This window comes from Cyanistes caeruleus, chromosome 5 (assembly GCF_971803275.1).
Source record: "Cyanistes caeruleus chromosome 5, bCyaCae1.hap1.1, whole genome shotgun sequence".
Lineage (NCBI taxonomy): Eukaryota > Metazoa > Chordata > Aves > Passeriformes > Paridae > Cyanistes > Cyanistes caeruleus.
In genome coordinates, this window is record NC_141705.1 from 14,903,076 (window position 1) to 15,042,970 (window position 139,895).

General features: G+C 39.6%; 1 protein-coding gene and 2 long non-coding RNA genes across 4 annotated transcripts in view; 1 reads left to right on the forward strand and 2 right to left on the reverse strand.

Annotated features, from left to right (window-relative positions):
* Positions 1–40,061: 40,061 nt before the first annotated feature.
* LOC111928179 (uncharacterized) lies at positions 40,062–57,429 on the reverse strand. 2 transcript variants are annotated; one of them, XR_015287151.1, is made up of 5 exons: positions 46,886–57,429; positions 46,701–46,794; positions 45,595–45,644; positions 44,958–45,084; positions 40,062–41,604 (listed from the first exon to the last, which is right to left on the reverse strand). It is a non-coding gene; the product is annotated as an uncharacterized LOC111928179 (long non-coding RNA). The 2 variants fall into 2 exon arrangements; XR_015287152.1 differs by having other exon boundaries at positions 40,995–41,604; positions 44,958–46,990; positions 50,860–57,429.
* A 13,613-nt stretch (positions 57,430–71,042) lies between these two features.
* CPEB2 (cytoplasmic polyadenylation element binding protein 2) lies at positions 71,043–121,333 on the forward strand. The gene is made up of 11 exons (XM_086890253.1): positions 71,043–72,218; positions 74,865–75,143; positions 85,155–85,245; positions 92,622–92,672; positions 99,292–99,315; positions 102,782–102,952; positions 104,514–104,603; positions 110,328–110,446; positions 110,730–110,844; positions 112,657–112,838; positions 117,369–121,333. The coding sequence occupies exons 1-11, from the start codon at positions 71,043–71,045 to the stop codon at positions 117,594–117,596; spliced, it is 2,526 nt and encodes an 841-aa protein (XP_086746379.1). The 3' UTR covers positions 117,597–121,333.
* Positions 121,334–137,410: 16,077 nt separating this feature from the next.
* LOC147652939 (uncharacterized) overlaps positions 137,411–139,895 on the reverse strand; it is a 14,729-nt gene continuing 12,244 nt past the window's right edge. The window contains exons 3-5 of the long non-coding RNA XR_015287153.1: positions 139,777–139,882; positions 138,625–139,614; positions 137,411–138,533 (exon numbers count right to left, since the gene is read on the reverse strand). This is a non-coding gene — a long non-coding RNA (uncharacterized LOC147652939). The remainder of the gene's footprint in view (positions 138,534–138,624; positions 139,615–139,776; positions 139,883–139,895) is intronic.

Sequence of the window (139,895 nt, forward strand, 5' to 3'; positions counted from 1 at the left end):
ACCCAGAGTTTGAATAACTACTCAGTTATTGGTTATTACCAATTAGTTATTACTACTCAGTACTTGGGTAAATCCCACTAATCCCACCTTTCTTTTAAAGCTCATATGCATATAAAATCTATTCCCAGGAAAAGCCATACCCCAGAAGTCACCATCCTCATGCAAACTGTCATGCCAGGGTTCTCTTTTTCAGATAGCAGTGGGTCTGCTGGTCAGACAAATCCATTAGCCCTAGCTAAAACAGCCCTCACTCAGAAGATGAAAATATAAATGTCTTCTGAGCTAATATATCAGCATTGTCTCTTTTTGATAAATCTTGGCATTTTCTTTTAGCTTTATGTTAGCTAAAGTGCAAATGGGAAACACGGGTGCCTCCTGTAATGTCTCTTATAAACACTTACGATGGAAAAAGTAGAATTTGTGCTGTTAGACCAGCACAGCCACAGGTCAGCACTGGCTTGCAATTTATAAAGAGCTATCAGACACCCATGGTGTGTTCACATGCTATGTTTATTGTTGACAAATAGCAGGGTTTTTACCTAGCAGATACATGAAACATTTTCTAAATATAGCTCTCAATAGTACTTGTTAAAAAGAAGGAGAGTCACAAATTTCTCACTGAAAAATTGCACTTTTCAAAAATATAAGCAAATCTTGGCAGAAACTTCATGTAGGTTTTTTCCGTATCTCTTTCCCCTCTTCAAAAAAAAAAAAAAAAGTTAAGAACTACCACTTTTTGTTATTCAGATCTTTCCTCCTTCCTCTTTAACCTATTTCCATTGTAAATTGAAGGTAAATAGAATTTTTAAGAAGGAAGAGAAAGAATTATGGAGAAAAAAAATCTCACGGCCTTTTTAAAAATCCAAGTTTGGGGCTTTTCTGCTCCTTTCCTGAAATGCTTTGACTGGTTGAAATGGAAGCCTCTAGGTCAGCCTGTTCTTTGGACTTTGAATGTAAAGAGCACATCCAGCCAGAGGTAAGAATCCAAGGTTTCTGGCAGAAAACAGCATCAGACAGAACAGATGGCAGCTCCTGATCATGCCAGAAAGAGAAGAAATTGTGTTGCCAAAAGTGCAAAGAGTTCATTCAGCTCTGCTTAATGCTTTTTGCCAATTTTCCCAAATCATAGTCAAAAGAGTCCAAATTCTCTGTGAAGTCATGTCAAACCTATTGCTGATCCACAGCAAGGTCCCACTCCTTTCACTCATTTCAAATAAAAGCGTGATGGTAACATAGTAAAAAAAAATGACAGAGGTTCTCTGATCTAAAAGATGCAGGAATCTTTGCTTGCAGGAGTATGCAACATGCAAATAAGACAGTGAGTCAGGGAAATAGGTCTAAAATCGGTCATGAAGAGAAACACTGGCTGACAGCCATGAAGACTTTAGACCTAGTTCCATGAAGGACTCGTTTCAGTGGTAAGAAACTCCCCGCAGAGGACCCAGGACAGTTGCAAGGAAAAATCTGAATTAGCTGAAAAAGTCAAAAAATAGAAAATCTAGATCAGAAGTGGAGTTGAGCAAGCAGGATTTTGGGTTGTCCAACAGGAATCAATTCTTTGTCTTCTCCGTGGTCATTTGAGAGGACCACCAGCAGCATTAGGACTATTAACAAGGAGATTATGGAAATCAGTATTAGGTGCTACCTGGATTAGTATTAGGTCCTTGCCTACTGTTTTGTGGCTCAAAAGAGGGAGGAGGCAAAAAAAAAGAAATAGAGTCCAGAGATGTAAGATGAATGAGAAGAAGAGGCTGTAGGTAAGGTGATCACTCAGGCTAGATGCACCCAGGAGGAGGCAAACACCGGGGGGGCACGAGGAATGTGCAATAAATTGATAGGTGAGGCCAGCAAACAAGTTGTCTTTTATATTCTCAGGACAGCACAAGAGTTTCACCAAAAGCAAATGAAAGTCACTAATTACTACCAATGACACTGTAGACAACTTATCACAGCTGGTGCATAGAAAGGTTCACAAAAAGGAAATATGGGTAATACAGATTTACATGTTAAGAGGGGGAAATATGTAGGAGACACCAGCCAGCTCCTTCAGCAACCCCCTTATGAATAAATTGTTTCTCTTACACTGGTTGTACCTATTTTTATTTAAAGTAAAGGCAGTCCAAGGACAGGCAGTGCATACCTGTAGCAAAATTATTTGGAAACTTTCCTATCCAATTTCTGCTTCAGATTTCACTTTGAAAATCCATCAATTCAAAAAAAAAAAACCAAAAACAAAAGCATTCCACAGAATGATACCAAAGGACAAAGTTATTTTGGGAATACAATTTTAATCAGTGCAGTACCAGCATTTAAATCTGCTGCTGTACTGACATCAGTGAGGAAAAAAATAATTAAAAACAAGGAGTCCAGAGGGACTGGCAGTTTTGGAAATGCATCTACACCTGTGTCACCTTAACATGGGATTACTGCAATTCACTCTTGATGCAGAAATTGTGGGGGGAACAAGAGCCACCAGCTCACTTATTAGGATGAGTTTCACTGTGAGTGACACCTCTGCTCTGTGATGTACAATGGCTAACAACCCATTTCCATCTGACTCCCTACACTAGGGACTCAGCAAATTAGTCACCTCACTTTTTATTTTCACGTGAGTCCGTGCTGTTCAGATCACTGTGGTGAGAAGACAAATGAAATCAATAGAGTCTCTGCTCCCAAAGAGATTTCCTGTCAAAACAGAGTGGCAAGGGACCAGAAAGGGTACAGCAAACAAGGGTGACCGCTCACCAGACATGGGTGACATGTGCTGTGTACACTTCCTTGTCACCCAGGGACAGGAAAACAATTCCTCTGAAGCACACTGCTACCTTATCTGGTGTCCCCAGTATTTCCCTGCCCCAGGGACAGGCAACAGCTCAGGCTATGGCTCAACGTGGAGCTGTGGGCAGATGTGACTGGGACCATCCTCTGGCTCTCCATGCAGGAACATATCTCTTCAAAAGCATCTCCCATCCTACAGGAGTGCCCTGTTTCCCACCACCTCCCAGGGAGTGAGCAGCCACACTTCCAGCCAGGCTAGAGGGATCCACAAGAATCACTTGGACACTGAACCTGTAGAAGTAGTACCACACTGCAGCAGCTCAGGACCACACTACAGCAGCACTGTGGGCAGCTCAGGGGCTGACAATCACAGCCTTTGCTACCATGTGAGTTGATGCTTCTTAATCAGCTATGCAAGTCAGGACAGTGCTTGGGTAAACTTTTTTTGCCTAAAACACTGGCTTTCCAGAAGATAAAAATCCCTCTGAAAGCATGAGAGCACTCATACTTGTCAGAAGTTTCTCATTTCTTATTGCTGCATGTTGTGAGGAAAGGAGTTCTTTATCTTTCTTCCTTTATGTTGTTGTTTTTTTTTTTCCTTTATACTCCTCCCATAACTCTGAAGTAAAATCTTGGTGATGTTTTCCAACCTAAATTTGCTGTTCATTGCTATTTCAAAAAAATTGGATTTCAAACTGAGCCTTAGAATTTCCTAAAATTTTCAAATATTTTCTGTGACACTTTAAAATGAAACATGTCTCTGTAAAATCCTTCTGAGACATCTACACAATTCTGAAAGGCTTGAACAAGCCACAAGTGAAATAAAAAGTTGTACTTTGAATAATAAAAAATAATAATAATATTATTGCAACAAAGCCAATTTTTCCATCCAGTTTTTCAGCAGGGTCATCACTCAACCCTGAGATACGGCTATATTTTCTTTAGGGCATAAAAGGGCTGATCTGTAGCTGCTGGAAACAAGGTGACAGAGTAACACCAGCTCTGTGAGTGAAATGAGCCGTGTCACTCCAAGCGTAGTCTGAGCCCTAAACTGCTGCCAGAGAAGCTGTAGCACTTTGTGTCCCTGCAGCCCAGGGCAGATGGATGCACGGGGTGCCACCAGCACAGGCAGGTGGAGAGGTGCACTGAACACACAGCTCTGGGTGGGCACTCAGCTGAACCACCACTGCAGCTGATGGGATCAACACTGTGCCCACTGGGGTTTGCTTCAGTGCTCTTCTGGCCCTGGAGGGCTCTGCTGCCCAGGTAGAGAGTAGCACTGAAGCTCACCAGAAGGTTTTCTTCTTGGAGAGATGCAAACATCTACAACCCAATTTCCATTGACAAAGTGCACCTGCACAGGCCAGCTCACAGTCCCCTTTCCCTGGTGGGAGCATTGGAGGCATTTTTGTGTCTGCAGGATCCTTGGAGATGTAATTGTAAGAGGCCACCTTGCTGCCAAGTACAATATTGCTGCAGCCAATTATCTACTCAGGCAGTTTTTAACTGGGCTCACGGTCATTCTAAGCATAAACCTGTCTTCACAACCACCCTGGATGATAAGTGAAAGGTGGAGACATGAAGCTAAAGGAGCTGGTGGTCAGTAAACAACCTCCAAGCAGGGGTGCCATCAAGGGGCTCTAAGCTCCCAGGCCTGCTGCTGGCCAGGCTGAGCCCTGGGTGAGTGCTGGGAGAGCAAAGCCGCTGAATATTATATTATCCATAACTTGTCACACAACTGCTTTTGAAAACAAGGAAACAAGGAAAATCTCCAATACCCTGACTCTAGGAATATGAATCGGCTTTCAGGTGATATACAGGCTTTTTAACTCAATTTTGGTTAAGCTAAAAGCTTCTTCAGAAGGTGTTTGAGTATACAACCATCTTTTATCTAGTGCTTTCACACAAATATATAAACCAAAGATTGGAAGAAAATGGCAATTGTTTGAAGCCTTTGGCTTGTAGTGTATATGGAGAAGAGAAGGTTTTCCATCACCTACCATCCCTCCATCCAGGCTGAGCTCCCCAGTCCCTGATCCTTGGCACTGCCACAGCAGCTGCCAGGGGACAGACTCTGAAGCTACAAACCACAGACACATACAGACATGTGTAATCAACAGGAGCTGAAAAAATCAGACAGGTACCCTTTCTGCACAAGCAGAACACAACTGAAAGCTGACAGAGGAGAAGTTCTAAACTCTTGCCAGCATTACTTACAGTTCAAAGGCACCTGGGTAGCTGTTACCAATCTGGCTGACTTTATGTGAACTTCTGCTAAATAGCCCCACAGGTGCCAGCTAACACCAGAGATTTCACATGCCATTTGAACAGAAGAGGCTCAACAGTAAGCCAGCAGAGCTGATGAAAAGCAAATCACCGAGTCAGTTTACTACCAACGAGCTCTATTAAGTGACTGTAATGTAGTTCATCACCCTGGAGTAGTCACTGTCCCTCACTAATCTAATGGTTGTATTGACAAGGATCATTTACACAGCTCCCCTTAAAGGTTACCACTGTTTGTCAGGACTCTGTGCTCGGGATGTGCGTGTGGCCCTCGTGTCCATCCTCGCAGCAGAGCCGCCATCCCAGGCGGCACCGACTCCTCTCCACACAAGGTCACGCTGCTGCAGCCGGGCACCGGGTGTGCCATCCTCTAAACATCTGCTAGGGATTAACAGACACAGCACAAACCTGTCCTGAGGGCTGATCTAATGCAGAGAAATCGGCTGTTTGACAGCACTACCTTGCCACCAGGTATCAGTTAATCTGCATTAAGCCTGCCCAGCTGTTTCTTGTGGACAGTGTACACACTCCCCTAATGCTAGGCCGTATCACAGAGTTGTAGCTTTATGTCCTTGATCATTAAGTGCAGCCACAGCTTCGTTTTACATCTTCTATGTAAAAATGAAAAACAAAAGTCACTAGTCCCTGAAGCATCATCTCTGAGCTTTTACTAGCAAGAACCAGCCTCAGGATTCTAAACACATGGGTCTTTTTAGCTAAAATGTCTGCTTTTCAGCCCCATTCCTTCTCTGTTTTATGATGATGACCTGAATTGTCCAAACATCACTACTCTATTTAAATAAAATCTCACCTCTTCAGCACCCAGTTCTGTCCAGAAAATGAAGGAAAACCACAGCCACAGAGCCCTCCTGATGCAGATGAAAGACAGGAGGAGTTAATGTGGACAATGGGCACTTTAAACCCTCTCTGCACTTACAGTGTAAAATAGACAAACCCGAGAAGCACTACTTGAAGCATAAAATTATCTTGGTCTTTTAAAAATAGCTTAAACTGCTTTAGAAAGAAAAATTGAATAAAAAAAATAAGAAAAAAGGAAAAAAGAAGAAAAAAGGAAAAAAAAAAAAAAAGCTGTTGAAATTCTACTTAGCTTCCCACCTAGGTTCAAAGATACAGCCAGATGCTCCAAAGGTGCTGGAGGCCACTTTTTGGAGATAGTCTCAAAAGAGACATTGAGAGAGGATCAGAGGATCAGGGCAGTCCTTGGGATGTAATCCCAGGCAAAGAGGTACAAGATTGGGAGAGAGGCAGCAAGGGAAGGTTTCAGACTTTTGACTCTCTAGCCTCTCAACATTGCCCCATGCTCTCCAGTGGACACACTGATTGAAACACTTGTGTCTCTTAGCAGAAACAGGCCAGATCTGCCACATGTTTGGAGGTGTTTTCTGGAGGACCTCTGAAGCCACTATGTCATGGAGCTTGCTTATTCCTTCCCCAAGCAGCAGCCATGTACCTGCTCCTGCTCAGCTCTAGGGCCACCAGCTCCTTCTGCAGCTCCTGGTGCACAGGTGACCTCACGGTGGAGCTAAACCAGGGTCCTGGCCTTTGGTGTTTGTGAGAAAAAATATAAAGCAGACAGGAAGTTTCAAGCTGAGTAGAGGAACTTGCCTGCCCAGGGCTGTGCATGGTGGGACTCCCTACTCACAGAGGGATCTAAACCCCCTCCACATCTTCTGCACAGCCTTGGGGAAGAGACCAGGTCCTAAAGCCACACCACTTGCACCAGGGCCCAGCAATCCATGATAGTCCTTCCCAATGCATGCAGGACAGTTATTACCTTCCCATTATTTTCACTTTTTTTCTTCCATGCCACAAACAGCTTGCAGGGTCACACCAAGGAGATGAAGCACAGCAGGGTGAGGAAATCCACTCAGACACTGTTACTCTAGTGGGAGGCAGTCAATGCTGATTCTGCTCCTACTGAGCTTTGCATAAGAATAGTCATTGAGTTCAATAGAGCAAGGCCACACAACAGAGGAAGAAGAGATAGCCTCCCTTTTCCATTTTCTTCTGCTAACACAGAAAAAGATAATGAAAATAATTTCTCACTATTCCCAGAATTTGCATAAATGTGCCCTAACTATCAACATACGGATCCCTGACACAAAAGCTTTTTAGGCCAAATCCAACAATTAATCAAACCTTTGCAGCCCAAATGAGGATTCCCACCAGAAGAAGACAAAGTCATCTGGTCTTAGAAAGTGGGACAGCTACTGCAATGCTATCAAAGCCTCCCTCCTCAGAGAACCTCAGAGAAAGGTTCTCTGACACCAAAACCTCTGCTCTGTGGCAAGAAACGGAGAAGCTTCAGATACCTTTGGATACTTTGGCCCCTCCAGGACCGGGGAACTGCCTGTAGGTCTTTTAGTACTAAAAACATGAGTTGAACACAACTGAGAAAGCAGCTATCGGCTTCCAGTCACCCCAAATACCCATACCCCTTTCTTCTTGTCTAAAATGAGGGTGCTTGCCTACTGACATGACGTACTGTTGGGCTTTTAGTTTCGGGAATATAAACACATCCACATCCCTCTCCAAATATCCTCTACCTAATCCACCAGTACATTTATAAATTATTGCACAACAGAGATGCTGAGACTGCCAAGTCAAAGTCTCTAAAGAGAGGAAATGCAGAATTAAAGCTGGTCACTCCCACGTTGTTTTACTTCAAATACAATTGGTGCTTCAATCGGTGCACCTGGAAAAAGCTGGGTTATGCAGTGAATTCAAGTGATGTTCATGGCAGGCTTTCCACATGTGCCACAAAAATCATGAGGAGAAAATACAAATTAGAGATGGAAGAAAAATACTTTAATTGCTTAAAAAGAAATGTCACCTAGAGACAGAACTCTCTCTGAGCAGAAGGACCCCTTCTGATACTAGACAGTTTTTCCAGACCAAGTTGCATGGGAATGGTTGGTAATTCGTGTTGCCTTCCTAGTTTTCCAGAGGTCAGACACAAGTGGACGGTCAGCAGCAGCTATGGAGTGGATACACAGCAGTGAGGAGGAAAGCTCCTGGCTGTGGGTGAAAACGCCTGGACTTAATTCTGTGTTCTGTGGCCCAGGGCCTCAGTGCCTCAGGAAATAGAATAAACACCAGAAAGTACTTCCAGCAAGCTTGTGCTTAGTTTCTCAGTGGCAAAATAGGAATTATAAGATCACCCAAAGCTCACAGCAAAGCTGCGAAGATAGTAGAGTAATTCTCATAACATTTTTGGTGACATTAGAAAAATGCCCAAATAACAAAAAAACCCAGCTCTTCACTGAGTGAAACAAGAGTCCTGTGGAAGCTGCAACATGAGGTCAAGCATTCCAGCCTCAAAAGGCAGAGCACGTGGGACTGGAGCTCAGGAGGCTCCCCCAGCATGGGCCCAGTACAGGTGTGCCCCAGCAGGATGAGCTGCTCCTGCCCCCAGCCCCTGCTGGGATGGCCACCCTGGGCTTCCCACCTGAGCCCACCCGACCTGCAGTGCCAAACATTCCCTGTGCCTGACTCAGGCTGTGGGCCAGACCTCAGGGCTACACAGAGCCACAGGAGGCTGCTCAATCTAGAAGCAGCTCTAGATTTCAGTGAATGTAAACAGGCATTAAGCACCACCAAGCTTCCAGCTCAAGGCTAATGCACCTAAACGTGTCCATTCACTCTTTGCAAAGTGCTCTGAAGACGAAAAACATGAGGGTATTATTTTGGCAGACACTAGGATACTAAATGAAACTCTATTTTTTCCTACTTCATGCTGAAGTTGTTAAAATTCTTTGAATATTAAATGTCCAGCCCCACTTTCAGGGTTGACTTAAATGCGGTTTCCAAAAAATGTGCTGAATATTATTCATTTCTCAGAGAATCAAAATGCTGGAGGCCCTTTGATGGGGTTGCTTGCATTTTTAAATCACATGCACACGCACTAGTTAGAAGACTTTGGCAATTATGGTTATATATGCCAGTATCTCAGACAAAAATGCACAATGTAAAATTCAAGAGGTTTAGAAATTTTCTCTATTTTATTTTTTGTGTCTTTAACCCGAATCTCTCCCACATTACACAGCACAATACCAGTGTCTGAAGACATTTAAAAATTAAACCCAGAATAACCAAAAGTGCAGAGAACTGCCTTCCAATAACCAAATTCTTTTACACTCGCTAATGAACACAAAGAAAAAAACTTCCCCCAGTACTAAATATGGATTTTATCTTGTATCTGATCTCAGAAAAAGGATTTTGCAACTTCTTTGGGGAATGTTTATGCTTCAATATTTATCACCTGAATTGATGTTAGCGAACTAAACTTGTAGGAGCTGATATAGAATAAACTCTGAGTCAGAACACTTGCTTCTGGAAATGACCTACTTGAAGATAAAAGAAAAATTTGAACAAAATTTGTAATACAGGCTTATATGTTGTGGTATTTATTCACCATTCAGAAGACAGTCAGGCTTCCCGCTGATGAAGCTGTATTGCTAGTGACCCCAGACCACAGCACCCACAGTAGAGGCTTCCCATGTTCTGCCCAATGCAGTTTCTAGACTGGCTCTCAGACCTGGCTCTCCTGGTCAATCAGAAGTTAAACATGCAAAAGTACGACACTAAACACCACAGTGCCTAACATTCTGGCAACTAGACTCCTTAGAGCAAGTGGAGATTTTAGCACTAATTTATACCAGACTTATACAAGTGGGCATGGGCTCCTCTGGCTGGCATGGACAAGAGCCAGGTGTGGCTCAGAAGGGTTTAAGGGTGTTGTTCCTGAGCAAATATGCCCTGCCTTTCAGCAGGATGTGTCAGTTCAAGCACACCAACGTACTAATGCCACATACACAGCTGCAGGATCACAGCTGGCTCTCATCTGGCCAGCTTAGGCCACAGACAGAACACATATGTGTCTGCACTTGTCTTTAGAGGTCCTCTGGTTTGCATGGTGGACAGGGAGTCATCCAAATTATCTCAGACAAGTCAAGGAAAGATGCAAAGGTGCTTAAGAAAGCCTAGGTGATTCCATGCCAGAGGACATCACCTTCTGCTAGCAGTGCTCTTGATCACACATGTTCATGTGTCCTCCTCCCTCATACTGCCTTTAATCCTATATTCTTGTGATCAAAGGCTTCATGTGAGAGGTAAAAGAGCACTTTTTTGCCAAAGTCTTTTAACCCAGTTTCTAGCATTCAGCATAGCAGTCTAGTCATGAAAGTATGCTGTAGGTTTTGAAGGACTTGCTCTGTCCCTCCTCTTAAAATTGCTCCTCTTTTCTTGAAGCAATTACATATCTACTGGGGCAAAGCACAAGTGGTTTAGCTAGGTTAAGTGGGTTCACACTCAGCTAAGGGTAGGGGTGACTTAACAAAACAAATACTGAGCCAAAGTTGAAAAACATAAATTATTTTGAGAACATTTGTACCAAAACACCCTGAGGTGGAGTAATTAGGCTTTCCTGGGAGAGAGACAAGCAAGTCTGAGTGCCAGCCAACAAGGAAGGGGTTTAAATGCAAGTTTCTCTATGATATTGGTGTCACTAATGTGATAGTCTTCCAGGGAAGGACAGTGTGGGTATTCCCTGCAACTCTCCTGTGCATGGGGAGAGGAAGATTCTGGAAGTGTCTCGAGAGCAGGACCCACAGGCTGGAAAGAAGCCAAGCACCTTATCATCCCAGTAAAGTCCCAGCATGCACTGGGATTCAGATCTGCAAAAATTTTAGCTCACCTCTGAGTTTGCTGCTGCCACCCATGTGCCAGCCCTGCCACCACCCAGCCAAGACCCAGCTGCACAGAGCTTGCCCGAATTCTCTCCTTCAATGCTTGCTTCCTCACTGTCCTGATACTGCCTCTCTGCCCTGAAGGTAAGCAACATCTAATGGTAAACTTGGGTTCTACCTGGCAGGGAGGGACCACAGCAGCTTCCAGATACAATTCATCCCACTTGAATCACTTGATTTTAGCAGAGCAAGGAGGAAAACCCTACTCCTGTGTCAGGGACCTGTGTATGTGTGGCTGCCAGGTCCAGGGAGATCACAATCCAGCACCCCACTTCCTCACAGCCATGTGTTTTGGCACACACACAGTCTCCAGCCTTCTCTGCAATGCTGGGCACATTTGGCCTGAGCACAGATTTGAGGGAGAGTGTTGTTCCAGGCCAGCACTGCATACAATCCCTCAAGGTTCAAATGTCGGTGTTCATGTTTACATTGAACAACATCATCAGATAAAGTGTGCTGCTTTCCTCTCTCCTTGTTCTTTCTCTCACTCTGTGGTCTGTGGTTTTTGTATCCCTTCTGCTCAGTGTCTGTCTGAACAGCAACAGGAGGCACCAAGAATAGCCCTCTAATCTCTACTCACTTCTTATCCCTCTGATACCTTCAGAGGGAATGGAGGATGCCTTTGCATTCCTTTCATCCTCTGCCCAGGCACGCTCATTTGAGGCTCCATCTCTGTTCTGCAGCAGAAAGTGTTAATAGTTTGTTTTGTTTTGTTTTCTCCTAGTGACAGAGTTTTGTCATATGATGGTGTATGTCATATTCCTCGTTTTTGGTACCATCTTCTGTTCAGGTCCATAGGGTCACTCATTGTGCTGGTTGTTTCAAATTTTTAAGATATTTCTTCTGCAACTTTTGGAGTTTTCATTTTAAGATTCTTGATTCCAGGGTTTTGAATAATTTCCCAGGGAACAAAAGAAGCAGCAAGGAACATGGAATTTGGCATTGACCCAGCCCTTCATTCATAATAAAACTTTAAAAAAATCAGCAATGACTCAGCACTGGCATAATTCACAAACCAGAAAGACCTGCTTCCCTACCTTACAATTGCATTAGTACGTACTTAATGACAGCAAATAATATAGTGGATATTTTATTTTTGAAACCATATGCTGTTGTGTTCATCTCCTGAAATTGCTGTAACACAGCCTCTCATTTAAAGCATCCTTGTCAGATATAATTGGCAAAAGTCATCAGATGAGGGTCACGTCATATAATTAGATGCATTGTATTAGGCTAGATGTGTTACCTTAATACTAATGCCACAACTTACGCCGCTAACACATAAATTAACACATTGTTTTAAAATACAAACAACTTCCATGACCTTCTTGAGGCAACAACTCTGATTCTCTCTCATTTCGTTTTGGCAATAATCTATTAAAAATATGTTGGGCAACTTGTTTGCGCCCTTCTAAGCCTCCTCATCCATGCACACCTGTTGTTGCAGATCCCTACACCCACACTGCTCAGCTCAGCCCTCTGCTCAAGCATCTCCAGTGGCAGGGGCTGAGGAGGGGCTGGAGATGAGGGCTGGGGCACCGCTCCCCACCTCCAGAACTCGCTGGGCGTTTGCAGCACCCTGTAGCCAAACCACCGCACAGATTTGCTGATCTGCTGCTCTTGCAAGCTCCCCGGTTCCTACAGGCCAGGGATCCAGTCCCCAGTCCTCTGGATGCTCTTCCATCACATTAGAAAAGAAGCTATTTTCCTCCTTGCTGTTATGCACAGTACTATTGCTAGTAAACATAAAATGGCTTTTGCTTACATAGTGATACCAGGTACTTCATCTAAAGGGAAGAGGAAGCCTAAGTTTTACATTTGGGAAACACCTTAACGAAAAAAAGGCAATGGCCACAGGGTGACTCACTGCTTCCTGATGATATTCTGGTTTTTGAATAACAGTGTGGGTGTGGATGTCTGGGTTTTGGGTGGGTTTTTTTAAGTTAACGATCTGAAGACGCCCCTTGGTTTACCCTGTGATGCTCCTGGCTTCCTGTCAGTGTCACAGCAGAGATGAGTTCATGATGCCTTACGTGCCTCAGTTTCTCCAGCACCTCTGTTGCAACACCAATACTAGGAACTGAATTGAAATACTGGTAGGAAAAATATAGCTGTCTATTTCCAGAGTTATACGTTTCTGGGCTGTATCCACATACAGGATTTTTAGGACTAAAAGTGTACACATAGTCTCCTTTACCAGAGTAAAGCTATTATTAGCCTGCTAGCTTGTTTCCCAGGAAAGACGTGCCTATTCTCCAGGCTAATTATTCGAGCAAACAATCACAGTCCTCACTGACCCAGTTAGGCTGCTGGAGAAGCCAGGGACAATTTCTTACACACCCAAGTGACCCTGCACATGCAGCAACCCTGCTCTCTGTGTCTGCCCAGGAGCTGCTGGTCCGAGCAGGCTCAGGTATTGGGGGTCAACACACAGCTGCCCTCTGCTGCAGCTGCCTGCAGGACATTCCTGGGATGCACCCACAGGTGATACTGTATTATATGCACACAATAAAGCAGGGGGAGAATTCAAAGTTTTGTTGCATTCCTTTGAAACTGAATGTATTCAGCAAAGATGGTGAAGGGTCTTGAGAGGAAGCTGTGTGAGGAGCAGCTGAGGTCACTTGGTCTATTCAGCTTGGAGAAGAGGAGACTGAAGAGAGACCTCCCTGCAGTTACAGTTTCCTCATGAGGGGGAATGGAAGGGCAGGCACTGCTCTCTTCTCCCTGGTGGCCAGTGACAAGACCCAAGGGAGTGGCCTGAAGTTGTGTCAGGGGAGCTTTATGTTGGATATTAGCAAAAGGCTCTTCACTTCTGAGGGTGGTTGGGCACTGGAACAGGCTCCTTAGGGCAGTGGGCACAGCACCAAACCTGACAGAGCTCAAGGAGTGTCTGGACAGTGCTCTGGGATACACTGTGGGACTCCTGGGGATGGTCTGGGAGGTAGACTTGATGATCCTTGTGGGTCCTTCCAACTCAGCCTATTCTGTAATTCTGTGATTCTGTATTGCCAAGGTCTGCTTACCACTTAGGTCTTTACAGCTAGACACATATTCAGGCATCAAATTACTGCCTGCAGCTTGTATTCAGGTGAAGAATAACATCACACAGGGACAAAAATATTACACATAACCTTGTCTGACTTCAGAGAAAAAAATATTTACTTCTAAAGACAAGCTTCTCCCCTAAGAAAGCACAGATTTGTTTTCAACACAGCCTGGCTCCCTCATCCACCCAAGATTAGACTGATTCGTGTCACAGATATAAGAATTACACAAAATTAGGATGGTTTGTCCTACAAGAAATTCTAATTCATCCTGATCTGATTTTATCAAATCAGTAAGCCAACCTGAATTTCCAAAATGAAAACTTAGACACAGAAATACGGAAGTGGCAGGTCCCAGAATGGGCAGGCTGGAAGGTGCAGTGCACTGTACTGGCCAGCCCCTGTCCCCTGCAGTGGCTGCTGATGCTTGCAGAGGATACACTGAACACAAGGATTCTCCATCTTCCCCTGGCCCAGCCATCTGTGACTTAGACTTCAACACCTGAGGGATGCAATGTGTTTATTTGCTACAGAGAGACTGACCTTTCCCTTTTCATTTAATACCTTTGAGACCATTTGTATTCTACATCTCCATGTCATTCAGCAACAATCAATTCTACATAATCACATACAGTGTGGAACAGATTTTCCTTGTTTTTATACTGCATTCTATTTAATAATTTCTGTGTGTGCCTCTGAATCTGTTAAACTAAGAGAACAGCATGCAATCTGCATAAATTTCTCTCTAATATCTCTAAGGTTTTATAAAACAATGCATTATTCCATTCACGGTATTTTGTCTTTTCCAAGCCAAAGAGTGCCAAAATACTGTGAATATCTTACAGTTTTTGTTTCAAGTTGGGTTTTTCAATTGTTTGTTTTGGATATTTTTCTCAATTTTTCTGTATCTTTTCTTGAGTTGGTCCAACCAGAACTACTTCTAGTATATGAGATGTGTTTGTGAATTTAAATAGTGATATCATTATATTCCTATATTATCTTATCATATATAAAGTGCTACTTACCTTTATAATTCTGAATACTAATATGAGATATATCTGAAAATTATCTGCAATATTTCCAAGTTGGTTTTTTTTGTCTAAATTGCACTAACTGGAAGAAACCTCCTCATTATAAACTTAGCAACTAAGGGTGTTTTATTTAAGTTCTGTTTTCTTCTGTCCTAAACAACTCTGTATTATCTGGAAAGGCCATCACCTTGTTATTCATCTGTTCTTTCTTGATTATTTGTGATTGTGTCTAACATAAATCCTAGGATAAATTGTGTGAAAATCAAATGAATGATAATTTTAAAAAAGCTTCTTTTCAGGTTACTGAAACATTTCACAGTTGCATCTTTCAATGATAATCAGCTTTGTGATTTTTTCAAATTATATTTAATGTTTGTGAAATTTAGCTAACCCAAGCCCTTGCCTTGTTGCCATCAGTGCCCCACTGTGTGTGTGACACAGTGCCCTGTTGCTCTGTGGTACACTTCTCTTAGCAGCCTGACTCTTCCCAAACACAGCCAGATGTCCAGTGATACCAGGGGCTTTGTTAAAGGTTTGCTGTTTCATGACTTTTGTGTTGTGAGTCAAGTCCAATCCTGTGGTTATCACTCTGGGCCATACTAAACACAAAAAGCTAAAGTGAAACCAAAAGGATATAAATCTATGTGTGAAAAAAAAAAAAGATTTCAGGGTTTTGCACATACAGAAACTTTTTAACTCTCACATGCTATGAGATATCTTACTTATTAATCTCTGTCCCTTCTTCAACAAGTTGCCTGTGTGGAAGGAAAGACACCTATCCCAATACCTTCCAAAACAAGAAAGCTATTATTTTGTGTGTGATTATTTCAAACTAGCATTGCTTCCTGAATTCATGGTGAATTATTTTCCAGCAACATGAATGAGCAGAAGTCACAAGAAAAGCCTATGACCCCGTGGCAGTGACAAGGCACTTCTGGGCTCTGTTAGCCAGGGATGTGATCAGCAGCTCCCTCACTGCCAGAAATGGAGCCTTGCCCTGTGTGCATAAAAAACCCAGAAACCCAGCCAACATCCAGCAGAGAGTTAACCATTCCCTCATCTCGGCTCTCTCCATCGCTCTCCTCCTCACCTCAGCTCCCAGGTCAACATGTAAACCCCAAATTTCTAATACTGGCACAGGTATTGGAATTGGATCTCTGCTCACACTGAGTGCAGGGCAAAAGGCATTAAGTATTTATTTTTTTGATTACAATATACTGGGGAGTTTTCTGGCAAGTTAACAGCTCAGCAACTATGGAAGGTGAGCTGAAATGTAATGGGCCATAAGTACAGAAACATTTGGTCATGGAGAGCCTTTCAACACACTGTATCAGCCAGTGGTTTGGATGGCTGTTATTATTATTCTGAAATAAAACTTAATGTTTACTTTAAGTTTATGTGCAAGAGATTGTTTTGCATTGATAATAATGTATGTATCACTGCAAAAGGTAGTTAATTTATTCCCAGACACCTTCCCTCCCTGCAGTCAGTGTTGCTCCTTCTTCAAGAAAAGTTCATCCTGTCCTGGCTGAAATGGATGCAAGAAGTCCCTGCAGTTGCAACAGGAGTGGACTTCACCTTGCACAGGATCTGGGGAAGAGTTGGCATCAGCCTTCAGATTAAAATTCAAGAGTTCCTGGCTCTCCTTTAAAGTGCACATTACCATGCTCCCCTGCTCACAGCCATCCATCAGCTCTGCCTATTCCACAAGTGCTTTGTAAAGGCTTCATTTTTTAGAAGCAAACTTCTGTCTTCTCATCCACTTTCCACATTTGGAATATTTGAGCACCTTTAGCAGGTTTCTGTCCAAATTTGGCAGTCTCTCTTGGAAGCCAAAGAGAATTAATCACCTGCCAAGGAGAAATTAATCACTTTGTTTCTGCCTCCCCCATGCATGATGACAGAAATTCAAGCCTTTGGCTCCACCAGCAGCAGCCACAAGTGGTTTAAGACTGCTTTAACTGTCCTGCATCACCTCTCCCATCTTCTCCCTGCTTGCAGCTAAGCTCAGGCTATTATTAGCTGGTTTTAGTGATGGAATAGGCTTGCTTTTCCCCCTGCCCTTTCTGCCATCAAGGATGCACTGCGACTAATACAATCCTCAGCTCCAGGCTGAATTACTGTGATTGAACTACATAGGGAAGCTCTGCCAAGGCTTTGACTTCATGGCCATGGGATAGCTCCATCTCAAGCAGAAGGAAGAGTGCCCTGGGGGTCTACTCACTTATTCCCCACTTATTCCCAGTCCATTTCAAAAACAAGGAACTTATCAACAAAGTTCAGCTGTAGCAGAGACCATATCTCCAGCTGCAACTCAGCTGGCAAAGGATGCTCCTTTGGCAAAGAGATAAAGTATGCTTAACTTGTGAGTTCAGTTGCAAAACAAGAAATTGAACAAGATTAGAAAAATCCAGAATTTTTAGGAAAAAATATAACATCTGTTTTCCAGTAAAATAACTGAATACCAAAACTGTATGAGTCCTTATTTTGAGTCACCTTTTTCTGTCTGGCAGTTCACATACTCCACATACTGTTAGGATCTCTGTTGTTTTGTGGGGTTTTTCTTATCCAAGGGGTCTATGAGAGTATCCAGGAAAAGTTTAAGTTAAAAAAGTGTATACTTCAGGATGAAAATTCATAAGGATATACAAAATTGAAAAGTTTGAAACCCCTTAATATATACATTATGTATATGCAAATCAATGTAAGCACATTATATAGTCAACATTCAAAAAATATAACGTACTGGGACACATGCTGCCTGTGTCATCCTAGTTCAGTCTCCTTGTGTGCTTACATACACATACACATACACATACATACAAATTATAATTATATAATCACTTTATTTTCATGCACAAACCTGCTGTTTTAAATTTATACAAAAATGAATCAACTCTGAAGTTAAATTGAAGGTGTGTAAGCATGCTGGCTATCATCCACAGGACAATTCCTGATTTTTTGTTGAAGAAATCAGGAGGTACATAGTGAGGGAAATGTGACTGGGTTTGTTGTACTTAATCTTACCTTGAACAGACAGAAGGATTGTCAGAGTTCAGGCCACTCCTACCCTATCTCAGTAAACGTGACTTTCCAGGTTCCTTGCTGACTAGCCCAAAGAACATAATGTTTACACAAAGGAGGTAATTGAAGGAGGAATAAAAGAATATTTTCAGCTCAAGATAAAGATGTTTGGAACAAAATGAAGTACATCACTTTGATGCTTGGAGAAGAGTTTGAAAGCCTCTGCTCCCATCATATGAGCATTGACCACAGACAAAAAGGACTGAGACGCTCATAGGAGCACAAATTTTATCCTGTTTATCTTGTTGAAACCTGGTAACTAAATCCTTATAGTAAGAACAGGAAAATTTAGGAAGGTTTCAGTGAGCACAAATTTCAGAAAGCAGTGCTCTGTCATTCTCCATTCCCAGATCACTGACAGCTGAGAATGTCCCAACTGCACGAGCACAACCAGTCCAGCCTGGGTGACCACAACAGCATGCAGGGTGCTCATTTCCTCAGGCATCTCCCCAGCTGGGTGTGCTGGGTTTGGAGTTAACTCTCTTCACAGTGGCTGGTGTGGGGCTGTGTGTGGATTTGTGCTGAACACAGGGCTGATAATATAGAGATGTCTTTGTTATTGTTGAGCAGGGCTTACACAGAGCCAAGGCCTTCTCTGCTTTTTGCTCTGCCACACCGGTGAGGAAGCTGGGGGTGCCTGGGAGGGTGGGAGGAGACACAGCTGGGACGGGTGACCCAAACTGACCAAAGGGATATTTCACACCATGTGACATCATGCTCAGTGTATAAAGTGGGGATGAGAAGGAGGAAGTGGGGACGTTTGGAGTGATGATGTTTGTCTTCCCAAGTCACTGTCATGTGTGATGCAGCCCTGCTCTGCTGGGGATGGCTGAGCACCTGCCTGCCCATAGAGAGCAGTGAGATAATTCCTTGTTTTTCTTTGTTTCTGTGCATGGCTTTTGCTTTCCCTACTGAACTGTCTTTATCTCAACCTATGAATTTTCCAGCTTTTACCCTTCTGGTTCCTTCCCAGCTCCCTGGTGGGGCAGTGAGTGAGTGGCTGTGTGGGGTGAAACCACAGCACTACAAACCTGCACCGATGGACTGCAGAGTGAAATGCGCTGCCTCTCTTGGTCCCTACACCAAAGCATCCCAAAGACACTTTATACGTCACTTTTCCTGCTCAGAACAAATTATATCCACATGAAAGGAATCCTGCCTTACATCTCAGTCTGCCACAGAAAAACTGATCAGAGAACAGAAACTGACTGTTGCTTAGGCCATTTAACAGATGTAATTATGTGCAAAACAGAATTAACAGAATTATATGGCTCTTTGGAAGCTCCAGGTTCACAAAGCTGGGAATTGTTATGCACAAAATCACCTGGAAGAGGAAATTTAAAAAAAAAATAAATCAATTATAGCTGGGAAATATTCAAGAAAAGAGATGAAAAAGAACGTAATAAATAGATTTTATTACATATAAATATATAGACATATATACACTATATATATATACACTATATATATATATATATATATATATATATATATATATATATATATATATAAAATTAACAATCCAATGAACAAAATAGTGTGATTAACATGTCAACCTGCTTTAAAAAAACAGATAAAACAATCTTATAAATATGGATAATAACTTTAAAGGGCTGAAAGCTGAGAGCAACAAATACATATCAGTTAACCATTAAGAACTGTTGAAAGGTTAGCAGCAGAGGCAGAAATACTCAAGAAGTGAGATCAAGGTACAAAAGGTTAAACATATGGAAATTAACTGGTCCAACTAACTTGTAGTCTTAAAGCATTAAAAGCTGGTGGAGAAGGTCATCAGACCTTTAATATTGGTTTTCAGTACATCAGTCATTAAGTTGCAGCTACCTGGCAGAAAACTGATGCTACCCCAGTGACTGCAAGAACAAATGCATCTACCTGCTCTGACAGAAACCCCTGGAGCACCACAGAAGAGCAGGTAAAATATTATCTTTATTTAAGGTAAATAGTAGAGGTAATAACAAACAATAGGTTTATGGAAAGCAGATAGTAGCAAACAATATTGATTACTTTAAAAAAAAAGGAAGTTTTGTTGATAAAGCCTCCACCACTGAAAAAAGAATCCTGAATTTCCCTAAGATATTCAGCATTGAGTCACATAAGAAGCAAGAGGGAAATCAACCCCAGGTTCACATGATTAAGTGAGAAAGGAAGTTAGTTCTTTGATAGTTTTAGAAGTTGTACAGAAACAGAGAGACAGCAATGTTTCCAGTGAGTTTCCTGGGGCTAGGTCATAGCTCGGTACAATTTAATATTGAAATTAAAAAGAACCTCACACATTTTAAGGGAAATGACAGAAATATTAGAATAATGTTGTATAATAGAGAGTAACTGTTTTTCAGTAAAGGACTATGCAGATAAAGGTACAGAAAAATAACCTTTTTTTAAAGGAAAAGGAAACATCAGTGGGATATAAATGAGAGGGAACATAATTTCAGGGAAGAACTGATGAGAAGGAGATCAAAAGTATCTTCCCAGGACAAGGACTTCAGTTCTGGACAGAACTGGAAAAGCAGTCAGACAGCAATTCACCCTTGGGCGACTTTTCTTTCTTCCAGGCCAAAGCAGGAGTAGGTGCTGAATAGACGAAGGCAAGAGAAAAGAAACAAGGTTTCATTTGTTGTCACTGCAAGAGAAACTGAATACCTGCTTTGAAGGAAATATATAAATTTTTAAAAAGTAAATGCAGCCCAGCCACAGAGAACCCCATTCTGGAGAGAGGTCTGGTGCTGGGCACCTGTCTGTCCTGTGTAGTAGAGCAGCAGCAGGGTTCTGGCAGGTGCTCCTCAAAAACCCTGCTGGCAATGGTACATGTTCAACACTCCCACAGGGAGACCCTGTCTCTGCAAACTCTTACTTGGCAAACAAGTATTTCACTTGAAAAATGCAAGAAATTTGGATGGTATGAGGAGATGCATGATTTCAGGAAGAGAGGCAAGCAAAGAGAGTCTAAGCAGCATTGGAAAATGCTAGGCTAAAACTAATAAAAGTTAATTTAAAAGAAATATTATCTCTTGTAGGAAAAAAAAATGCACAGACTGACCACATCAATGATCCAGCCATCTATAACATACCTTCTCTTACACAGATGAGACAAGTACAAGAACACCTTGAGATCCTGGACTACAAAAAAAATCACCACCCATAATTCAACTGTCTAAACAACAAGCCTGTGAGAAGTGTCCAGAGGACATAATAAATACCTTTTAAGAGTCTGAACAACAGAATACAGAGCTCTAAAACTGAGTCACTTGAACAGCAGGTGGAAAACACAGTCATTCACAGATGTCCTGAAGGATGGTATTGGCACAGTTGTTTTACAATTGCATGGCCAAAACTAGAAACCAGAGAGTTCTCCACTGCTCTGCAGGTGCTATTTAAAAAAAAAAAACAAAAACACCCCAAAAAAACCCCCAAAACTCTTGCACCTATCCACTCATCTAGGAAAGGCAGCTGTGCACACAGTGAGGGCACCAGAAGGTTCACGTGCTGCCTGCAGCCCATGTTAACTGAAACAAACCACAAAACTGCTGTCGCTTCTGAAGGGACATGGCAAACCTCATTTTACCACAGAAATACAGAGCTTATTTTTCAGCTTCAGATGTACAATTTGCAAATGGAATGCAAACCTCAGAAAGACTCAATTGGTGCAGACACATTCTAAAGAATTAGAAATACACTGTGGTGAACAGACAAGAGCTAGATATCAATCAGAATAAAAAAAAACAAAACAAAAAAACAAAAAAAAACCAAAAAAACAAAAAACAACTGCTGCAAGTCAGGTTTCATGAGAACTCTGATTTTGAATGCCACTGCTAAGGTACAACTCTGTAGACTATTGGCCATATTTTTAGCTCAAAGAAATAATCTCATAATCTGAAGAGAAATAAAAAAGATTATATTTGAAAACGTGAAGGTAGTTAACTCTGAGATACCATGGTATTTTAAAAGTATAAAGTAAGCTTTTTTGGAGTTTAAGAAATCTAAGACAAAGAGTTACCAGGATGAAGATGGTCAGGTTTGTTGCCTTAAACAAGCAAAGCAAAAGAGCAATTTACTGATAGTGCTCTTTTTGTTGGTTTTGGTCTGGTTTCGTGTCCACATCCCCAGATCCAAATCCTGCTCTTCTTCAGTCTTCCTAAGAAGCTGCTCCCACTCTGAGAGTCTGAAGTTGATGGAGAAGGGACATGAGGTGGGCAGGGTGGGCTCTCCGGGCTCGGTTCAGGTGCCTCACCAGACGTACACAGAGCACATGCAGATTTACACAGGAGCCTTGCATAAATCTCCACCAAGCCTGTTGGGTTTTCCAGTGTTGTAACTGCCAGATTCTTCAAAAGATACCTCTTCAAATACTCCTTTCTCATCAGCAGCAAAATTAGCAGCAAAATCTACTTTCTATTCTTTTTTATCTTCCCTCATCCTGAGAAGAGATTGGACTGAAGTATTTCTCCTGGAAAGCACCTGATGAGAACAGCAAGCCCAAAGCACACCAGCAGCAGGAAGAAGGTCAGCCCAAACTACTCTACCTCAGCAGAGTTCCTTCCAGCCAAAACCACCCTAGAGAGTAAAATGTCCAGCCTGCTTGAAAAAAACATTTCTCTTTACAAGCAGTTGCAATGCAAAATAGTGTGCCATAAAGGCAAGGAAACCTTTCATATAAAAAAAGATTGACTTCTGGAATTTATTTAGGTCGACACCAGTGGGACTTTCTCAGAGGGAAGGAAACTTCTTGTGAGCTGAATGTTTACCTCCTTTGTGGGAGCAGCAAATTAGATGTTTACTCCTTCAAGCAGCAACAGAAGCCAATACACCTGTTCCTTCCAGATTGTCCCTGCTTTTTTTGGCATATGAGGCCCTGCAAGTGGCTCCAGTGATCTGCCATGGGAGGCCAGGAGGTTTGATAAAACAGGTTGAAATTTGTTTCTTAAGTTCTAAAAATACCCCAATATAGTCAATGGTTGTGCTGGCTAAGAGAATATGATGCTTATTGCTGCATTTTATTATTTTTGGTATCAATCCCACAGAATATTGAAATTAGACTAAAATAAAAAGTGATTAAATGTGGGTAAAAACAAACACGCCACATATATTTATGAAAAAGCCTTAAATCCTATATGGCTGTGCCTTTCCTCATGGGGTGAGGAATGGGATCAGAGAGATGTTATCCATGGCCTGATCATTGGTGCCCTGTGAACCACCCCACCCCAGTTCCCACCCCTGGGAAGGACAGGGTGAAGGGAAAGGCATCTAAAACCCCATCCCTGATCTGCCAGGTGCAAACTCGTGCACTGTCCCCACAAAAAAAAGAACAGCAGGGAAGGACTGAGGGGTGGAGACAGTGTAAGTGTGAAACCCCACTTGAGCATCTGCATTTCTCTGGTGTCACCTTGCATCAGCTGTCACCAAGTCACCACCGCCTGGTAGGTGATATTCAGTATACTTATGTATATGGAAAGCCACAGCTGGATTCAAACAAATTTTTCTACAAAAGTGATGGGCTGAGAGCAGAGAACATTAAACCTGAGGGGTTAGTTCACAGTCCTGTTTAAAAAATCATTGTTTTTCTCAGTATCAGTCCAAAAATGCCTTCAGTGTTAGAAATGGTGCTGGATTATGCAGGCAACCGAGCTCAGCCCTGGCCAACAAATCTACAGAGTGAAGACACAGATTGAAAACTACAAAGGGCTTTTGAAAAGGAGCCAGATTAAAAGGTGGATTGAAATTCCCTTTTGACCCTACACTCATCACACACCTTCTAATCCCTTTGGAGCATCAAGTGCCTCAGCCCTGGGAGGTGGCGAATGGTAGCTCATCCTCTGGGCACATCAGCACTCATGGAGGTACAGCACTGGCCCTGCCACAGCCAACACCCTGCACAGAGAAACAGCTTACACCAGCAAAAAAAAGTGGTTTTGCTGGTAGGAATTAAACAACTTTGCTGAACAGATTATATTATAACAACAAAAGGGCCTTTTGATGGTAGGACTGAACTCACAGTAGGGATTTTACTGTTGTAATTATACTATTGCCATGCCAGCAAAACTTTTTAAGCAGAGACCGACTCCATGCATTTCTATCTTTTCAGTTCTAGTAAGGCAGAAGTTATGAAATGGTTTGGTACCTGTCATGGGGAAATGTCTTAGCCCCCTAGAAAGCAATTCATCTTGCAATGGAGAAGGCTCCCGAGAGCAATTTCCCAAAGGAACCACAGTGATACAGCAGCTCTGGGGACTTGAAGTTGTGGCCCAAGGAGTTTGCAGGTGTGCTCAGCTTGCAAATATTTTTTATTTTTTATTAAGACTTTGGTTGGTGTTCTGTTTTGTTTTGTTTTAAGAGTACCTCTTTTTAAATGTTTGCATCTACTGTGTTTATAAATCTGGGGGGATGAGGGGTGGGGGATATTAATTCTAGGGAAGAGATTCTGCAGTGATGAAATTGTATGCATATGCAGATCAAATCAAATTGTAATCCTTTGGGAAAATCTGACGTTTAAGTGCTCCCTATTCTGGATGTGCCAATTCAATAGCATACATGCTTTTTATATATAATGTAATGCAAGAATAAGAAACTTAAGACACATTTAAAGAGGAAAAAAAAAGGGTGGAGCTACTTGGCAACAGCTCTAATCCCTTTGAAGGCTCCGGCATGTGCTGAGTCAGGCACTCCCTCCCTGTGTTTTAGTTTACAATCAGCCACTGAGTCACAGCAAGTTCCTGACTTCCCTGTTGGAACTACACTGTCATGAACTACAGTTGCATATTTTTAGGGATTGGATCCTTTTATTTAATCTCTTTGGTTTTGTTGCTGTTGCTCAACTAAAAATAAACAAATGTTGAATAAATAAATTAAAAGAAAACAAAAATAAAGGAGTTCTGAGCTCTCAGCCCTGAGTACAGCTGCAAGACTTGTTCTCAGAAATGCTGTCCTTGAGCCACAGAACACACTTTGTTCTTCATGAAGTCCTTGGAGTCAGAGAAGCATTTTGCAGAGCAGCCACGGGATCCCCACATGAAGCATCTGGAGGCAGGATTGCATTAGCAGAGCTCTCTGCCCTGCTGGATAGACCTTGCTCCCCAGCAGCAGACTAATTAGCCAGGGTGGAGCCCATTCTGATATAAATCCGTGCTAGCCTGGATGTCTTTCTACAGTGCTTCCCAGTGCCACGCAGACACGGGGATGTGGCCTGGAGCCAGTCACCAATCCTGCCTTATTTCCTCATCCAAAAATTGAAGATGCAGTCTGCCTGCCAGCAGAAACTCCCATTGTGAAACTGAGTTTGCTGATATTTGGAAAGCATTTAAAGGTGTGTCTTAGTGGGAAAAAGTGTCCGAATCCCATGTAGGTCATAGGAGTAAACCCATTTCTGATTTTAGCAGACAAAACATCAATGAGCAGAGTTTCACATGCTTCGAGTTGAGCTAGGATTCCTCTTTAATCAAGTTAAGTCAGGTTTCATTCATGCCCCTGCCAATTATTTAAATCCCATCTACCCACAAAAGCCTGCAACCCTGCTGTGGTGGAGCTGTTGACTCACGCTGTCTCTCAAACAGGGGGTTACAATGCACTGACCTGCACTCATCACCGGCTTGGATAAGGAGTAGCTCCATGGGAATGTGTCAGTGTATCCTCTGGCACATCCCTGTGCTGCCATGGCACATGCCAAGCCCACAGAGAGATCCCAGAGAATTTTCCTGGGAAGAATTAATATGGTGAGTCAGGCAGAAACTTCTCCTGCCATCAGTGGATGTGCCACTAGAAACCTCAGGAGAGCGTGATGCAGGGAAAGCCACTGAAGCACCTGGGTCACCCAAGAGGCATCATGCCAACCCTTAGGCTTGTCCAGTGCAAGGAGATTAGCTCTAGGCAACTCTACATCAAAATATGCTCTGCATTAACCCATGCCAGGGAACTGAAACCACGACCCTGTCTCTGTGCTTCGTGAGAACATTAGAGGGGAAATACTGAGAAAATGCAATGTGACTGTTCATGGAAGAATGATTTCCGTCTTTTCTTCAAAATGTTTCTTGAGTTTAATAGAAGCATCAACAAACTTAGCTATTAAGATCTCCTTTGCTCATCAGCAGTGTTTCTATCTCTAGGAGGAACTTGATATCTGCTTAACAGTGCAGAGCAAAAGGACAGCTTAAGGTAGGAAATAATGAATTCCACTTCAGCAACTGATAGCACATAATTGTGTGTAGCTACAGTTTGTCTGTACTGCACTGAAATGCATGATAATATGTAAGCTCTGGGGTTCAGTTCTTATTTGCCTCTTATTGTTTAAATAAATAGAAAGTTTAGAAATATTACAAAATTGAAAGAAGTTCCATTAATTAAGCCACTTCCAGTTCAGTGAGATTGTCCATTACTTTTTAGAATGTACTCTTAACCTGTATTTTTTTAAAAGTATTTTTGTGTGCTTCTTTCCCATTTTTCTCCCACGTCCTTTCTGTATTTTTCTTTTTTTTCCATGTACATTACATGAAAAGCATCCACTTCTTTCATCACATTATTTTCTACAACTTTTCAGTGTTTCTTCAGCTTTGGAAACATTACAGAATGTAAAAAGAAAATGGAAAACATGTATGTCTAAAAGTCTTGAAATTTTAAACTTCTAAGTAATGGCTTTAAATGGTAGAAAAGCTTAAAGGAAGAGAGTGAAACTTATAAAAGCTGATATTTTACCACCAGGTTTTTATTTCAATTATAATCCCTTGAATATTAAAAAGCACAGCATTTCATTTAGGGTTTTGAAGTATAAAAACACATATTTTCATTGAAAAAAAAAAAAAAAAACCTGAAGAAAATAATTGAATTTAGTCTGAAAACAGTGACTTTTATTGCTGAGGGCATGGAAATTAAAAGCACTCATGTTTACCGAGGAGCTGACTGTAAGGGGGCAAGGTCATAATTTACACGTAATTACTGGTTTGCACTATCGTTTAACCACTACTGAGATGAATATGTTTTCTTCCTTCCCTCTTCCTGTGCAGAAGTAGGGTTCAGCACACTTCTTATGCATGCATTAGATGTTCTTGTGCAAATCACTGCTTTCTGTGGCTTGTGATTCAATAGCAAACATTGCTGTCACAAACAAGGCCTGCATCTAGAGATAGCTCTGTATTTTTTGATAATATTTTCAGTCAGTAAGAATGTGCCATCAGCACATAATTACAGACATGCATGCTATGACAAACAACATGAAAATATGGTTGACTACAGTAAACCAGGAATATTTTAAATATGGGGTGTGTCTGCCTTTGTATAGTACATACAGTCACACCAGACTCCTTTGCATCAATTCACACAGAAAATATCCAGCCAAGTACTCTGGGTGAGCCTATAAATAATACTGTATCCCAAGGCTGAGAAATATATACTCTTGGATAACTTTTGAGGAATTGGATTTTCAGAACTGGCTGAGGTTTTGCTTGCTTTGTTAGTTCCCACTTTGAAATCACAGAGTGTCCAGGAAGAGGTGAGCATCCACACTGGTATCAGTCCTCAGCTGAGGAAGACATCAGGTGCCAAGACACAGAGGGGCTCAAACTCACTGCACACATTAGTAGTTTAACCTTTATATCAAAGCTATTTTAAAAACAGCAAGATTTTGTTTCAGCATTTGATGGTGGCATACCAGACACTGCAGCTAGAATAAAGCCATACACACTGATATCAGTATTTGTGTGCCCAGGGGACAGCTACTGCCAGCCACCTATTCCGTGGCAGCCCTTCCTGCCACAGCCATAACTCACCTTATCCATGATGGTCTGTTGGCATTTATTTCATGTATGACCCATTGTGCTGCAACTAGCTTGAAAAAATAACAGAATGGTTGCTCCCTCATTGATATCTTCAACCTTTGTTCCAAACTCTTGCTTTTAAGGAAAGTACAGGGTTTGAAATGGACATGGGTTCTTGGGACTGTACCTGCTTCTCCTTGGCAGTCTGTCCTAATATGACACCCAAAGCCTGAGCTTCACATTCTCAGCCAGATACACCCCAAAATTCACAGTAAAGGTAGTTTTCCTGGTCTACCCGATCTTCTTGGCTCAACAGTCAAGATTTTAATCGCTCCTCCAAATTGCATTTACACAGAATTTCTAGAGACAGATGAGTTCCAAGCTGATGAAATAAATTTCCAATTTCTCCACAAGACAGAACACTATTCTCTCCCTGGCTCTGAGAAGCTGATTGTGGGTGAGCTGGTGCAACACTCCCATTCTTCTCCAGCTGCCTGTGACAAGGGCAGAGTACTGTGGGGGCCATTCACACAGTGCACTCCAGAGCATCTCCCTTGCCCACAGGCTGAGATAGGAGGGTGGGTGACTATTCACAGAATCATAGAGTTATTGAGGTTGAAAAGAACCTCAAGTCCAACTGTTAACCCAGCACTGTCAAGTCCTCCATTAAACCATGTCCCTGAGCACCACAGCTGCATCTCTTTCTCACACCTCTGGGGATGGTAACTCCACCACTTCCCTGGGCAGTCTGTTCCAGTGCTTGACAACCCTTTCAGTGAAGACATTTCCCCAGATATCTAATCAGATGTTCCTGTTGTTCATCTTGAGGACCTATCATGTTTTAGCCAAGTGGAGAAGGCAAGCCCCCACCTCTCTACAGCTCCCTCTCAGGTAGCTGAACAGAGCAATAAAGTTCTTTTCCCGAGGTTAAACAACCCCAGCTCAGCCTCAGCTGCTCCTCATAGGAATTGTGCTCCAGACCCTTCACCAGCTCCAGTGCCTTTCTCTGGACTCACTCCAGCACTGCAGTGTTTGAGGAGGTCCCCTTGTCATAGAAGGAGACCAGGCTGGTCCAGCAAGACCTGCCTTTCATTAACACTTGCTGTCTGGGCCTGATCCCTGGCTGTCCAGATTCTTGACGCAGAAAGGCATAAGGAAAGGTTTGTGCAATCTTAATTCAACCCTCTTCTAATCTTCAATTACAAAATCACATACTGTATTTTCCATGGGACCCTGCCTCATTCAGTTCACAGAATAGCTGGTGTTCACGTAATGAGCAACTATTCAATATTTTATTTTCTTCTCACTCAGTATGTTGCCCTAGGCATGATTTACTAGATGTAATTCAAACCTAGCTGTGCAGCCAAAATTATTAATTTCAGCGCAGCTTTTTTTCCTTTGGTACTCATCCTCACAGCACTCCTGAGTGCTACACAAACAGTAAATAGTATATTTTCATAATACCACAGTGAGGGGGTTTTCATAATGTCCCAATGTGATTAAATGGGGAGGAGGGGTGGAATTATCCTCCGTGTTTCACAGGTGCATAGAAAAGGCAGAGAAATACAGAGAAATTACAGTCCAAAAAATTGAAAAGTTGTAACACTCTCTTGACAATTTGAGTCCTGACTTTTGAAAATTCTTAATATAATTCCAGTCGAGTCAACCTGTATCCACCAGTGTTCAGAGAGGGAGGAGACCTTCTAAGCCATAGACTGGTTCCCTCCTATCACAGGCAGCTTTTTAATAATCTTCTCAAATTGGAATGAATAGGAATTGGGTTTCTTGAATTCCGATTAAAAAGCTGAGAAGGCACTCCTCTGATAGTTAGAAACCCTTTTCTAATTTTCAGCCTAAATTTATTCATAGCCAGATTGCACTCATTTGTTCTTAGGCCAACCTTGTCCTTCACCTTAAATAGTTCTTCTCCCTCTCTGGCATTTGCCTCTGCTGATAAATTTAGAGTGAGCAATCACATCTTTTTCTCTCTCAGCATTTGTCTTGAGGAGTTAAATGAGCTACACTCCCTAAGCTGTCTCTCTCAAATTAAGCTGCCAGGTCCCCTGTTCATCCAAGGGAGTGCTGTCCATAGGTGCTTCAGCTTGCACTTACCTGCTCCAGGCATGGCTGACCAGGCTTGCAGGCAGCACCAGCCCCACCTGTCTTCACCAAGAGGAGGGTCAAGAGGCAAAAGAGTAACTGCTGGTACCCAGATGAGTTAAAAGTATTTCTCTAGCTGCCCTGGAAATGATGTGTCTCAGAATCAGCCTGGGATTTCCACAGCTGCAGCACAGCAGTAGCGCCCCAATGACTGAAGTCTACCAGCACATCCCAGTTGTGCTCCTTTTCACTTTCCAACTGAAGGTCTCAGCAGTGGTGGAAAAAATGCATGCATTTTGTACCACTGAATTTCATCTTGCTGTTCTCCTCCCAGCCCTCTGGATCATCCCTGCATACCTCTGCTCCAGCACCCCAGGCCCAGCCTGGCTGGTGATGCTGCACGCGAAATGTCAGTGTCTGACTCCACTGGCAGACTAGTGAACATGTACATACAGGTGTATACAAAGTTGCTTTTTTGAATGTGTCTACTCCTGAGTTCAATTTTAAAGAACTCATCAGAAGAAAAAAAACAAAACAGAGTAGCTATGAGAAAACCACACAGGTCAGCTATGAAAACTCAGAGTATTAAACACCCTGATTTGACACCTTTTGAAAAATTCCTGTACTCAGTGGCTGTCAAATGTTGGTCACCTATTTGACTTGAAATAAATTATATTTTGATTTCTGAGAAGATTACACTCCATTAAATGTAAGACTGCTTCAGTTATGACATATATGCACCTTTTGGGGATTCATGTGTTTTTCTTCAAGGTGTGAGTTGATGTATGCAAGGCCATTTGTAGTCATTTTTTTCAGGCAAACATCTATCTTAGAATCACATACTGAAATACCTGGTAAATAATGACCAGACAAATTGAACTCAACTGGAGAAACATAACACAAATTTGACAGCAAAAGAGAATGTCTAAGCAAGAAATCCAAGGAGAATAAAAGTAAAGTAGTAAGCATGTGACACCACAACTTAGCTGAAATAAATCACTTCCAGTTGCACAGACTGCTTGTTTTTCTGGCTGAAAAATCTGAATATTTCAGGCAGAATACAGCAGGGAGGAGGATGCTCCCTACCCACCAGTCCACAACCCAAACCTGGAGAGGGAGAGGCCACAGCAGGTGATGGTGGAACTCACTGAGCAGCTGAGTACAGAAGACTGACAACCGTGAGACCATGTCAGACTTTGTGTCACCATCCTCTCCACAGATATTAGCCCTGGATAAGCTGAGGGGACCCAGAGGCACGTACTGTCAGATTTAGGCCACTTTATGGATGATCTTGGGTGTATATTGCCTGCAAAATGCTCCAGAGACTGGTGTAAGCAAGAAAAACCTTCCAGGCCAACAAATCATGGTGATTTCAGGATAACTTAGACAACCTCTAAGGTGTAGGAAGGATCAGATTTGAGCTGGAATGATCCAACAAGGCAGTGAATAAACACTATGCCTCTCTGACCTCAGGAAGGCTCAGCCCAGATACATGGAAAAAGTTGCAAAATACCCTTTGGAGAGTCATAACCTAAATTCATGGAGACATAAAACAAGGAAGAGGTAATACATGAAGGGTGCATTGTCACACGTACTTCAGAAAAGGGAAAAGACTTTCTAGCATGCAAGGGAAGAAAAGCAACAGCCATAAGAGAGGCTTGGGCAGAGCAGAAGGCAGGTACAAGCATGCAGGCATTGATGAGAGAAGTGCAGGATGGAGCAATGTTCCTGCAGGCACTGCAGGTAGGAGGAGGCAAGACATGCACTGGAGCAAGGTATTGGAGAAGGGGGACCCTCTGCTTATGGCTCCTGCACTGCTCCCTGAGAGTAGCCCAGTCCTCATTACCCAGTGGAGTTAATTGTGGTGTCTCTGTGAACACAAACCGAGTAGAGCTCCTTTAAAGCAGACAGTTCACCTGCACAAAGGCTTGCACCAGCCCCACTAGGTCGGGTTTTTTAAACTGCTGCTGCTGGGCAGACAAGGTCTGGGGAGGTAAGGAGGGAAAACATTTGGTCCTGTATTATTTCAGTATGCCTGACAGGAGTGTATTTAGTCTCTTCCCAGTGAATAACACCTATTTTGGGGGCAGAAAAAAACCCAACTGTCTGACAAAGCCACACTTCCTATGCCCCTTATTCTTCCTCGAGAAGTATCTTCAGCTGTGAATACGTATATATACTCTAATGACAGTCAGCTGTCACGTCTGTAAACATACATTTACCTCCCATTAAGGGTTATTTGCCCCTTTTTCTGACCTTTCACCAGCTTTCCATACCCTGACCATGTGGCACAGATGGTATAATCCTGTCAGGCTAAGGCAGGTGACAGTGCTGCTCAGTGTTTAGTAATCAGTGACTGTAATTAGCCAGACTGGACGCAGGCTCAGATAATAGGGCAGTCAAACAGCTGCCAGTCATGAGGCTTTTCCTGTGGACTGCAGGGGATGGAAGAGAGGATGATATAAAGAGGCCATGCATTTTTTCCAATATGCTTTATATAGAACCAGTGATAATGTTATATATGGTATTTTCATTAAAAAAAATTCCTTCCAGAGTGACCAATGAAGTGTGTTTCATATCACGAGGAGCTTTTAGTTGGTTTTTAAATCTGACTGAGGTGTCTGGAGAGTGTTTAGCGGCACCAGAGCTTTTTCCTATTTGGAGACTGTCTTGCCATGTTTTCCTTACACAGATAGGTTCACACACACAAAACGTGGATGGATGAAGTGCTCTGGCTTCCTGACCCTTAGAGCAACTCCTTTAACACAGGAAAGTGCTGTCACCAAGGTACTACTTGTTTGTATTCAGAGATCAGGATTTAGACAAAATTAAACTCAGTTGTAGTGACAATAAAGAAAAAAAATTAAAGATATATTATTAAAAATATGGAAGGTGTTGAAACTTTTTACTGGTTTTAGTTCTTTTTAGAGATCTCAGACTGATCTTGTGTTACACTACACATTTCAATGATACATAGGCTGCACATGCTGTATTTAAGAGAAGCAAGCAGTGTGCTGAACCAACCATATTTTCATGTGAGAGATGATTCACTGTCTCCTGGATGGTAGAAAATTCTCTGTCCTAAGCAGATGCTCATGCTTACAGTCTGTGAGGGTGAAAGAGGTTTTATTACCAAAGAGGCAACCAGTCATCTCTCTCAGAGGAAAGACTAGCATTCATTGCCTAGGAGGGCCTTTTTTTTCCCAACTTCAATATTTATTTCGTATTTTTAAACATGTGCCTATTGTTGCAAAAGACACTAATAATGAAATATATTTAATTTTAAAAATTCACACATCACAATTAATCAACTTCTCCTCATCCTTTATTGAATATATTCCAACAGCTTTTTTCCCCTATTCCCCTCCAAAATTGCGCTATTTATCTATATGGAACAGATACCTTAATCTTTGGGGGGAAAAGCAGAGAATAATTTCAATTTCCATGCATTTATGAGAAGACATTCTTAAATAGGCCAGTGAAAGAGATATTGCATCTATAAATAAATTATTCCGAGGCGGGCAGTGGGATGGGGTTACACATGGCCATTGTGCGGGGAGGCTGCAAAGCCTGACCCGGGAGTGCAGCTGTTGTCTTTGTGCCGGGCACTCTGCCTCGCCCATTGTTCCCCTGATTACAGCAGGCACGTCGGGGCCGCGGGGAGGGCAGGCTGCGAGGATGGCTGTGCATGGATAACGCCTGGCACTGTCACCCAGGGCAGCCAGCGGCTCTCAGCTGCGGCGCGCTCGGGGCGCGGGGCTCCGCAGCGGCTGTGCGCTCCCCGCCTCCCCTCCCTGAATCAGCGATTTCAGGAGATGCCAATGTGTTCACCTCCCGCGTGTGCCAGCTGGGTCTTACCCAGACACACACACGGGATTGTGTCAACAGATGGCGTAAAAGGGGACAAAAAGGACAGTATTTCCAAACTGAATATGTAATATCAAACAGGTGTGGAGGTAAGGAGATGGTAATGAACAAGGAACGGCAGGAAGGGTGTCTGTGCTGCTAGCAGCAGAGGGGTGGGGAAGGAACGCGATGCTCTTACCGTGCTTGACTCAACAGAAGGGGAAAACGGCCGTGATGTCTCTGCCACTGCCATCGTCCCCACTGACACCTCAGCTGCTGCATGGCCTGGCCCCAGGGAGGCGGCAGGGGTGAGGTCCCTGCTGCCCTTTCATCCCCCCACATCATCTTTTTTTCCAGCAGCATCTCTGAAAGCCACACACAAAGGTGCTTGGCCTCTCAGCATCCTAAAAGCTGTTCTCACCTATTTGTCTAGCTGGGGCAGAGGCAGGCCAGGAGGACAGGACACCAACAGCAGAGGTGTTCCCAGCTCCTGTTACCTGCCAGACTGGTGCAAAAGGGAGAAATGCCCCAGAACAGAAAAGCCCGAATCAATTGGGCTAATCTCGGATGCTGCTGTCAACACAGACGCACTGGGGACATCTGAGCTGCATCAGCATGGAAGGCATCCGTGCCACAGGAGGTATTGTGTGGCCCATACCTTGCTACAACACTGTGACTGATTCCCATTTCCTTCTGTGGATCTCCTGACACGTGGGATCGCTGCCACTCACTGCACCATCGACCTTTAGGGCTGCACAGCACACCTGGTGTCACGAGCCTGGACAGGGACGGGGATACACCTGCCCTGAACCCTTCAGGAGAAGCCTGCCAGGCATGCAGAATGCAACTGGGTTATCCACCCCCAAAAGATGACAAAGCAGCCGTGCTTGGCACTGGCCGTGGAGTCCCTCTCTGCCAAACTGCCTGTCCATTTGTATCCCAAGATGTGCCAGAGAAAACACAGCATGGCTTTTTTCTCCCCACTGTCTCATGGACTGGGGTGCACAACAGCTCACCATTGCTTTGTAGATTTCCTCCTTCCTAAAATCCAGAGAAAATCCTCCTGTTTCTCAGCAGATGCTATCTGGTCACTCTGAGCTCCTCCTCAACTGCTGAAAAGAAGTATTCATCTTAAACCTACTTAATTTTTATATCCCTGTTTAGTTTTTCCATTTATTTCCAAGTACTGCAGGTCTCACTATCTCTGTCAGGAATGGGATCACATGTCTGTCTCACTGTTAAAACTGCTAACAAAGACCAGGAGTAAGGGATTTCTGACACCAAAGCCATGGCTACCCATGACAAGCAGGGGTAGAAACCAAGATGCCTGTTACTGTGGGACTGGGACAGAGTCACTTGATGCTGCTTTGATACTTCAGTTGCTATCAGAGAGGTCCCTACAACAACACAACCTGAAAACAAGTTTACAAAGTAGCCATACATTAACTTGTATATTCCTACATTCTTTCTTTTGCTTATCCTGAAGTTATAGTGCACTGTACACAAATTCACCTTACTGATATTCATGCGTTTTACTTGCAATATGATTACACAAACACACCTGTCATACATACATGAGCTTCCTGCTCTCATCCCTTTCAAATTGTTCTCCCCCGAACTGTGTTCAACCAAAACTGAACATTACTATTTCCCCATCCTCCGTGATCTGTCGGCTGCTTTCAACACAATTAGCTTCCTTGCTCATCATGCAGTCCTGCCCTCATTTACCTGCCTTGGTCACTTCCTCTTTCCCCTTCCCTAAGTGGGTCAGTGAGAGGATCTTCCTGATTCCTCCTCTGGTTTTCCATGGAGGTTCCTGCAGGTCCTCACCATGGCCCCACTCTCTTTTTCCAGATTCACAATACCAGCCTCTACCACAGGCACATATTTCAGTCAGCTTTCTCCCAACTGACCCTTGTTTAACATCTCACTGTAATTCAGTAAATTAATCAAATTTAAGTTACTGGAGAACCCACCTTAATCCTCTTTTCTTCTGATGTGGCTCCAAAAGATGTAAGAAGATACTAATATACACAGTCTGACACCCAGTACACTGATCAATACTGCATCAGTCTTAACTTGTATCCTCTCACACACCCTTCTCTTGTCTGACATGTGAAGGTCTCTGTTTGCACATCACAGCTGGGGCCTCTGTCCCCCATTGTCTTAATTATGGACTCAATGTGCTGCAGATATATAAATCATTCAAACTTAATCAGGCTTATTGCATCCTTCATCTGGCAGCACAGACTAAAATGAAAGCTCTGGTGAAATAAAGGTTATTTCCAATGAGAGGGAATGCTACATTATGCTCTTGAGAATTTTCCCAAGATATAGTATCTCTGGGGACCCTCTTCCCCCACACACACAGGTGCAAGCCCCAACTCATGCTGAGTGATTTAAGTAAAAGTTACAGTCAACATGGAAGACACAGGACCCAGGCTGACAAGCTGCCAGTGGTTTGTTTCCACAGGAGATGGGAAGGGAGGAAGGAACATGAGATGGTCCTGGGGATGCTCACAATGTCTTTCAGAGGTAAAAAACCATGCCGGGGTGAGAACATGGAGCAGGCGAGCACTGGCAGGTGCATGGAGAAAGTAGGATAGGTTTCTGTCCTGCCCCATTCCCTAAGTCCCTTCCTTTACAGGCTGCTGGGATTCCTGGCTCCTTACCAGTCCTTACCATGGAGCTGCTTTTCACATCCTTTGCTCACCCACTCCTTGCTGGTGGCACAAAGATGGGAGTCGTGGAGTGTCTGTGTTCAGACCCACCTCAATGAGAGACCAAGCACGAAACAGCAACCTGCCACAGCCAGATCTACCAGTCAGGGCACAGCAAGTGCTAACACTGAAGTATTTAAGCAGATATGTGGGACAACTTGCTAGGCCATTTCTATTTGCTAAATCAGATCCTGTAATAGTCATTAAATTGTAACATCTCCTTACACTGATGTGAACCTGACTTACCCACAGGCTATTCCCAAGTAGGAAATTGACATTGATAAAGTGAACCCACTCAGTATGGGGTACAGCTAGAGGAAAACCAAACACATACCCAAACTGTGATGGAAAAAAATATCATCTTAATAGGAGAATTTGGGTGAAGTGTGATACACATTTGCTGTCCAAGGGACAGGGCACACTAAAGTTTTTCATCACTGTGCATTGCCAGAGCCTGCATGATTAGCACCTATTGAAATCAATTAGTTTAATCACAGTTTAATATCCTCCAGGTCTGGATGGTTTTGTAAGACAAGCCCCAAAACCTTGCCTCTACTGGGAAAATTACCCATTACTGACATTGGCTACACCCTAACAGATGCAGATGAATAAGTAAATATATCAAGCTGCTGAGGTAGACTAGGACAAACAGCATTCGGCTCTGCTTAGTAACCACTCGGTGTTACTCATCTGCCAATGTGTTAACTGCTGTTTAACTTGTTATGTCCTGATTGACACTTGGAGCCAAGAAGTGTTCAGTCTTTGTTCCTTTGGTAAGCAAGGTATGAAGCCTGAGTATCTGTGGTTTCCAAAATAGCATTTAAAAACAAAGATGAAAGAATAATTATAACACAGCAGAGTATAAAATTGATGCTGGAATATTATTTTAACTTCAAAATGCTCCTATGAGCATTGCTGTATGGGATGGAATATAACACAGACTCTAGCCAGTATTAATAAGTAAGGATGAAAGCAGATATTGTGCAAAAATTTGGGGGATAAAAAAAAGCAGAATTAAGTACTAAATCAGACCAGCAGAACTGTCAAATGTGTTAGACTATATTCACAGGCACTCATGTGTGACATGCAGGCACAAAACATAAACATTTGTTTAGTTTGAGTAATTTTGCTTTTTAGAGCAAAAGGGTTTTGTTTTTTTGTTTTTTTTTGTTTTTTTTTTTTTTAGGAGGAGGAGGGCTTTTATCTACAGTCTGGAATTTTAAAAGTCTTATATCCTGCAAGGACTATTTGAAGCAGTTCCAGAAGAACTGCTTTTCATTAGCAAGTGCTGACTCAATGATCTGTAGAAATGTATTGAGTTCATCAAAAAAATTAAAGAAAGTTGTTTGGTTTTACTTCTAAAAGGTTACATAATTTCAGTTGGACCTCATCACTTAAATCACTATATACTATGTTTCAAATATGTTATCACTTGAAAGTAGAATAATAAAGGCAAATCAAACTGGTTTGATTTCATTGAAGTCTTTGATAAAGAGTTCTTTTGATGACTTCAAGTAAAGCAGTTCCCAAATGTCATTTCTCAGTAAATTTTGAAATTTCAAGGTTTTGTTTAATTCTGAGAAAAAGCAAAAATTAAGTGGTAGCCTTTCTTGAAGAACATAAATGTTGAACTTAGGTAAATGCTGATATAACTGTGCCCAGCAGCCCAGAGGTTTATTCAAGTGAGCAAGTGTTTGTGCAGTTATATGTGATATAAGCTTGAACACGTGTGATCTAAGTTTGGACATAAAGTCTAGAGGGCTGCCAGGACAGGGCAGTTTTTCAAGTTGCTCTAATATAAACCAGAATCACAGTTATTGCTTTTCTGCAAAATAAGAGTCTATACTTATACTTTTTTCCAGTCTTGCTCTTGTCAGTTGGGTAAAAGGGGCTAAAAATACACTAAAAAGGCACTCTGGTTATATGTACAATGATAAATAGCACACTCAGGCACATTAACTGGCCTCAAGGCTCTGCTGTATGGCTGTGGTCCATGCTCTTGGCCTTTCTCACCCATCTAAAGACAATGGTGTGAGAAACAAGCATCAATCTGCATCAGCCTTATCAGATGGCAAGCAAAAGGTGGCATTTGTTTACATTTCATAGCAGGTCATCATGGTGTAAACATTACTCTTTATGCACTCTTTCAAAGCCCAGGATTATCAAGTTAGGAGCAGGGAGTAAAGCCACGTCCACTCACCACTACAAGACAGTTTGAAGCCAGCAGTTATCTACTTCAGAGAGGTTTATTCATGTAATTTTCTTGCCCATGCCCCCAGTCTGTTTTCTGTTCAGCCAGCCTGCTGTAACAGTCCTGAGAAGCACAGATTCTTCCTTTCATCCTGTGCTCATCCTGTGTTCTTTACATTTAGTTCATATCAAGCATCAACAACTGAATACATAAGCTTATCCTACAGACACAAACTCTTCAGATTCAAGAAGTACCATCTGCTCTCAGTAAAACTACCTAATCAGCCCAGCTCCTCCACTGATAAATAATTCTGGTGCTGCTACACATCATAGGAATAGTCCTACTCAGACCAAAGGTCTACCTGGCCCAGGAGCCAGTCTCTGACAGTAATCAACAGCAGATGCCAAGGGAAGGGTGTGAAAACACACAATGGTGGCTTTCTCAGAAGATGTGTTTGGGACCTCCTGTGCCAGCCTTTGTGTTTAGTTTTTCACAATGGGATCTTCTTCCACGGATTATTTTTGTGTAGTTTTTCTGCCTCTGCTATCTCACAGCACACATAATACACACCAACAAATTGCACACTTAAGTATGCACTGCATAAGGAAAAACATGAGGTAGCTTTGAACTGCTTTGAAATGCTGGGCTCATAGACACCTAGATCTTAATGGAAAGAAAATTATGGAAAGAGACCAGGAACCATTAGTCTCCATATTATTTTCTTAAAAACTTAGAAGACCCATAAGTCACTCTTCATGTGAAGGCATTTCTATACTTTACTTGTTTCCTTTCTCTGAACTTTTCCCAGTTCTCCACTACAGTTTTTTAAGAAGAGGGGACACGAACTCTGTAGGGATTTATGCAGTTTCTTTTGTTCTCTATTTCTTTTCTAATAATTCCTAACATTCAATTTACATTTTTATTGCTGCTGAGCATTAAATTGGTGGTTTCATAAGAACTATTCATTAAAATTCTGAGATCTCATTCCTAAGTGGTAACGTTCAATTCAGAGGCCATCACTCTATAAGGAGAGCTAAGATTGCTTTTTTTATGGGTATCACTTATATTTATCTATATTGAAGTGGTGATACCAAAATTTACAACACAGCCAAAACTTCAATTTCTGAAATAAAATAAATATTTTCAAAAATATAAAACGTGGCTCTTATTAAGAAATATTCATTTGAATCTATGTCACTGAAGAATTTTCCAATAATGACATCATGACAGTGTAACGTAAGGAGACCTCTATGCATCATTTTATACCACTCTGTTTGAGCAATATCACTGTCTCAATATAGTAATTAGTCACCATGCTATCCTAGAGCCACAATTCCTTGAGACAAAGGAATAGAAGAAAATCCCACCATTAACAAAAATCAAGTAAATTTCAAGTTATAGTGTATAAAAGTTAAAAGTGTGATACAGCTGGATGGTCAAGAATGACAGTAAACAGACTAAAAGAACTTAACTTTTTTTTCATTTTAACATCCTTTTAAAACATATTTCATGTTTTGAGAAGAACAGTTTTTAATTAGATAACAGAATTATAATAGTGAACAAAGAACACATGTATAGGTACTGTCAAACAAATTTATTTATGATGACAATGTGTGATATATTTCTGAACTAACCTAGAGTTAATCCAGTTGGTTTGAAGGGTTTTTTTAAGAAATATGGAAATGTTGTCAAACTAATCATATCATCAAGATCACACTAGTTGTTGAGGATAGAAAGATTTGATACATTCAGGAAAACACCAAACAGACCACAACAATTTAATAGCAAGGAATGTGGTAGTGAAGAGTCAAATGTTGGAGATTCCTATTTAAGACCTGATGGTGATATTATCTCATTATCCAAATGAGTGTTCTGCCCCACAGGGTCTCAGCTAGTCTAAGAAGCACTGCTCACAATCTCTCTTCATGGAGCTGTTCCACAATCAGATACCGAGACCCCAGTCTGAAGCACTCTGACTTAGAAAAACAAAGTATGAAAACTACAAGCATTAGGGGAAAAAAAACATTTTCTATGTTTCCATACTATGGCATATATCTACAGATATGGACAATAATTCTGTCTCTGTGACTTCTTTGTTGTCTTTTGGATCAGGAATGTAAATACTGTGATTTAAAGGTGCTATTAGAAATTAGTTACCATTTTAAACATACATGGTTTTAACAATTTTAGGGAAAATCTTAGTCTCATTTAAGTATGCACAACTAGCTGCAATGAAGCCCAAAAAGAATTGTTGGGTGTTTGTTTGTTGGGTGTTTGTTTTAGAAACTCCTAATTTTCTAAGTCAAGTTCTTTGAAAGTACAAATTATATTAAAGAGCATTCAAAATAATTAATACTTTAAACTTCTCTTGAGAATAAACAGTTTGTTTTCTATAAGTGGCAAGCATTGTAAGATAATATATGCACACATACAGTGTTCACAAAATCTTTTTTTTCATATTTTCCATGACATGATAAGATCTGGTTTTAAATCATGACAAAGAAAAGATACTTCAGATAATCGTTACATGGCATAGCATATAATAAATGTAAATCATCTTATTTCCAGCCAACATTCACATATTATATCATCAGCATTGAATAGGATCTTATCCAGTACAAACACGAGAATACATGTTTCATATCTTATTTCTATGACAAGGCAGATTACCTCTTACCATCCTGTACTCTTCATTTTCATTTTATAAAAGAAACCCTTACTTAATCTTGCTGTCAGTTTAATTATGAAGTGTGAACTGTCACAGTTCTAGTCCATGTTGTGGTCCCTGCTCTGATCACTTTGTGATTTGCACTTTTAATAGTGCATCACTGGAGAGGTTTTGGCCTGAAGACCATTAAACCATGGCAAAGCATGCTTTCACTCCTCGCTTTGGAGCCCGGTGGTCAGTAACTGAGCTTGATAGCCAGACAAATTAGTGGAGGCAAACACCTCCCATGTTTCTCACGCAGTGAGATCTGCCTTCTGGACACCTGTCTGCTACCTGAAAGAGGAGACACATGGCTTGCTGTATAGGGGTAAGGAAGAAGGATGACACTCCTGTTCATATTTTCAGGCTAAAATCTTATTTTGGTGGGACTTTTCAGGGGCACAGTCTCTCATAACTACCCCACCCCATTAGTCTTGTATGCTTCTGTTTGAACACAAACATGTAGAAATACATTAAATTACTTCTGCAACTACCTTGTTTGCCAGAGATGTCTTTAGCAAGTCAACCTGAAACTTGCTGTTGTAATATTTTCACCAACTGTTTTGTTGCTAGGAGTTTACTTAAGCTGGTTAAGTGGGTAAATGTGAGAAACTTCTTGACTTTCATTTCCCCAGCTATCTTATTTGTTCTTAGATGTCTCCTGGTCCACTCAGCCAGCCATTGCCTCTGTGATGGGCTCATAAAGCTCCATCAACACTCAGACACATATAACATGCAAAATCAGTACAGTTCTTCTCTGATTAGCATATGCCTCCTGTTCTCCTGTGTCGCTTCAGCTATCCTCCAAATTACAATGCAAGAGTACGTTTAAATTCATTAAAAGTTCTCAGCTATTTCCTCTCAGGATGAGAGGTTGTTTTGAGATCAGTCGATGTTTTGAAATTTCCAGTGTTGGGCAGATGCAATAGCCCCATGGATTTTAGATTTTGAATTTTCTGACCCTTCCAAGTAAACTAAGCACCAAAAACTGGGAAGCAGGAGAAGCTTGGATCTGTAAAACCCCAAATATTCATTTCCCCTTTGGATTTTGACAGAAGCTTTAATAATTTTGTTTTTTGCCTGAATTGCTTCAGTGTGTACACAGTACAGATGGTCAACAGGTAAAATAAATATCTAGCTTTATTTTCAAGTCCCAGCTTTGTACTCAAGGTGCAAAAGCATGGCTAGGGAGAAAGCTGGGATATAATGGCTCAGCTAGAGATACAGCATCCTGCAGCTCTGTAGATGTAAAAATGATTCTGCTATAACATCCATACGTGATAGTAAATATGAACAGCTAGCTGATGGGACAGGTGGGAAGGGTCAGCACTACTGCCTATTCCTTCCATTTCAAAGATCCTAAGGATCTGCATAGTGGTATATGCCAAGTGGCAGAAAGAAATGGCTCTGTTGAAAGTGAATAATCAGTTTCTACATAATAAAAATATATTCATCTTCAGATTTTAGAGAGTGACTTCACAGTCACACAGCTGAGATCTAAGTGATAACAACATTATGCCCTCTAAAAAAAAACTTGAACACTCTCCCCTTCTTTCAGGAGATCCTGACCTTACTTGTAGAAGTAAACCTGTGTTTCTGTGAAGTGAAAGTTTACTGCATTATTTGTCAGCTTGAAATGACCTACCATAGAGCTGTTGGAGATTTCATTAATTCCTTGTGTGGCTGTGGGAAGGCTTTACACAAGATAGGAAATGGCTTGTAAAGCATTTTGACAGAGATTCTAGATTTGTAAGTGTGCCTAAGTTCTATGTGACATTATCTAGAATAGGCAGAAAAGTAAATTACTTTTTTTCTATTATATATGCAAGTGTATAACTATGGAATGACAAAATCTATCTTTGCCTTTTGGGATGAAGGAAGAGAATTAATCTTTTACTTGCCGTGAGACAGTGTTACAGAGCTGAAGGGCACAGAAATATTAAATATGTTAGGCAATAATTGCAAGCTAGAAATCATGTTGAAGAAAATGCACACACACATGATCTTCTATTTTAAAACTTACCTTGATGCAAGATACACCTAACTGATACAAAGATATAATATCTTTAAATCTACACATAATAAATGGAGCACTTGGGTTTTATCTATTTGGATTTATGCACAACCCAAATGTAATAATCTGGTGATCTCTGCACCTGCTCCATAAAAACACAGTTCTTAGAACAAGGTGCCCACAATTCATCATTTCCATATTATATGGCAAAGTTTAAACTAATAAAACAAACCCACTGCATTTTCAAATGGAGTACATATCGTGGCTTATCTCCTAGGGTGCATTATAGCAGACAATAATCTAACTTTGTCTGGGCAGTTAACTAACTCAAATTATTTTTGGCTTGGTGAAGGAAGTTTAAGCATCAAAACTGTGGCACTTCTACATATCAAATTAAAAGACCTGTAGTTGAACATACTTTTATAGAAAGAGGGAAAAGCAGTTTCTATAGTCAGCTTTTAGCAAGCCAGGGCAATAGAGATCAAAACAGTCAGTGCCAAAACATAGAGCCATTTTCTACTGAGCAGCAGCGGGGTAGGAGACAGCATCTTGAGAAGCAGTGAGGCCAAAAGCAATCCTGCAATAAGCACCATGGTGTGGAGGAAAGAAGGGCTGCATGTGTGCAAGGAAATCACTGCAACATCTGTTTCCTTCCCTGATTTTGATCCCATTTGAAGTTGGGTAAGAGAACTACCATACTGCAATCTCATACCATTCTATATGTATCAATCACAAGGAAAAAAACTGACAAAAATTAATTTTGAAAATAATTCATCAAGAAAATAAAGGCCACGTAGAAGCAGAAAGCCTTTGTTTCAAGTTTACAAGTTTGGTCTTATTCAAACAAAACACTCTCTTACTTTTTTCCAGTCAATGCTATTTCTAGATGAGATGAAGCGTAAGCAAACAAAAAGTCTATGGTGGAGTGACTGGCCAGCACAACCCATGCTCCAGGAGCATTCCTGCATTCCTCAAAGCTAGGCAGCTAGGCAGCACAGCAACATCTATGGACAAGGCTCTCTCCTGACTCTGGCAGGACCCAAGGCTCCCTGACAGGCCAGTAAACTAACTGTGGTTTTTCATGTCAGCTCTCTCCTTGACCCAGCTACTGGATATACCCTGGGCAAGAGACCTTGCATCCCTTCAGCATGCCAGGGGCACTCCTGATCACCTCCTCTGCAAGAGCACCATCATAAGCAAACCCTTTGGTTTCTGGACTGCTAGTCCAGCTCCCTACAGAATGACAAATGTTCAAGTCTTGCTCTGTAAGGAATTTCATGGTACAAGGACCAAGACTGATAAATTTCCAGAGAAACTGCCTTGGTCAAAAGTCATACAATGAAGCCTACATGGTAAAATTAAAACTGACTGTGGGGTGAATAATTTTTGGGATTTCCTGAGAGCCATTCCTGAATATCTAATAAAAATTAGAAAAGCGCTTAACCCCCTTTTATCGCCAATGCAAAGCATATTTCTTTATTCACATACACATTTGCATATCACACTATATGTCATTATAGGAAACAAATCAGCAAAACAATCCCACATTATTCTAATATGCACATTTCTTTCTCTGTCAAGTGGATAATTAAAAAAACAAAAGACAGATGGGAAGTCATGCTTTGTTTATTACCTTCACGATGAGGTTTTCAGATGCTGTGGTGGTAAACTTATTTTGAATAGCAAGCATTTACTAGATCCTATTATTGTACAATTTCTGTGGGAGATTTCTTGTCACCTTGGAAATTATATGTTTGCTTCTAGAAAGAAAAATTAGCTTTATTCAGAGATCTAAAAAATTTAGATATATGGCAAGCATCATCTAAAACAAAGGTCTAATATCAACATCCCCAAAAGTAGATTTTATGACTGTTAAATACACATATTGCAAAAGATTAGATTTACTGGTTTGCTTATATTGTGTTAGTCATTTATAACATTCGGTGACTGAACAACATAAACTTATTTTATGGTCCTTTCATCCTTTCTCAAAAGGATTGCAGGCTCCTAGTAAGGCAAATTCAACACAAGGGTTTCTGGGATACAGGCACTGCACATACAAAGGTAGTATTTCTGATGGATAACATTCTTTAAAGGTCTTTTCATGACCCATTAATTTATGAATTACACAGCAGAATAGGCATTGTCAAGGGCTTAATTTCAGTTATATGTTGATCTTCCTCCCTTTAAGCTTTTATCCTAAAAGTCAGTAGGACTAAAAATAACATGTTCCCTTTGACTGATTCTGACAGGCCTTATCATAGAATTACCTGTTTTATTCTTTACTTATCAAAAGGTGGGAAGTTGGGCCCATCCTTATCTATAAATAGAAACACATACAAAAAAGTCAAAATAGAAAAGAATAGTTCTAAGGCTTGCTTCATTCACAGCACAGTTATAAAAAGCAATGCAATTGCCATGGAACAAAATTTACAGTAAGGAATGAAATATGCAAATTAATGCTGCACAAAGATTAAGATTAAAAAAAAAAAAAAAAACTTGATAAAACTTTTTTACAATTTAGTGGAAAACTGACTTCCTGGGAGCTTTTTTTTCCCTGAGATTTCCAGGAAAGCAGTGTACCTCCAATTTGCCAAACCTAATCCAATCCAGGCGAACCAGAAGTTACTACAGACAGGTTATTTAGAGGTTGATGAGAAATCAGTCTCAGGTCCACCTTACTTGAAAAGAACATTTGTGCTTTTACTCATGGCTAAAAAAAGATACCAAAAATGAGACTGATGAGCATAATTATGGAAGTATTCTTACTCCCTAACTGTTTTTCTCCTCAAGAACTGAAGTACAGGTAAATTTCATAAGCCATCATAAATCAATTTTATAGATAATAGCTCAGTGTTTAGAGCTTTTTTTCTTCTCTCTCTTTTTCTTAAAGCAACAAAAAAACACAACAAAACAAAAAAAATCCCAACAGCCCTCAAAAATGAGAGGGAGAATCTGCTAGTAAGCTAAAGAAGTGGTGATAAAATTCTGACCTCAGGAGTTTTTGACACCAGGAGCAACTGTAAGCATTGCTGCTAAACAGAACTTGGCCGGGTGCTTGCAGTACAGTGTTTCAAGCAATCTAGATTAGCTGCAATTAAGAGATCTGTTTTTTACTGACAGGGTGTGGCAATATGTAAGAAACTCCTGGTATCCTGAGAGGGAGTTTCTTAACTTCCTTCTCATTATATTCAATGGTTTCTGTTTCACAACAAAAAAGTGTGAAAAAATGCTGACAATATTTACTTACAAATTTCTCTTGCAAATAATTATGTTCTTTAGTGTCAGCTAAGATGAAACTAACATAAACTTTAATATGACCACATTCTTTTTTAATTCTGAAAGAGCAGAACCCTCTTTTTCTTCAACACATTACCCTAGAGGCATTTCTTGATGATGTGTAGTCAGATCTCGGTTTCTTGAAGTTCTCACAACATTTTCAGGCATTACAACTGATGGCAATGTTCTTGCTATAAGCATAATTGTAATCAAGAGATGAGATATCTATTGAGCCATTAATTTAAGTATAGTAATTATTTTATCTTTTTTAGTAAAACTTACAAAACAAAGAGCATGGTTTTGTTAAGAATCAAACCCAAATATAGCTGTTTGTTCATAACGTTGCGGTTTGGCTCTCCAAAGGTGTTTCTTTATATGTCAGCAAATCTGTGACAGGTTGAAAAAATAAAAAAGAAGATTCATTATGAAGGTAAAATTGTCTGAAGTCCAAAAGATCGTGTAATTTTCTTGAAACAAGCATAAACATGAAATTCTAGGGATAAATGGGAAAAAACTGCCTAAACACACCTGGAAATGTTTCAAATGGAAATCATGGATTCTAAGCTGCCTCTGAAAATATCCAGTCATCAGTATATAAGTGAACTAAATGCACTCACTACAGGTGTTATTTTGTCAGCATATAAAACAGATTAATTTCTTATATACATGTTTTCAATTCCCATTCAGTAATTTAAAACTGATTTAATTAAATTATTTAAAAATTCTGATTTGTAGTTCAGTTACAAGATCAGCTTATTACTGCTTAATAATGCCTTAGTCTTCAGCTGAACATAGCAATAGATTGTGTGTTCATTCTTAGACTACAAGCATACATGAGAAGAAAAAACTCTTTAAAACCTCTGTGAAATGGAGTTGTTTGATCTAATGATTTCTGCCTTGTATTGGCAATGGGCTACTGGACTGCACACAGATTCGTCTCCACTGACATGTGGTAACCCATTAAGCCACTGTAACTCAATTTCATGTCTGACTACATAGAGAGAATTGAACTGATAGAGTTTGAGCAAAGCTTCATGTTGTCAAGGTGACTACAATCTTCCTAAGGTAATAAATACTTTTCCAAAATGGAGAACAGATTGAGCATTTCTCTGCTTAAAGGCTTTTTACACACATAAATGTTAAACTGCCCATTTTAACAATACCGAGATAGTTAAAATGGTACATCTGGTATCATGTATTGCAGTAATGTCTATATGAATACAGCCATTCTGGCAGAGTTACTTCTATACAGATGAAAAACTACTGCATTATTAGGGATCTTCAGCCCTGTGTAATTATACTCAACTTTACAAGCTGTAGCAGTTGTCAAATAGTTGGACCAGCACAGAAAAACACCCCTATCTGTTAATTAAACAAGATCATTTTTAGATCCCTCTGTGAAAATTTTCAGGTAGCATGCAATCTAGCTTTCTCAGCCATAGCCTGACACACTTAGAAGTCTCTTTGTGTGTAAGGAAAATATAGATGAGAAGCTGTTTCATTTGCAGATAGCAGGCAGACTGTGCTGTTCCAAGTGCAGGAAAACATGTGGAAGGTAACAGAGAAAAGTCAGCTAGTAGGCTTTGTCTGAACTCCAAAATACACAAATGAGTCACCTCCGTGGAGCACACTATGACGACATGAACTAACTCTACAAGAAAGTGCTGACCTAGTGTGGGAAACAAGAATTGCCTCATACTTGATTGCTGAAATTCTCATTGTTTCAAGAATTGCATATTGACTGCTTAAGTTTTTGTCTGCATTGAAAGACACAGCATGTTTTTGTTGTTCTAATACTAAGTCCAAATAGTTATTTTGAATAAAAACTTAAAATAGACCAGAATTTGCTGAAAATATGAAAAAAAGCACATTTACACTGCTGCTCTTTTCTTCCAGAATAACAGCTAGTGTTTGTGTGATTTGAAGGCATGCATCTGTTTGAAGGCTGAATACCAGCATACTGCTGACATAACATGTAGGCCTTTTAAAGCAGGGCAGTAGTGTATCACCCATCATTGGCTCCAGTGTCATTGCTAATCACTTTTGAAATAATCCAATGCAATAGACATTGAGGCCATCAATATTTTTCCCATTACCACAACGTAGAGACCATTTGGATAATGATCACTGCCCCAGAAGAGCAATGACAGATTTCTGTGCCATCATACTTTGTCCAGAAGCATTGCTGTACGCTGTACATCATCTGGGGCTCTGAATGGCAGCAGGATAAGGATTACCGGCCCTCTGTTCACCCAGCAACCATTGGCAAGCAGTGTGGTTGAAGGACTGGGCCATTTCCAGCTGCTAAGTCTTCCTCTTCTCTCCATGGAGCAGATTAAAAGTTCAGATGGAGGAAGCAACAGAAAATCCACTAGGTGCTTTGGGGAAAAGAGAAGCAGCAGCTGGGGTTTTGTTAAGCAAAGAGAAAAGGGGTAGGATGATCACCACCAGCTGTAGGTGCATTCATGTAAACACTAAGATGCATGCAATGTTTCTCTTAAAAAACACTTCCCATTTTCCCTCCCAGGGCACCTACTACTGCATGAGGACTTATATAAGTGTAGGAAGACTAGGAGAGATAACTTGGTTGTACCCACAGGTCTGAAGATTTTCTGGCAGACTAACAGTAAACAGGTAGCAGAAACAGCATCAAGGCCATTATAAGCAAAAGCCAATGTAGATTAACTTTATTCTCTTGAGGAAGTGTGTGAAGTTTAGATTGGAGTTTGAAGATGTAGGAGCACCTTTTTGGACATCATGAGGAATTCTGCCAAAGTTCTTCCCATCAGAAAGGAATTGCCCAAGAATAGCCAAGACCCATAACAGACTAAAATACAGTTTCATTCAACTCACACTCAGAACTGTCCTTCAACAGGATTTTTATACTTTAAGTTTCAAATAGGATGCAACATGGGACCTGGATATATCAGCCACTTAAAGCTTACCTTTGTAACTTGTGTCAAACAGTGGAAAAAGGAGAGCTGGTGGGAGCTGGCTGTTCTTCTAGTCTGGGTGGATCATCTAAGGGGGTGATTTAGTCTCTTTGCTATCTAAATCATGGCCTATTTATTTTAAATCCTAATAAAGGGCTAATAGTGCTAATTACAGTAGCAGGGATAGTGATGTGGCTATTCACACACAAAGAACTTGGCAGAGACCAAACTCCACTTTCACATAGGTCAGCAAAATTAAAAAAAAGAGTGCACTGCACTTTGTCACATCTCATTTGGATTGCCTTCAAAATGCTGAGCTAGAGGCAAAAGATACCATAGTTCATTTCCAATTTCACATCTAATCCTCTCACCTTTAATTTATTTTAAAAGTTTAATCATAAGTTCATAAAGCTCAGATATCAATTTTTTAATAAAAAAAAATTAAGCACCTGCAGGTAAGGTTTTTAGGAACTCATGGCTGGCCCAAGCTTCATTATAAATAGGGACACTCACAGTTCACCTTTCTGCAAATGCTACTGTGATAAAATGTAACTTTCATTCCCTCCCTGTTGCTTCAGGGATGTGTCATTTACAGAAAATAAATAGAAGACTTATATCGCAAAGAAACCATGCTCCACTCAGGGTCAGTGAAAAGCTGCACCTTGCTCTGGAGCTTCTGGCATCATAGTAAATAACTTTTCTGCAGAAATGGTCACTAACTGCTAGAAACCTTCATATGAATAGTAAAAATAATTGAGATATTCTTAGTACACAAATAATGTAATATTTGCAAATAAAGAAACTAAATTTGGGGGTTTCAATTTACTGTTAGATGATTAAAATGATGGTATTAATAGTTCTTTAAAGATGTCAGCCAGCTTTTGAATGCCAGTTGCTGTAGTTTTCTTGAATTTCCAGTCAAATGTTTTGACAAGACCTCTCTCTAAAGGCTCTTAAAGAAACTAAATTATCAGAAGGATGAAAATTCTTCAGTAGATAAATGATGTGTTGGAGTATAGTAATAAATTGTTTTCACCATGGGAGAGAAGTGATCAGATACCTACACTAGAATTTTCCCTCTTCAATATATTCATAAATGATCTGGAAAAGGGAATTAATAATGAGATGGTAAAGTTTGCTGATGATACAAATTACTCAAAACATTCAATACCTCAAAAGGTGTCATTATACTGAACAGTGAGTGATTCAGCAACAAGAAATGTAGACATTATTTAATATCGATACATGCAAAGTAGTACACATAGGGGAAGTTTAACTGTACGTACACAGTGACAAATAAGAAACAAATAAATAATTTAGTACCACTTCAGGAAGAATCTTTGACTCCTTGTTGACAACTCTCTGAAAACATTTGTCCAGTGCTCAGTGGCAGACAGACAATGTAAACTGAATTAAAAATCATTATGTAAAAATGAAAAGAAACAATATTACACCACTGTATAAATCCAGACCCCATCCACATCCCAAAAACTTCACCTAAGTCTGAATGATCCATGTCCAAAGGTTTATTAGAAGTAGCAATGGTGTATACTAGACAACACAGATGAATAGCAGTACACTGCTGTAACTGTATGAGGGTGGATGAAAGTACTTTTCCACTTGAAAAGGAGATGAAAGAGAAGAAATAACTGTATATAAAAGTGAATCTAATATAGTTAGTTAGTAAGAAATCTTTGCTAGCTAATCATCCTATCATAAAACTTAACAAGCACCAAGTATCACACTTTTAATCAAACAGAAATTTTCAGTACAATTCACAGCCACACAGTATAGTCTATTGTTACAAGAATGTTGTTGCTAACAGAAATATAAATGGGTTTAATAAATAATTGGAACAATCTGTAGAGAAAGCGTTCAGCAAGGGATAATAAATATATGATGCACCTTATCTACAGTATAAGTAGAGTGTACATTGTTCACAGCTGGAAAATGGGGAAAAGTATCACTCTGTGCTTGTCCTATTCTCACTCCTAAGAAACAGTTAAGAGACTGCACTCTGTTCTGATTTAGGGTAGTCATTCTTGTCCTATTATTTAGACCCAAAAGTCACAAGTTTCACAATCTAATTATATCTGCCTTCAAGAAACAACTTAAATTTTACTTCTATTTTCAGCACCAGGCAGGAAAACCATTAATTCTCTTTTGCAATAAATAGGGGCTGAGTGTTGCTGGCACAATGATTAACTCCTTCCTGCAGAAATTCTGCATATTCTGTACTGCTGCAGCAATCCCTTCTGACTGGAGAACAAACTTCCCTCCCTACTTACTCTCCTTCACGTGATTATGTATCTCTCTCATCTTTCTCTTCATTATATTTATCATTTTGTACTTTCCTCATTCTTGCATATAAAGGAAACTTCTGTGTTCTCTTAGACATGTGACAGAATATTACAGGTAACAGTCATATTGCATTGTATTTTAAAGCAACATATCCAATTATTCTACATTCTGTAGCACAATTTTATTTTCTGCACTGATTTTAATTCAGCTTTTTCTCCCTGTAAATTTCAGAGTGTTAAAAAGTACAGATAATTTCCAGAATTTCATAGATAGAGAGATAAATAAATAGACAAATATATATATGGGTAAATAATTTTCAACATCGTATTCACCAAGCTATATCACCAGTTTTATTGATCAGATACTTACGTTCATTTTTACAGATAGGAAAATGAGGTTTTAATTATACAAACAGTACCTGTGTGGGTACATGAAGCTGCAGTTCAAAATGGAAGAACTCAGTGAGCCACAGCATGCTCAAGCTCTAAGGCAGGGCTGTTCCTCAACACCAAGGAGAAGGAAAGGTGAGCAAAATCAGCCCTGTCCATTTCTCTCCCCAAAGCAGGCTTATGAACAAATTAAATTGGAGAAAAAAAACCCAAGAGCTATAGATAATGGCTGAGCCTTTTAATAGAGCTTATATGCTTCACTTCCACAGCATTTTAATGAAATTTGAATGCCTAATTCTTCTGGGCTTTTTTAAAAACCCAGTCTGCATTACCAGATGCATAAACTATGACTGAATGCTGTCTTTTAATGTTTCCAAGTCACAGGGCAGAAGAACCACGTTCTGTATTAATTATAAACTGTATTTACAACTACCAAGTGAAGTGCAGGAAGGTCTGGATTAATGCAAAATAAACGGGATGATTTGTAAGAGCCATAGTTCCCAACTGGCCTTCAGAACACAGATGGCAAGTGAATAAGCACCAGAACACTGTTATCAGAATAAATCAAAAATCCATTTCCAGGAATTTTAAAGCCTTTAAAATACTGACTTTACAGCAACAGAAACAGTGACACAATAAATGCATGTTTAGCATCTACATCTTTTTGCATCAACAAATCCAGATCTGCTCTGCAAAGCCTGCATAGGTATGTTTGTCACAGCACAGAAGCTCTGTGAGCAACAACAGCCAAGAGGATGGGTTGGTGGCAGACACCTTGCAGACTAGCAGTCCTCCAGAGATGCTCCAGGAACACAGGCACTCTGAAGAACATCTCCATAATTCAGGCTGACCTAGTTCAATTTACTTACTTTGAATAAACAACCTTAAAAGACAAAGGTTCTCTGGCACCTAAGGAAGAAAACGGTCCTTCTAAATTCTGTTTATCCTCTAGAGTTTGGGGAAAGCAAGGTGATTTTTAGGGTTGGAGGCTGTTAAAACAAGGCCAGGTGCAGAAATTAGAGATACTGGGCAGTGTACAAGTCTAATGTGTTTTATGTATTATTTTCAACACATCTATTTTTTGATAAATTGATTTCTGGTGGTTTGAATCAATGTTGTGTTAGCACACTCTGCTTCTTCATTTTGATAATTAATGGCAAGCATCTCAAATGTTGGCTGAAAATTTTCTTAGGCATATATGGGTTGTTTTTTTTTAGCTTGGCTTCGTGAGAAAATGAAGCTTGCGTGCATCACACCATCTCTCTGTCATGTTTGTTCAGCTTCAAGTGAGCTGAACAGTGTAGTCATTTTTTAAGTAGGAAAATCTTACAACAGACCTGTGCAAAATTCAGCACATCATAGAAGGCAGCCCCCAAAATCATTAATTTTTCTGCCAGAAGAGAAGAGGAGCAGTCAATTGAGTTCATCTGGTAGCAGCTGCTGACCATGCTGGACACATACAGCTTGGCCACCTCGCACGAGTGCACCTCCAGAACAGCATCTTCTGGGTCATTCCCAGCTGTGAGGCCAAGCAACAGCACCTAAAAACCATGGAGTGAAGAGGAGCTAGGGTTAAGTGAGACATCTCACTATGAGACAGAGAGATGGGAAAGTACCATGGAAGAGGGCACTTCACTGGGACAAACACAAATGTCTTGCACCGCAATGAGACAAAGCCAGAGCAAACCTGTTCTCTTTAGTTCTGCCATTCAGGGAATGATCTGGATCTGCTGGGTTTTCCTTTCATCTCTGTCAATCCATCCATCTCCAGTTTTCCAGCAGGACTTACCTTTGCTTGTAGCTCCTACATACAAACCCCTACTGAGGTGTGCAGAGCTATAGATAGGTACTCAGCCACCCTGGAAACAGTGGGTACAGGATTAGCCCACAATTAAACATATACATATCATAAGCTAATGTTATATGTGATGCAAAATGACATATGATAAATCATAGAATAGATGGTTTATCACAGTTAAGGTAACTTGTGCTATAAGCCAATACGTTTATTTACCCAAGCAAGTGACAGTTCCACTTGCACACAGTAAGCAGCACCTGAAAAGGTGTCCCTCAACTTGACACACAAATATAATACATAAGGGCTCATATCAGAGGGAGGCTCCCTTTCCTGCACGTGCTTAGGAAGAAAACATGCTGATGTTGATGAAACAGCAGGTCTCTTTTCACAGCTTTGCAGGATAATAGGTGCCTGTTGACAGCTTTCTGAATGGAAAGGAGGATATTTTTGAAGCACGTGAGTACTTTCACATGCATGTAACAGAGCAGTTTAAGAGCAGACACCTGCCAGCACAGCCACCAGGCAGAACGCTGGCAGACCTGTTTGCCTCTTAGGAGATGATGATACATAGCTTGGCTTCCAGTATCTCCTGACATACCCTTTCCACCCACTGCTCTTTGCAATTCAACAGAACCAAAACAATAAGCAAATCTGTTGTATCCTGCCACTCTGATAGTGCAATGTTGATAAAGTTTATTATTCTTGCTTTGGTGGAGCAGGTTTTTTAAACAAAAGCAGTACTGCAGAAGGAAAGCCAGACTTGGAAGCAACACTGCTGCAAGCACAACACACCCTTTGTTAGCTGCTAACACAACCAGCAAAGCAGCACTCAGGAAGCCTGTGTGGCAGCTCTGCAACTCCATCAAGCATCCCAACTGGCAGCAGCCCTTTCTGAAAAAATAAACATTATTTGTAACCTATAACTCTTACTGCAGCAAGAGTAAGCTATAATTCAGGATTTAAACCATAACAGACAGCCTGCTGTTTTGTGTGTGGTGTAATTGTTCACCTGTTTACCATTGCTTGCCACAGTGAGCTGGGTTATGCAAAAAAAAAACCAACAAAATCCCCAAAAAAGCCACAACAAAACAAAAGAAAAATCTATCTTGAAGAAATTAAGCTAATAAGAATTCAAAAAAAGACTGTGATGCCTCTCCCCCAGGCTCCAGTAATGATTTTGAGTTGTTTATATCAGATATGCCCAAATGATCATAATTATGATCTCAGATATGCCTAGATGTCCTAATGAACAGGAAAGAAAAAAGAGCTCAAAGTCCCTGTTACCCTAAAACTGTCTGATCCCCTAGCCAGATGGAAGATAGCAGCTATATAAGAGAGAACTTCCCTGCAGAGAAGCAGCCCAGTCTCTCCAAGGTTTTACCACCAGCCATGTCTGACCCTGAGGCTTTGGAGAAAAATGAAATTAAAAAAATATCCAGAATTAACCTAGAGAATCAGCCTCTCACCTTCTGCAAGCAGCCAGCTGAAGCCCTGAAGCATAAGACTGAGATTTTTTAATCATTATCTTAAAGCAAAGCTGAGTGTGTGAACATGTTGTGAGCAATGAGAGCTCTCTGTTCTTTGTAACAGTTTATAAAAAAAGGGAGTGACAAAACACAAATACAAATTCACAGATGTAAAGATTGCACAGAACAAATGACCTCTGCTGCCATCCACAGAGATTCTGCCAAGCTTGTTCCCAGACTCAGATTAAAGTGTATCCAATTGGATTAAATTCCTAGCAATGGCAAACTTACCACCTACCTACACTGGGAAATTATTTCTACGTCTAATCACCCTCACTGCATCTTTATAGTGATTGAATTTTTCAAGCTTTGATTTCCAGCCATTGGTTCTTTTCTGGTTTTCTTCTGCAAGACTGAAATCTATACTTGATTTAGTTGTTCTTTTGTTTCAAATTCACTGGTAATGTCCTCTTATTGTCTTAAGCTCTATCGGCCAGTAATAATTCCTTATTACCTTTATCTTCTCCAAAAAGTCATTTACATTGTGTAGATTCAATTTTCATTCTCAGTTATGCCCCTCTTTTCCATACTTAACATTGATTTCTTGTTTAATTATCACCTTTGTGCCTTCTTTACTAGGCTAGCTTTCCTCTCCAAGGTAACTTACTCGTCTGCTCATTAAAGCATAGCCTTTAGAATACCCAGCAGGATTTCCTTGAGAAGTCCCACTTTCTATTAAAGCTTCCCCTTTTAGCACTCGGTTAACGAAACAAATTGTTCTGATGAACTGGTCAATTTTATGTTTCACATAATTCTGCCTGGTGCAAAACCTTTGTTTCCATGAAGCAGAGATACTGCAGTATCTGAGAGTTTTCAATCAACAGTCAATACTGCTTGGTGCATCAAAAAGTCCAACACAGATTTATTTCATTCTTGACGCAGACATTTCTGTATTACATTATCCTTGAGACTTTCCTGAGACTAGATTATTTCTAATGCTGTTTAGAAGTAGTTCTCATTCTGGATTTACTAGTGGCAATACACCTTTTCCTCAGATATTGTGAACAAATCCTAGAGAAAGGTGGTCTCCATTGCATCAGAACTTCTCCATGTACTTGTACTAAATGTCCACCAGTCTGCTTTGCTGCCAGTGTAATGGACATAAAATGTGTGCCATTTTCATGGTACACTAAAATTCCAAATTAATTACCCACATTTAAAATTTCTGGGGGATTGAAAATATCTTTAAAAGGTAATATGGAAATATTACTCCCCTTTAATATATTAATTAAAGTTATCACTGTTTTTCATCCTTTGAAATCTGCAAGTAAAGTATATTGTGAAGAACTCAACTGCAAAATTCATATTATGCAAGTAAATTGCCAGTGGTTTTGTTTGATGGTTGTGGTGTTTTTTGGTTGTTTTTTTTTTTTTATTCTAGTACCTGGATTGCAAAAATCAAATAAGAGTAGCAATGAATATTGATCCAAGTTTTATTACCCAATACAACAAACATTATACCCAAGCTGCTTTTGTTAAAACACTGTGGTACTTGAAAATTTTTTTAGAACTTTCCTGGCTCCTCCAAAACAAAACAAATAGATTCCTTGTTCTACCACAAGTTACTATATTGCATAGAAGAAGTTATATGAGGCACAAAAAAGAATAAAAAGGTCCCAGTCCCACCATTTTTAATGCTAGAAGCATTAAGGTAAGTACCTTTTCTAAAAAAAATTAAATTTGGGTAGCTACACTTACTCACCAACACCACCAAGATGGAGCCATTCAAGTAATGACTAATCACTTAACTCCAGGAAAGTTCATTCACATCAAAGGAAAGAAACCAAACATAAAGACCTTGTATGTCATAAGGATCACACTGGAGCTGGGCAAGCATATTTTCTTTTCAAAATTTTAGGAATTTCTCTGGACTTTTGCATTTGTGAACCAATGGAGAGGAGAGGGAGAGGGAGAGGGAGAGGGAGAGGGAGAGGGAGAGGGAGAGGGAGAGGGAGAGGGAGAGGGAGAGGGAGAGGGAGAGGGAGAGGGAGAGGGAGAGGGAGAGGGAGAGGGAGAGGGAGAGGGAGAGGGAGAGGGAGAGGGAGAGGAGGTATCACACCTGTAGTCCCTAGTCTAAGCAGAAGTATATCAAACAAAAATATCATTGTGACAACATGAGAGTTTGAAAGAACTCCAGAATATGCTGTGGCTTGTTACAGCCTCCTCCTGAAGGCACAGCTCAGGGCTGGGAGCAACACAGGCCCAGCTCTCCAAAAGAAGGAAAGAGCTAAAACCAAGTCTCCCATACTGCAGGTGAAGGCTGAAGTCATTGAACTTTAGGCTTCGAGCACTGAGCTTTGTGAACTTCTGTTCCTTGTTTTCATTATATATAGTCAAAAACTAAATAGTATTATTGAGGGTAAAGGAATCACAAGCTGAACACAAGCCAGCCTGGTGCTCTTTCAGGAATGAAAGCAGATGGTTTTGTGGGCTTCCTCAGTATGTCTGCAGCCAGAAAACAAAAAGGACATAGCAATTCCATTCTCCTCAGCACTTACTAGGCCACACCTGGAATATTTTGTCCTGTCTTGGTCCTCTTATCTAAAAAGACATACTAAAAAATTGGAGATAATCTAGCAGAGGGCCATCAAGCTGATCAAATGACTGGAGAACTTGACAGATGAAGAAAGCTTGAAATAATTGGGTTGGTTTAGCATGAAGAAGAGACAGTTGAGGGTTGAACACCATTTTCAAACACTTAAATTGTTGTTACAGAGATAATAGAGATTCTTTTCAGCAAGATGCCAAATGCCGCGAGGTAATAGGCAGCTCCAGGGGAAGCCTATTTCTGTTTAAGAAGAAATTTTTCACCATGAGAGCAACTGAATTTTGAGCAGGTTACCCAGAGAAGTGGGGAACTCATCAGCCTTGACAGGCCCCTGATCATCTCATCTAGGGTCCTGCTTTCAGCAAGAGCCTCAGGCAGATAATCACCAGAGCTCCCTTCCACCCCAGGTTTTTCTATACGATTCTGTAACTATCAAGGTTTTGTACTGACTAGAAAACACAAAGCAAACAAAAATACTCAGTGCTGCTAGAAATATACAATTTTCAGTTAGAACTCCAGACAAAAAAACAGACTTGCTGTGTAGTTTTAGTTAAAATGTCATCACTGTCTTCTGTCTCTGTTGACCTTCACTGAGGGCTTTCTAAGATACCACTATAAACTTTGTCAATAAATACACAAACAATTTGCTGATTTTTGATGTACTGTATGTTGCACCTTAAATTGTTGATAGGCATTTATTCAATGCAGTCCTATTTATGTACAAACCATATACATTATATGCTGTTTCATTGAACACAGTGGGAAGCAAACTGCAGGAGACAGTTTCCTTACTCACAGTTTCCATCCCCTTTTTCTCAGGGTCACATTGTAAGCAGATCTCAAGCTGATGGGCTTCCTGGCTCCCTTTTCTAAGCATGTCTGCAGCACTCTGCCCCTTGCACAAATCCCTGCAACCACAATAAAACTGATCTCACTGTCTTCAGAGCACTAAAGAAGTTCCTCAGACAGTCTTTCTAAGGCTTTACTATGACTAGCACACTGCCTGCTCTGGGGAGAACTGTTCAGGACTAGGAACTATTGCTAACTAAAAAGATATTTAAATATTATGCTTCAGTGTGCTTGCACAGCAGGCCTAAAACACCTACAGAGTGATGAGGTACAAATGCAAAACCACATACTCATATCCTTCTAAAACACTTACCTAAACATTTAATGACACCATGCAAAGACCTCTACTCTACATTAATTAAAAATAAATAACAGAGTTCTACTGATAACCAAAACCAGACTCACCTTCCATTTCCAGTGCTTCAACAGTCAGCTCACAGGAAAGACTCTTTTGGACTAATTCTACTAATCTATCTTGGGTGAGTATATTGGGTAAACATACAGGGATAAGCTTAGATGAAAACAAAGAATCAGTACCTGGAAATTTTACACGTGAAAAATAGGAAATAAAGAAAATGGCACAGCCATGACTCCTCATAATCTGCGTCACTTAAAATGACAGACATATGCTTCATTAATAATAAAAATATTGGTTACACATGCTGAAAAAAAAAAGTAAACAACATTTACAACACTGAAGTCTGTATTTTCAGCTCTAAAAGAAATCATTGCAAATAAAAAGAATATGAAGCAGGAGAGAAGCATTACTATTGTGTGCAACACTACCCAGGGAAAACCGAAATATTCTGGTTATCTCAGCAAGGTATCACCTTGCTGTCTCCTTCTAACAAGCTTGCCTTAAAAACCACATTATCCAATGGAGACCCTTGCAAAGTATCTCTCATAAAAGGCTTGTGATGAGAAATACGAAAAACAAAAACTTCTCCATGCTTCAGGAACAGCGAAGAGAGAGCACGCCTCTGTTCAACTCCTGCTGTAATTCTCTCATTAGTAATAGCACTGCTGACAACACTGATGTTCTTACTTAAGAAAGACTGAAAACTTAAAAGAAACTACAAGAAAAACTGGTGATACAGAAATCTTGCCTTACGGTTAGAAACTAAAGTGCCTCAATGTGATTTGCTTAACAACTAGAGAGGGATGAGATGCCTTGATCCCAGCCTTTAAGTATTTTCGTTGAATACTCTCCAGCACTAAAGGCTTTTTTAACCCAGCAAAGACTGAACAAGTGTAAGCTAAATTCAGACCACAAATAAAACACTTCACATGAACAGTGAGTGTTGGTATACAAGTGGTGGACTCTTTGTTCTCTGAACTCTTTAAATATGAACAGGACATCTTTCTAATGAAGTTCAACTTGGTCTTCAAGCAAGACATACAGTGCAAAACCCTGTGGTCAGTGCTAAGGCTGGACTGGATTACATGACCAAAATGATTGAGCACTTCTTCTCTTAAAGTCTATGCATCAATTACACTGACATGCTTGTAATTACTCTAAGCACATTTTGTAAATAATTATTAGTGTTACTACACCCTTACTGACCTACTGAAAGTTATTTTCATGTATGTGGGCTACTTTTGTAGAGAACATTTTGACTACTGTCCTAGGACTCACATATTTAGGAATTTAAATGACCTGGGACATAGGAAAATTCACTCAATGGCTGATTTGATCAGTGTTAACTGCTGAGGTCCTACAGAGACTAAAAAATATTCAACTAATTCTCCAGTGTCTCATTTGCCTGAAGCCCCAGCTGCTTTTGATGGGAGCTAAGACTCTCTAATATTCTACCAGTGTTTAGCTATTACATATATTAGTTTATGAGGCTCAGCAAAGAACAAGCCTTATTTATTAACCTTTCACTAAAACCTTCACAAACTCAAACACTGGCAAGAGAATAAGAACAAAACCGCACAGGAGTGTTATCAGGAAACGTATATATTTATTACTTTCCAATTTCCCCAGCCTTTGGTAACCATTGAATTTTCATTATTTTCATTGATTTGATCACCTCCTTTTAGTTCAGAACATGAATAAGCTGAAAAGTAAAGAGCCAAAATAAAATTCCTTTTCATAAAGCATTTGTCTCAATACAGAATTTGCCAGCATAATTACACCCCTATAGTTCTGATGGTATAACTCCCCATGTGGACACTCGAATTCTACAGGCATTCATGCAAGATTAAAAGGTATCCACAAGGCATAATTATACCACTCTAGTCTCTGGTAAATTTCCTCTTATAAAGACCTTTCAATGTTGAAAAAAAGAAAGGTTATTTGGAGGGAAGACAGAAATGAAAAGCCCTTCGATTTCCCAATGTAGAAATTTTATGAGGTTTTCTGCTCCTTAGCTACAACCTGCTATATAAGCACAAAAAAATATATATATATATAGAAAAGATTACAGCTGTGAAAACAAAGGTTCCTTGGATGATTCATCTTGACTGACCACCAGTCAAAGCACACTGACCCAAAATGATATCACAATTACTCAAGGTCATTTGCCAAGGTTTGGGAATTTTTTAACGATCTATGTAATCTTCCCTCTTAATATCATGGGAACAATTGATTTGTGGCATACGTGTTCCTCAGCTTCTGTAAGATATACTTAAGCAGCAATCTGTTTTGTGCCATTGCATAAAAATGGATCTGAACTCTCAGTGCCATAATGAGAGAAGAAATGACAAAATTACAGTAGGTTTTGTACTCCCTGTGTAAAAAATGAAGGCAACAATCTTGCTCTTTCCTTAGTTCCCTCACCTTGTACCTGTGTGGTTAGAAAGCACGACTTCCAGTGCTTAGTTAGATAAAATTTATGAAAATAAAGTTAGATAAACATATGAAAATAGAGGAGTAGGTGGATAGGCATCCAAGCAATCATAATTCTTTTATATAAGACTGGGAATAAAGGGTTAAAAAAAATAGAATCTACTGAAATAAACTAAATTTAACTCCACATTTTCCTCAAGTTCTCATTATAAAAGTAAATTAAGGTTGTCTGGATGGCATTTGTGTGCTTTCTTTTTTAATATATTTCATTTTATTGAAGTGCAATATTTTCCCTACATTTTCTAGGTCAATTATTATTTCTTACAGCTAATAGACTTCTAAAATATTTTAACATTAATGTTCTAACACATCTAGCTTTTGCATAGTTTCTTGGCAAAGATTTTTCTTGGATTTCTTTTCTTTACACTTATTAAGAATGTTATACATGAGCATTAAGAAATAATCACATGGATAATATGATTTACTAACCAAAATACATGGGGCAAAATTGGCATATTGCTTTTCAATGTCTTTCTATTGTCATAATTGCATGAATGTCCAAAAGTCATGAAGCTTAACATTGATTTCCAATTCATCATCAGATCAGAGATGTAAATTATTATGGGAGAACCCAAAATTTCTTGTTTCTGAGTCCCAGCTAGAGCTTGGCGTATTTAGAAGGAGGAGGGAGACCCACAGGAAAAAAAGCAAAAGCTTCAGTAGAGAACCCTTCACTGTTCAGAAAAATAACTCGGTAGGTTAAAAAACAAACAAAAAGCCAGAGATGGGGAAGGCAGCTGGGAGATGACTAAAACCAGCCAAGTGTTGAGAGAGCCTTCATTTGCTGTATGGCAGAGCTGAATTCAATTCTGCACTGCATCCAGGCATGCCCCTTTTCCCTCCCAGAGGGACAGCCTCATCACCAGACAAGTCTCATCATTCCAGCCATGGATGATGGAGCATTTCCTAAAAGATGCTGCACATCCTCAGCAAATGGGAAGGAGAGCATCCTACCCTCAAGCAGGCTGGCTGCTCCTCACTACCTAACTGATATCCCAGTGGCCAGCCCAGAGCTGTTGACCACACCTTGACTACTGCACATATCATCATAATTACTCACAATTATATGGTTAATGTATTTTTTCATTTTAATCTGTGCTTCTTCAGCTCTAGACTGATTAATTTTAGTTCTATGGTGAATCTACAGAGTCTGCGCTGGTAATTTCTGAGATAATTCCATATTAATTAAAGCAGCAAATTTGTTGCAGAATCTGTTGAAAATAATTTTACTGAGACAGTGGGTGGTGGTTCAAAATTAGTGAGCATCCATCTTACACTCAAAGAGAAAATAAGGTCAAGTACAAGAGAATGTATTTTCATGTATAAATCAGATAGGTTGCCTTTGGTTTTCATAAAACAGAGATGCTATGGCACAAAAGGGAAACCTGTTCCTCAACTACCTTTAAGAGTTTAATAAGTAAACTTTAATAAATATTCTTGTAGCAATTGTAAGCACTTTTTTAATAGCCTGCTGAGGTACAAACATATACTCCTTCTGTTTAAGTTGCTGCATGATCTGTACACTCCTCCAGAGGGGCAGACATAGCTACAGACACATATTTGCTTCCTCCTGCTGCATCTGTGATCAGGGTTACCTACAGGACTCAATCAGTGCTACTTCAAAGCCTCCTTGCCCAAAAATTTCCAGAGTTTCCTAGGGTCTCCTACCTCATCGCCTACATACAGTGACACCAGAGTATTCCACTCTTCAGAACAAATTTTACTGCCATGGAAGCACCACAGTTATTCCTAGCACAATTCAGTTCCATGAGCTTCTGGAGACCTACCCAATAATTCCTTAAAATAATTCCTTAAAATTTCAATTTGCCTCCTACACCACAATACTCAGGTACAGAAATATAGGCTGAAAATTTGTGCAATTAGTAGAGATGTCTCATGTATTCTGTAAAGCAGAACCCAAACTTACTCACAGAGCTGTGAACAACACCTTCATGTTTGGTAAATAGCAGCAGCTGCATCTGCACAGTGCCTAGAAAAGGAGATGAGAAAATACTGTGTTCTGGCTATAGTAGCACACACTGCTGTACAAACCCTTCTTCTGCTCACAGCACATAGCAAAAACCAGCAGTAAAATCTTAGCACTCTCAGAATTTTGGTTTATGTTCTAGTAATGTGATCAAATTAACCAGCCATATTTTAAGGACTGTCAAAAACGTTATCTGATATGCAAGAGCACCAGCAACAACACAAGCTTTAAAAGCTTAAAAGGCATTCTGAGAATTAGACAAAGATTGACAGTATCTCTATTTTGTAGTGCCAACTTTTTGAACACTTTGCATTTGTCAAGAAACATATGATGGTGTTGGCAGCAGTTCCCAGTTAGCACTGGTTCCCTTTGTGAAAGCCACTGCCTGAACAAAGAGCTAGATATGGTCTCAGCGTCAACAAATTTGAAGTGTCTCTGCTCCACTGGTGAATTATTGCTATCCTGTAGAGGAGGTGGAAAGAGTGCAGAATTCTGCAGCACACACAAAATAAGCTCTTCACAGATTTTTTTTTGGCTGTTCACATGAGCCATTCTATCACTTTTCAGCAACTCCAGCTTATATTATATCTACAGACTTACAGTAAGATGAGATAGTCACAGTATTTAAACCTTCAAACAATCTACACTGCAAATCTGCCAGCCTCCTGTTCCTCAGAACGTTTCATCTCAGCTAAAAATTATCAGTTCAGAGGGATAAGAGCACAGAGATATACAGATGACTGTAATGCATTCCACCAGACAGCCTTTATGAATTTTTTAGCTGAACTTTCCTCTGTCCTTGTTGTTCTTGCCAACCACATGCAGAACATTTTAGAGACAACAGCAATTCCTTGGAGGTTTACATGCACTATTCAATTCCCAACAATAAAAAATAAAAGAAAATCCTATTTCTAAGCTGAGTTTCATCTCATATTTTCCTTCATCCTAAATTATAACTAGCATCCAGTACTTGCACTGCATAGCTGAGGAGCTAGCAGAAATTGCCAGATTCAATTAGCACAGCAAAAGTAGCAAACTAGAAATAGGATTTCATTCACTTTAATTCACTAGTTGGTTGCCATAAATACTCTTCTGTAAAACATGGAATTCTGAATACTCTATACATTATTTTCCTTTCACGAAGATGTTTGTTTATTTTGGCAGTGATTCTCTCGGGAGAAAATCTAATGATTTCCACAACCAAAAAAGAAACAAAACAAAAAAGAAAAGAAACAGAAAGTGCCACTAGCCAGCAAGAGAATATTAGTCTAGTGTGCTGGTTAAACTCCAGGGCACAAAGAAGAAAAAACAGAGTAGATCACTGCTTTGCATTCATGTGACCACAACCAAGATCCTTCAAGTTTAGCAGGCTTTCATGACGGAAGTCGGGCTTCGAATAAAGCAAGAAAGCTGCCCATCTCCTGTGAATTTTGAGATTTTTAACTTTAAAAACAAACAAACAAAAACATAACAAGGGGGTGGGAATAAAAGAAAAAGGCAAAATATTTCAACTGCTGGTGTTAATTTTTCCCACTGCTTTTAATTTAATTTCAACACACAGTGATCTAAGAAAGGAATTTTTACACAGTGTTTTTATATTTGGGTAATTAGTATTTTTTTTTTTTAATGAGGAAAACCACCAGAAGAAAAGACAAGCTACTATAACTCAGTAGGCTGCTCACTGCTGAGAAATACTTACCTAACAATACTTACCTTACTCCTTCCTAAGGGTGCATGACCATTATTTTCAGAGTTTTAAAAAAATCAAGAACAAAGAAACAGTGAATGAAGCACATTGATATAAATCTTCAGACCTCTTTTTCCTGTAAAATGTCAAACCTCATCATCTGCTTTTCTATATGAATAACTTGCAGTCCCAGACTGTTTACCATGTTTCCATGAGAGGAAAATGTCATTAACAAAAAATCAACTTTAGGGTTAAGAGGAAGCAGCTCTAGCAAAAGTATGTGAATCGTGTATTTTGTTACCAGTTAGAACAATGTGCAGTTCCTGGAATGCATATGCAAGCTCATGTCACAGTTTAGGCTGAGCAATAAAGCAGACAAATGTCACAGACCACAGGACAGAAGACTGTGTACTTCCCTAAACAGCCTGATCCCAGGGAAGACTGAGCAGATCTTTAGCAGTACCCTTGCAAGCACTGAGGGATAGACGTAGCTACTAAATAGACAGGGTTAACAAAGACCCTAGGAAAAGGAGTAGATATGCAAAACAAAAAGGAGTGGTAAAATAGCTGGAGAAAACAAGAAACAGATTTCAATTTTAATTTTTTTGTTATGGTTTGGTTTGGGGTTTTTTTTGTGGCTGTAGAGCTTTGGAAAAGAGGTCAAATGGAGTAGTAAATCACTGCAAATGGTGAGAGGCCTATAAATATTGTGGCTGTGGAAAGAACAACTTGTTGCATTACAAGCAGGCAATGAGTCTTTACTATGCTGAGCCAATCCACAGAAGTTTTTTAAGACAATAATATCTGCAACAGTTACTTTTAACTGTAACATGCAAAAAAAATAATAAAAAAATCTGTGTTTAGTATTGGAATGAAAGCAAAGATACTTCTAATGCGTACATATAATTACAGCCCATATTCAAAATCACAGGTATGGTTTCCAGCTGGTTAATAGGAAGGAAAGAGCAGATTCTACTACTAGTCAGAGCTACTTTGTCTTGTATACATTAGGCTCCTGATATTCTTCTGTTTGAGTTAATTTACAAAATGAGGAAGTGCTGAAGTAGTTCTGTGGACATATTGAGTCTACTTACTATATCTAAGTTTCATGAGTTACTGTGTTAGTTCACAAAAACTGTAATACTTGTTAAGTGGTATCTGATCATTAAAAAGTATGGATCCTACCCCACAAAAGAAGACAAACCTTTTTAAAGGAGCTAAACCCACAGACCACTTTGAAGTGCACAGCATCTCAGTACAATCCCATTCAGTTCTTATAAGTGCCAAATGTTTTATTGTTCAAGGAAAAAAAAAAAAGAACAGTGGGCCAAAATCCTCTCATATAATAATATCCTGTTCCGAACACTGGCCAATTGAAGATGTTATTCTCCTGGGTTTATAAAAGGAAAGAACTTAAGCTGTGCAGGGCAAATTCTAGAAGAGATGATAACAACTCAGGGGAAAAACTCAGAAGCCGCTGCCTTGATGATCCCTTTCATGTTACCCGAATGGCAGCCAGAGGAGCTGCTCTGTAACCCTTACAGTTTATTTTGTCTTTATACAGTTATAGCTATTTTATATAGTTTAATGTGATTTGTCCTTATACTTTCTATTCTATAGCACTGCTGGTTAAACTCACCACACAAAATTTAACAACCACTTCATGATGCAGGACACCACAGAAGAAGATCGTTGTCTTTCAGGCACCAACAAATCCAGAAGAACTGTCAGCCCCAGCTCTCCCACAGGCATCCCAGGTGAAGTCAAGTCTGGCACACTTGTTGGAATGAATATACAGAAGCAGGCTGATTATTGGCTGCAAAAACCATAACTTATGTATATTTGGTTCTACCGTACTGACAGCTTGTTTCGCAACATCTGTTTTTTTCAATTTACATATTATGTATAGTGAAATTGCATATGGCTTGGCATTTGTAATGTTTGTTGTCTAGTCTAAGGAACTCATCCCAGCTCCATGACTCTCTAGCATCTTCCAGTACTCAGGTGAGACGTGGCTCTGCCAGTATGCTCTCCTCTTCAGGCAGTCTCACTTCAGTAACAATCAGGTAACATAAAGTCCAAGCTTCTCCCTAAGATCTGGAAAGGAAAATTTAGGAAGTTCCTGTGTTGCAAATAGGTGAGGTACCTGAAGGAAGCATAGCACATGCTTAGCTTATTCTTACACATTTGTTTAGGCATTTATTTTTAGACTCTATTACCTACCAACTAATCCAAAAAAGCTCTCAAGCCTTCCCTAGAAAGGGACAGCTAAGATAAAAGAAAGCAGGAAGGAATCAAGGGGTTACAAGGGAGAGAAAAACATTAATGCAAGAGGGTGTGAAGGCCAAATATTCAAAAATCAAGGAACTGGAGACTGGAGAGAGAAAACAAACTGCCCAGGACAGGCCTCAGCACTTCTTGATGGCACCAAGGTGCCAGTTAAGAGGCTTGATTTTGTGAAGAAGAAGCCAGAACTTGTGCCCAGAGCACACAAGGGATCTTGTACCTGAAGCAGAAGAGCCTGCAGGATGCTTTGTTTGATTTGGTACAACTGTTCTTGCCTGCATTAAGAATCGAGCAGTGTGTGGCACAAGACCAGGGATCACCAAAGACCTTCTGGATTCTGCAGCAAGACAAGACAGAACCTTTCTTTATAATCAACAGAGAGAGATCAAGTTTTTCTCTCTCTAAAAGTACCTTTGTTAGGGGATGAATCATCCTTTGGTAGCACCTGTCTTGTGTTTGTAGAACATTAGGCAGCTAATGCAGAGTGGACATTTACTTTTTACATGGTTAAAAATAGGTGATCTTCACTCTGTGAAAGCTGATTTAACAAACAAACGCAACTGGGGCAAGTGGCTACCATGCCAGAGATAAGCTGTCATGAAGGATGTGAGTAGTCTTGTATTTCGGTCAATTTAAAAAATACTTGTGTACGCCAAGAAAACTGTTTTGAAGGAAGAATTGCTAGAATTTGGGCTTGATTTAAAGGTGAGGGAAGGAGAAGCTGACTGTTTACAAAAAAAAAAACCTTAAACTGAACAAGTTCCTACACACTGTAGAAATAGGCAGCTGCTTATAGGAGAGTGCAGTACAGCATTGCTTCCACCCTTGCTAGACATTGCCTGAGAACGCCCCAGGTAGAGGACAACTTCTGTTCAGGCTTGCACACAACTCAATGTCAGGTGTATGACAGGAACACAATGGGAAGCCAGATACTACCAGTTCTGCAGCTCACCAAACTCATGTTTATGAGAACTGTGCTGTGAAGCAATTCACTCTTCAGAGAGGAACTAGTACTCAACATTTACTCAGCTTGTGACCATCTGTAAGGCCTTGGTCTGCACCCTGGATTTTTTAGTCCAGGTAAGACTGCCAAGATCTTGAAACAAATGCTATTTAACAAATAATTCTGGAGTGCTAAGCCAGAATACAGCAAAGATAAACACATAGCAATTATTCTTTGATGCTGCAAATGCATTTTCATATTAACTATGCAAGACAGCACGGATTTCCCAAATATATACCCACACAGGTTCACAACCACATCAGAGATGACTGGAAATGCTGAAACTATTTTTTCCCCTCTACATTTTATATGCATATAGAAAATACATACATATTTAAGAAATAAGAACTGTTACACTGGGTCAGACCAAAGTTCCGTGGGACAGGAGGAATGTAGCTATCCAGTCACTGATAGCGGGCATGGACAGATGACTAGAGAAAAGTTCAACAGGTCAAGCACATAATGACACTTTCCCCAACGCTCACACATTCAACAGCCATGTATGAATTCTTTCTCTGCTGAGCTACAGCCTTCCTAGAGCACAAAGAGAGGCCGCTTGTTTTAGTCTTTTCAGAGACATATACATTGACATCAACATTACATCTGTACGTGCCAAACTATTAATTTGTTTGCATTGAACAGCTGCCAACTGCGGTGCTTCCACTGTAGGGAAAGGGTAAAACCCCACCTCTGACATTGGAATAGCTCAGAAGGCACCAGAAGTAGCACCCCCACACCACGGGGGTGGCACCACAGCACGGGTTCCGACCGAGCTCCCGTGGGTCTCTGAGGTGCCCAACAAACACGGTTTGCTGGCAGGCCCCGGGTGTGTGGCGAGGAAGGCGTGACAAGCCCATGTTTCCGCGGGAGCTCTGGACACTGCAGTGCCCCACGGGCCAGGGAAAGGGACGAAGCAGCCGCGCACCCCGAGCCCAGAGGGAACGCAGGCACACGGCTCGCCCCGCACCCGCGCTCGGGGGCGGGGCCGGCCGCGGCTGGGCGGGGCCTTGACACCCGGCCCGTCTCGTGCTGCCGCGCTCGCGCTCCACCCCCCCGCCCCGCCCCGCCCCGCCCCGCCCCGCCCGAGGCGCGCGGTCGTGCGTCAATGCAAATGAGCGGCGCGCGAGGCGAAGGGGCAGGGCGATCCCCCTCTCCCTCAGCCCGAGTGAGCTCCTGACGGGATCGCAGGCGGCACGACAAACCGGCGTCGCGGCTGCCTCTGCCCAGCCTGTTGGGATAAAAGCCGATAGCAGCCGCTGCTGCAAAACGAAACCAAATCTCTTTATTTCACGTGTTTTTCGCTTGACGATAGAAAGGTCGTCGAAGCGCAGAGAGAGCCTTCCTTACCCAAGTGGCCTACAGGGCTGGCACCTCCCCTGGCTGAAGTGGTAGCACCCACCCGGCCAGTCGGGGGGCGGGCTCCCGGCCTGATCCATTATTCATGATGGGGCAGGCCCACAGTCTCATTACCAGGGCCCGTCGGGCTGGGGCGGTGCCTGTGACGTCACTGTGACGGATGTTCCGGCGCTCTTAAGGGCGCCGCGGCGGCTCCGAGCCGGCAGCGGGGCGGGGGCAGGAGCCTCGCTGAGGAGACCGGGTCGCTTGTCCTGTGGAGGTACCGGCGGTCTCCCCGCCTTCCCTCTCCGCCAGTGCCAGGCCCGGGAATGCCCCGCAGTTCCCCTGCGTTGCGGTGTGGCGGCTGGGGGGTCGGACGGAGGAGTTTCTGTCCGGGGACAGTGACCTGTCCGGGCGAATTCCTGATCTAGTGGATCCCTGTGGGTGCGACTGCAGGCGGGAAGGGCCACCTTACTGGGGGTCCCAGTAAACGAAAAGGAAAAAGAAATCTCCGATAAAAATGGGCTTGTATCAAAAAGCTACGGTGTTTTTAAAGCAGTACAGTGGCGTTGATGGGAAAGAAGAGAGCTTTATTCTATAAATAAGCTATTTTGGGACTTACATAGTGGTTTGCCATAGGCGGGGTGTTTAAACTCTTCCACCCCCCCGCCCCCCAACACTTCGCCACAAAGATTAATTATCTTTGTCTCTAGTGTGCTGGGGTGGAGGTTCACCTCTGCGCCGAGCCGGCGTCAGGGTAGCTCCCGCAGTCGGCCACCCCAGCCCCTGCCCACCGCCGGGTCCTTCCCCTCCCCGGAGCGGCCGCAGCCGCCTCGCCTCATTCCTCCTGCCCTTTGCCGCCCGCTGTAGCCGGTTCGTCCGGTCGCCGGGTCGCCGCTGCCCTCCCTGTTTCCCCTCAGCGGTCGCTGCTGCGCATCATCAAAACATGCAGGATGAACTGCTCCTGGGGGTGACACAGCAGCAGCAGCCAGGCAGCGAGAGGCTGGGCAGCAGCCCCGCGTCGGGACACCCCCCTCTCGGCCACCCCTCCTCTGACTTTAAACCCTGTCTCAGCCCCCACCAGGATTTAAACAAGCAGCAAGCGCAGCAACCACAGCCGCCGCCTCCTCAGCTGAGCCAGAAGAGGAAAGAGTTTAAGCAGCAGCTCAGCAGCCCAGCCCAGCTCGGCAGCAGCCACCCCCTGAATAACCACCACCCCCCAGACTATCATCACCACCCCCCTCAGCAGCAGCAGCAGTTCAGCCACCCCACTGACAAGTACCAGCAGCAGGAGCACAGGCAACAGCAGCAGCTCCAGCTCCTCAGCGCTCAGCCCCCGGAGCCGCCGCGGACGGGAGATCACTCGCACCACCGGCCAGTCGGCCCCGCCGAGCACCAGGGCGGCGCGGACAGGGGGGGTTCGGAGCGGCTCGCCCCTTCCTGCCCGGGGGGATCGCCGTCCGCGGACCCCAATGTGGGGGTGGCCGCCGCCTCCTGCGTGAATCCGCCTTCGTCTCCTCATCTGCAGGCGAGAGCCAAGCTGCCCCCCATGGAGTCCCCCCCGAACAGCCACTTACTGGGCAGCCCCGGGAACCTCCTGCCCGGCGGGCTCGGCTCTGGCTTCAGCAGCCTGCAGAGCCCGGAGATCCCCAGCCCCCATCACCAGAGCGGGGGCGGCTCCTCCTCGGCGGCTTCCCCTCCTCCTCCGCCGCTGCCCGGCTTCGGCACCCCCTGGTCGGTGCAGACCTCGTCGCCGCCTCCGCAGCAGACGCAGCAGCCTCCGGTCTCCAGCGGCGGCGGCGGCGGGCAGATCAGCGCGATGCCACCCCCGAGCCCGGAGTCCGAGACGAGCTTCTACCCGGGGATCCCGTCATCAATCAACCCCGCTTTCTTCCAGAGCTTCTCGCCGGTGTCTCCTCATAACCCCTGCGCCGGGCCCTTCAGCAGCCCCTTCTCGGCCGCCGCCCCCCCGCCGCCGCCGCAGATGAATTTACCTCAGCAGCAGCAGCAGCAACAGCAGAACCGGAGATCCCCTGTGAGCCCCCAGCTCCAGCACCAACACCAGGCGGCGGCCGCCGCCGCCGCCTTCCTACAGCAGAGAAACTCCTACAACCACCACCAGGTACCGGGCGGCGGCCGTGGCGGGGAGCCCCGGGGCGGGAAAGGGGGACGCGGGGAAGGGAAGGAGGCTCCGCTGCCCTCCGTCGGCCGGCCGCGGGAGCCGCGCAGCTTCGTTCTCGCCGGCGCCGGGCGAGGCTGCGCGGCGGTGACAGCCCGGCGGGACCGCGGCGGCGGCAGGGCGGGGCCGGCCCGGCGGGAGGGAGGGCACCTGCGCCCCCCGCCCGGTGCGGCGCCGGGCGGCCGGAGGGGTCTGTGTGTGGACAGCAGCCGCCCGGTGCCCGGCCATTCTCCCCGCCCGCTCCGGGTTGCAGGTGCCGGAGTAGTTCTTGCCCTCCTCGGTGCGCCGTTGCTGCCCGAGGGACGCCAGGGTTTTACTCGGGACGAGAGGGTTTGGCCTTAAAATAAGAGCTCAACCGCTCCTGTTGGTGTCTGGGAGTTCCGCCGTGAAAACGCCCCCCTTGTCCCCCCGAGTCGCCCGCGGCGGGCGCGGTGTCCCCGGAACAATGAGTCTGACAGCTCCGGCCGGCGCCGCCCCCCCCCGCGCAGCCCCTTCCCCAGCCGCGGGCCGGCCCTCGGGCAAGCTCGGTCGGACGGGCACAGGTCGCCGACAGGAGGGTCGGATGCGAAAGTTGACACCGTACTGCCTTTTCAGGGCTTTTGATTGGCATTGCTTGAACGTGTATTCGAAGACAGCGCAGTGTTTCAAGTTACGGTAGTTTTGTGACCGATTTTAATCTGATTTTAATCGAGGGGTTTAATGATGTCGTATTAAAATGGAAGTTTACGTTTCTTGCTGGAACAGAATATTACAAGAAGTCACTGAGAAGCAAATCCGTGGTGGTATTACCAGCTGTTGCTTTATTAGCCCATTTTTTTCCAATAATTTGCTTACTTATGAGAGGCTGAAATTACATAGGCCCCATCTTATTTTTTTATTTTTTTTTTCATTCTGGTATTAAATCTGCTCAGATTCAATCGGTAGAGATTCCTTGGTATCAGAACTAGAATCTCACATTGTGTGCCTGTTGAAGAATTGATTATGATGCATTATGATTAGGAGCTAGTTGTCCTTAACATTTATAATAACCTTCTTCAAACAAATTCCAAGCAATTCTCCAACGGTGAGGTGTACAGGAATTTTCGCACAAGTTGTAGGTATACTTAAACAGTGCCATGACAGCATAGCTAGCAATATTAGAGGCTTGTTAACGTTTGGCATTATCTCTTAAGGTTTGTTTAACAATAGAGTGCCCGCCTCTCCCAAAATTCCAACGCAGGTATTCAAGTTTTACAACGTAATTATCTCTAATTATATGGAATAGGATGTTTTCCTGATTACTTGACCAAGAATGGCTTTAGTGGCTTTTTTGGTTTGTTGTCTGGGGGTGAGGGGGGTGAGGGTGTTGTTACAATTTTATCTGTCTTCAGAAAGTTCTCTTTTACCTGATACATAATGTATTGACATGCTTTAATTTTTTAAGCTATTAGAATTGCAGGTTGAGGGTTGCTTGCAGCTAAGCTTAAAGATAAAAGTACTGTGTTTTCACTTCACAGACCTGAATTTAGAATCATCACACACACCCCCACTCCATTTCTATGTTTGAGGAAAAGCGTTTCCAAGAACAGTCAGATTTGAGACTACTAAAGATAAATACAGTTCTTCACTGTCAGTCATGCTCAGTGGGTCCACCTCTTGGTAATATGACAACTACTATAGGTCACTTTTTAGCAGAAGTTGTAGTTTAGGTATAAAACCTTAATCCCTTAAAAATCTTCTTTCTAAAAACTGCTTCCATTTACATATTAGAGAATGTAATGCACTTACAAGTGTATTTAGGTAGGTGTAAGGTACACCGTTTCTGGATAGGAAAAAAAAAAGTAATAAAAATTCTAGAGCACACCCTGCAAAATCCCACAGATTCATTACTCCATTCATTACTCCATTCATTACTCTAGAAATATTTGAGCAGTGGCTTCAGAATAATGCATTTTAATGTGGAAATGGTAAGATAGCTCCTTCAAACAGATTCCCTGTACAGTAGTCAGTGCTCTTTTTGCTCTTATATGGTAATACTGAGACAATGATACTCAAAATACTGGATTGGGGGGAATTAAATCTGCCGTTTGAATTTTAATTTTTGAATTTCTACTCACTGTAGTGAGTACTACTACTCACTGAGCAAAAATAATCATTAGTAGAACTATAAACACTATTTAAATAATAATTTTTAATTGATCTCTTTGAAATTATTCTGTTACTTTTGCAGAGATCTCATCATACAATAGCAAGTAATGTATGAAAAAAAACTGGTTTCAGGTTTTTCTGGAGCTTGATTTTCCACCCTGCATAGCTTTAAAAATGCTACCAGTTATGAAAACTATAATCAAAATTGCCTGCACAAGTACTGCAGCATTTATTGGGGAGACATATGGGGGAGTAGGAATGACTTTTTTTTTTTTTTTTAATCAAGCTGTGTTTACTTCCTTGCCTCAGTAACTAATTGACATGTTATCAGAAGAGAGTGGTTTATAGAAATCTTTGCATATTGCTTACTTGGTGGTTGGTTGTTTTGGGGTTTGGGTTTTGTTAAGTAGAAAAGCATTTCAAGTTTTTTCAAAATAATGAAAGTTAATCTTTCTTTTTTAGCCTCTTCTGAAGCAGTCACCATGGAGCAATCAGAGCAGTGGCTGGAGCACAGGAAATATATCCTGGGGAGGAATGCATGGCAGAGACCATCGTAGAACTGGAACCATGGGAATTCCAGGAACTATGAACCAGATCTCTCCTTTGAAGAAGCCCTTTTCTGGTAATGTCATAGCTCCTCCTAAATTTACTCGCTCTACTCCATCACTGACACCAAAATCGTGGATTGAAGATAATGTTTTCCGAACTGACACCAACAGTAATACTCTCCTTCCTTTGCAGGTAAGGATGGTATACCTGCTGTGTTCATAGTCTTGCATAGCATTTTTGCCTCTTTCATTTTAAATGAGAATCAAACAGTGGTTGCAGCCCTGCTACTTGGTTTGAAAATTGTGTTTCTGTATTACTTTAGTTTTAAATTGCAGTTTATCCCCACATGTTGAGTGTATTCAGCAACATATGATTCTCACAGTTGAACAGGAATATTGATAGTCAAGAAATGTACAAGCTGTAGGCATTGATGAAGTAATAAAATGTAGTATGTTTAATCCCGCAGGTATTTTCTCTCTATGGTAGTGTTTATATTCTTATAAATCCCTTTAAACCTCAGGGTATTTTTTTGTTTGTTCACTCTTCTATTTAGATTTTTCTTACTTTTGTAGATGGTTCCCAAGCCTTTGTCATGTTCATCTTTTACTGGTATTCTATGCTGATGTTTGTGTGTCAGCGAGATCTCCTTCCTCCACTTTGTAGCACCTTTATGTTTTGTTTTGTCTGGAAGTCAGGTGATTTACAAGTGTTTAATGTGTGTCTTGGAACTAATGATTTGGATTCACCTCCTGAATTTTGCCAGTGACATCTTACGTGACTTTAAGTAAGTCATTTAACTCCAGCCTCAGTAATCTCTTGCTAAAATGTTATTTTTCCCATTCTTATCTATATTAATTTAGTCATCTTGATAGTGGAGACCTTTCATTTGTCACAATTGTGACCACATTTGAGTTGTATTTGCATAAATGGCAGTCTAATGCTTATGTAGCTGAAGTAGTGGCAAAAGGGTGCTCCTTGGGACCAGATTTCCCACTAGAGTTCTGGGGTTTTGTACCATTTTTCTGGTGAATTTAGCACAGGAGGCCATGTCCTGACTCTATTCAGGTGCACTCTGATACTTAGAAGCTTACATGACTTTTGGATGTGGCGTAGTTATGCTCAAGTGTATACATTTGGACCTGAAAACTTAGTGTGCATACTGCCAAGACAGGTTCCATAGCCTGTAGCCTTGCTAGCTGGAATATCATAGTTGAATAATCTTTCGTGTGGGTAGAAAGATAGTGAGGAAAAATGCGGTATTTTTCAGGAATTGTGTTCTGTTAAGGAAACAGATTACAGATAGGTAATGCTCTGCAGTGCAGGGCAGCAAAAGTAATAGAAAGTAAATACTGAAATCAGTTCCTAACATGTTAACCTAAGGAACAGATTTAAAAATATTAATACCATTATACAATGAAACTGCTGTGACATGTACACTGGAATTCATATGCAGCTAAGCACAGGCTGTAAATGTATTTGCTCATCCAATATGCCTTACCAATCCATACGACCAATACTTTGAACTTTCAGAAGCTTCTACAGCAGTTGTTGAACACAGATGAGCTCATTTTATGTCTAAACAACCGTCTTATGTATTTAGGCTATCATCCAAATAATTTCCGTGTAATAAGCTAGGAAAGAAATCCTTGCAATTTAACTTTATAATACCTTAATGTTTCTGTGTAAGGGTTGGGAGATTTTTTTAAGGGATAATGTCAAAGTGAGAAGTTGGGCATTCTTATTTGTTGGTCACACCTATGAGCACCAGACTCACCAATTAAATAAGCCTGTTTGGTTATATTTATGCTGTTCATCTGTCTATGCTTAAATCTCCCTGACATGTATAAAGTCATAGTTGCAGAACACAGTAAAAATAAACCTCTCTGAAGGGTTGCAATGTTATCTACTGCTATTGTGGAAACACTATATGTTTCCACAAATTACTTTGCTACACTGAAATCGTGTTCTTATTTTTCAGTTAGTACACTATTGTTATATGATTAATTCCTTGTGATGACTGTTACATTTTGCAAGTCATAATGAAAAAGTTAAATAGAGCTTGGAGCTTGTGATTCTTTTCATCAGGACTTGTTGGCAATTGCAGTGCTGTCAAACACGCATCTTGCTGATGTGTACTGTGCTTGTCTCCTTCCATAAAAGGCTGTGGTATTTAGATTGAGTATTCTTAAAGATACAGTAGCAATTCCAGAAAATTCTAAAATAGTTTTAATTAAACTTCGTGCTGTTTGGAAAGTGTAGCACAAAAGCATTCCTGTGTGTAGAAGTTACCTATCTCTTCCAACCTTCCACAGGGCAAACTCATGTTAGCATGCATGTTGGATATATACTGCATCATTCACAGTTTTGCAAATACCTTTTTCTTTGGGCTAACTGCAGTAATGATATTGTAGGGGAGGGGACAAAGCACCTCTCTTCCAAACTTTAGCTAGCTCTAAATTAGGAATTTAAAAACAGCTTGGAAAAGCCAGTGCTCTCAGAGACTTTGTGCAGATATTTAATGTTCAGCTACATTTTTTTTAAAATGCTATATATATTTGCAAAGTCCAGATAGCATTCAGCATGTCAGCTGCTCATCCATTTTCTGAAAAAACATGTACCTCATGCAAACAAGATAAACCACAGGGGAATCGTATGCAAATTTGAAGCTTTGCCCTTCCATCAAACTTCTTTATTCTTTGGTGTTTGCATTGCTGGGTGGGCTCCAGAGTAGAACTAGCATCAGCGCTGATGGAAAAAAACATTTCTTGACATTAAAATAATATACAAGTGACAGTGAATGTCATTACTGATAAATGAGTAAAATTAGCAGTATTGCTTGTAGGAGTGAAAGCTGATTTCTGTACTTCTTAGTTAAAACTGAAATATCCCACATGAAGTTGAATTCACGATGGCCACGTTAACTACAGCAAAGCTGCTTTTCCTTACAGAAGCTATGAAGGACGTCTCTTAAGATTTTTTAAAAGTTCAGTTATTTTTTGATTTTAAATAAAAATGAACATCATGGGAACTCTGATTTAAATCTGAGCAAATTAATCATATAGCTAAGTTTTTCTTAGTGTCATTGTTAGAAGCTTTTCTGCCTGTCTCAGGATTTTAAGATAATACAAACAGCATCAAATACAGTTCTTTCATAGACATAAAACTGGTAGAAGTAATTTTGTCTAAGTTCAGCCATACTGCTTCCACCATGGTAGGTACTTTATATAGGTAAGGGTTGTTGCCTTGCACTTGAATCATTAAAGGAACAGTTAGAAATCTTGTCAAGTATTGGCACCATGCAACTTAAGCATTTAATTGAGGGGCCTATTTCTCTCTCCTTAGAGAGAATCTAGGTTCCTTATTTAGATAATCTAATTCTCTAGAGAACATACCTGGCACCACTGACCTTACACAGCCCCTGGGATTCCACTTTAGGCACTTACATTGCATTTCAGGAAGTCAGATAATAGGAATATTCTCTTTTATTCCCTGACCTAAAGTACAAAAGAAAGCCCTGATTATAGGGTACGAAGTTGAAAATATATTTCTAAACTTTTATGTGAGTGTTTTTCCCCAAAAAATATGCTACAGGCGTATCTGTGGACAACCAAAGGACAGGAGATGAGTGTTTCGTATATCCACTTTTTTGATTTACACTCCATATATAAGGAAAATAATTAACTGTTATAAATTTCTAACCTTTTTTTCTTTTTGAGAATTACAGTTTCTGCTGTGTTTTAATTGCAAGCCTAGTTTTTACCATCTTGTGAATAATCTTACTAAAACTTGTTAAAAATATTTAATACTACATATCAGTGTTGAGCTATTTTCATTCTAGTAAAAACACTGCATTCTATGAACATGCATTTAATTTCTATATCTCTTCTGAATTAAGGAAATACACTGTGTGTCTGGGTGGTTTTCACCTTGATTTGTCCTTCCTGTTTGTTCAGACAAACAGTGTGCAATGTTCATGGTCCTAAAAGCTGAGCATTCTTATTCTGTGTTTAAACACAGCACATAGCTGGGGATTGGTATAGTAAAGTAGCATCTTTCACAATTGCAGATTTTTCTTTTTCTACTCCTTTTTGAAACGTGCTCAAGCTTTCAAAGAAAGAAAATCACATGAAAACAAAATGAGGTTTAAGATTGCATGTTACCGCAGGTGTTAGTTTTAGATATTTAGTTTAAGCTGCTGTCATGTTCTTCTGCCTTAGAATCACTTCCATTTGGAGAATTTCAAGTTTTCAATGTGACAATTTTAGTAAAATTTAATACAGCTTAACATTTTCAATGGCTCATCTAGATAATACACATACCAGTGAATATTAGGTGAAGAGCAAGTTGTTAAAGTTGTAATCTTAATGCCATGTTTAGACTCCTAAATGTGTGGCCCATTTTTTCAAGAGTGCTGAGTGTTTGGCAGCTGATGTTAAACTTGAAGGCATTGAGATTATCTTGCTGCGAAGTTTTCTTACTCTTCAGAGTAATATAATTGTCCAAACACTGATCTATATGCCAGACTTTACCAGTTTATTTTTACGGAGGCTATGCTGGAACAGAACAGTTTCAGAGCTTTTAATGCAGTGGATTGATTGCCTGGGACTGATTAAAATAACACACACAACCAGATATTTGTGCTAGAGGACCCTACTGGGTATATCTCTAATTAAGGAAAGCGGTCTATGTCCATGCTTTTAACTTAAGGATCACAACCTTTGACTAAATAGTATTAGGAGCTGCACAGATTAATCATTCAAAGTAATCAATTAGTGGGAAGTTTGTAGGTCGTACCATGCAAATGTTATTATGACTTTGTATGATGCAAGACTTTTCTCCTGTTATTTAAATTTGCAGTTATACAGCTCATTCTATAAATGCAATACAAAATCAGTTAAAATTGAACAAAATATTTAACAGCTGTGATATTATATCAGTGATGTATATGTTGAGTAGCTTATTTCACCTTGTTCCCTGAGTTAAAATGGTTATGTTCTCACCTAATAGCCATCCAAAGGTACATTTGCTCTACATGCTGATGTATTTGCATTTAAGTACTCAAGACTATATAGATATTTCTAGCTGTGCGGCAGGGGTGGGAGAAACCCAAAGCTTGAATAACAACTTCCCTTTCAAATGTCTAAATGTCCCTTTAGTTACTTCATTGAAACTATCAATATACAGATTTCCTAGATTTGCCTTGTAAGTCAAGATTGCCAAGACTTTAATCATCCCCGTAGTCTGTTTTCTTTTCCAGGCTATGAATACATATTCTTAAGTTGAAGTACTCCAGTACTGGGATTTCTTGTTCATTTTTAAATGTTTTTGTAGCTGGGAAGTGGGTATGTCTTTGCCACAGGACCTGTTCTTGATGCGTTTTAGGCTCAATTTATTTAGTTTAGGTAGCAGATTGTGTCATTCTAACTTTATAAACACTTTGTTGTCAAGTTGGCCATTCACAGTTGTCTACCAGACATCTTTAGTTCATCTTTACCACTAATGACACTGTGCAAAGTAACAAAGCAATTTTATGTGTTGACTTTAAGCCTTCCTCCTTGCTTTTTTATAGAGCTAAAATTGTAGTTTCAGTAGGTTTTCATATTAAGTTTCTCATTTACACTAGTTATGGTTTCTACAAGGGGCTTATGATTATAGTATATCCACAATAAAATGAGAATGATTTGAAATTTAGATGTTAGCAGAGATATTTTAGATTATGTACATAGGAATTGTTACTACTGGTAACATTAACACTGAATACTATATTGAGGTACTTTTTAAAGTGTGTATACTTGATTACTAAATCAGCTGTCACTTTCTAGTCATAAAGCACATTTTTATACAGGGGTCAGGTTTAAAGTGAAAAAATGGAACTTGTTAACATTTTAATTGGGGAAGCGGTTTTAAAAAGTGTTTTTAATTTAGCATTTAACAAACTCAGTTAATTCATCAAGGTTAAAGTTGGAGTCCTTTTTGCAGCCAAGTAAGACTATACTTGAAATGAGTATAAGCTTTATGATTTTCGTCTTCAGCTCCTGTCCCTGGTGCTATATTTCTTTACAATATGAAGAGACATTTCTTAAAGATACGACAGATTTTAATACCTGTGTTAGCATTCTAGTTTTTTACTTCAAGTAGTCCCACAAATCAGTAGTTTAAAGCATGTGTCCAAAATTCAAAGGTGTCAGACTTCTTAACTATGGAATAGTGTTTGTGGTTAAAAATTAGCAAAACTATTCACCACTCAATAGCTTCGGTCCTTGTATTTGGTTTATGCATGAGACAATATATAAGCTTAGAGATGTGACTGCTGTTTTTGCAAATGCTCAAACAGGATAATCTTTGCATAAATTGCACAGGTATATATAGAAGTCCTAAATAGAATGTGCCAAGAAAAACTATTTGTTCATGAGTTTAGTACTGAAACTTGCTCTTCAGAGAAAGCTGCCCTCCTCTCATTCACGCATGCATATTCAGATGCATGGCTTGGGGACTACTCAAATGCATACTCTTAAGCTGTACTTTGCATGACATTGTCAAAAGCTCCTTCTAGCACTTGAATTGTGTGGGAAGGATACTTTGTGCTTCTCCTATTCCTAAAATAACTACCACTTTTCTGTAAACTTCCTTACATAGACAGTTTTTTACTTAACCGTATCACTCAGTCTGTAGTTGGGATTCTGATACGGGAAAGGTAGGTCAAGCAGGATTCAAACATTTAGACAGTTAAAAGTAAAAAACTAGTCTGAGAATTTGTAACACTTGGGACAAGTTAACTATCAGCTCTGAGGGGAAAAAGCCAGCATTATGTTGTGGCATTCCACTGAGGTACAGACCTTTTGACACAACAAGAGTTCACTTGCTTCTTAGCACAGGACTCTGATGAACCACAGAGCTGAAGAAAATTAAAAATATTTAACAGGAATTCAACCTTGACGATTCGTAAGTCAGGATGATAGAAAATGTGTATTAACATACATGTTTAGGTATTAGTGCCTTTGCACTACTGATTATCTTTAGCTTCATTATTTCAACTTGGTTGATAAGTAGTTATCTTCCAAAACAATCTGGTACTATCTTTAAGACAACATAGAAATAGTTCTAATTTTTGGGACTACTTCCATGTTGTTTTAAAAGTAGGTCCAGGTTGTTTTAGAAGATAACTGCTTATTAGTTGTGTTGAAATAATGAAACTAAAGCTAATCCTAATTCTTGGGACTGTTTCCACATGAATGAAGATCTGGAACATTAATTGCTTTCCATGGTAGTGCTTTTTTATGCTTGTCCCAAAAATTGACCAAAACCATAATGGAAGTTTTCTGATTTAGTAGTTCCTGCTGTAGTAAAACTGTTTCAGCAGACCTTTCTAGAAAATACTGCCTGGTGTGTGACCTACATTACTTAAATACTTCTGAGTTCTGCTTTGAAATTAAAGCTCCCTTTCAGCATAGATAACTGTTCTCTTGAAAGATATGATATACATATTTTGGGGACTCAAAGCCGTGTTGTAGCATTATAAAGCCAAGCTGCAGAAAGGTTTAAAATGAACCTTGTACCCAAAGAATTACTTTCTCCTTTAGAGACAGTTAAATTTCAGATAATGTTGCTTTATAGCATGCAATTCATCAGTGTCATTTGGAATAGAGATTAAATTTTGAGGCACTGATTACCAAGATACTACCCAAACTCATGAGTGGGTAGTGTGATGTGGGGGTAGTGGGATAGCAGAATGCAATCCCTGTGTTTAAATCCTGCTGTACTTCAGTGTATTCACGTTTTGATATTGTGCAGTGTTGGCCCATTGTATGTTTCTACTGCCCAAAATTAAGTAATACAATTCAAGGAAACAAACCACAAACTTTCTAAAAAGGATGGGAAAAGCTTATTATTCTTTCTGCTTCTAGCAGAGGAAGACCTTTCACTTTAGATATGTAGAACTTTCAGAATAGAATGATGAAATTAGATGTCATCCAGTAGAGCAGTTTACAAATAAATTGCAAGCATGTGTTTAATGTTTTTCTTCTCCATTTCTCTGTAAGATCTAGGACCAAGTAGCCCAGTTTTAGGAATTAACCGTGGCTGAGCCTTTTCTTACAGACACCTGCTCCACTGAGCGTCATTAAGTCTGTAATAATGACCATTTCCCGGACTGCCATGTGTTATTTCAACACATATGTATGTGGCAGTGTTCAAAAAAAGGAAAAAAGAAAATATGTAAGGAGCCTGTTACAAAGATAAAACACCATATACAATTCAGTCTGGTTTTTACCAATGCTGGTTTTTTTGCCTTATCAGCTACAAAGATAGCAAAGCATGTTTTGTCTTTACTCAGCGTTGGTTTTTGCAAGAGCACTGACTACCTACCAACTTGTGCCGTAAACAGAATTTAAGACTTCATTAACAGTCCTGATGAGATACTTTTTGAATGCTAGGGGACAGTAGGAAACAGATCCAGCTTGGTCACTGCTCACACCTTCTATAGAAAGCAACTTTGCTGTGCTAAGCAGGTTATTTTCATTGTGCTATTGAGAAATAAACCTGTAAGGGCACAGAGGCAGATTAGTCACTTCAGTTTCATTTGGTGGTTCTCAGGGCAACTAAACTGAATAAAAGCCAGCCAGTCCCAAAATAAAGGTTACTATGAACTAAAATAGTGCTGGTGACTTGTCGGCACTCAAACCAGGTTGAAGATTGCCTCACAAAGTGTCAGTGGCATTTGGTCTGGCAGGAGTCAAGAGAAACCTACTTTTTAAATTTATCAGTAGAATTGTCCAAGGGCTTCCAGAAATACTAATTTAATCAGATTCTTTATTTTTTAGCCAATTGTTTACCCAAAAAGAACCCATTACTCTTAATAGTTGTTTGAGATAGAGGTGGGAATAAAGGCTTCTCCCTCTTCATTCTGACATTGACTTTTTAAGATACAACTTTTTAAGAGATGAAAGTAAAACCCTGGTTTCATCCTGGCAAAGCTGATCATAAGCCATAGTGTGCAATTCATAGAAAAGTCTGTTCTAATGCTTGCTTTTTTACTCCTCCAATGTGAAGAATAATACCATTTGCTGAGGGGTGTAGTTTGAAATGAATCTATGGTTCTGCTGAATGGTCACAGAAAGTCACAGTGTGTATGGATCATATATCTTCTGTCCCTATTATATACATACTAAGTGGATGGCTTTACCTTTAGGTAATTTCACCAGTCATGGGATGTATATGATGCATTTCATCCTACTCTGCTGAATTACTATAGTGAAAACCGAAGACAACAGTAAAATTAAGGCACTGTTACAGGATTTAAGTGCAGTGCAGTCTAGCTAGAAGCCTTGAAAGCAGGAGATTATAGTTTTACACTGTTTTCAGTTTCTGAAAGGTATCCCAGAAAGACCAAAGAATTTAAAAGTCACATTTTTTCTGTGTCTGTAACTTGGGTATATTGGAAAACATGGGAGAAGATGGCTTGGATAAAACAAAATCGGTGAAAACTAGTTCATTGCAATAACTTTTATTGCTGTTAATAAAAATATTTATAAAGGCTGTACAGTAGCTTCTTAATAAACACATGTAAAGGAAATTGTCCTCTATAAGGCTGATAATCTATTAGTAAGATATGTGGCATTTCCTTTTCATAGTTTAGCTTTCATTTTCCACTCTTTAACTGTTAAATGCTGACCATTTGTATCTCAAGTCTTGGTATGCAAAGGCCCCAAAGCGAACAAGCGCAGCCTCCACAGGGGCTCGTGGCCCATGCCAGGCACTTGATCAAGGACCAAGAAAGTGCTCTCTTTTATGTGATATGACTGTTCTTGTCCTGTAGTTCCCCACCTTCATCACTATTGTACTTGTGCATGAAATGAAATTGAACTCTTACAGACATTAGTCTCCTTCATTAATCAGCCTAATGCATAACGGTGCTGTGGATTGCTAGAACTGATTCAAGCAGTTCTGAAGGAAACAGGCAATCACAGGCTGTCAAATGCATACACAGTACTTGTTCACACTGCATCACACAGAGTTCTTCACACTGAGTCTCTAGTATTTGGATGCTGTTAAAATTAGTTAATAAAATCACACCTTACCTTGTATCATTGTCCATCTCCAGAGCGAGTGGGCAGCTGTTAGAAGGAACCTGTGTTTTCCTGTCAAGTTTTTTGTGAATAACTACAGAAACTGTATTCCAATACTAAGGCTTTTGTTTTCTTTTAGGATCGAAATAGAATGTATGACAGTCTGAATATGCACTCTTTGGAAAACTCCCTTATTGACATTATGAGAGCAGAGCATGATCCACTTAAAGGTATGTTATTATGCTAAATAAAGAAAAAAGGGTCAGCCATTCTGCATATTTGAATTAATACTGATTGTTAATTTAGATGCAAGGTTCATATTAAATTGGCAAATGAACTGTTTTCTCACTCAAATGAAAAGTCTTAAGCTATCTTTTACTGAAAACATTGTTTCACAGTTACTTAAACCATTCCCAGTGTTGCTAGATAATATTCCCTTTCTCTGCTGTGGAAGCTGAAAAGAAAACTAAGTCCATTGATAAAAATCAGGTTTTGTCTTTTTAAGTGTATTTTTCAAATCTATGGAGGATACTTAGGCATCCAGTCTAAAGAAGTCCAGAAATGCTTTAGAATGCTGGTTCCTCTTACAGCTTGGGCTCTATTAAATCATTTGCCACAGCAGTGAGCGTACAGCTATCATGTGTGGGCTTCCATTTTAACTCCTTTTTTCACTGTACATTAATTTACTCTTGTGACTTATGTTCTTCCATACTTTCTCAGGTAGCATTTACTATTGAGCATCAGGGCAGGGAACCCAGACTGTTTCACTTGGACTGATCAGCTGTTACTTCATTTGTGGTGTTCTAATTAGACTAACACAATCTAATTTTAAAATTATACAAGACTTCAGGCTTGCTTCATAGAAATTAAATCTCTGTATTGAAGCAATTGAAAAAATAAAACAATCAGTTTTTTTGCAGCATTATTTACTCCCATCCATTCTCCATTTCTAGCAGCTCTTATACTTACTATACATTACATTAACACAGAGGGACCTGTTGTTCTCTCTTGCTAGTCTGCTTATGATTCTCATAAGACCTCTGTGATCTGTCGGAAGACCTGGAGCATTCAGACAGCACTTAATGGTATTTTAAGATTTAAAATAGTTAGTCAAAAGTTGAAAGTTTTTTTCCAAGCTGAAAATCTCTACAAAACATCTCTAAGTATGTAGCATTTGCTTCAACTGTTAATTTTCCTCAACTTTAAAGTAAGTGGAAGCTGAAATTAAATTTTCTTAGGTGTTTTTAAATCTGGTGTTTTCTTTTTTACTGCCTAAAGAGAATTAATTAAATTTTAGCAATTTTGTTAAAGTCCTTTATTAGATTCAATTTCTGCCTATTCTACATATTTTCAAAACATCATTAAGTAACACAAAAGGTTTAAAATCTGTAAACAGCTTGCCCAGTGGTAACTGCTGTGTGCTAAAAGCATGCATATCTCCTCAAAGATGAGGTGACCACGTGTATCACTCCTGTTACAGAGCATTCTTGCTTCTATTTGCTGTACTCAAGAAGTTACTACTTCTTTACTTGTCTGAAAGCTACTGTTAGGCATAAAGCTAAAGTATGCAGATCTTCTACAGCACTATACTGCCAATGGCACCTCTCTCATTCCTGAAGATGAAAACCAGTCTGTTTCTTCTTTCTGTACATGCTGACACAACAAATGGAATTGGTTGCTCGGTTCCCCCTGCCATCTCACTGTTTTAATTTTGGCTCTGTAATGCAGAAGAGATTTCAGAGGCACAGTGAGCACAGAAAATACCAATTTTTATTTTTATTCATATCTTCATATTTCATTATCTTACAGTAGACTGGTGTACAAAACTTTAAGATTTAAAAGTTAATTCGGTTCATACGTAGATACCTTGAAAAATCTCAGTAGTTTCCATCTGTGCTTTCTAGGGATATGAGAGTATGGTGCCAGTCTACAGTTAAGAGATTTTTTTTTTAACAGTTAAGCAGTCATGTTCTTGCAGTGAAAATTCTGCTAAATTTTATGTTTGAACAAAAACAGATGGAAGCCATAGATAGTGATAAACTCAAAGGAAACCCATTTTTCTGATCAAGTGCCAGAGAACAATGCACATGCCAACTGAATTTAAATAGAGTAATTGTGTGCTGCTATTTAAGTTGATGGGTGTAAGATATTTTTTTCTCTGTGGATGTGACTTCAGCTGAAACAGTTACATTATTAAGAATAAGGTACAAGAAATATTCCTTATGGACTGAAAATGGGAGGAAGAGGCCTTGTGGTATATAAACCTTTTAGTTCTTCTGTCTTCTGATGTTTTTTCACCATTAATTGGAATTTCTGTAATTTCTGAGCAACTTCTCTCCTTTTTTCCTTTTTTTTGCTAACAGCCATGAAACCTTTATTTGATTATATCAGTCTCTGTGACTTTTCACCACAGAAAATCTAACATTTACTTAAAACTCCATCATATTTGCTTGCAGAATGCACAGGATTAAGAAAACTATTATTATTATTACCTGTTGCTGTTATTAATATAAAATATATTTTGTTGTAACTGAAGAGTATTTTGTAACTAGAGAATATTTTAATGACAAGATTTCAAGTAAACCTAAGCACACTAAAACAATGCATCTTTTATATCTAATCACAGCAGTAAAATGAAAGTCCCTGGAATTTTAAGCACGTGTTTCAGATTTAGCTGCTTACAATATCTGGAGTATGACTAAGCATCTTGTCTCAAATTTTGCACAATGCAGAACAGACAGTCTGTGTACTAGCTCATAGCTTCAAGTTTTGCATGTCAGCATCCATTTTAGGAGCAAGTCAAATTTCACCACTTTTGCTTTCATGAACATGAAAAAAAATTGATTTCAAATCTGATTCACTGAAAGCTAAGGTTATGCCTGCCAGGAAATTTTTTATAAATTACTAGTTTTGGCTTCACTTAGACAAAGCTTTGTCATTACAACACACATGATCAAAAGAGAAGTAATTTTGTAGCTTTCGATATTTTCGAGGTAGTGTAATAGGGAGAAGATGTTTGACTTCAGTAGTCATTGCAGCAGAAATACTGATCATATTAGAACTAATTTTTCCCATGCACCTTTCTTGAAATGTGTTTCATAACAAGACATTAAGTAATGTTAAAGATAGTCCCATCTATCCAATTCCAGTGAAATAAAAGCTGAAGTTAAATTAATTCATTTTTGTATCATTATTCTTAAAACCGTTTTTATTCTCATGATAGTTCTTAAAACAATAGAGAGAACTAAAATACTGATAGCCTGACAGATATAGGTATTGCTAGTATAACTCTTCAGACATACCACTTGCACACCTGCTTTTCTTTTTTCTCCTTCTACTCCCCCAAATATCAATGTATTTTCCCGTCAAGAAGCAGGAAAGACAATGCATTTGGGCTGAAACAGGTTATGGAGAAAGCTTAGAAACAGTTGTTACATTTTCTGTGCAATATCTATTATTATTGAGAAGACTGATTTAATGGAATTCATTACCTGCTGTTTTAAACTTCTTTCTAGTAAAGATTGTGGCTCAGAGAACATTGTTTTTCTTTCAAAGACATTTGTTTTATATTTTGTGTTACGAAGCTCTAAAGTTTAAAGCTGCACTGTTTCTTGCTGGAGTAATTCAAATTGTGCCAAGAAAAGAATTTCTGAGGCTGGAAAAAAACATAGAGGAAAATATTCTCTCGCTAGTCACATAAAAGGCTTTGAAATCTTACATACACATTGTTTCTTCTTTCTGTCATAGAAACTTTTTCTGATAAAAGAATATATTTAAGACTGAGAGACTGGTTTGTCTGAATACATGGACTATCAAAGACAATCCATTTGGCCTCGTTGTGAGTTGCATAATTCAAACGCAAGCATTGGAAAGTGCAGTCTCTAGGTTTTGTGTAGCTAGGTGTTGTCCAAACAAGGGTTTGTGCAGTTGTCTTAACTACGCTGTTTCCAAAAACTGTTTTCTGAAACTACTGTGATCCTCAGCCATTCACTCTTAATGGGAAAAGCTTGACCTGGAAGGGGTAAGGAGTTTTTGATTCTCAGTCTCTTAATACAACCAATTAAGTTTTTTTTTAAAAGGGGGAGAGTAGACATGAAATATCAAACTTGTGGATCTGTGAGTCAGCAATTTTTAAAGCAATAATGTTTTAATATATGGGGATTCCTCCAACAGTTTAGTTAAATAGGAATAAAAAGTATGTATTTCTAAAAGTAGATGTGAATTTCCCTTAAGATAAAAAGTGAGTATGCCAAGAAGTTTATAAAAATTTAAATTTCCTTTGCCCCTATCAGTAACATGAGATTGAAGAAATGTTGCTAAAACTAAATTTGTTCTCTTTCCTCAAGTTTGGATTAGCAAGACCCTTAGGTGGATTCAGTGAATAAAGCGGCCCACCAAAATTTATTTGAAGCTTTTAATTTTTTTTCTGTCCTTGCAGAAGAATGCATTGAGAAACATGCACAAGGCACACAGTTCTGTTAATATTAATTACAATTAGATAAGGAAGAGGAGGCTAGGGTCAGTAGAATTCTAGTTGCATAAGAAGTGTCAGGCATACCTGCTGCTTCTTAGCAGTGCTAGTTTCAGTTTAGCCATGATACATGAGAATTATTCATTATCAGTATGGTGAAGTTGCAAGTTCAGGTTTGCACAGACAAAATTTCTGAAACATGATGATCTTTCTGATACAGAATGGTAATATTTGGCACTTCATATAGTAGTAGGTTACAAATTTTGGATTCTATGGGCAAGTTCTGCAGAGAGGTAGTGAATTAATTACTTTACAGTTTTCAGGAGTTGACTAAATCTATTATTTAAATATTAGCTATTTTCTAACTAATTGGCAGTTGATTTTTAACTATTCAATCATCTTTATTATTAAAACTACCTTATTAAGCAGGTGGAGGCCACTGGACCTGCTAGGAGACCATTGAATGGTCTATACAGTGATGTAGGATGGGACAGGATTTGTGCCTTGTTCTTAAAATAGTACAGTTTTCTTTTATGATGCATTGAACAACTTATAGTGAAAATAGCCAGCTAGAAAGATGTATTTGATAGAAGCAAAGTAAATTGTTACAAGATGGTGCTCCCATCTCTTGTTTTTGTTTTTGGCTGCAGTGGTTGGCCCAGCTGTCTGGTGCAGTCCTTCACTCAGTGAGAAGCCCTTCATTATTTCAGCTTGGCATCTGTGTTTCAGATGTAGCTTATTTGTGAAGCTATAAAGGGGAAAAAGCAAAAGAATGCAGAAGCAGAGTTATACACCTAGAATTTACTTATTTTTAGTTTTCCTCCCCAGATGTTTACACTAGTGAGATTCTCTGTCCTACTAGGCCTTAAATCTGCCTTCTGTTTATGAAATCATTGCAGAGAATAAACCCCTGTCCTTTGTCTCTCTTGCTAAATAGGAAAAGAGGATTAATTCAGATAGGGAGAAAGACTGTCACCACAGACTGAAGGAAGTTTGAGATCATGTCTCGCAAGTTTTTTTGTCATTCTTGATAAATACAGCATTCTGATTTGTAAGGAACACCTATTATTCCAAGTATTTCTACAGCAATGTATATAAATATGATATGGCAGTGATCTTGTGAAATTCTTGCTGTTAGAAAAATGAATATTAGCCTTGATAGATCAAAATCCTGAAAAAACATAGCAAAGTAACTTACACACCAGGCTGAGCTGTGGCAGCTCCCAGAGTGCAATTTAAGGATGCCTTTTTCCTGATGCTTTGCCTTTTTACCAGCATGCATTGCTAGAAGGGCAGAATTTTTCTATTTCCAAGATACATCAGCTGTAACTGTAGATGTTCAGTTTGACAGAAAAAGTATATTAAAACTGGACAGTTCAAAGACAAGAAACACAAAGACAGAGGCTTCTGCAAAGGTTTTTGTTTAGTATTTTGCCTAAGTCTACTCAAAGATTCTGTTGAAATTAGAGAAGACAGCAAAGTCATTTCGGATAGCATTCATCTGTCCTTCTCCAGGAGCCTGCCCTAGCCTTTCAGTGCTTCCAAATTCAACAGCAGATTGTTCTTACCTAATCTGCAGGTGTTCTGATACCATCCATTCTTGCAATAATAAAGTCTGTGGGATGACAAATAGTTCACAGCTGTATAAAGATCTTTTTTGCCACAATGCCTGTAAATAAGCTTGAACAAAATTCCCTAAATTATCTCAATATTGCTATTTTGAAGTTTTACATTTCAGAGTTTCCAATGTGTAAATTTTCAAATTATTTTTTGACAGAAAATTACCATGTTGATTTCTTCAAGGAGAAGAACAAAACCTAAACCCTATTATTTACAGATTTGCAACAAAAATAGTTTTTATTTAACCCCAAAGGTGTCCCTTGGGACTCAGAACTACTTGAAGAAATTTCTAGTCCTGCTGCTAAGATCATGGGTTTACCAGCAGTAGAGGACCAAACAGAGTGATGATAAGAATTGCTAGACAGCCTTAATATAGAGGTTGTTGATTTGGCTTTCTTTCTTTTTTTTCCCCTGGGGTTTCTTTTTCTTGAAAGCCATCTACATATATATGAGCCTTTAAAAATGTGTGAGTTTTACATGCCCATTACTTCTAGACTGGGTTCTTCTTTATTCTTTTTTACAAGAATTCCCATTTCCTTCAAAAGAGATACATGTTTAAGTCACAGTATTCATATATATATGCATATATACATAAAATACTCTTCAGTTTTTAAGCAAGCAAATATATCTGAATAACAAGATAGATAGCAATGCAGTTTTTTTGCACATTAAACCACAGTTTTTCCAAACACAGCAGCTATTGTAAATGTCTCTCTAGGTCAGTGTGCACTACTGATATGTTTGCAGCTTCCTGTAAACAGAAAAAGTCTCCTTTAATAAAAAGGAATTTGTAGTGAACAGACACTTCAGCTGTGCATTTTAAACCATTCATTTGACTACTAAAGTGTAGCATGCCAACGGTGTAGTAAAGTGCAATTCTGGAAAAATTCTAATGTAAGGATATAAGGTTTTCAAATAATTTTTTTATTCAGTCTAAAATGCTGGAAATTTTATCTATAATAGTCTTTAATTTTGTTGAATCTGTAGATAAGCAATTGCTCTAATGTTGCTAGACTTACTGAAAAATATTACATACCAGGGTTATATGAAGCATACCAAGATGGAGTCATAAATCAGTTAATAAAATTTTCATGCCTTATTTCTTATTAACATGATTTTTCTTAAATTGATTCAGTAGAGAAGCACTAAGCTGTAGAAATGCCACTCTGTTAAGCAATTTGCATAGTGCAGTTATTCACAGTCACTGTGAAAGAGAAGACTAAAGCAGTCAGCACTATTTCTGGGTGTCATGAAACAAAAAGTGGCTTTATCCTATTGGAGCTGATCCCAAAGTACACTGCAGATCTTATGACCAGAGAATTAAGGTTAAGAAGTCTGTTCTTGTCAGCTTTAACTTGGGTCAAGGGTATTGTTGGTTAATGTGCTTGGAGTTAAATATTAGCTCTTTATTTCCCTTAGGCAAATTCTAAGCAGTGATATTTTGTTATTTTTTTCTAGCATAATAGCTAAAACCTCTGCATTTGTTTTGTTCTTTGGTTTTTGTTTTCTTTTAAGGTCGCTTGAATTATCCACATCCGGGGACTGACAATCTTCTGATGTTAAATGGTAAGTTCTAATCTTATAACAGTTTCTAATTATCTCTAGCTTAGCTTAAATCTGACATGTTGGTATAAAATTATACTATTATATTCTGTTACTGAATTACTTGCCTCTAGTCTTCAACACTGATGGGACTGTTGCCATTTTTGGGAGTTGAATGGCAAGAGCTAATCTTGCAACAGCCTTTCATTATATCTAGCTTATTGGAAATCTGAAATGCTCGTAATGATGCACTATTCTTTGTTGTTCTCAAGCAAACCAAGGGTATGTTTTCCAAAGAGCTGTTAGAAATCTGTTCTACTGGAACAGGAATTAGAAAAATAAGAAGGATAGAAACACATGTTTTTCTATTTTGGGTAAATAAAGAGTGAACTAGACACTTTGTATTACACTCATGTGAAATAACATTTTATTTTTTTGGGGTTTTTCTAAGTGGCTTTTGTCAAGCACGTGTCTAACTGTGAAATATGCTGAAGTTAGAGTTCATGTTGATGTTCCTCTCCCAGTAGGTCAGGCTTCATGAACATCTGCTACTCAGTGAAGGCATGAACTTTAGCCTTTGTTCAAGGCTAAAGAAGGAAGCACAGCTTGGTAATCCATCTAAGTCAATAATAAATGAGGGGTTTTGCACATAAATGTTTTCTGCATTGGGAAAAATTAGAGCTGTAGCGCCACAGCTTCTCTAGATTAGAAAACATGGAAGCTGTTGCACATAAAGTACATTTTTGTCATTCACTTGGTGAGTCTAAGTGTTAACAGTTAAGATCTCTTAAAAAAAAATGTCTAGAATACATTTTTTGCGGTTTGAAATTATGTCGTTTTTTTGGTGGTGTTGGTGGTTTTTGGTGATCTTTTTTTTTTAATTGCCTTACCCATTCTGTGCAGTCATTTACTTGTGCAAATGGACATAAATTGTAAACAAATGTATATTTTACCTTTTTTTTAAATCTTTTTTTTTTTTTATAATACTTTTATAAACATTTTTAACTTTTTAAAACATTTAGAATAAATGTTTAAAATTTTAAGGAAGTTAAGATTTACCCTTATACCCAGTGAAGGAAAATACTGCACAATAGCCATTTGTAGACGTAGATCCTTTGGTATTGAATAGGTAAGTTTGAGATAATGGAGTATCTTGAAAAGAAAAAAATAGGTACATAACTATTGAAATAAAATCAGTATCTTGATTCCTCTACACTGAATATCGATGTGCTTGATGTCACAACATTTACAGCATTTTACTTTCTGTATTTAACTGCAGCTTTAAGACCTATTCTGCAAACTGGTTTGTTCAGGTGGTATACATGCAATTATCTGCTGTTGTACAAGGAAGTGTTAGATGGGAAGGTATGAAGAGAAACTGAAATATTTCAGTGAGATGGGTGTAAGAAATTAATATTTTAATTAATTTAATTTTACTTAGAATGGTGAACTTCTCTTTTTAGAGTTTTGCATGCTAAAAAAGTACATGGGAGGTATTGTTACTCCATGGAATATCTAGGAAAGAAGGGGTTTGTTGTTATCATGGACACTGGAAAAACGCAGTAGTACCAGTCTGTCCTAAAACCTTACCATAAAGCTAGAACATGTGCTAAAGAGTGTCTTACTTTTAACACTGGTGTGGTTTCTCTTGTACTTTTTAAGGTAGCACTTAGTGTGACTGCTATATTAAAAGCTGCAATATTATTTTCAGCCTTCAGTAAGTGAGATAAAAAATAACAGTTTGGGTATCTAAAAGGTGCTGCAACACTTAGTTTTTAAAATTACATCCTTTAGAATTTAATTCAGAGCCTAGTCTCTATCACATAGCTGGAGTCTGACATAGCTGTCAGTGCAGGCCAGGCCAGTAAGGAACACTCTTCAGAGCCCCTTCAGGTTGGCACGTCTTAACTGTAGCTTCTTGCAGCTCAAGAACAGAAGCACTGGAAACAACTCCTGGGAAGCTCCAGCTGCTCTGACTCTGCACAACCTTTCTTTCTTAGCAGGAATTGAGGGACTTCCTCCAAATGTGCAGTAATGAGAATTATGGTTTGAACACCTGTTGATAAACTTGTAGACTTCAATTTCCTTCTCCACTTATGTGGGTTCAAGCTAACATTTCCCTCTATCTCTGTAATTGGTGACTTGGAGGGAGAATTGGGAAGAGTTAGTAATTCAAAGACTCTCATTTGTCCCTTAATTTCTCAGTAAGTACTGTAGTAGCTATGATGAGGAACAGGAATACCAGACCTTCATGAAAGCAAATCACAATTATTTTAAACATCCTCTGCTCATTTATGCATACACTAATGCTTAACACTGACCCTCTCTGAATTTTAGTTGGATTAATTTTAGTGAACTGGTATCTCTGGATTCCAGAAAGGTTCTAACATGAGCCAGGCTGGATCTGTGCAGCCCTTTTAAGACTAAGCACTTATAGATAAAACTTTTTTTTAGGTAGATTTTCATCTACTTAAATGATAGATTTTTTTTCCAAGTCATTTAAAATGTACTTACTGAACTATACCTAATATTAATATTTACAGTGTTCATTATTTAAATTAATGAAATGAACTAAAGGAAATTTGATTTATGTGTTTTAATAAATTATATGTAATTTCGTATCTATTTCAGCTTAAGCTGTAAAAAAAGTAATGCATTTTTAATGACTGTTACCTCTCAAAAGTAAAAATAGATACTTTGGAATGGGTATACCTGACTGCATCTTTGTCAGCTTAGAGAGAACCTTTGTGAAGCAAGTAATACTGCAAGAGTCAAGTTTATTGGGATATGTTGGGTGTTTTTCCCCATTACAGGGTTCCCTCCACCTTCTAGAGTTTTAATGAGTTGAATTTTTTTCAAAGTCTGTTGAAGCATAATTCCCCATTTGATTAGTTTAGCAAGAGCATATTAGACTTCTTAGAGATGCTATAACTGGCTGTGCTTCTAAAGAAAGCTGTTTTATTTCAAACAGAAATTGCTAAACTTCCTATACAGGAATTGCTAAACTTCCTATAGAGGAATTGTTAAATGAACTTCTGTAGTCTTTCAGGTGTGCTAAGCTTGAATGGTCATAACGATGTCTTTCAGCCTTAAGATCTATGAAGGTGTTATTTCTAAAGAAATCTAAATGGAATTTGGGCACCCAAATCCAATAGAATAAAATGGGAATTAGGCACTTACCTCCTTTAGTTTAGACTCCTGGGAAATTATTGCTTTAACTGTTTATGGATTTCTTTAAATTACAATTATTAATGAAAAAGGTTTCATCATGTCTGTATCTGATTCTGTCGGAATGTTAGTGACAAACAATATTTTATCTTTCTATAAACTTAACAGTTACCTTTGTAGGAAATTTTCCTGGTAGTTTCTCCTGATACACAATATAGTATTTTTGATTCAGCTCAGTCACTCAGTTGAGTTACTTCAATATGTGTATATTTGATCTCTGGTTATGTATTTGAAATATGTGTCTGAATGAAATGAAACCATACATTTGCTATCTTTGTGGTAGCATTACTCACATAACATACAGTTCTATTGTCTCAGTGTTAGATAAACATGCACAGCAAATGTATTTACTTCTGTCTTAAATCTGTGAACTGATTTACATTGCAGAAATGGGGATTTTAATTTCTTCTGATGGGTGTAAGTTGTATTAGTATTCAACTTCAGGGACATAGAGAAAGAAGGTTTTAGCTAAAAGGGGATATCTTTGTTGTATATACAGCACTCTTTAATTTTGGAAGGTTCCAGTGTTAACTGGGTTTCGTTTTAAGTGGGCATCATTATACAATATATAACTTTTGTATGTGTTGCCTAATGGATACTTTCTAGAATAAAAGTGTCTTTCATGCATTATCACTCATTTGAAATTTTTCCAAGTTACTCACTAATCAAAATATCCAGCTTTATAAACTAAAAGACAAATCTCTGTATGATTTATTATTTGGACAAGTTAAGGAAAGCAGTTTAATCTCTCCTTTTTTGTTGCTGTAAAGCAATCATTTGCCTAAAGTGTCTGGCCTTTCCCAAAAGAACTGTCTTTCCTGCAATTATTTATCTACAAACCTTTGTACTGATTATGTGTATGTTAAATATATCTGTATAATCTAGATGTATAGGTAAACCTGTAATTAACTATATTTATACAGTTGCTATGCTCTGTAAGCATCCATGCTCTGTAAGGTGTTAAACATTATATGTAGATTATTTTAATAAATACAGAAATTTTGCATTTTTCTAGATGCAAAGTAGCGCTAAATCCCTGCCCAGACTAGTTTGCAATCTAAATGAGCAAGACAGATAAATTTTAGGGTGTAAGGTTTGCCATACAAGTAGAGTAAACGATGTGACAACATCAGGCACAGTTTTCCTCCTGTTTTCCCTGATTTCATTGTTTTGCTGAAGCAAGAAATACACAGACAACTTTGGTGCATCATTGTAATTCCCATATATATAAAATACTGCACCATCTGCTGTTTTAAGTTTAACTGCATTGGGTGTTTTTAACATTTTAGTAACTCTTTTTTGTTTTTCATTAAAATTGCTGTTGCCTTTTTTTGAATGCACAAAGAAGAAAACTTCAGTTGTTCTGTAACAAAATACTTCTCTGCATATCAACTTGTCCTAACTATGAAAATGTAAGAAAATGGCTGAGCTGGTTTGGTAGTCTGAAAGGGGCAGAAGAGAAGAGAAGCAGTGTCCTGACACTTGTGCTGAAAGATGAATATTAGTATACATAACTAGGTTATCCTTTGAGAGAGAACACAGCACTGCAGACATTGCTGTGGATGGGCTGCACTTGAATTTTCCCTGCTTACTCTAGTTTTATTTGTGGATGGAATTAAAAAACAAAACAAAACAAAAAAAAACAAAAAAAAAAAAAAAAAAAAAAAAAAAGCATGTGGGGGTTAGGCGAGGGCTTAGTGACGCTACTGCTAATGCTATGTGGGAGTCACTTTGGCCAGGAGTCAGAGATTTGTACATGCTGCAGCACTGACACAGAACTGCATGTCTTCTGAGGGCCTGGCTTCAGGGAGAAAACATGTCTGAAGCTCAGCATCAGTCACCCCAGCACCTAGTGAGAGAGCTGAACACAGGGAAGAATACACTGTTTGTGGAGTCTATTTTGATGCTGGAAATCTGAATTAAAGCATTTCCACTTGGTTAGATACCTAGGTCTCTTTCAGAAAGTGTTTTTTTTCTGTTTTGGCTTTCTAGTAGAAATTTTAAGGATCTGAAAACCTTTAAGCAGATACTATTCTCTTCAATAATAATTTCAGATGAGAGAGAATAAATCTGAAAGCAAGTTCAGTGCAAGTTAGATAGAAAGAGGAAGACTGTTGTGTAAATATAACTGTTCTAAGGGAGAAGAAACAAGAAAGATTTTTCAGAATTCCATAAGCAACCTACTAAATTTCTAATTGGAAGTGATAAAATTAACAAAGGAAAAAAAATATTATATCTAATGAAATTTTTGAAAACCCCTAATCAAATAGGAGGCACCAGGATAGCAGTATTTCATAATATGAGAATGGAGCAATGAATGATATTTATGAATCAGTTATTCTGAGACTATATGTATTTCAGTGGCCCAGAACAACAGTTGCTTTTAGGGGAATTGTATGTATAGATGCCTTGTAAAATTAAAACAATAATGCCATGATGCAGCAGTCTGTTCCTAAACGTTGCTATGATCTTATGGTTAATAGTAACATCTGTTTGGGTACTTAACTGTGTAATGATTAAAGTAATTTTTCTCAGATACTGTGTCTGTTAAACAGGAATAGAAAATACTTTGTGGAAATGTAACTATGAAATTACACAAATCTTAAGAGTTTCTGTATTAGTAATCTGTCTATTTTTAGTTTTTTAGCCTTCAGGCAGAGAAGCAATCAGTCTGGTTTTCTGAACTTTAGCTACAAGCATGATCTCTTTAAGAACCTTGCAAAACTCAAAAGTTAGGAAAATCTTGGATTTACTTGCAGTCTGTGTGAAATTGTTGCTTTGCCTTTGTGCAGTGTTTTTGATACAATGCTATTTCTTGTGACTTGTGCCCTGATTTCGTTTGCCTAGTACAAGGCATCTTTTGTTTCAAACAAAACCTTGCGGTTAATTTTCTGCTAGGTCTTTTCATGAAAAAGGAAGGTCACGGCTTACAGCATTTGCATTGTCACTGCAAAGGACTGTACAAACTGTTCCATGTGGACCAGGATGTGTCTGTGATTAATTTAACACTTGCTACATGCTTTTTGCAGTAGTATTTACCTTTTTACAATTTTAGTACCCCATTTCTTTTATTTAAGCACTTGTGTAAGATACAAATCACGTTTTGAGGATGAATTGCAAAGTTCCCATAATTAATTCATCCGTAATTAACGTGAAGTGAAGATCAAGTTTAAAGACATTGAAATATTTGAAAGAATTTTCCTTACAGCTGGTGTTAACATCAATTTAATAGTAAAATAGTATGGTATTTATGTGACACTTTAATGTATTCTCATCTACATTTATCAGTACCAGTTACGGATGCAGACTTTTACTTACTGCTAACCCACATGGTTCTTTGTATATTAAATATTTTAGTTTGTGGGCATGATACAGTTATTTGACATTTTACAATTTGTCCTTTGTTTGCATGCAGCGAGGAGTTATGGGCGAAGACGAGGTAATTCACTTCTGTTTGTTACAGTTCAATTAATTCTGATCTGTTACTGATCATTATGGTTAATTAATCCAGATTATTGATTGTAATTGCCTATCTGCATGTTATCTTAGTTTGGGGAAGATGGAGGGTGTGAGGGAAGGAGGAGTACAGTCTGGATTGATACGATCATTGTTCTCTTAGAGTCTGAATTGCAAATCCTTTAATCAGTTAAAAACTGCAGTTCTAATTGAGATTTAGTTCATGCTAATGGTACTGCTTGCAGTCATTGCTCCCTTTAAAAGTATACATTTTGCTAGTTGTCCTTCTTACTCATCTCCTTTTGTACACTACTCCTTCTGTAGAAGCAGTAGTGTACAGAGTAAAAATGTTTCATGAACTTAGCAAGAAATCTGGTAGACTTCTCTTAGAAGTAGTGAACAGATCTTCATAGTATAAACTAGTACATGCTCACTAACCTAGAAAAAGCTCTGCTGTTCTAACTGTGCCAGGATGTGACCTGAAGTTGTTGTGAAGACCATGTAAAACATGCAAGCACAACCGACCAAGATCTTTGGTAGCTTCTGATATTCATCACATACACATCAGTTTATGTGTCTGTCTTGGTCTCTGCATTAGTTCATAACCTAGTGCTTGGTAGCCATAGTCTGTAGAGGGATGATGTTGTAGATCATGGCCAGTGGATGTAACAGTACAACCATTTTGACAATTCCTGCCAGATTCTGCTTATTTTTTTACTGTCATAAAACAAAAAGAAATGAGTATTTAGAAGGGCTTACCCTTTTTATTCATGGTCATCAGGAGAAATGTGAAAGCCTATTGAAAATGGAAAGAAAATTACCTTTTTGCTTTCTTTATCCGAGAGGCATTTACAAGTGAAGAGGATGGAGAAGAAAGTAATAGGAGTCATGTAGACCATATTACTCTGAAAGTGGTTATCCATTGTCCTTCATGTCACCTTAGCTCTCAAAGGAGCTACAGTGCTTTTGGCAAACCTTTACCCATATTAAAGTAAAATTGAGCTCTCTGGTATCACTTCAGAACATGGTCTACTGGTTTTATTTGTAAAGAACAAGTATCATTGTTCTTAGATTTTAACATGGGTCTGTGAGTAAAAATAAATTATTCTGAAGGTTATTCTATGACTGTCTTCCCTGTTATATACTTGTCTATATTGTAAGTTTTGTTGTCTAAGAAGTACTTCTTATAAACCAAGCTAAATTACAGTAATTTTAGATTTAAGATATTGACATTAACTCTATTAGTGGAATGTCTTAAAATTTCCACTTTGCAGTTTCCTGCAGGTTCCTGCAATATGCATCTTATATCTTCCATTACGCACTTCTTCCTGTCACTGTCATTATGGAAACAGCTCCATTTTGTCCATCATTCACTTCAGTAATTCAGAAATTTGTTGCATCCAACTTTTTTTGGTTGCACAATCAAATCTTACCACTTGTTCATATACATCTTTAGGATTTGATCATTCTTACTTGTCTTAATAACTAAAATTGATATCTACATTATGCAGCTGATACAATCTTATAGATTCAATCTTGCTCCTCTTGTGCCTAAATAGTTGATACACAAGCAGAATCTGCTTGCCTGCTTCATCCATGTAAGCTTTGTGTCTCCTTTGCTTGCCCACTTTTCTGTCCCACTGAGCACTCAACTACATGCTTCCACTTTCTAAGGCAACTCTCCTATCTGTTACAGACCTATTGAATATGTTCTTACGAGACCAAACATCTCTTGCTCCCCACTAGTCATTCTCAAACACACCTATCACCAGTCCTAAAGGAAAGGAAGAGCCTACTATAGCTTTCTGCATTTGCTGTACTCCTCTCTATCAGATGCCTGCTGAAGAAACAGATACACCACCATAAAAATGATGTAGTTACCAGTCTTTGTTACTTCGTACAATCCTGAAGTCCTGCTTTTAATTTTGTGCTCATCATGATACTTTATGATATTTGGTTGTTTTATATTGTCCTGTGCTTTCATTCAGTTTCATTTTTTTTATTGAGATACCACGTCAGGATCAATAGGCATTACCATAACCATAGGTTATTGTTCATAATATTTGCTGGTTTCCACCCTTGTCTTTTAACCACCTGATTCTTAGGTGGTCTTCTGGAAATGAAGGGCTTTCCTACTGCTGTCACCCCCAGCTGGTCAGCACTGGATCTGCTGGTGTTTCTAGCAGGCTTTACTGGTAATGTTCCCCTGAGTGGGGAGAATTAAAGACTGCAGTATTGCTCACAGCCAAGGTACTGCAGACTCAGCTGTCAGGGACCCACTGGTCCTGTCTATGGGTATTCAGTGGGTGAATCTGGAAGAAATTGTATATTTAAGATGAAAAACAGGCTTGCATCCTCTAGGTTGATTTTGGTTTGGCTTGCTTTCTTCTTTTGGGAAAGCAGGTGAATTAATAATTATTTTTTAAATTGGTGGCAAACGGGAAAAATGGCATTTCAGAAGAAATTATGATGTGAGCTATCTGTTTTGCTTCACAAATTCTTTCTTTTGGAACTTTTTGCAGTTCAAAGACTGACTTCTGAATTTGAAACTGTCGTTAATGTTGCTGACTAAAGCAATAGAAGACTGAATACACTAAGATAATATCCTGGCCTTCTGAATTTTTTCTTTTTGTTTGGAGTTCTATAAAATTTGTAAATATGAAATAGGGAAGAAATACGTGGGACAGAATTGCCATATTTTCATTTCCCTCTGCCCTCTAAGTGTCTGTCTGGGTCAGATTGCGTTTGCAAGGACATCCTGTGAACTTCTCAGATTTTACACTTGCTTTTCAGGGTAACAGTAAACTCACTGCAGTTCCATGTTAGGAACCACCACAAGGCTTCCCCCCAGATCTGTGGTAAATTGAGTGAGAAGGATAAATCAGCATTTTGACTCATTTTTCAAGTGTTGCATTTTGCACATGTACTAAAATTCTCTTTTACTTTCTTAGAAATTGAATATATTCTTATGTTAACAGCATCCAATACTTTTAGAACTACATGTTTGAAACTTGTTGTGATTGTGATGTTTCTTTTCTTGTTCAATTAAACTTTAAGGGGTTTAGACACACTGTGGTCATTCAGGTGGAGGAGTTATACTTTAACTTGAAGCTGAACCAAAGGCAGACTAACAAAACTCACTTAAGCAGTCTGTAATATTTTCTTTTCATAAATAAGACCCTTTAATTAAAACAAAATTACCACTTTTCTACTGGATGCAGCACAGCATCTACCATATAATGTAATATGAAGTATTACACTTCAGCTTTCAATCTTGAAATTCCATTTTGAAGTTTAATACAATTTTCCATTTTCCTAATTTTTCTTTAAACTAATGTCAACTTTTCATTTTCACTCTCCAGACTGCTATTCCCCCCTTCCCTAAAACTGCACGATGATGTACTGCCACAAAATTATTTTAATGTACATTATTATCTTTTCTTTTTAAGGCCGTTCTTCCCTCTTCCCAATAGATGATGGCTTGCTGGACGATGGTCATAGTGATCAAGTTGGAGTCTTGAATTCCCCTACCTGCTATTCTGCTCATCAGAACGGAGAACGAATTGAGCGTTTTTCTCGGAAAGTGTTCGTTGGTGGTCTTCCACCGGATATTGATGAAGGTGAGCTGCCTGAAAACCAAGCAGATTAAGTTTGGAGGGAGAGACAAAAGGAAATCATGAAAAACCTGACTTAAGTAGTAAAAATAAGCCACTCAGCAAAATATTGTTGTGCTGTAACTGTATGTTTTTTATGTAAGTCGATGGGTGTGTTGAGCTTAGTGTCATCTCTTTTGGTTTTGTGATGGTGCAGTTGTTTCTGATTCTGCACGTGCATATTACAGTTGCATGTAATGCCTGGAGTGCATGTTCCTGCTTATATTGCATGTTCCTTTCAAATGCATCTTATCCCTCCTCTATCTTTATTCTGTAGTCATAGGAAGTTTCCATTTGTAAATGAATTTCATATTCTATTTTACTAGTACCTGAAGATCTCAGCAGTGATACAGAAAGGTTAATGTTATCCTGATGAGAAATTGAGAAACTTAGAGCAAGGTCAAGTGGCAGAACACTCTCGATGCATTGAACAGAGACTGCACTACAGAAACTCAGATTGTTAAGCAGTTGAAATGGCTTTGTACACCAGTGGTAATTTGAAGTAATAGTGCTGTTTAATATGAGGTTTCTCCAGTGCAGATAAATATAAATTGCATGTTAACTTTCTGATGTAAACAGAAGTCCCTTTAGGAGGTTCATGGTAATCCTCGAATAACGTGCAAACCAAATAAGCTGACTGCATTTAATTAACTTTCAGACATGCAAAGACCAGATTTTGGTTCCATTTTCATTGAGATTCTCCCCTACAATCTACTGTGGGATTTATTTCAATGCACTTCAGCCTATATAATACAAATGCTAAACAAAAAGACAATGGAAATACATTTTATTTCTCTCCTCCCTGTATATATGATGATGACAGGATATGACTGAAAGAAATTAAGCATACTTGTGTTTGAGTTGCTGCTTTTATTTAGTTAAGAGTATTTTTAACCCATGGTCAAGGCTTTTCCAGTCACTGACATGTAGGTGTGGCTGGGATAGAAAGCTCATAAAGCTGTGCAAGGGGCATTGTAGATCTTGCAACAAGGCTATTCATGCACCTCTAAATAGACAATTTTAAATTTCTATCTCTGCATCATAGTGTCTACTATAGGGCAGATATCCTATATATATTTCCTATATAGAGGAAACTGCTACTATGTTAATTGTGGTGTTACTTGGTATATAAATATCTACTTCTGAAACTCTGAACTGTACATCACTAAACAGTGGTGTTTGATTTGATTTCATTCAAACCAGATTCTGATTTGAATTTAGAGAAGTACCATACAAGTTTTCACGAATGGCTTTAGTTTCCCATATGTTTCTGAAATGCTTCTGTTTTAAAGCAATAAAAAACAAATGTAAGATTAAAATCACCAGAAATGCATTATGTAAACATTAACACTTTGGAAGATTCATCTATTTAAGTTTTATGTTCATGAAATGTGTAAATTTTGTTCTGTTTTTTTTCCATGAAATGTCAACCTTTGCTAGAAACAAAGGTTGACAGTATTTGCTCGATAATATTTTTTCATTGAGTTATGCAATTTACTTTAATTGCAACTATTGTACATGTTTTTAGATGAAATTACTGCCAGCTTCAGAAGATTTGGGCCCTTGGTAGTAGACTGGCCTCACAAAGCAGAGAGCAAGTCCTATTTTCCACCAAAAGGTAAGATAGTTAGAAGGTTTTGATCTGTCACTGAGTGCAAATCTTGCTCTGGGAAACTTTGTCTTGTCTTTTGAAAAAGTGTATAATGTAGAGTCCCTGTGAACAGTCCAATCTGTTGTTGCAGTGCAGGTCCAGGTATGGTTCCTTTTACATACTGAGTCTAAAACCTGTTGTTTTATTACTGAGCCTGATCAGGTCAACACTGTAGTTGTATGCATCATTGATCATCAGTTCCGTATTTGCATTCCTTAATGGTTTCTAAAACTGAAATTTGATATCATATTTTTAAGACAAAATCTTCCATATTTTCTTAAGAAGTTAAATGCAGGATGCAGAAGGATGCATTTGCTTATCCAGTCAAGATAACCAAATACTGTGCATCTTGCATTTTTAGGATGTAAGCTTCCTGTTGAAGCTCTAATCTTTTCTGATAAATGATTAAATACTGATTTTTTTAAAAAAACTATTTCTAGTATTGCTATTCTATTGCTATTTCTAGTATTGCTAAAATTCTAGATTTTTTACTATTTCTTACAAAGTGTTGGAAAACCCATTCTGTAGATTAAGTAAATTACATAAAATATCTATACATGTACAACCATGTATTATTACATTTAAAATAAATGCAGAATTGTGATCCACACATGAAAGCAATGCAGAGATTATTGGTTTTGTAGAGAATGCAGCAATTCATTCCTTCTATGAAGTGACAAATGTAGGTATAGTTCTTTTGTAAACTGATTCTTTATTTATCTGTGCGTCTATGCCAGGGAAAAGACAAGATTATTATCCCCGATGGGCCCTCTAAAGAGTGAGAAATGAAATTGAAAGCATTTGAATAGCATTTAGGAATGCTACAAGGAAATTCTAAGACAAACAAAGAGACTTTGGCTTTTTTGATTGTCAGCCCAGCACACAAAGCTACTGTCAAGTTAAATTTGATTATCTTAAAGAGTGCATCTCTCTTCTTAAATTACCAAGAGAAATTCCCAAGGAACTCTTTGAAGAAGATGCATCTCACAAAGTCTGTGATAAATATATAGAAGACAGAAGATGTAATATATTCTTACCTGAAAGGAATGGATTCTGGCATTTGTTTCCAAGGAGATCATCCTATCTCAGCATCTGAACATCTTAAGGATGTATTTCCAGACTTCCTTATTTGATAAAGCTTTTTGATATAGTTGGGTTGTTTATAATTACCACAGTAAGAAAAAAACCCAAACTGTTTTGTAAGCAGAGCTTATTAAAGACAGAGAATACAAATAGAAGAACTTAAGTGTGTCGATCTAATTAATTCAGGTAACATTTGCTACCTAAGTTCTAAGTTGATTTCCCATGATTAGCTGATCCTTACTTGAAAAATAAAAGCATTTACTGTTCTTCTATCTTAACACTTCAGCCTAATTTTCAGTTTGCTGCACTACTCAGTATTTTTTGTGTGTAGCCTAACACATTTAAAATACAGTGTAGATTTCTCTTTGTAAATACTCTGGAAACATACAACTGCCAAGTGTTACTGTGTATATATCTCTTTTGTTCAATGCAATATATATGACCCATTTTGTAGAAGAATTTTGTTTAAAATTGTCTTACATTACTATTACTTGTGTGGACAGACAAGAACCAAGTATACATACATTAATAAGATGTCTGAAATGGCTAAGGATGTGCAAAATAAAGCTCTAAGATCAATCAGTAATTACCAGTTGAGAAATATATACTATATTACTTCAGGGAACTAATGTTTTTTATTATTTTCAATCTCTATTTTCTTGATTATCACTGCATTAAATTAATTCAGTGTCTGTATTTTCCTTTGAGAAGAATGTCTGTATTTTCATTAGAGATTTGCCATAGTATTGCTTTCCAAAGACATCTCAGAATTTGACCATTCTGATGATGATTCATTAAGTCTTCTCAGTGGTGAAGAGATGCAGCCTGTTTTTTTTTTTTACTGTTCAGTTTTCCAGGCTGTGCTTTCTTCCAAGGTCTCTGCTTACAGAAGGTCCTGAGGGAAGGCCAAGTTCATAATAAGTGTTTCCTTGCTGAAAGAAATTCAGAAAGTGTCTCGATCCATCAAGTCTGGCTGCCTCCTGAGAAACACCAACTGCTTCTTCTTAACTAATTATATTGTGTGTTGGTTCACCACAAAATTAGATCCAAACATAACAGGATTTTTTACAACTTTACACTGATCTTACAAGGAAGCTCTGTTCTGAAAAAAACCCTCCTTTGAGTTCAAAGTACAAAGTCTGTAACAGTGATCTGCCAACTGGAATGTAGAATTCCTTCCTTTCTGTCTTGCCACTGTTTATCATAACTCATGTTATTACGTAGCTGGCAAATACACTTATTTATGAAACAATACACGTGTCCAAAGTAACTTGCTGGGTTGAGGACTCCTCCTTGTGATAATGAAGCTCTCAAAGAAGTGGTGCCTTGAGGATATGGAAATTCAAAAAATGCCTTCCAAAATACGTGCAGTTGTTTGTGTCCTCTGTACTATAAATAGTCTGTCTCAGAGGATAATCTGATTTAAACAGAACAGTGTCCCCAACCTTTTCTCACTGGTTGTTTCTGCTGCCTTGTATCACAACAGTTGTGCAGTAGCTTTTTTATTCAAGGTTCCCTATTGCTATCTCAGCGCTGACTAGCTGAAAAACTCAGGTTGGAAGTGTTCTGCTTCTAGTTTCAGAAGCAAACCCCAGGTCCATATAAGTTCTGTTGAACTTGTTACCAGCTAATTTGATCACACTGAATAGGATCAAACTTGGGATTCAGGCAAGTAACTGTAGGTATCTTCATGTGTGATTAGTGAATAAGCTTCCTTTAATCGATGTGAATCTGGCTAGTGAAGTATAGAGGGCAAGTCAGGTCACTGTAATATAAGCACATTGAGCTTGATTGGTTTACCTAAACTGAGGATATCTAAACGACCAGATACATGGATTTCATAAATATAGTGTGGCATCACTTCACATGTTTATCACATGTTTTATCACTTCACATGTGTTTTGGAGTTTATTCTCCATCAAAGATGACTAAATGAAAAACTGAAAGATGGACTGCATATTGTCCATTGTCTATATTAACATGCAGCTTGGACTGATTCTTCATGATTTAAGGTGCAGCATTCTCTAGGCAATAATTGCACTATACTGAGGCCATTTATTGCCACCTGTGGGGAGTCTATCCGGACAGTGAAGGAACCAGCCCCAACACAAAACACCACTGCAGTCACTAGCATGTTACTACATGGCAGTGCCATGCTGGCTTGCACTGATTTTTCTTGACTCCTCCTCTAAGACATTAGTGACAGGAATTAGTAGCTGGACGTTGATAGAATTTCAAGCTGCTCTCTGATTTCTGCACAGAATATGCATGACAAGAGGCATCTTTTCTCCCACTGGTAAACTTTCATATTACTGTGAAATAAAGAACTTAAGAACTTTTTTCCTTGCTAAGAAAATCGTGTTAGCATGAATCTAGTCTAGAATGCTTTGCTTTTGATCTTTATATAATGAATATGAAACAAGGAAAAGTTTTAGTTAGGTAGGACTCTTGAAACAGCTAGGCTTTTCAGACTTACCTGATGGGCTTTCTGTTTTAGTGGTCCACAATCCATCTCTTAAGTGAGCATTGTGGATCATTGAAGGTCTAGAGCTCTAGAGTGAAGCTACAGACAGACCAGTTTGATGGTACAGGCTAACTTTGACTTCAGAGAGGAGTAGTACAGCTGAGCTCATGCCACAAGGCTTTCTGAGGCTTTCAATTAAGTGGGATAAACCAAGACATAAGTACATGTTTTTTACATGAGGCTGAGAAAGCAGTATTAACATATGGTTTTTCTGTTGCTTTAATTTCCATGTCAGGAGTGGTAGTATGATGTGACCCTGAGATTAGTATTTTAGAGCATGGTGCTAATAACAATCCAAGTTGCGGATTCAATCTCTGTATGGGCCATTCACTTAAGAGATGGACTCAGTCATCTTTGTGTGTCCCATCCAACTCAGAATATTCTGGGAAATCTGTAATAATCTTTACCACTCCTTGAGTTCTTGTACTTGAACTTTCTATCTTTTTGCAAGTTGCTCTAGTTAAGCATATTAATAGCTGAGGTGTAGAGGTGGTATATTATAGGGAGGCACTTACCAATCTTGTGTATCTGGAGCTATATGGCAGTACCTTTGAACTGCATTAGGAGACAAACTGATGAAAAAATCAGTATCTGTAAAATGTTTTTTTTGTCTGGTTCCTTAGACAGTATTGTGCAATTAACCCTCCCTTTGATGAATCAAATTTTTGCACTACCATCATTCTTGAACTGAGCTTTCCGTTCAAACTGGAATGTGTGTGCCTGGCTTCTGACCAAGTAGGGACAGTTACATGGAGCTTATCTCACCCATGAGAACATCTCATGGCTGAGTTTACCTCACCCATGAGGGCACATGCCCTCATTCACTGAGTTTTGCATGGATAATACATGGATTTTTAATTCTATTGTAAATAGTGAAATATACCCCCATTAAAATAGATTTTGAATCTAATTTTTTACTGATTAAGCTTAAGTTAAATAGGTCATCATTAAAAAAAACACAGTTCAGCAATGAAGAATAGACTTTACAAGAAAATGCTTCAGTCCAAGTCCAAAGATTCCCTGTGACATATTTGTTACGAAACTAAATCATATTTTCATAATAATATAGAATACATAAAATCCTGTCATGTGTCCCTTTTGTGTAGCTGTGATGGGACTTTGGTATGAGGGGTAAGAAATACACTACAACTTATTAGAAAGACCAGTATAAACCTCACAGCTTTTTCTTAAAATCCTGTTCTTGTTCCCACATGTCTAAAATCAGTTGTGCATTTGTTTCTTAAATCTTACATTGCTACTGCACTGATTCTTTAATGGTCTTCAAGATACATCCTACCACCTTTGCCTTGATGACCTACAGTGTCTGTTTGCAATGAGGAGAAGCTTAATTAGCTTCTCTCAGAAATTTAGCAAGATTTCCAAAAGGCTTGGCAATGCATTCATGTTCCCTTTTCCTAAGCCCATTCTAGAGCAGCTGCTTCAGCATTTACTTCTCCATCAAAGTCATAAACTATGAATTTTTGTGAAAATTCTAAACTTGGTAGTAATCTCAGAAAGAAATGTGAGTTATGGTCCCTTTAAAGTTTGTTTTAGTATACAGCCCTAATTATGCTATTGGTTTATTTGTAAAGTAACAAATCCAGTGTATCTCATACTGTAACTGTGAAAGTAGAGTGTCAGGTTCTTTGCCTGACTGACTGTTTGGTTTTATGTAGCATTAAATAAGCATTTTAATTCTCCTTTTTTAGTGTTTGAAAGGTTTGCTGGGTCACTTACGTAATAAAATACTTTGATCTAATCTCTTGAATAGAGATTAGTCGTTTTTGCCAAGTTGGATTTTCATTGTATGATATCCGTTGCAGCCAATGAACGTTGTTTAGCCTAGACTTTCAGTGCATGATAGAGCAGACATGTTTACTTTTATTTGGTTATTAGTCTCTTCTGACAATTATTTTACAGATGGAAGTTCTGTTAACTGTGGCAATATAGTACATGGTTAAAAAAGATGGCTAATATGATTTTGACTTTCTTCTGTTTTTGTATGGAAAAATGAGTGGTAAAGATGATTCTGTAAAATAAAGATAAGAGAAAATATATCAATTGGTTGGGTTTTTTTTTTCCAGGTTATGCATTCCTCCTGTTCCAAGAAGAGAGTTCTGTTCAGGCTCTGATTGATGCCTGCATTGAAGAAGATGGAAAGCTCTATCTCTGTGTTTCCAGCCCCACTATCAAGGACAAGCCTGTAAGTACGCAGTCAATGGCCTGCAGGCTATGGCTGCCATCTGTCTAAAGCAGCATTGGAAATTATGAAGATGGAAAAAATCAAAAGTAAACTACTGTTGGCAGAGCTCAACACTTGTATTATTTTAAAACTGTAGTATTTTGAATTAATAGGATTAAAACAAAGCACCTAGACATGCTGTGGTAATGATGTTATGACTGACAATTTATACAGGCTGGTGAACATATTTCCACATTGTAGTGAAACCTAAAGTAGGATACTATTTTCTTTCCCAATTCAATAGGTTCAGATCCGTCCCTGGAATCTAAGTGATAGTGACTTTGTCATGGATGGTTCGCAGCCACTTGATCCTCGGAAAACAATTTTTGTTGGAGGAGTCCCTAGGCCATTAAGAGCTGGTGAGTAGAATCTGTGGAAATTTTTTTAAGTAAGAAATTACTAGAAATAATCTCTAATAATAACAATGTATAATTTGTTGTAGTTATGTATAGAGATAGATAGACAGACAGACAGATTGAACAGTCTTGGTAGTTTTAACTGCAGTACAGTATTCAATGTATCCTTAAATTTCTCTACTGTCTGGTTTTGGCCATAAATCACAGTTCATCATTCAGATTTACTAGAAAGTTACCTCTCTATACCTGTAAGTAAGCTGTGTCACAAGAGGCTTAAAATAAAGAGTTTGGTTTTAAAATAATGCTGTAGAAACATCTCTGCCCTGCTCCATGACAATGGAGTGGTATTTGTTCCTGCTTGTCATTGTGCATTAGCTACTCTTCTGCTGCTGTCAGGTTACACACACAAACAAAGGTAGGTGATGGAGTACTTGAACAAGTAGGCATAGAGTAAAAAGGAAGAAATTCAGAGAGCTGGCACAACATTGTATGGGATTGCAGGACTCCTTCTAGACTCTTGCCAGAGGAGTGGAGAAAAAAGTAAATATTTCTATAGCTGTGGAATACTTGATGTACAGCCTGGACAGTCTGCTTTTTCAGATTGGCTGTAGTAGCCTTTTACAATGTTTTAGGTGGCTTTCTAGTAAGTAGGTTGCAGTGAATGTTGGAAGTAGAAGCATACCATGCAGTGGTTCAAATTCCCTTTGTTATTAGAATGACTTCCAGATTTCATTAGTCTTCCATAGTTATTAATGAATTTTATTCTTAGAGAAAGATAAGCTTTTAGATGGAAGATGTAAGAAAACAGAGAAGCAATAGTGCAAATTTGGGATACAAAGGATCTTAAATTTTTCTATCTTGGACCTCCAATGCTCAGGCTTTTTTTAGTATTTTATTTTTAAGACTCTTGACTGTAATATGAGCTCTGTAAATGAGCATAAACACAGTATGTTCCAACTGCAGATTATTTTTTTCTTTAAATTCAATCCAGTACTCCATGTTACTGTGCTGAATGTCCGTGATAAATTTAATGGATGCATTCTTATGCTCAGTTCACAAATGCCCTGTATATGTGAAAATGAAACTTTTATGGCATTGTGAAACAAGAATAATGACTTCACAAAAGCAGTAAAACTTAAGGAGACTCTTCAAACAGCTATTGAACATCAAGGACTTCTGATGCCTCTGTATCCTAATACAGAGGATACTAATTCTGAAAAACCAGTGTTTTCCACTCCAGTGAAATGCAACTGAATTCAGTATAATCTGGAAGTCAGAGGATTGGCAATGTACTTTATCTGTACAATTTGAAATTTTTGTTTCTCTGGACTTCAGTATCTATGGTAGGTATAGCACTATAGAGATAATGCAGTTCTGTGTGGCTGATGAAAAGATGCTAACTACGTCTTTAAATTCAAGTAGGACATAGAGCATTAGGACAGGCAGAGAACACGTAGGAATTTGTGGCATGAGGATCTATTTTATACAGCTTACATTCCAGTGCCTGCCCAAAAACTCTTTTGCTGTAATCCTCTGAAGAAAACTGCCCTGGAATTCCAGTTCCAGGTTATCAAAAACATACAATTTCATTGTTCCTTGAATGTATGTACCCACAGTGTGAAAGATCTGTCTATTGAGTAATTAATACCTTATTTAATATTACTTCTTTAATATTTTTTAATTCTGTTATTACTGTTCTATTTGCTCTTGCAAAATTAATAATTAAAATTTACTTTCCTAGTATTTTTAGACATAAGTGTACTAAGTTTCTACTGTAAGAATAGTTTGAATAAATGCTGTTTTGTTTCTTAATAGTGGAATTGGCTATGATCATGGACCGTCTCTATGGGGGAGTTTGTTACGCAGGAATTGACACTGACCCTGAGCTGAAATACCCAAAAGGTGCTGGACGTGTTGCTTTTTCCAATCAGCAGAGTTACATTGCTGCCATCAGTGCTCGGTTTGTTCAACTTCAGCATGGCGATATTGATAAACGAGTAAGTTACACAGAAATTAAAAAAAAAAGTTTTGCTCTATAAAGAAATTTCTCAGCGTGTGGTAGCATTGCATGTGATTTGCTTTCAAGCCAGCTTCTACATTTTTTTTCGCATTCATGTAACTCCACTACTTTCAGGAGTATGCCTGAATGCCCCTGAATGAACAACATGTTTCCACAGAGCAGCAGTTTGTTCCTTTGACATATGTTGGACCATATGTTCTTCCCATTCTGGAGTTCCTGGTTTTGTTGTGTACAGGCAAAGGGCTTGAAAATCTCTTTCTCTCCCATGTTTTAATGAAAGCAAATACTGTGATCTCTGTCATTCATAAGAAATTCTAGTATTCATTGGCTTCAGATTAGCTTGATACTTTCAACTGCTCTTAATTTCAGCCATAGTTGTCAGTGCTCAGAAAGTTGGTCAGGCCCAACACCTAAAATACAAAAGGTCTTGTTTTTTTCTGTTTGAAAGTCTTCTTAGTACTTACCAATGCGTATTTCTTCTTGCTAGAGATGCTTATTCCTAGGAAAAGTAAAACTAACTTATATTAAGAAGACTACTGAACTTCGTAACTCCTAATTAGAAGTGTAAGAGTAGCAAAGAAAACTGGCATCTAAATTATGTCGGTTTTAAGGGTCATTAGTTTTGATGTCAGGAGCTGCAGAGATAGTCTGGCATTAATAGGTGTTCTTAGAAAAAGAAAAAAAGGTCTTATGGGAAGAAGGGTCGAGTAAGTAAAGTAGTTCAAGGTCCAGTCTCCTCTACAGATCAAAGACACAGGAAAAAGAAAGTAGTACAATTAACAGAAGTCTCCTCTAGAGAAGCAGCACCTGCTTTTCTCATTTCAAATAGGCAGAGTAGTTCAGCTTTATGTATGTGTCTCAAACACCATTTGCCTTATGAGCTGGAATCCCCAAATATATCCCTTCCTAGAGGATGAGTGGGTATGGAGGTGGGTAGTCATCTAGGCTTCAGAATAAGATGTGCTGGTTACATTTTGGTCGTGGGATTGCTATCCTTATGACTTCCAGCCATTGTTGACTTAAAACTGTTTTTTGGATATTTACGTAACAGAAAAAATGGCCTTGACACTGGGATTGGGTGAGGCGAAATAAAACTGGTGATCATCTTTCATTTGAGTATTTGGACAAAATGGGAGTAAGGACCAGAATCCAGAATTTCCTCTGAAGAAATGCTAAATGGGCCATACAGCTTTAGAATTTAGAAGTTTCTTTCTGTCTGAAATGCATTTGTCTGTGAAGTCACCTGACTTGAAAATTGAGACATGGACAGTTGGGTCCAATCCAAATTATATCTCCTTTAACAGTGAGAGACATGGACTTGTACCTTGTAAACCATGGGGAACTTTTATCTTGGTCATCTCTTCTCAAGGGAGTGTGTCCTTTGCAGTAGAGAGTTGTATGGTAGACTGGCAGTGCCGTCTTGTAGGAGAAGGCATGATCCTGACTTTGAAGGCTGCAATTGCACATATGTTGTTTTGCTATTTTGTGGTTTTTTATGATAGTTCACTTAAGGGCTCTTCAGATGCCATCTGAAATGGCAGTGTTTGCTGTTTGCAGAGAAAAAGATGTAGGTTGTTAACGGGTGATGGAACACTGTAGTTCTTAATGTGGGATGGACTGGACTGCAGGCCTCTTGGAGCTTGGGGGAAAAGAAAAACCAACACAAAATCTACTCTAAATGCTGGATCTGAGAAGCACAATATTTGACTTACATCCATTGAAACTTAATTTTTAAAATTACAAAAAACAAAAAACCAAAAATAACCAAAAAAAAAAAAGAAAGTGCAAGCAAGTACCAAAACAATCCAAACAACCCCTGCCAAGCATAATTAGTATCTGGAGATAGCTGTTCCTGGGTTGGAGAGGTTGAGAGGGAAAGGCAGGATGATCTAGGTTTCCACTTTAAATATCTGAATTCTTAAAGTTCCTTTTTGGATACAATTTGTGTTCTTTTTTAGTGTTGCTTTTCTAACACTTGAAAAATTAATTTCTTGACTCAGCTGTTCTTTTAAATTTGGAATTTCCACATTTTTATTACTATCCTCATTTTTTCTTATTTTGAAAAATGTGTGCTACTCCTGAGGTGTTTCACTGGCAAAATACAGCAGTGCCAAATCTTAACTGTTTAAATAGTTAAATTCAGTCCCATGATGGGGAGGGTTTACGAATTTCTTTGTTCATGTGAGAGGGGGAATAATCTATGTGTTTAGAATCGACATCTTTAATTAAGCCATAAGGTTATCCATAATCCTTAAGGTAAGCCATAATCCTTATTTATATAATTACATATATTTATTTCCACCCAGTTATTTGCAGTACTGAAGTGTCATAGAGAAGAGCATCATTTTAGGGAACACTTTGAATCTTAGCTGAAAGTATGAAAAAGGCTATTTTCAGAAATAGTTTTTTACCTCCATGGAATTTTTACACTAATGCTTTTTCAGGCTATGAAAATATTCTGAAATCAGTATGACTGCTGATTTATATATGAGCAAGCAGTGAGTGTAAATCTGCAAACCACTAGTTTTGTAAATGAGGAAAATAGTCCTCCTTTGGGTACTGCCTTCACCTGAGGTGTTTGTGTATGTTGGCCAGGAGGGTAATACAGTCTGTATCTCACTGAACTCCTCGAGGCTGAGCCTGTTCTGCCCTTTACCTCAGTGCTGCCTTTCCATACCACTAATATCCAGTTTGTGGAGGTCTTTCACATTCTTTAGGTTCTTTCACATTCTTTTCATAACCAGTTTTGTCTGCATGGAAGTATTTTTAAATTGCTAAATTTTGCAGTTCACCTGTTTATCCTTCTCCACATCAGTTCAAAGTATTTATAGCATTTTTTTGCACATACCTTTTCCTACCTTAATTGGAAATCTTAAGTGCCAGTCACTTGACAAACATTGTCTGTGATCTTAACTTCTTCCTTAACTAAGTTCTCTGTAGCTTCTCTTCACTTCTTTTGATGTGTAGATATATTTAGTTTCTCTAACAGATGTTTTTCTTCAGCGAAGTGCTCCTCATCCTGTTTTACCATGTATGAAACCTCAGCTTCAAACATTTCTTTGGAGTTTCAACTCCAAACAATTCGTTAAAATACTGTTAACTTTCATACGCTGGCAGTCTGCATCCACATCATGTAATTTTTCCATTCCCCAAAGTGTTTCTCTAATATTTTTGAAATCATCTTGGTGCATTAGTGCGCTGAGGCTTGAAATAAATGCTGCTTCATGCTTTCAGTAATTCTGAGCCATGAACACAGTTATTGCATGAGGTACCTGTTTATTGGAAAGCTGGAGTATAATTGGTGATAAGGAAGGTCATTGTAGTGAAATAAGAAGTAGAGCTCTCACTGAATATAGATTACTGGAAGAAGCATACTCTGACATTTCTAGGATGGCCTCTACTTCTGAAGCTAAGAACATGAAGACTATTCAGCTGTAAAACTTCAAGGCAGGGAGCTGGATGTGTACATTTTTTCTTCTGGAGATACAATGAAAAAAGTATTGTTTTAAAGTTCTTAATATTTAAGGCATATTCTGTCTGAGTATAGAGCATACAGTCAATGTCTATATGTAGCAATCTTCTGAGGTATTAGTATCTAAGGAAAAAAATCTCATGCAGCCCTGAGGAAAATATGGAATACAACAATACATTCCTTAATGACCATGTCAACTAATTTTGTGTTTTATTATGATGTACTTCTTCCTATCTGATTGCAGTCTGTAGCAGTACAGTTTTTTGGAGACATAATGCATATTTACAACTGGACTCCTGCCACTTTTCCATTCTGGCAGTCAGATGAGTCTGGGAGAGAGAAGCTGTGTAAGACAGGTGTTTGTAGATGTCTGTAGACTTGCAAAATGATCTTTAAAAATATTTTCAGAATTGTATTGAATACAAACTCCTGTACAGCTCAAAGCCACAGAAAGTAATAGATTACCAAAACTGGTAGGACCAAATTTTGCCATATTTTAAAAATAGGGAGTGAATTCAGGGTGAACAGCTCTGCTAAAAGATCTGCATTACAGCTTGCAGAAAGTATTTTAATTTGCACACAAATGTAGTACATGCGGAGACACTTGTACTTGAAAAAAAAATAAATCTTTATTAAAGTGTAGTCTCATGTTATTTTTTTTTTTTGCAAAACCGTTTAGAATTAATTGTTATGTTAATGTCCAGTTGGGAAACATTTGAGTGGTTTGATTTTCTTCTACAAACATGTCCATAATATCATTTGGAAACACTCTCCCAGGGTAAATTAGGGGAAATTTCTGATGTAGCTGTTTATTACATGCACAGTGTACTTCTAAAGATGTAAGGATGGGTCTGTAGGAGATAAATGATAACGAGTTATAACTGATCAGTTATATAAAGGCAACAACACGATTGATTGCAGACTTCAGGGGTATTTTTTGGGGTTCTTTTTTAAACCAGAGAAAAACTAATGCCTTCGTAGAACTTCAGATAGAAACAGTTATTAACGGGAATTGTTTCTGTTTCACTCCAACAGGTGGAGGTAAAGCCATACGTGTTGGATGACCAGATGTGTGACGAGTGCCAGGGTGCGCGGTGTGGTGGGAAGTTTGCTCCTTTCTTTTGTGCCAATGTCACTTGCCTGCAGTATTACTGTGAGTTTTGTTGGGCAAATATCCACTCTCGTGCAGGACGTGAATTCCATAAGCCATTGGTAAAGGAGGGGGCTGACCGCCCACGTCAGATCCACTTCCGCTGGAATTAAACATGGTGAACCAGCATCTACATAAGGAGAGAAGGGTGCATGTGGCTTACTGTGTTTGAAGATACTGACATGCAGAAGAAATAAGTGCATTCTTCTGCTTTTCACCCCAGCTATCAATACATGCATCTTTATCAGCAGCCAAAACACTACAAGCCTCTTGTTTTTCACCAAAACCCTACATCTCAGGCTTACTAATTTTTGTGATATTTTCATGTTAAAATAAAATGTTTTTTTGTATTTTCTCCAAGTTATTTTTATATGTAAAGTTAAAACTAGATATGAGAATGTTTTTGCGTAGGGGCACACAGTCTGCTGCTATATTTAGTGGGTGAAGCGTGCACTTATTTCTAAACATGGGTTTTTAACTTCAAGATCTGCCCCAGTAATTTACCAAAGGTAGCAAAATAGTGAAGATGGAATATGTCTGCTACAAAAGCTTATTTTTATTGTTGTTGCTATTTTCAGTGTATACATAAACTAAAAATTAGGGTTGATTTTTTGCTCTCCATTTTGACTTGCAAGAAATAATACCTCAAGATAATCTGATTTATTAGCTATTTTTAAACATTTTTAATCACAAGCTGTATTAGCTTTGCTGCTATATAGGTGTTATGTGTAATGCCACCTATTAATACGGGATTGAAACGTTTAAGACACACTGCATTACAGATTAAATGCAGGCAGCACAATATGGCCTAAACTGCCATAGTTTTAGAATGTGAAAAAATTGCATGTTTACTTACCTGTATACACCATATGCATGCACTAGAACTATTAATTAACAAGAGGTGAGTTATTGCAAATGTTCAAAAAAAGGCTCTCTTGAAACTAGGTAGCATGAGCAAATTTACAAAATTTCTTACAAAAAACAAACTTGCATGCATTATTGTGACTGAAGTAAAAAAATGTCCTACATGTGTACAATATGCAAATTAGTTTTAGACTAGAATGTGCAGCCATTTTGTGACCTGGTCAGTAGTGGAATTCAATTTTATGCAGACTGGATGTAATATTGTAATCCCTGTGCAATTTCGTGATGTGTGCTTCTACTTAATGTGGCGTGATGTAGTATAGATACAAGTTTGAGTAAAAAGCTAGCATTTAAAAAGTTCTTTTAAGCCCCCTTGATTGTTCATGGTTAAGATTTCCTCTACAAACCAAAGATGGCCAGCACACTGCTAACCAGTCACCAAATGTGAAACCCATGACAAATGCATACAAAAATAGACATATATGAGAATGCGTAATGCTTTAGAAATTAAATCCTAAGTAAAGTCAAAATGGAGAAGGTGTAATATACAGACGGCTAGTTGCATAACAAACTAAATTTTACCTTTAAGACAACAGTGAAATTTGGCTTAAAAAAGCCTTGCTTACATGTTTGACCTGTGTGCGTTGTGGTCTTCTGTCAAACCGGGGTCACTGTTGCATGAGAAGTAGCTACTTGACAGTCAAGGATAGTATTTTTATTTTAATGAAGGAGTTCTACTAACGACATTGCTTGCAGATTTTGAAAGACAAATGTAGTTAGGACAGAGGCAATATTTAACTGAACACTAAAAGAAAATCTTAGCAGTGCTTTTGTCTATCTCAGAGCATTTTTAATGCAACTAGCCCCTACTTTTTAATGGAGCAAACAGTTCTGCAGCCTAAGCAAACACTCAGCAGTAAATGCTGTAATGCAGAACTAAGAGCCTGATGCTAGAGTTGAAATTACAAGGGTGTTGTTCTTTGCAATCCCTTGGGACAATCCTTCATGTAAGCAAAGTGTTGATCTTATGTTGGTTGTCTACAGTGTGCTTTTTTGTACTGTACAATATGTGGTTCATGTCTAACTGCTGTTTTATTGTGGCTGTGGTTCAAGTTTTTAATGTTTAAAGTTGATGCTGTTTTAAGAAGAGCTTTTTACTAATTTATTTGTCAATGTTCCCTACTTGTTACCTAACCATGATCCTCCAGATTTTTTGGAGTATTCTTTTTTAACCTTAACCCTGCCAAACCTTGATCCATTTTGACATTTGTTATGCACTATTTTTATATCTCTGTGAGAGATTTTTCCAACAGTCAGCTATTTTAAGGCACACTTTTTTTGACTGATGACATCTCCTTTGCTATACCTCAATTTTTGGAATTTAGAAAAGAAATCAGTAGTTTTGCAATGTTAATTATTTAGATATAATTTAATTCTGCAGATTTTTTTAAACTTTATTTTCATATTTTCTGCTTAATGTTTAAAGTTGAAGAGCCTTTAAATATATTAAATACTGAACACTAGTATGAAAATAGTGAAAAATTGACATAATTGGAGATGTTGAAAATTGCTTTCCCTGTTTAAGTGGAACTACATAAGTAAGTCACAGGGGGAAGAAACAGGGATGCCCTTTTTTGGCATGGGTAAAAATAAATTAAATGTCTGATTTTACTTGTCACTTCATTTCTGGAGCAATTCAACTTATGGTTATCATACCCTGCACCACCTCCTTTTTTTTTCCTTTCTTTTTCTTTTCTTTTTTTTATCTACTAAGTTCTTATTTTCTAACTGTTGAACACTGTATTTGATTATTTTTTTTTTTACAGATCATATTTATTTTACTATTTTTGTAGAAGATTGCTAGTTAGTTTGATTGTATTTTTGTATTTTTAAAGCTTCTTCACTTTTGTTCCCCAAATGTGCATATTGCTGCCCATGAGTATGACTGTGGAGGAAAAAAAAAAACTTTAAAAATCCACACTTTTTGTTAAGAAGGAAACATTTAGCATTTATATATTTGTGTATGGAAAACACTTGATATTTTATCCCTGTTGCATCTGGCTGCACAAAGCCTCTCCTCAAAGATGCTACAAAACTTGAATATAACACATTTTGGAAGGCTGACTAACCTCGATTCTGTGTTGTGATGTGCAATACTGTTTCTAATGTTTGTATAAAAAAATAACAGTGTAAACCTTTTTAATGCAAATTTATTTTTTTCATTGCATATTTTGCAGATTTTATCCACAGTGTCATTTTTTACTGTCAGAAAAGATACCCCTTTTGTCATTGCAACTATTTTTTAAATCCAGAAATCTTTGTACTGATGTAAATGATTGTAGTTATTTTGGATAGTGTTTTGCTAACAAAAGGAGAGACTTTTTTCATGCATATTTCTATTTTGTTTTTTTGGTTTTTATTTTATTTTAATAGTAGTAAAATACTTGGAATAATTTTTCATATTCTTGTCATTAATATTATTTTGTATTTTTATGTGGAAATATATAATTTTATGACGCTAATTGCTAAAGTTTATTTTATGTTGAATTATTTTTGGAGCTGAAATCTTTGTAATATTAAAGCAACTAGTTTCTAATTCCGAGTTTCTGTATAGAATCGCACAAGTGGTTTATGGAGTGTTTGGATTGTAATTATAAATGGTTCTTTGATATGCAAATTAATATTTTCAGTTGATTTTATTTTGTATTCCTAATGGGGTGTTAAAGCAGTTTTTTATTTTTTTCTAAATAAAAAGAGAACCCATGCTTTTATGGACACTAGGTAATCGCCTTCAGCTTAAAATTTTTTTGTTAAATATTTTAGTTTGTTTTACTGTTATCTTCCAGGTGTCTAAATCTCCAGTCTGTCTGTTGTACTGGTAATTTAACTCTGTAATGGAATAGTTTGCTGCCAACTATTTATATTAAGTAATTTTTAAATATTTGTAATATTGTTGACTGACTAATAAACTATTAAGTTATTGGCACGTTTCTTTTGTAGTTCTGTGTCTTGTGCAACTCTTTAACAAAACGCTGTTAATTATTAAAACAGAAAAGCAATTACTCAGTCTCGTGAGGAAAAACATGAAGGCTGACTTCACTGCACATTAAAGTTCTGTTACTTATTGTACCACTTCCCAGATGACCAAAAGAACTTCTAAACCCTGCAAACACAGTACATCTTACAACTTTTTTAAGCAGGACTCTCTTGGGTTTCACTGAGAATTTTGCCCACTCAGATATTCCAGTTATTTACTCTGCTTTACATCCCCCAGGCTCTTGCCTTTGGATGCCCCCATATATCCTTTCCATCCCTATTTCTGCAGATTTGGGGCAACACAAATCTGTATCCACCAGACTTGGAACACTAGAAAATTCCTTTCAGTGCAGGGAATTCTCCAGCATGATTCACTGGAGGACTGTCTTAAGGCTATTTGCCATCCTTCCTAGTGCAAAGAGGCTCGAGTCAGCTGAGGAAACCAGGCCAAGATCTGAATCAGGAACACTGAGTAGAGCTAGGTCATGATCAGTGCAGGTGAACTGAAATCTTATGTAATCTTCCACCACCGTTAATTCTAACTGAAAATACAATTTTCCAGGTCCATGCATTCATTATGGGAACTACAGACCTTTTTCTGTGCTGCTTTGAATTAAGAAAGTTTCATTGTTGTCACTGTAGGTTGTTTCTTGGCTGTCCCATGGAAATGCCTGCTTTCGCTCAGATTTCTCTTTTCCTTCTGCTTCCCTTCCGCTGGCTTTATTTCTTTGTTCCAATAGATTTTTAGGGAGTTTCCTTTGTAGCATCCTTCTCCCTTCAAGGGCTGCCCATACATCTTTCCAGTCATGAGAGCCACCTGAGAATAACACTGGGTCACCTTCCACTAGACCAGGTTGCTCAGAGCCCCATCCACCTGGTCTTGAACACTTCCAGGGATGGGACATCCACAGCTTCTCTGGGCAACCTGTGCCAGTGTCTGACTGCCCTCACAGTAAAGAATTTCATTCTAATAGTTCATCTAAAGCTGTCCAGCTGTCCTTTTCCAGTTTAAAACCATCATCCCTTTGTCCTGTCACATCATCACTGTTTTCCAAATTACCACTTAGTACCTTTCATTTGTTGTTTTTTAATCCAGAAAACCTACTATTAATCCAATGTATTGAGATATTAAATACCATATTAACCATGCCTCTGTGCAGTGTTCCCAAATTATCTCTGGGGAACTCTAAACCCTTCACAGCATCTCAGCTGTAAGAGGAGAGGCAGAGCAGTGCCACATGTGGAAGGTGTGAATGGCAATTCCCTAGCTTTCTATTTTTGGTGATGTTGGAAGAGTTTAAGATTTGTTTTCCACAGGAGTGACAGTAATTGCTCTGGGTTGTTTTATTTTTGTTGTCAGTGCTAGAGTTTTTATATGCCATCACTTTCATTAGCACTTAATTATTGGCACAGAGCCTCAGCTGCCAAATTACCTGTCTTGTTGCCACGTGAAGGGCTATTATGTTGTTTGCCTTCTGGAAAAGCTGTGCCATTCCAGAGTTAAGGCTGTGCTGTTCTTTGTTTCACAGAGGTACTAAACACTTCATCTTGTGTTAAGTATAAATAGAGGATCAGGTTGTCCTTCAAACCACCGTGCATGCTGGTGGGAAAGAAGACTGTGGACTGCAGGGAGCTGGCAAGAAATTGTGAGGTAGCACAGGAGAACAGGGCAGAGTTTGTTGTAGCCACGAGAGTCACCAGCTGACCTGAAGAGCAAGCAGGAATGATCCACCTACGAGCACAGTGGGCAAGGGGAGGGTGGTGTGTAAAGCTGTTCTATTTTCTTTGAATAGAAGGTATCACAGAGCTGAGGTCTAGGTCAGCTTTCTGGCCACAACTTGCGTCTGCAGTGCCTCACTGATCTCTCACTGCAATCACTGATCTTTCACCAGGAGCTCTGTCTATACATTGCCTGAGGTGCCTGAAGGGGTTTGTACTCCTGCATCACTGCAGAAGGCAGGTACTGGGGCTGGCTGGCTGGGTAATGCAGGGAAGAGGGGACTGGTGGGATGTTCTCTCAACATCTCTCATTTTAACAGGTTCAGATGTCTCTCAGTTTCATTTTCTTTCCATCTGCTTTACCCTCAGGTTCATGACTCCTGGTGTTGCAATTTACCCGGAGCTTGTGGGCAGATGAACACTTAATGGGAATTTTATCTAAGTATCTAAGTATTTTATCTAAGTATATCTTCTGCATGCCTGGTGCAGACCAAGGCCTTGAACCAGTGTACTGACATTTTGATGAATTCACTGATCACCCACTGCTTATGCTCCAGAAATAGAAGATCCTCAGTTTACTCCTTTCTATCAGAATTAAGACATTTTGTTGACTGTGGAAAATGTGCAGCAGAGCAAAGGGAGAAGCTGCTCTCCACCTGCCCAACCAGAGGGCCTGGCCATGGGTGCCCTGGGTGCCTTCCTGTGGACATGAAGCTACAAAGGGGAAAGCTGAGTAAAGGCCCTGTTATCTCCAGGAAATAAATGGATACATTCAAGACTCTAATAGGGTACGCACATGCTCCTGGATCTGTTCAAATCCTGTAACCAGTTTCTAGGGTAGGAACACTCTAAGTAGCTCCTGTTTTCAGACAGAGCAGTTTGTTTCCTTCTTTCTTTCCACTAAAAACTTCCTGTTTTCAATACCTGCAGTATGGAACTTGCCAGCAATGTTGAGAGATACAAAGCACAGATCATCTACAATATTGTGTCTTGTGTGAGGGGGAAAAAAAGCAACATAAGGAGGTATAATTTAACTGATGTGGTGTGTGAAACTGTCGAAAGAAGCCCTTTGTCCACAGCCCAATGAAGATGCGAGCTGTTCCCCACTGAACTGGTTGCCTCTGGGATGGAAAATATTTCAATACTTTGTAAATGTGCTGAGATTTTAGTGTTTAACTGAGGAAGGTGCACAATATCTGCCATACTCAGAAAGTGCACCCATAGGCAAGTCAAACATGGCATTTTTGTCTGTGTCTCTCAATTGTGTGAGGAAATGACCACAGTGAACACCATCCACCTCTCATACAGGAGAATCCCACAAACCCCATAGAGGACATTTCCTACATATGCTTTTGGAACAGGACTTGCAGCAGCTCCAGCTTACATGTGGACCTTCCCCCAAGAACTGAATTTTAACCTTCAAGGTTAAATTCAGGTTAACATGACACCATCTGTCTGTTACCCATTTTGCTTGAGAACATGGAGCACTTGGCCAACATTCCAAATGCTGTGTACAGTGACTCTGCAGGGAGACCCATGACAGAAAACTGCTTGTGGGGACTGCACCAGTTTTATACTAAGTTCTTTAAAGCACATGAATAGGAGTTGCCTGAAATATTACTTCCTTGTACCAGATAAGAGTTTCTTTAAGCAGAATTCAAAATCAAAGATTTATAACAATAAATACTGTCAGGGACCTTCAGGTCTCTAAAGATAATCTGGTAAAAATTGGAGTCTAAATTAATATTGAAAGGAAAAGATTGAAAAACAGGCTTTCCTTCGCTATTTTTTAATAATGTATTAATTGATAACAATAATCAGGCAAGAAAAGTGTTTGGAAGACTGAATATTCAGAGAGAGCAGCCGATGGTTACCAATGTCATCTCCATTCCTTGTGACAGGTAGCTCAGAGCTGCAGTAAGAGTTTCAAGGAATTCCAGGTATGCCATCCATCCTGCCCTCTGCCTACTAGAACTTTGCCACAGCTCCTTTTCTAGTCTGCTCTGGGAACTGAATGCACCCCAGTCTGGGAAGGGGCTTTTTTGTAAAACTCGTTGCACAACCTGCTGACCTTAAGCTCAGACTTCCAGCATCTGGGAAATAAATCAGCTCATCTGATAGTCTCCTGGTCCCCAGCACAGGGGAGACTGTATGGAGCAAGTTGCCTTGATTCCACTATTTTGCTCCATGACTGGAGCAAGGACAAGGTTTGGGAGCTGGGTGTGGGGACAGAATGGGGGAAGTTTGGCAGCCTCTTCACTACAAGTGGAGAAGGATATTCCGTTCTGACGTGTATGTACACAGTTATAAATTCTGATTTATCCTATAAACTTATTTCTAACTAGAACCCTCAGCATAAATGAAAACTTCCCTGCTGTGTTTAAAAAACAAATCTTATCTATGTCCCTGGAAGGCAAAGCCCAAAGCTGGCACAATAACATGCAAGACAGGTTGAACTAGTTTGGTGCAGTTGAACTTGTGAACCAGAGCTGGATTTCATCTCTCCACTTTGGCACATAGAAGGAGGGAGCCACATGACTTTTCTCATTAGGTCACATAAAAACACCCTCAAAGACAGTGTCTGGAGCCTGCTTAGACCAGGGGGCTGAACATGACACAGGAGCTGTTTCCAGAAGTGGTAGCCAGGTGAGAGTGAGGCAGAGAGGGAAACCTACAGCCATGTACAACAGTGGGATCAGTGGGAATGACTGGAATTTCTCCAAAAAGTCTTCCATGCCTGTGTCTGAAGGGAAAAAATTACTATGGTTTTGATGCATAGTGTTGATCTCTCCTGGTAAATCTCAGTAGAGCAAACAAGACTGCTTTTTGTGTACTTGCCTGAAATCAACTTTTCTAAATATCTGAAGAGTGTAAGTAATGGAAAAGGTTGGCTCCAGGAACTGGTACCTGGACATGCCTCTGTCAGGTCCTTCCTCACCATGCACCAGTCCAGTCCCCCCTCCAGATAGTCTCTATTTGTCATAGTTAAGAAGTGTATTTGCATCTGCTCTCACTAAGGCTTGACTCAGTGCTGGGGTGGCCAGGGCATGGATGTAGATGAAGCAGTTTTACCTTATGCTCCCTCTCTGGAGGGGACAGAAATGGCTCTGAATGGAATGACACTCCGAGGTCTGGCTTTGAGCCCTCTGTAAGGGCCTGTGCTGCAGAAGGCTATGTAATGTCTGCTTGTTCAAACAGAAAGCTGAAGTCTTTAAAGGCCTCTCCAGCTTCCCATAGTAAAGCTGTCATTTAGGCTGTTTAGCACCAAAGATTAGATTTGCAATGTTTTCCAATAACCTACTGCATCATCATTTACTCACACTACTGATACTCCAGCAGATTTCAATGACCTTTGCAAAAATAAAATCAGACTAGATTGACATATTTGCTTTAGAAGATGCTAATCAATATCTATTTTGTTAGCCAATATGGTTATGTCTCCTGTTATTGTGATTTATTTCGTTTTTGTTGACCAAAGGTGGTTGAATGGGTGATAACAGTACTGAAAGTGGCAAGGGTTAATAAATTCAGATGAGGTTGTCATCTTATTACCAGAGTGCAGGAAGTGAAGCACAGCCATTTAATTAACCTAGTCGCAATGAATTTTATGCAACATGCAGTTAACACTTCATCTATTAAAACCACGAAGCAGATGGTAGTGAGCAGTTTTGTCTGCCATAAATAGGGTACCAATTTAAATTACTTGCTGCACAGGATTTTATTGGATGAAATTATCTAGATATTAAATGCTGAGATATTTATTAATCTCTTTCTTTTAAGTCATGCATACATAAGACTCTTGGTCCAATAGTAGAAAACTCAATTACTTCCATGAAATCTCCAAAATGGAGAGCTTGAAAAAAAAGAAAAAGACAAAACCTTGATGAATTGACATTTCTTCAAACTCCAAGGCCTTCAGTCATTGTCTGTGCTAGAGAATATATACCCCCATTATAAAGTTTTACCCTACTTTCTCTATCTGTGTAAGAGATTTTTATTATTCACATAAATGGATCATCCTAGATGACTATTAAAAGGCCACATTTCTCAATAGACCGGTAGTTTCTCTCTTGCTCTTGAAAAATGATTGTGATAAATATTACCAAATTTAACATTTTCCTTTTCATTTCCCACAGTTAGGAAGAGTTATGTGAGCACATGGCTGCACATATGGGCAAGGGGGCTGTATATCAAAGGCACTGTGGGCAATCTGGTGCCTGAAGCTGAGTAGCCACTTTGCTTCCCCGTCTTTTATTCTAGGGAGGGGAATGTAAACTTTAAAAAGCAACCCACCAAACAAGCAAAACAAAACACAGTTGTGTGATATGGCTTCATATGCACATAACAATTTAGACGTTTCTGGAACTTGCCAGCTCTTGAAATTATTTCATGCACAAAATTGCTGCCCTCGTATAAAATATAAGGCAGAGGAAGAAGCAAATAGGCTCTCCTAAAACCATGATTGCCTCAGGACTGTGTGAAACCCATTTCTTAGCAGAGAAGCAAATGTATGTTTGAAATCAGAGCAAAATCCCAGGAAGAAAAGCAAAACCTGAGCCAGCAGAGCAAGTAGGTCGCTGCAGACCCAGGATTGTGCAGCTCCCACAGTCCTAGGCAAGGGCAGAAAATTGTCTTTCCACTCCTCCAGAGAAAACAAATCTGACCGAGTTTCCTTCGGCATTCTCCTTCTGCCTCCAAAGACAGAGGCTTGTCAACAAGGCTGTGCTTCTGGTGAATAGGGTTCATTAAGCCTGCAGAAAGCCAGAGGGTGTGCATTCATTTGTTTGAATGACTCTCGGAGACTCCTTTATTTGAATGACTTTTTCCTTAGAGAGGCAGAAGGCAAGTGTGTCCTTTGTCACCTCCTCTGATTGTTCTGTCCACTGAACCGATAGCAATAGTTATCAGAAAGTCTCCAGAGATTCGAGGCGTCACAATCCATGACAAAGGACATAAATTGCTCTTTTCACAGATGACATCCTGCTTTATCTCAGTAAAACACAAATCTATGTTCAATGCCTGAAGAAGTCCTGGAGCATTACTCCACTGGAGCAAGGCTTCATGGAAATATGACTAAATCAGCAGTGATCCTTACACAATCATCCAGGGAGATGTTCTTTCATTTTCTTGGCTATTGACCTACAGGGGAGTTTATTGGTACCAGTCCCACCCTACTTAAACAACCTGCCGTGGTCCTTTTTTAGCCCATCCTATCAGGAAGGAAGGACTTCATTTGCTATTGAACATACTGGCACAGGTTTGGCTTGACTGTAACAAAAATGAGTTATGTAGGGTCCAAAGTGTAAGTAATACACTTAAAGAGACCAAGTATAAACTTTTGAGGCACAGTAAAACTGTAAGAAAAATGAAGGCTTTCTCTGGTGGGCACATGTGATTACCAGGCCATGTTACCTGCCCTGTTGGGAAGGACATACAGAGCTCCCCCCACCAGCTCCTCTGCACGAGGAGCTGTGGGGCTCTTGACAACTCTTTATTCCTTCACATGTGGTTTGTGACCAAGGTTTATGGACTTCTTGAGGAGACAAGCAGATCTAGAGACCATCCCATCACTTCTGGGAGAAGGAAAATCACGTTGTCTTTGGGCATCCACACTCATCTCCAGGTTGCCACAGATTGCTACAGCAGTGGGACACAATGCTCAAAAGGTGGGAAGGAAAGGATTGCAAAACCGAGCATGGTCTTTGTTCAAAAGCACAATGAAATCAACTTTGGACAGTTCCAAACTTACTTTTATTTGACTTTCATTCAAGCATACTATGAGTTAATTCCTTTCTAGCAAATGCTGCTGAAGAGAAATGGACAGACAGGTGAAGGAAACAGTGCCCTAAGTCACAGGAGCTGCTACGGCTGCAAGGGGTATCTCTGCCCGTATTCACTCAGAAGGAAAAAATAAGGACATGTTCATACCCCAAGTTTCAGAGTGGCAGCTTTTAAGCTGCTGTGATTTTCTGTCACTCCATGAATACCAAAGCACATCAAAATCTACAGCCTAACAGTTTCTCCCCTTTCATTAAGCATCATTAACAGTGTTTCTTGTGACAATAAATAATGAAAAATTGTAAAACAGTTTAAAATATTGATTGGATATTGATGGATATTGATTGGATATTGATATTGATCGGATAGTGATGCTTTTGTTCAGATAGGTCAATGTTACAGGTCAATCTGAGATCCTGAAGCATTTCAAGGCAAAATGACCAGCCTGAGCCAATCAAAAGGTCAAAGTCAGGCCCAGAAACAAACCCTGTCTCCTGACTGCCAAGTCAGTGTTTTATCAATAAAGTGCATTTCTCTTTAGTATATTCATTTATAATGCAGATTAGTGGATGAGAGGAAATTTAATCATTTCGAATGACTAATAACTATGCTAATGTGTTCAGATAAAATAAGCATTCACATATGCTGAAAGCCTTTATAGTGTAATAAACTTCTGTTATCTTTTGAGGCATGCAGTACTTTGATTTTCATATACCAACTCCTTTTTATTTCAAGTGCAATAAAATTTTTTTTTTAAAAAAGATTGCAAAGCTCAAGACTCCTCAACCTCATTTCAGTAGTGCTTTTGTGAAGTGCTGACAAACTCCTCAGAATAGTGGGCTCAGGGGGTTGGGGTTTCTTTGGCTGGCTGGGGTTTTTTGCTCTCTGACAAAGTGTGTCAAACTAATTTGAAGACCTGCACTTCAGAGATGGCAAAGAGCTTAGAGGATATTGATTTCAATGAGTGAAACTATGTGTGTACAGAAACACTAATCCCCATGGAAGTTACTTTTATTTTCCTGCATATGACCAAAAATACGCTTTGATCCCCTATCTAAGTTTCTTTTGGTCTTCCTCATAACACAGACATATTTATAAACCATTTTAACAGGTTTTAAATCAGATGTTGTTGCTAATCATGTGCCAGTCTCTGGCACCATGTGTGACACTCACAGCCTTTCCTTTGGCTGCAATTTCTTGGCTACATCCTTCCCACTGCAGCCATAGACCTCAAAGTTATAGCTGCCAAGATGCAGGTCAGGCTGGATGTTTTCAGAAGCAGATCACTTTTGCCTGAAAACATCTCCAAGTGAAGCTGCAGCCAGTACAGGAGGTCAGCCCTGGAGCCCAGCAGGCTGCTCCACCATGGCATGGGCCTGCCAGCCTTGGGGAAAAACATGATGCTGTTCTTTACTCCTGCACTGCACCATGTTATGGCTCTCCTGTATAGAGCACTTCAAAAGCAGAAAAGTAAGTAAGTGAGAAGTCATGGGAGAAAATAATCTCAGAGTGATACAAAAACAAAAAGAAGTGAACACTCACCATGAATTTTAACCTGCACTGAAAATAATTCAAGTCACTTCGGAGAAAATCAACTGTCTTTTAAGAAAAAGAAAATACAGATAATACAGCAATACTATTTGTTTAGTATTCTTCCCTTGAGAAGAATGAAATATCAAGATACCTTGTCTATAAAATGAAATAATTACCTGGCAGAAGGCAATAAATGACCACATATTAAAAACATCATCAAGAACAATAGAAATTCTTGGGGCCTGGTTTTCCCTTACAACAAGACAATAAAGAATAACTAAAATAAAAAATAAAAAAAAAAAAAAAAAAAAAAAAAAAAAAAAAAAAAGCATAAAGCAATGGTTTCTCATTCTGGATAAAAGCACAAGCCTCACCAAAAGCCTTAAAACAAGGAATGTGACCGAAAATAGGAAATGGGGCCTCTCTACCCAGTAGACTTTTGTGAATGAGTGCAGAGAGCTCTATAAAGGGATGGCTGCCAGCATGGGGAAGGCAAATGATGTGGAGGGCATCATCAGGGAAAAATTAGCAGATGAGTCTACTGAAGCTGAGGTAGAAAATAGAAGGGAGGCTGGCTAGGCAAGTGCAAATCTTAGACAGTTTGTCAGGCAAAATTGCCTACCTGTTCCCATCTCCGTGGAGATGCACGGGTTATATTTGGTACTTGAGATTTTGTCATTCGCACTCCAATGAGTATTTGCCTGTGAGAACCTGTATTTATATCACAAGGTTAATTAGTCATGCTGGAAAGCAGTGCTGCAGAATGGACAGGAAGGGACAGTCATGCCCAAGTCTTTCTTTAAATATTCACCGCCGGTGTTTCCTAAGCAAACTCTAAAATTCAGCTCCCAGTGGCTGTATTCTTAATGAAGAAGAGCTATGGAAAACAAAGGGTGATGGGAGAATTTGCGGTGTTTAACATTTCCCTGCAATGATGAAAATAGCCTGGAGGACAAACAGCAGTGGCAGGCAGAGGCAAAGCTGCCGCAGGAGCTGGGTGTGCAGGAGCAGTCCCGGCACGCCACGCTGGGTGCCTCGGGTGGTGAGGAGCTTTACACAGACAACTGGGTTACTTTCCTCATCCTGACACAGGCTGAACCACTGCAGATAACAGTCCTCATCTGCTTTTTTCAGCACCTCAGTAGAAATGCCATAGTGCAAGGTGTGAGTATTTAGGAGGAATAATTCCTTATCTTTTAATTAAGAGTGTTACAGAGGTGGGTTGTTTTTTTCTTTATCCTTTTGCAAGATAGGTAGAGTAGTAGATTGTTCCAGTCTAACCTTTTATAGGCCAGGCATGTGATATGTGGTAAGAGGCATGAGAGGCATTTAAATTATCTCTTTTGAGACCTTTTCATGCTTATTTTAGTTTCAATAGAATTGGGTCTGTTCCATATGTCCTGATTCACTACAGGATGCTTTTCTTGTTGGAGGAGTGGCTCTGTTTGATCAAGATGGTACTGACCTCATTTGTGAAACCAAGTATCAACTCAGTGTACGGGGAAGTGTCTTCCTAGTGCAGCTTCTAACAATTTTTTTTTTTTAAAAAGAGCAGCTTAATACACGTTCTATTAAGAGTAAGCCAAGGGGGGAAAAAGAACAAACATTACAGAAAGTGGTATCACAGACATTTAATTTTCGTTTCACCTGATAAAAATTTTAATCAGAAAAAGCTCTCATCTGAAATAAGAGCACTATGGTATTTTTAACAGTCTTAGGCTTCTGTTGATTTGAGATTACAAGATGATGAAATCATAATTGTAAGATTGGATAGCTCTTGTTTTTATTTCTATGAGCGAGAAAAATTGTCTGTTATTATCATTTGCATGTTATTGTGCTCTATTCACAGACAGGGGAGCTGAGGTAGAAGTTTTGCTTTATCACAACTGACCAGACATTATCAAGGTGTATACACTGTGTGAACAAGTCAGCCCTCCTTTATTTTAACAGCTGGCATATTCACAAAGCTATGACCTGAATGATAAAAATGAAAATAAAAAAAAAAAAAGTGAAAGATGTATCCTAGGTGTCCTTAATAAAGAGCTGTAAAAATATTGGCTGACTGCAACCTATGACTATATTTAGATATATGTTTCCCTGAAGAATGCAATCACCAGGCAAAAATATTAACAGTTGGTTTATGGTGTTGATGTTTCCCATTTATTTTCTCATCCATGTGCATATGGAATAGGACAAACAAGCACCTGGGAGAAGAGTTGGGGATAGGCTGAGGAAGGGGCTTTGTGTCCAGGTAGATTCCAGGGTAGTGGCTCAGCAAGAGGGTACGAGACACTCTCCCCACCCAGGGAAATTCTGGGAGAAGAGAGTTACCCCCTGCTGCCCAAGGTTGTCCTGCTCAGGCAGTACAGACACACAGACAGATTAAACTGAATCTTTCCCCTGGCCTTTTTCACCTGGCAAAAATTCCAGCAGCGGCCAACCGGCACTTGCCTGAGAAGGCGCTTCTGAGGGACGCACAGGCCTGTGCCCCATGCCCAGGCCTGCTGGGGGGACAGCACTGTACATCCAGAGCCTGAAAGGAAATGTGTCCCTGGAATAAACACAGCACAGCTTCACCAGCGTGCAGCCATCAGCACAGCGTGCCAGGGTGGACACACTGGAGCAGCACAGCAGTGTTGGCAGCCGTGGGCCCGGCGCTCCTGCTGCCGGCCCTGCCAGCACCGGGCCCCGGAGCGGCCCGGCACTCGCGGCCCGGGGGGCACAGCCCTGCAGCAGCCGCCAGCCAGAAAAGAGAAAAGGTGCCAGGGAACGGCTCTCTGGCACGGATGGTGGGCTCTGCCTAGCCTGCAGCAATGAACAGGGATGGGAGCTGGTAGGAAAAAGGGAGCAGCAGCATTTTTTGGCTCAGCAGCTGGAAACAGAGAGGCCACATGGGCTGTTTCTCAGCTTAAGCATCTTATCTGAACTCTGCTTTAAAACAGGGAAAGTGCAAAACATGCCTAAAATCTGACAAATTATGCAGGAGACTTCCCAGAAGAAGTACCTGGAGGAGACCTTTGGAGACTCATCCACTCATGCTTTGGAAGGCTGTGTGCTCAGTGAGTGGGGCTAGGGTAGATTTCACACGGTGCAGCCCTGCATAGACAGTAAAGATCAAGAGCATTTACATTCTTGTGCAAAGCATCCAGGTTTGACCATTGTTAGAGACAGTGTAATATTCCCTACTACAGTCGGGTCCATGGCACACTCTGCTATGGCAACTTCTGTTGCAGTGAATTTCCAGAAATACAGGAGTTGCATTAATACTGGAGCTGTGGCAGCAATAGACAGGGCAATAGCTCCTCAGAGTCGCTTGTCCCAACTGTTAAAGAGAAGAATTCTTTCTGCCTTATTTTTCTTATTTTGCTGTTTATAGATGTAGGAGATGCACGTGATTAAAGTGTCTAGATGTGGAAATCATATTTTAATCTTGGGGTATGACAGAGACACAGGCAGAATAGATTAGTTTCTGAATTAATGCTTATAACAGTTCTACAAACACTTAGACAAATTCATAGTCAAAAGGATAGTATCAACATTTAATTTAAAAGCCTCTTTAAGGAGTTTCATTGCCATATGTTTAAAATCCAAACTTTAACAGAGACATTATCTAAAATTTTGGCTTACTTCTCAAATGTGTCAATTGATATTTTCCTTAATTTGACCTATTTATCTTAAAACATTTATAATCTGTTAGGGGGATGTTCATAGCTAAATGTCCAATTTGGTTTGTTTGTTTTTTAAATCTGCCATTCTGTTGCCAAGAAATTAAACAAACAGATGCCACTCTTTTTTGAGGGGCTCCATTAAATAAAATGTCTTACCCACCATCTGCTGGATCTGCAGCAGCAATTAACAGCTACACACTATTCCCAGAGCAGAGCTGACAATTGATGGTGCTGGGATCCTGGCATTTTCTCCTTCCAGCTTCTTACCCTCTCTCTTCCAAATACCTATAATACAATATTTCTGCATAGAGGACTGTGTCTGCTCAGAAGAGAAAGGAATGAGCTATTCCTTGTTCTTCAAATTGTTGTGGGTGGAAGTCCTCCCCAGGTATTACACTTTTTAAACAAAAAGCATATTCAGCAATAACAACTGAGCCAATAGATTTCAGCAAAGGCTACATGAGCAAAGTTTGTCTGACATCTTTTGGAACAGGTCTCCTCTGCAACAGTGTGCAGCTGCTCTGAGGAGCCAGGGGCCAGGGCTGCACACAGGCTCTTTTCTTCTGCACCACTGGTTCAATCCCACCTGACTGGAAAGCCATTGTAAATTCCTACCTCTGTTTGATATGGAAATACCTGAGGAGGCTCAGCCTAGTGCCATGAATCATGAGCACTGGGTGTGATTCATGTCCATTGTCTGGCAGCCAGGTAACTGGCTTTCTACCAGTAAACCCTCTTGGAGACTGAGTCTTTCATTGGCAAGTGGCACTTTTAGTTACAGGATAACATTGGGTGTTTGGAATCTCTTTACTGACAGGGTTGCCAGCCTTCAGCCTACAATCCAGTCCTTTCTTTTAGCTGAGCAGATTGGTTAGTAGCCAAGTACAGTCAGGGTCATTTAAGTTGGTCATTAGGAAAATTTTCTACACCAGTATGGTTGTCAACCACTGGAACAGCCTACCCAGAGAAAGGTAGTCACCATCCCTGGAAGTATTTAAAAGACCTGTAAATGTGGCACATAGAGACATGGTTTAGTGGTGGACTTGGCTGTTCTGGGATAAGGGTTGGACTTGATGGTAAAGGTCTTTTCCAATCTAAACAATTCTATGATTCTATGATTACTTATCTTGGAACAGAAGAGCTTCCCTGGCTTTTTCTTTGGTGTTTGTGATGATGGCACTGTGGCTTTTCTTGGACTGCTGGGCCTGGATGTTAGTTATGCTCTTCCTGGCTTTGAGGGGATACTCAGGGCACCAGAGAATGCACTAGAATGCATTTTCAAAAGTCTGTATATTCGAGGCTCCAGGTTTTTAATTGATGCAGAAAGTCCATACGCAAATAGACTAGCCTGCCTACTCCCTTAGCTCCTGGCACACATTCTCGTGACTCTCCAGGGTCAAGGTGAGCTTCCTCCAAAGGATATATTTCTACAGTATTACCTGAGAGAAATTCTTGATGCTGCAACACTGTATAGCTTTATTTTCAACAAGTTATTTGCATTGCTGTAATGGCAGAAGGATTTCTATTCCTCTGTCAGGCTTGTAGCTGTCCTCAGCACAACTGGTTTCTTCAATGAGGCATGAAGAAAATAAAGGGACATCAGGGTTTAACATTTCAGATGCTCAGCTTTGCCACAGTGTCAGGATAGACAGATGTACATAATTCTGGAAATTAAAATTTCCATCCTGATAATTAATCTGTATAGCAATTATCATTATTGCCCTGTATGGTGACTGTCTGTAAAGGCAATCTTCACTTAGAAAAGGCATCTCATAAATCAGGTGAGATTTAACATCTTCCAAGAGTTTGTAAATCTGCCCAGGATTTAGGGATTAATTGAAGAGCAGACAGCTTAATACATTAACCTTTCACCTCTGCAGTCCTGGGCTCAAAAGCTGACTTAAGTCAAGAAGTAGAAAAATAGATTGGTGATTTTGTCCTAGTCCTTATGAGTGCTGGAGTTCAGGACAGCCTGGTTAGCTCTGCCTTTAGTGCCCTGTTCTGTTAGCAAGGTTTGCTTTGGGCATTGCACATGTCTTGTCTGCTGCTGGCTCTCCATTATGAGGTTATTAACTTAAGTGTAAAGTCAGGTGCCCGAGGAGAACAGTTAGTAGGCTATGGTGGCTGTAAAAAAGGTCAGGAAGCATCAAGGACAGCCCTAAGTAGTTTGTTTCCTAAAACTTCTAGGTCATTGAAGGGATTGCAGGATTGCTACAACAGGAGAGGACAGAGGAAACATTTCCGTCAGCCCTTCTGCAGCCCTGCCCCACCGGGTGAACATTCACGCTCATTGTCATTCACCACGCTCTCACCCCAGTGCTGCCTGTGCCTGTACCCTTCTCACGGGGCTTGCCAAAGAAGCAATTTTACAGGAATGCAGTAAGAGAAGCTAGGGTCAGCAGGCCGCCTTTAATTTCTTTGTCTCTGTCTGAACACAATACAATCAGCAGCATGCAGCAACATGGACCATCCTTCTCCCAGTTTCCTTTTTCTTTTGGAAGATGGGGACACTGCAGAGATCCTGATTGTACCCTCAGCTATGTGACAACAGAGAGTTCTGTCACTTGGCAGTGACCCTCAGCAGCCCGTCCTTGCTGACTGGGAGCCAAAGTCTGCTTTACAAGGATGGTCCAATGCTGAAGGTGAAAGTGTAGCCAGCATTCATAAAGTGGTGGAGTAACGCATTCATGCATGGCTGGTGGTAGCTGACCCTTGCCCATGGCCCTAGCTTGTCAGTCATCCATTCCCTGTGGCTTAGCACTGACCACTGGTGGCAGATCACAGTGTGATCTGCACCTGTGCCAAGTATGGGGAGAGGGATTTAGCAATGCCAGTGTCAGCAGCCTGCATCTCTCTGGGGAGGTAACACACTCTGAGTCCCTATTAAATAGCACAGGGGTGGGAAGTCACTTGGTGTGACTTCCATCCCTCTCTCTGTCAGTGCACAAGCATACCCTCAGATATGCGCTCCTCACAACCCTCAGACCACCCTTGACAAATATCCATGCAAAAATAAAAATTGCCCCTGACCCCTCTGTTTGACTTCTGACCTCTCCCTTTATACACAAATACCCTGCCTGCTTGGTATTTGCCAGCTGACTAATGAGATTGGGTCTGATCTCTGCTCTGAGAGAACATTTGAAAATAATGTGGTATTCTGGAGCACAGAAACACACACGCATAATCTACATTTCCAATGTGGGGGTGAGTTTTTTGGTCTGCTTGGAACAAATGTCATCCTGGGGGTTTTTAACCTTACAAAACTGCATTTGTTACTAATGCAGGAGAGAGATGAGATGAGCTAAAAAACACACTGTGAAATCCAGTGATAGAAACTTTAATCATTTATTTTCTTGCCTGGGATCTTTTCACTTGTTCCAGCTGGTTCAGAAACACTTGGAACGTATCAACAAGGCTTACATGACTGAAAACAAACCTTTGCCAGCAGCAGAACCAGACTGACAGAAACAGGACAATAGCTTTTTCATGCCACAAAATTGTTACTAAGCAGCATATAGTTTCATGTGTGTTTGCACTTTGCCTCTCCTGACTGAACTATGAAATATTATTTACTAAAAACATTATAGTTCACTTTTTAAGAGAATTAATATAATTAAAGGGTTGGTTGAGAAACGATGATTGAAGTTCCAGCTATTAAAATGCACATCAGTGTACAGGGAAAATAAAAAGGCACTGAAATTATTTTCAAACCCAAGCACCAGGTGCATTAATTACATTTCATTTCATGTTGGTTTATTACTGCGGTCACTTGTGCCTTATGATCTGCATTAACACCTGCGTTCTATGGATATCTTGGTATTTCACTAAACAAGATGAATATTGGCCAGATGGTGACTCCAGTAGGAAGCATTTCACATAGATTTTCCTGCTCTGCACAGTTGCCTGTAAAGGAATCCTGAATGTCATGCTACACCAAAGCAGACCCAAACAATACAGAGATTATTTTGAAATCAACTACCTTGACAGAATATTCAGAAAGGATCAGATGACAGACAAATCAAGGCCTTGTAACATGGATCTTCCTAATAAAGCTCTTGTGTGCAGCACAACGGCATCGTTTGTACCAGCATTTCACCCCATGGGGTGACCCTGCCCTGTGTAGAAACATAATTCCACAGAAAACTGGGTCAGCTCAGGTATGAAACACTTAGCACAGGTGACTCAGTGGTTTTTTTTGGTGTTCTGTTTTTTCTCCAGGTTGCACACATGACCCTTCTTCCATAGTACAGGTTAGTTAATGTACAACAGGCATCCAGCCCCCTGGGAGGTGCCACGACGAGGAGTCAGGACAAGAACCCCACCACACCTGGCACCTTGGCTTTTGACCAAGGTGGGAAGCACTTCAGGAGAGGTGGGAGGGACACAGACCTCACTGTTCCTCTTACTGGCAGTGTCTGGCTCTTGTCCAACACATCAGAAGTCCTTGCTGACCTGCACCAGAAATAAACAGATTTTCATCCTGGCATGGTATTACACTGTTGAAAACTCGGACAAACCTTCTAAACTTGCAATTAGCACCTACCTCAAACCCACCTCACCTAGAACACACAGCATCATTCCAGGGCACTATCCAGTGCTGTCTGTTTGTCTGTCCAGTGCTTTGCTGCTGCTGCAGGATGTGTAGAAGGTTTTGTCTGTGTAAGCAAATTTTTTTATTGTGGACATCCATATTCATGGCTTCTTTTTGTTGTCCTTCACTTGCCAATGTCAGTCAAGGACTATGTGAGTGTAGCAACCAAAGTGTGAATACAAATTGTCACACAATCAGAAGCATTGAGTTTTCATATTCTTCGTGGTTGTGTAGTACAATTTTCTTCCACCTGCGTATGCTAGGAGGAGCTCAGGGGGTGCAGCCTGTTCTTGCCAGATCCCTCCTCTGCCCACTCTGCCAGGATCAAGCTGTGCTGCCAGCCAGTGCCAGAAGCCTTTCCTCTTCTGGGGGCTGGTAGACACCTTTTCCTACCTTACAGCAGGTAAAGTTTGGATGATCTGAGAGTGCTCTTTGCAGAGTGTGGTCCCTGGGCTGTTTCTGCTCTAGGAGAGGCTAGGCAGACACAAAAGGACCAAGGGGAGAAAATGCAGCAGAACAGCTGTCAGACTGGGGCACAGAGAGGGCACATAGTCTTGAGAATTGGGGCTTGCCCTGCTAGTAGAACATAGCAACACCCAAAGTTGGCTGTCTGAGTACTGTCCTCGAGGAAGTAGATAGAGGCACAAAAAAGCGTTCCAAAATGAACCAGGTCAACACTCTGATGTGTACAAAGGAAGGCAGAAAGTGAAGCACAGGGCTAACCAGCCACTGAGCTCAGCACTCTGCTCAGCACAGGTGCAGAGCACCCACCAATCCAGATGAGAGCTGAGCCCAACCAGCCCCATAGCAGCTGCGGGTGGCCAGCTCATCACCCTGCTGGGATGACCTTAGAGCTGGCAGGTGCTTTCCCCTCTGACAGGTGAGTTCCTCGGGTTGATGACCCTGTTGTTCCTCACAGAGGCACACAGCACCAGATCCAATCTACAAAAACAAGAGGCCAAAAAAGCACAAATTAACACTCCCACCTTTCCCCCAGGCATGCTTCCCCCAAGATGCTGTTTAAAGAAGACCAATATCTCACTCTCAAGAAGTGTAGGCAAATCCTATTACAAGTTGAGATTAACCATCAGTCAGATAACTCACCAGTGCAGAGATCAAATATAAAAGATGTATGTTCTGTGTCATCTGTTTAGCATTCTTAAATTAGCTCACACGGGTGGATGGTGCTGGCCAAATGGCAGAACATGTGCTGCAAATGGAAA

Excerpts from the sequence above, each read along its gene's own strand:
- CPEB2 (XM_086890253.1), top strand. The coding sequence starts at position 71,043 with ATGCAGGATGAACTGCTCCTGGGGGTGACACAGCAGCAGCAGCCAGGC. Across the intron at positions 92,673-99,291 it reads CAATCTTCTGATGTTAAATG|CGAGGAGTTATGGGCGAAGA; the intron begins GTAAGTTCTAAT and ends GTTTGCATGCAG. Across the intron at positions 110,447-110,729 it reads CCACTATCAAGGACAAGCCT|GTTCAGATCCGTCCCTGGAA; the intron begins GTAAGTACGCAG and ends CCAATTCAATAG.